Below are 132,959 nucleotides of genomic sequence, written 5' to 3'. Positions count from 1 at the left end.
GTAAAAGAACCATTGTACCACTTTTCGTTATAATGATTGTCACTAGCCCTTTCGTTATAAGGTTTATATAAGCATTATAGCATTACATTGTTTTAAACGAGAGCTTTCCGCTTAAAATATATTTTACGAAAGCCTTAAAATATATTTGTAATTAAATAATATATACGGGAAGGAATTAATTTAAAGAAATGTCTCTGTGCAATGTTACTCTCTGAAAATAACTTAAAACAGCATCGTATTTTAATAGAATGACGTTATCCGGGAGTATTGTGAATGGTCTTGAAATGTATGCACCACATATACATACACATGCCACGGTCGAAGGACGTAACATTCTCATTCCATTCATGCTCCAGAAAGGAACGTTGCCAACATTCCGGATGATCTCATCATTCAGACAGGCAGTGAAGTCCTCACAGCGAGAAAAGCAAACCTAAAGCCCCATTTATCTTCCTGTTGTAGTTTAATCCAGTAACGATTTGGCGTGAGCTTTGCTTTTGACGCAGCCGATACGTGAATGAAATGTAATAAGGTCGGAAGCAATAAATGCTAGCGCTGATTGTTCACGATGGAAGCAAGCGCTTTAATACGATTAGTGTCTTTTTTATTAGCACAAGAACGGCGTTACCATCCATCGTTTAATATCTCTAACTGAACTCTGATATTTGGTCCGGTTCGTTATACTTGCCATACAGCGTGTATATCCATTGTCTATTAATCAGGTCACAAATTAATGCACAGGAAATAAAGGTTACATGCAGCTTGTTCCAATATACAACGCTTTTATGGCGACTAGTAATTAGCCGCCCTGTACATTAATCATCGCACCACCAATCACACATAAACACTCGATCCGTTCCGATGGGCCGGTGCTTGATTGAAAGGGTAAGCACTGTTAGCAAACAGCTCGAGAGCCCATCACCATCAACTTCCAAGACACTGCTCGAGGTACCAAACTAAACACCAACTTAAAACAACAGACCGTAGCACCGTCTTTGCAGCCCGAAGCACCGACTTGCCCGACGGCCGAAAGGATACTGGATGCTGGATGCTAATATCTAAATCGTAAAAGTTGCTTTCTTTCCTCATTGCTCGTTATTGGATGATTGGGCGGGCACAGGGGAAGCGGGTAGCCTCCGGGCCCTCGGTAAGCCGTGTGGCGACGGGATTTGCCAGAAAGGCAGCAGCTACAGCAACGGTCCGTGGTTGAAAGGATGTCGGCCACAGCACGGCACGACAGCGTAAAGTAACGTCCAGCCGCTGGTCCTGCTGCGAACGAACCGGCGGAGTGAACCGAGGTAGATGGTAGATCCTTATGGCTTGGAAGATTATGTTCATCGAAGATACGCTCACCGTTAGATGGTGACTTTCGCATGGCATCTTAATGTTTTGCAAACCGTCCCCGGCGTTGTCGGTTACAGTGCAAAGGGAACGAGTGCGAGAGTGAAGCACTATTGATCAACGATTCGAACGAACGGCCAATGGTGGGGGATAAAAAAACGTTCGACAACGTTGCACATCGCATCACCGCAAAGCGCTCTCGGGTTTAGTGGTAAGGCGGAAGTATAAAAGCTGTAATATTAATCTTCCGCTTGAAATATATTCTTAACGATCGTGCTGCGATAGGTGCTGCAGTGTGATGCTAATGAGCATGAAAGATTTTATCGATGGTTGATTAAAGCGAGCGTACTCGTATCGTAAATCACTGTGATATGTAGTGGTTGATCTCGGGCAGGGCTTCTGGAAGCGTAGAGCAGCATGTTTTGTTCAGCAAGAATCATAATGTGTATATGAATATTTTAAAATATTTTTATATAGATATATGAAATTACGACAAAAACCGTCATGTTGGAATTATTATATTATATTTTTGGTACTGAATTAAATAAACCGAAAGAAGTCTACCTTTTAAAATAAAACTGTTTCAGTCTGTTGACTTCGTACTGTCAAAGTGACATATTCTACTATGTTTGGAATGTTTAGCCTCCTTATTGCTGAAGAAACATTGAATGAACAATACTTATTCAAGCTGTGCAACCGAAAGCGATGAGTGTTTTCCAACACTCCTGAGCACTCCTCCTGAGTCATGCACACGGACCGTGCCAAACGTTATGGTACATTTAGCTTCTAAATCAAGCGGCCACTCAGCAGAATGTTAAGCAAATAGTCTGATCGCTGATGGTTCCGGACAGTATGTTTCGGTCGGTACGGTTCCAAACCAAAAATCGCCCTGATTAATGATTCATCAATCTTCTGTCAATTCGTCAATCTGCTTTTCCCTCGAATCAGTGCGCCTCGTGCATTGCCGTTGTCGTGAAGCAGCGAACAGGAGCGAAAGATGAATAATGATGGCTGCAAGCGGCTCGCAAGGACAACGCGTTGTGTCGGTGGACGGTGGGTGAGGGGGTCTGTGTATGTGTGTGGTGGTGGTGGTGGTGATGGTAAACATTGAACAAAACCAGTGGCACCATCCATCGACGACCGGAATGGGTATTTTACTGAATGGCCTCAACTGGAACCCGGCAGCAGTTGGCTTGTCACTGGTATGCTACTTCAACTTTCCTCCCCGATGCCGGCAGTGTCTGATGTCTTGATGTTGTGTTTCTCCACTTGTTATTTCTGCAGGCGACACAACAGACAAGTGTGTGTGTGTGTGTGCTTGGGGACAAAAATTTAGGGGATGGTTGCCAGCGAGGCGAATGATCGATAATGAAATGGGAGAAGGTCGCCCGTTGTTGGCACGATGTGTAAACATTTGAAGTTTTGTTCCGAGGCGACGGATTGTTTAGTTAGGAATTCAATTATCGAGCTGTTTCATTCATAGGATATGGGTTTGAATTTTTATTTTCAAAATAAAAGAATAGAATGTGAGGACACTACTGAAACCGAATTATAAAACAATGTTTTCAACTACGAATGGTTTTATGAACAGAAACTGAGTTTGATTTCTCAAAATGCACCGCCTAGAAGTATGCAAATAGGTTGTGTAGGATCATTTTTAAAAAAATCTTCCTTGAAACTAAATTCCTTTAATACTTTAAGTGTTTTAAAAGATCGCGATGACTAAGAATACAAATCTTTCACATCGGGAAGCAGAATATTTTGATAGTTTACTATATTTTTTGAAACACATATCAATATGGAACCAAACACTCTCTGTCAGTGGTCGGCAAAATACGACAAGCGAGCTGTATGCGGATGATTCGCACTTTCATTGTAACTCTGTGTCGAAAATGATACATTTCGTGCCAAACTTGCTATAATTATTGCACAAAGTGTATCTGTACTTAAACCTTGTCGCTGAAATGATCGTATAAATTCAAGATATCGGTTCGGTTCCCACAGCTGATTAGGGATTGTGTCATACTACGCTTTGTAATAACTTCTAATTCTTATTCTAATAATAAGTAATTAACCTTCTTCTTCTTTATAGGCAAAACAATCTCAAGAGGTTTAGATCTGCCATTTCTGGCTTCATTTACCCGTAGCTGGATAATCAGTTCTGCATACGAGGGATTGGTCCGGATGGGATGTTGGACCGGTCCTGTTGCGTTAAAACCTATTTTGTGTGGCTATTTTAATAAGATTAGGCTCTTTGCTCGAAGAAGTTTCTCGATCCGTGCTCTTGGTTATCAGTAGTTGTAGTTGTAGCGACCGACAAACAAAATTAAAAATGTCTCAACTAAAAATATATCACAATTTAGCATGCTCAGAACTCTGAATCGAAAATCGCCTATTCATATTAATTAATATTTCTCCGAGTAACCTTCACTCCACGAAGCCAAAACATGACTACCGTGTGCTGTAAACATGCACAGGCAACTTCTTTTGAAAGGTCATCCATGATCTGGAAAAGCCACCACAGCCATAGTGATTGTCCGAAAAATTTGGATCAGCGGTCCCAAAGGTGACCCAGTTCACATGAGCGCTATTCATCGTTCGTGTATCAAAAATTCATTTTACATTGCATCATTTCAATCGCATGATGAAGAGCACCAGGACACCACGGGGGACCAGTTACAGAACGCTTTGGCTGCAAAACGATGCACTCTACCAAACGGGCGGGAAGAACCGGACGGGTGTATGTGTGCGATTGTGGTAAAGGCACTCATGAAAGGACTCTCTTTCAGCCGTTTCAAGGACATGATGCTCTAGGGCGGGCGAGCGTTCCTAGCGTCGTGGCTGTATCGGGTTTTTTATTCTTCCCTTTAACCAAACGTATACAGCAACCTATCGCGCCAAGCCGTGACGTCAGTGATGACGACAGGGGACAAAACGGCATCGTGTTGCTTGTTGACGCCCCATGCTGGTAAGGAGTTCTACAGATGAAAAGAATAAAACCCCCTGCTAGGGAGAGTAAAAGCGGGAGAGCCAAAAACATAACATATAATCGAACAACAACTAAAGACCAGCCACCCAGCTACAACCAGCGCACTCACGCGAGCCATGGTCGAACCGTTGCGGTTGGGCCAGAGATGTCGTGGTTTTTGGTGGCACGCAGCACAACACCGCGTTTTTGGTCGAGTATAAAATGGCTCCCCCTAGCGGTGAACTAACATTGGCCGGACGGTGACTGGGGTTTGGGAGGACGGACGGAAGGTCGGAGACATCAAGACGCCAAACCCGAACGGACAGACGCTCCATTCTGCTGCTACACACACCCACACCCGCGACAGCATCCTCGCTGTGCGGGATCGCGAACCACGAAGATGAAACCGACCCACCGATGGCAAAGTTCGTCCCGAGGTAAGCGCCGTTTGATAGGAACTGGTGGCTGCTGGTGGTACGCTTTTCAAATTATAAACCACACATCGGCACGTTTGTGCCTTCGGGAGGAAGGCATCATCTCATCCGTCGCTTCAGTGGCCTTTTCAGGCCGTCGGCGGTGGTTCAGAATCGACAGCGGGAGCAATTTCACGCATCGTGCAAGCAGCATAACAAACCGTGCTATTAACACATACACCAAATCACACCACTCACTCGCGAACGGTTTGGACGGTGGCTTGCCGCTCACCGTTTTACTGCGAATATTTGTTTATCGATCGCAGTGAAACGGGTATCTGGGGCCGATTTTTTTTGTTTGTTTGTACGTGAGGTGGTTTGACTTTTGGTCCACAACATTCCAGCGAGAAGAGTGTGAGTCGGAATGGGGCCGAAAACAAATAGGTGAGTATAAATAAAATTAGTACCAAAAGTCCATAGACCTGTCCCGACCGAAGCACGGATACGCAACCAAGGCATTCGGAAGCCTCACACACTCACACAGTTATGCGCGGAAGTTTAGTAAACGAGAAACGCTGCTACTTATAATGACCACGAGCAAGAGCCCCTCAGGGACCAAACTTGACCCCTGGAGTCAAAGTAACGTGAGACTATGTAACCCCCTGGAGATGGAGGGTTCATTTTTTTAACGAACCGCTCGTACGAGCTTCAGTAAAAAGTGAGCTTATAACAAGTGAATCATCATCTTTTTTCTCCGGGTGGAGTTGATTTCTCCGTGCGATGGAGGCGCCTGGTGACGCATGGATTTTTTTACTGCCGACGGGGAATGATGATGCCCGGATAAGCTTCGGTCGATGACAGTCACATTTTCGGTATGCTGGGCATATCAGCTGCCACACAAAAAGTAAACCCCAAACGGTGATGCGACCCTTTCGCTAAACGCTCAATACTCACGCACTGTACATTTGGAGGCAGTTCGATCGGAGAACAGTGTCTCCGCACGTTTCACACGGTTAGTTTGAATGCGAAATAAAACATTAGGCGAAACAACGAAAACGAAAGGGAAAATATCACAACAGAACGGCCACTTTTCCACCAGCCTGCTAAGCCACAGCCGTTTCGAAACGCTTGGGAATATACAAAGCACGCACCACGAACGCGACCGTCGCTCCGTACGACTGATACGAGTGGCTTTGGTCGAGGCTTGCGGGCAGTCATTCGGTGTAAGTTTTCGGGCACTCAGCACGTCCGTTCCGCATGCACCCCTCACGACGGTCCCCGTTTTAAAGACGGGAGCTCACGATGAACGTGGAGTACCAGGCGCCTCCATTTGAAAACAACATTGCCTGCTGGCAAGAATGGTTCTACTTAGAAACACGGTGTGCTCTATATCCATGACTGTAAAACTTGGTGCGTGTGTGTTTGTTAAGTGAAGAGAAAATACCTATTACCGTTTCTCCCTTCTTCACCGTTCGAAACAGGAAGACGGTGGTAGATGTAAATGATGACGTGTATTTACAACACGCTCTCTGAGTGCCGGTGAGTTACGCAAAGATTCGGGCACTCATCGACGTCAGTAGCAGAGCCTGGATGAAAGGCATGTGGCGCACATCGCCACCCTCTCCTCTCGATGTGTACGATAAATAAAAAGTAAGCGAAACCGTTTTGCAGAAACTTACTCGGCACGTTCGGTGCGGTACGATAAAACGGGCTCATTTCGTCATCAACGCATGGGTGGCAGAGCGGTACACTCGAGCGGATCGACAGCGGTACGACAGCCGTACCGACAGGTTCTAGAGGCGCAAAAGGTGACCGATTACAGCAAGCACTTTTCAAGGCTCTCGAGCTGTACGCGGCGGTTAAGGGTGGCAGGAATACATTAACATTCATTATGCTCGGCTCGGGTGTAGAGCAGGAGCAGCACAGAAGTTAAAGGTGTTTGTAGCTATCCTGGCAACGATATGGCGAACGCTGCCATCTCATCTGGGATTCTGTTAGTAATTTGCAATTGGAAAATCCATCATTTGCAAAATTTTGATTGATAAAATTTCTGAGAATGATTTTATATTCTCATTTTATTTTCGTTGATTAAAATACGGTAGAGTGAAGTAAACAAAAAATATAATACTGACCTCAAGTATAAGGTTGCAAATTTTTCTTAGAAATGATTGCGTGCAAACGATTCAAAGTGCCATTGCGTTACCGAAGCGTTCCGAGAAATTTGTTTACATATACAACTGACCACCGTCAAACGGTGCCGTGTGAACGCACTGGAAAAGCACAGCACGTGTTACCGTTGCGCATACAAATAAGAATGCAAATTAATTCGAAGTAAAAGGCTGGAATATTTTAACAGCTGCAATACATGCATTTCCTACAAAGTGCTTTTAGTTAGTGCGACGGGTAGAAACGGGGAATTATTGTATGTTGAAAATAGGAAATATAACTAATGATTTAAAAAATAACACGATTTATACATACAATGTAATGTTTTAAACAACGTTTTGCGTATCGTTATCATTTAAATTAAGAATAAAAATATCTCTTTTTGTTATTGTCAGCATAGTCAGTAACGATAGAAAACACGCAATAATAAATAGAAAGCGTAATTTATATAAACAAACGAAACGCCAAAACGGATAACAAAATAAATTATACTAAACATTATTTACTTCAGATTCGATTTTTCAATCATCAGACTGGAAAAAGCATATATTATTTAAGGTTACATAGGTATTCTATTTTATAGCGCCCAGCAAAAACAAACCCTGCAAAATGTCCATTGGAGGAATGAACATACCCGCCAGCCAAGCTATTTGCCGTTGCGAAAATGAAAGAAAAACAACAACCATTTATTGTGCAGTGTACGGCACGGGTCCGAGTCGAAACCAATTTGCATTCCAATTCACCAAACGTAAACATAAACCACCACTTACTGACCCAGTAACACCAATCCGGCAAACAAAATGGTTCAGGACTCATGCGCTAATAAGTGGAACAATGCCAAACCATACGCTCATCACACTCTGCTGCACTGAATTAAACTGAGCTGAGGTTACAACGGTACGGGGTAAATCTTGAACACCACTATCCTTTTTATTCTAACCAATGCTCAGTTTACTTTTTGAACGATTTGTAAACAAATCCGGATCCCTTGTCAACACGACGCTGGCGCAGCAAAACTCTCCGCAAAAAAAAAAAAACAACAGAACCTTCATCCCCGTGTGTTCCCTTTTCCAGCTGAAACTCTCACACACTCAACAACAGGCAACGATTGCGTATGTGTGCGTGATGGAGGAATGTTTGGAAATGTTTCGCTCTTTTTGGTTCCTCATAAAACACTTGTGCACGGGCAGGGGTCGAGACCGTTTGAGATGGTCGCTGTGACACGCATACAAGTGCAAAACCGAGGGAAGGAATGTAGGAAAGGAGGCGGTTGTATTTATCTGCAACATGATGGTAACGTAATGGATTGAAACTTTTCCAAAGTGTCACTAATACATTGCAAAGGTCATGCCCTGGGTCAGCTCAATGCTGACGGTTTGTGTGTTTGTAAGGAAGCTAATACGGGTTAGATCCTTGTTCAAACTCGTTCTGGATGAGAGCATGAAAGATAAAAGTTCCGCTGGTTTTTTTTTTTTTGTATGTCCAATCGGATAAAAAGATAAGGTTGGGAAACAGTTTTCCTTCACAGTGGAAAAAAAACCCCTAACTGAAGCATCCTGCCGAATACAAAACGCGGGTGACGAATGTATCGATCAAACGCGGGTGTGTCATAATGTATCACCGGCACCGTGAAAGGGGAAAGCTCGTACGGTTTAGTTAGCGCAAAATGTGTTTCGCAAATCGCAAGGACAACAGATTGAGCACCATCGAGAAAACCGAAGCTCACGTGTAAAGGCTTGAAAGCAGACTGACCTGAAGGCTGCAACCGTTTTCCCGCATTCCCTTGTCAGCTTCCTGCTTCCGTTCGCGCTCACTTCCTATGGTTTGAGAAATGCGTACCGTAACGAGCCTTTTCGGAGCCCTGATGGATATAGACGAACGGTTCTAAAAATACACACCACAACGCGCTGACGGCTTTTGCTGTTGGTAGAAAAGATTACAATCGGGTTCTGTTTTTTTTGTTCACCAACCCACCCACCCAGCCCGGGCGCAGTGTAAGGAAAAGCGTGCCCCGTACAAGGAGAAACTTTCACTCTCTGCTTTTCTCGGCGCCCGCTGCCGCATACGTCCGTACTTATGCGCACTGCATGGCATCACCAACACCATCAGCACACACACACACACACACGCTGTGCATCGCACCTCTTGCATCGGGGAGCGCTGCGCTGCTTGCCACAGTTGTCACACTCTACTTGCCCACTACCACAGGTACAATGTGACGCGACTGCACCGCAGCTGCAACTGCCAAGCAACCGATTCTTGGAATGCGTCCAACGGGAACGGTGTCAGTCTGGTGCGTTGACCAGCAATTCAGTTTAATGTATCGACCAACCCGCGGGATGGGACTACGGCAATACGAAGTGTTTTACTGTGCCTTGCTGTGGTTTTTTTTTTGCGTTGGGGGTAAATGTCAACTTTCGGGAAAAAAGGGAACTGACAGTCGCTTTTCGTCTAACAATGGGGATGTTTTCGCGTCATTTCAGCGCTCCGTTGGTAAGGTTAGTGCCGGAATGAGGCAAACCGGGCTGGGTACTGGGGAGGACCCTTTTCTTCGTTAGCGTAAACTTCAGCGGCTCAACTAAATCCGAGAGTGCAAACGTAGCAGCGTCGGTTGTAGGGGAATTCCGTGCACAAGGAGCACACGGAGGCCCAGCTCCGAATTTACGAGTGCCAGATGTGTCCCTATAAGTCAAGCGTGACAGTGTTTGTCCTGCTCGTACCAAGTAGCAGCACTTGTTTGCTTTGTCCTAAAAAATATTCCGTGGACCCCCTTACCCGCTGGTGGTTCACGTTTGCTCATGGATGTTCCATTTTTGCTTGACACATAGAAACGCTTGCGGAGTTAAACAAAAAACCAAAGGAAAAAAAAGATATATGTCCGAAAACGCTACTCACCTTAAAAGTTATATACATCCACGCTGCAAATCCGGCGCATTATCCACTTCGTGCGGCACACACACCCGACAGTGGGACCTTTGGGACCATCGCACTATTTACTATTCCTATTCATAAGGCAACGAGCACCACTGCCCGTATCACTGTGCCCCAACCTTTTGCCAACCGTTGCCCGCGATCGGGTACCCTTTTTTCCCTTCCCAAAGGGGCAGTTGGGCAGCTTCCCTTCGCTTCCTCAAACAAACACACACACACAGCCGCAGCACTCTGGTGCTGTTTTGCCGTATTGATTTTTTTCTTTTCGTTAGGTTGCTTAAAAACGCACACTTACTTGGCCTATTTTATTAGAAAACACTGCACTCACAACACAACAGCACAACCGTATGATCATCACTTGTTACGCGTGTACAGGGGCGCGTGTATGTGTGTGCCCTTTCACTAGCGATCGTTGTGATCACGTGGATAGAGGAAAGAAGAGCAAATGACCCGGGGGCCGGGGGTTTTTGTTGGAGTTTTTTTTTTGCGGAATCCAAAATTGGACAGAAGCAATTTATCAAACACGTTTGCCGATGATTGAATCAATGCTTCTTATGCGTAATTAAATCCAATCGTTCAGCTTGCTTTTTTTGGTAATCCTTTATACATTATGTGAGAACGAGAGGGTTAAAAAGAGAGAGAGAGAGAGATGGAGATAGAGAAGGATGTACAAAAGACCCACCCCAATACAAATCGCTTCGCTGCACTGGCATCGTTCCAACGGAAATTAATTTTTAATCCATCGCTATCCTCTGCTTCGGGGCCTGCCCCAGGACAGGATGGGCATGGGATCAGGAGCAGAACGAACAGTGGATGCAAGTGACACTTCTACAACCCGGTTGTCCTCCTTTCGAACACACGGAACCGAACAAGGATTGCCGTCGAAATTTTGGAATCGAGCGTCGTGAGCTCACGTGCCCAATTCCTTCCCTACTCCGGGAATGCGGGAAAGGGAAAAGCTAGGGAGTGACAGAGGGAATGGTACACATTTCGCTGTGACCCAAAACCGGGATTCTATTAGCTTCTTCTTGTGTGTATGTGTGTGTATGTAAGAAGAGCATGAGCACCTCCACAGCACATCCTGGCACGCTCGGGCGAGTTGACAGAAACGATAAACATTATCCTTTTTTCATCGCTCCGTAGATCAACACCCCGTTTCGGGGTGGGAAAGTGGTGGTGGGACATCGTGTGGGGTTGGCGGGTTCGATTGGTTCTATTTTTATCCTTATCTTCATCCCGAAGCTTCCTTTCCTTTTCCGCGTTCGGCTGTGTGGTCATCCGTTGTGGTGTGCGCATTCCCACGGAGCGCGTTCACCATCACGCCGCAGTCTCGTCGTTCACATCGGGCCACAGAACCCAACATAGCATGCTTTTGTTCTGCTTCTGGCATGTCCTGCCAGTGCACCGTTAAGCAAAGGCAAACCTTTTCACCCACCGCCACCCATCCACCTTTTTTCCATTGCTTTCTCTGTCTGTTTCTATCTATTTCCCTCCCTTTTCATTATTCGCTATATCTCTCTATCTTTCACCCACACACGCACACATGTTCTTTTTCTTGGGGCTTATATTTTCTTGCCCCTGATCGGCATCCGTGATCGGCAAAATGGGGTGGAAAAATCCGGCCAAACGAGGGAAAAGGGTGGTGCTGGATTGCAGTTGCTTTCGAACGTTGGTATTCTCTTCCCCTTGCTCTCTCGCACTCTCTCTCTCTCTTCCTCTCTCACTCTCACTCTCTCTTTTGCATATATTTTTCTCTTTCTCTTCTACCAAAGAAAAGCAGCACTTTCTTCATCGATGTTCAAAGGATACAGGCACACATACACACACGGCTATAATCAGGTTTGTCATGATGGGAAGATATTTTCGTCCGATGAAATGATAATTATATTTTTCCTCGTACTTCTCTTCGCATTTTCCACTTGTTCTACTCTCTTTCTACTTTCTCTCTCACACACATGCTCTGGAACGGTACAAGAAAAACGAGAAGCGTGTCCTGATCCAGGCTGGAACACTTCTCGGCTTCTTCTAGCTTGAGAATTCTGATTTCTTTTCCACCACTAACGCACACCATTTTCAACACACACACACACTCACAAATGCACACGCATACATTCGTGCGTCACCGTGTAACCATTGGCTCGGAACGACCCCAGAGCGGCAGGATATAAGGCTAAGGCAAAAAAAACAGATTCTCTTGCGTTGCGTTGCTGCTTCTCAACCTTTGGCGAACCCACCGAGGACAATTGCACAACGGGCCTGGGTGGTTGAATTTTCACTACGGATTTTTCACCTCCACCTGGTGCCCCCGGGAAATTTTCCGACCGTGCGAGGTACGTCCTTCTTGTCTCACTTCCTGCCCCTGACGAAGGATTCGGTTCGGTGGGAGCACATTTTTACCAATCAGCTTATCAACCATGAAGCATACAGCACGCACACACACAAAAAAACCCTTCTAAAAACCCCGACCTATCAATGGCCGCGCGTACACTTTGTTCACACTGCACACGTACATGCGGCACACGTACGCACGCACTCCCACACACGCACACACATACACAAAGACCGCGTTTGGGGGAGGCTCACCAGCAGCAGCAGAAGATTGGTTGCCTCTCGCGTTTCGCACGTTGCGCTGCTTTGCTTTGCCTCACACCCGACACCTGACACCCGACAAAAGCAAGCAAAAACCGGGCGGGACACACCGTTTGGACGAGGTCTCGGCTCGATGCCTGCCTGCACTGTTCTGCGTTCGGTTGCGAGCGGACGGTTTACCTTAACCTGCAGCAAAAGGTGACCGAGAGCACGGTGCGTTCGCGTTCGGTCGGTTCACATTCTCCTGGCGCGGGTCTCGTGATGGTCCTGGCAAGGGTTCTGTTGTTTCCCGCCCGCCCTGTGAGAGCGAGAGCGGCCGTCGCGTGAGCAAATGCCGGTTAGCAGCAGCATGTTGCTAGTGTGCGAGGGAGCCCGACGAGCCGCGGTGCGTAGGATGGGTGAGCGGGATGTAACGTTGCCACCCGCTACTGCTGGGGGTGGGCTATGCTCGGTATGCTAAATTCACCTGCTCATTGTTACGGGTCGCTCCGGAAAAAGTTACACTACTGCGGGGTGCCCAAGCATTGGATGTTAACGACGAAAAGCTTTTCACGCTGGAGAAGACTTCAGCTATCACGGTTTTTTTTTCGTTTAAAAATAATGGTGTGCTGTGGAAATTTTAGTACAACAAAATCATCATTTTGATCCATTTGATGATGTTTTATAACCAAAAAGATCGTTTTTATATTTTTGATTTATAATTTTAATACTTTTCAATTATAAAACAGTTTTATTCATGTGCTCCAATCGTTTTTCCCTTTTAAGTTCCTCGGTTCCTTACATTATCTTAAATTTCGTAAACGCTCGTGAAACTAGGACATCTACCAGGACTCGAAACGAAAGCTCGCTAAAGCTCATACAGTTCGTCACGAATAAACGGGTTTGTGAGAAGCAGGCCAACTGGAGTGAAATATTTCATTCCGTGTGAAATATTTCAAATCAGTCATAGATAACCCCCTTAACAGGGGTTTCTTTAAGGATATGCTATTCGCACAACAAAATGACAGTTTTAAACCAATCATACCGTTGTCACACTGGGAATGTGATATACATTTGAGAGAAATCAAAATTAAAAAAAAAAACACTCAGCTGATTCGTTTTGATTCACTGTTATTTGTTAAATTTTATGCTATCGGTTTTTGTTGCTGTTGTTGATTTATTTCTTTTTGGTTTGTTTTAATGGCGTTCGTAGCTGTCACAAAAACCAGTTCATATACAACCAAAAACCCCGCGATAGATTAAGATGTGTTTTCGCCAAACATAGTACTAACCGGATGTTATACATTGGTATTTCATAGGTTTTTTTTTGCTTTGCTTCCTTCTCTTCTGTCTGCTGCAGCAGCACTGCCGCGGGTAATAATAGCCATAGAGTAATGGATTTACGGTTACCGAAAACCGAAAACAGATCAAAGATTATGTTAGAAAACGCTACGCTTGTCTACTATGACGTGTTGCTGCGAATGCCTCTACCCGCTAAACCTTTCACTGCGTTCGATTGAATGCGTAATACGTTTTGTTTGGCGGACAAAGTTTGGACACATTACTGCGGATACAGTTAAAAGCAAATGCCTCCCCGCGGGGTTTGTCGGGCTCGTATGATAAGCCGCCGAACAAGCACATGGATCAGTAAGCGCTCACAAACACAAACTGCGTACCTTTGCGCACGACAAGCGTGAAGCCCGTCAGTATGTCATGTAACGTGGCACCGTATGCACTAGTGTGGTGTTTTAATGAATCTTTTGGAGAAGAAATATTCATATGAATCAACAATGAAGGGCCATCCAAATTATGAGTCGACTCTGAGTCGAGTGCTCATAGATTCATGAATCATCAAAGATTCATCAATGTTTATAAACTTTCATCAAAAAATCGTGAATCTTCCAATATTCATCTCGAATCTCTAGGAAATTATAAATGGTATTTTTTTTATTTTCTTCGTGTTAATAAACCGAAAAATCGCAGTTCTAAACTTGTTGAAGTTTTTGTGTCGGTAAAAAAGAATATAAGAATTGCTGTACTGCTAAAATAACTCACGAGCAGCTAATGTTCGATTGCGTAGATTAAATCAGCTGCGTAAAATCATTACTCTGTAAACGTTTATGAAACTTTGAAAGTTTTTGAGTATTTGAGGATTAATAAATCTTTGAAAGTTCATAAACCTATGTTAATTCATGAAGCTTCAAAATAGAGACATTCATACAGTTCAAAGATCCTTTCATATTAGATTCATCCAGCACTAGTGTATACAACGGAGCGTGCGTGACAAAGTGATATAGAGGGCGCTGCTCGGATACACGGGTAATCGTGGTTAGGACTCGGTTTTCCCTAATAGCTCTAGACACGCGCATACACACACCGCAACATAGTGATGGTTTGTGTATGGTTTTGTTTTAGCGGGGTTTATTATCGTATTCCTTCGTGAGGATTAGAGTATCCGATAGAATGAATATATGTATAAATTCTACATAAATGTGGGTTTTCTTTTGCACCGCAAAATCGCATTAGGTGCTATTGGGGCTTTACTGTAATACAACGACTCGACGATTAATGCAACAACGTAAGAAAGAGAGGTATGCAAAAACCATTTCGAGTCGAGATGTCCAATTTACGTCCTTTAGTGTGTTTACGTTTCGTTCATCGGTTGTTTAAGTGTAATTTTAACTCTTCTTTCGCCGCTAGACTTTTTTTTGGTTTCATTTCTATACGGTTTAAACGTTGATGTATCACAGAAAAAATGTATGTACAACATCGGATTCAAAGTTTGCTGTCTTCTTCACTTAATCGCTCGGTTTTATCTTGAACATTTATGGAATGGCTTCATTTTTCTACTTCCAACAGTAGGGAACGGGAAGGTTTTGCTTTCGTTTTTTTTTGTTGTAATCTTTCGTCTACTCTATGGGCTTGGAATTGTTGAAATATGCATTTTATCGGGCGTTATATCGGTAACGACAACTGTTGTAGGAGAGGCCTTAGCCAGGATGCCGTTACAGGAGAGGGACGTTGAAGAAACACAAGCTCGTGTTACTATTGTTAAGAGCCATTTTCCTTGTTCTTTGTTTGTTTGTTTGGTTTTTAAAGAAGTTCCTTGAACCGTATGGAGTCGAATGTGTACCTTACATATTGGCTACTGTTTTACACTATACGATGAGCTATGATGACGGGTTGATTCATGCAACAGATGAAGCGTATTTTTTTAAAGATGCTTGTACATGAAGTATACAACAGTTTACATACAACGATCAGAAACGTATCGCTCGATATGGTGCTACACCGTTTGCTGCTTATTTCACGTTTAGTAGTAATCACGATTTCTCACCTAGACCCACTCGTTCAAATCATCGATACCTCGCGCATATGATTTTGGCTGTCTTTCTGTACCTCGTGATATTTGGTTTGTTTGATAGACAGTGTTTGGTTTATGTCCGTTCGTTTTACAGCGTAGCGTACCAGGAAAAAGAACGATCGAAATGTACGCAAACATTGAACGGTGTTAGATTCAGCTTTATACGTGTCACTAATCTCAACATTTGTCGTTTAACGAAACACTACAACAACGCTACGGAGAAACGGAGAATAAAACTCTAGAAGAAAAAACGAACGAAGGTTGCATGCTTCGTGGTTACGGTCTTATGTTATTGGGTGAATATTCCCCACACAACAATCATTTCTCGATAGGCGAAATATAGGTGCAAAACTGGTAGTAACATCTTCGGTGTTGGGAACTGTTTCGCTCGCGCCTGCTCTAGATATTGGCAAAGGTTTGATCTCTTGTGTTGTTACGCTATAATCGTTTGTGTACATTTTTTGTTTTGGATTTTTCGCACAAAACGTTCAATCAGAAACAGTATAAGAAGAGAGGAAAAATGGCAGTTTAACGATGTATGAATGCCGTTACGCCGGTGAAGTTTGCTACACGTTGTGTTACAAAGACGAAGCTACCGAATCGTTCCTGTGTGCAACGTTCGCGTTCCCTAAAATACAGCACCGTGTTGCTAATATAATTGGGGCGTTTTCTTTTATCCAGCTTTAGCTTTCCGATCAAATTTTTGCATCTTATGGATTACTATATACAGCAAATGGATTGGGTGGAAAAAACGGATCAAATTTTTGGCAACGATTTGTTTTTGTTTTGTTTTGACGACTTATCCATCTGACGGTTTATCCAACCCACTGTCCCACTGTGTTGTTGCTTTTCAATCTGGGCCACTTACTCTATACATAGAGTACTGAACTTTTTGGAATTGTTTGTTAGTTTTAAAGCTAGTTCAATCAATGTTTGCTCAACATTTGTTTCTGGCCCTTCTAGACGCTTCAATTTCTTAGAAGCATTTCCATTCTTCTACTTTTGTGATAACCTTGTTAGTTGCCTGTTTGCTAAACCATCAGCGTACAGCTTGGACCGATTCTAAATGTATCTTTATAGCGTACAAAACGCTTTTTGGTTAAGGAGAATTATTCATTACGTCGAAATTTGGCATCGTGTACTTCTGCGCCCAACGGTATACCGCCGAAGTTATGTAATGTCTTTGGGATTCCGCGACTCCACAGGAAAGGTACATTATTGAACCACTCCTGTCTACATTTAGGCGCTTACGATTCCGAAGTAACGCATCTCGTTGGGCTGTATACGGTGGAGGAGAGTTGTACACTTACGCCGGTGGAATTTAAACGTTGAGAACTACCGGACACAAGGTGACACATTGTCGGGGCACGGTTTGGAAAAAAAAACAGAAAGAAGCAGAAATCTATATTGTGCAATCCCTGTATATCGCTAGATACAGTACAACTATGGCTAGTAATGACACGCGTAGAACACTGGTCCAAAATCCCTCATTCTCCGTGGAAAGCTACACGTTCCGGTATAAGACTATCTAAACCTTGCATAAAACCCGATGGCCCACGGCACACTTTCGATGATGGTTTGTTTGTTTGTTTTCTTTTTCAACTCTGTAGCTGATAAGTATGCGAAATGCTACGCGAAACTGTACTACTGCGTTCGAAAATAGTTCATCAACACTACATGCTACACGTTTGTCCTCCTGCACACTGAGATGAGATGTGATCTTTCGCTTCTTCTCGCTTTCGCTGGTCAGTTAAACAAGTACCCGAAATGCTAGGATGGGGTTTTTAGTGCCTTTTTCTTTACTACATAATCCTTACGCTCTCTGTCGCGAGTCTGCTCTACTGCGGTTCGGTTTTTCGCTACGTAAAAATTCCCTGCATTGATGTGTATGTGTGTGTGTGTGTGTCGGTGTGTGCATGTGTGGGTGGCATTTTAGCCAAACCAAACGGGTAAAACACCCGGGCGAATGTGCTAATTTCATCCTAACTAGTGGTTTCTAGGCGCATACATACGCCACCGTATTACCGACCGAAATCTAAACCTGCAAGACGATTCGCGAGTTACTTGCAGTAAAAGTGTTACATTTATATGTTTTGTTTTCTCTGTTTTCACTGTTTCTTATTTCAGTCTTTTTTTTTTTTTTTGCTCGGTACTTATTAGTGATCCTAAGTCCACCAGCAGCAGTCTCGAGTGTTGGGATCGTTCTTCGATATTGTGTATGGTGTGCGACTGAAACTAGGCTGACTGTCTTTTACGGGAGATTGCATGAACGTTTCTCGCTTCTTGGTGCATGAATTTTCACCTCGATAGTGTTGCACTGGTCATATGAAAAGCCCACCGATAGGACGGTCACCTTGTGCCGGCGTGGTTTGAAAGTTCCTCAAATAAGTCGATGTGTGTTCAAGGGGAAATGCAATTTTGGGTCAAGCCAAAACTTGTTACTGGTCATGTATTTTTTTTTCTGTATGTTTACGAATCGCACGTAAGAGTATTATCTATTTGCTTTGCTAAACGTCTTATAGTTGTTTCTGCTTCAACTGCTAGTATAGTGATATCGTAGATCATGCTATCGATCAGCCAAAGCCTCGAAATATCGACGTCTGGGCATTTCTAAGGACTGCACTCCATTCAATGGCAGGGTTGGTTTTGTCTTACACCCAAATCTGTTCGCGACGCTTGCGTTCGCCCTGCCGCCTTCGCACCCTATGCTAGCACCAGTCCTCGTCATCCGAATCGGAATGTCTCGAATGGAGTGCTCCCTTTGGTTTGTAGCCGTTCAAAATGGGCGACGGCAGTACCCGGCCACCGGTGCGACCCATGGCTAGGGCCTGCTCGTACGACAAGGGTACCGAGTGTTCCATTCTGCCGCAAGAAACGAAATGGTTAGACGAATGGCATGAACAACACGTTCGACAAACAAACTCCTACCTCTCGTACTCGCGCTCAAACTCGCGCTCGATCTCTCGTTCGCGCTCGTACAGTTCGCGCTCGCGATCACGAAACTCGTACCGAACGCTGTAATCCTCGTGACTTCGTTCGCGACTGTTGCGGAACCGTTCGCGATCCCGTTCCCGGTCCCGTTCCCGATAGTACAGATCCCGATCCCGGTCGCGGTCCCGCTCCCTGGGCTCCCGGAGGAACTCACGCGACTGCGGCAGAGAGTGGACGCTGTGCGGCGTGTTGTGAGACGAATGGCCAGTCTGGAAGACAACATTTGCGTACAGGAAGTTTGTTGCAGTTTCGGAACAATTGTACGTTCTGGTAGGGGCTTACGTGTGTAGGGCTAGCATTCAGCTTGGGGAAGTTAATGTTCGTTTGCTTCAGCTGTAGTGTCGAAGGTTTGCAAGGTGTGGGCGGTAGCCGGCGTCCATGACCCTGGCGACGTGTCACAAGCACAGGATAACTGTGCTGCACATGAGACCCAGAAGAACCTGTACGGGGTTATGGTTAGTGAGCATCGTACCGGTGCGCACAGCGTAAGCAGTTGGGGAGAAAAAAAGCGAATGGGTTGAAGAATGACTTTTCGCGATACAGAGTGGTCGGTATGGAGTAAGCAATAGACACCAACATGGTGATATCTCAACAAAAACACAGTTAAGGATACAGTGTGAATGATTGCGATGAAAAATAAGCACATACGTATACGGGAAACCATACCGGAAAACCATTTTTCCCCCAACCTGTGTCTTCTAACTCCCACACCGTACGAATGACAACAATGGAGAATGGAGAAAGGATGGGACAAAAACATAACCTCATGCTCTGGGTGGGTAACGAAACAGATGGAGACCGCTTGGTGCATTAGGTAGATGGGTGCAAGGGTTTCCTACTGAACAGGGCACAGTTTGACAGCTGACATATAACAACGGAAAGACGATACAGTGTTCACGGATGAAGTTCTTCGTCCTGGTTGGACATTTTGTTTGAGGGTTAAGGTTTATCAAGAAAATTAAGAAGAGCTACATAGGGTTGAAAGGGCTAGAAAGAAACGAAACGAAGGATGTACAGCTGGATAACCAAAGTCCACAACAACAGCCAGTATGAAGGTGAATGCGTGTGAGACAGAAGAGGGGTTACACAGAGAGCAGAATGAAGGAAGGTGTAGGTGTGTGTATGCGTGTATGTATGCATTTTTTTTTGTTGGTTTTCATATGAGCATTCGCTCTTTGCTGTACCCATTCCGTTGCGGTACTTCCGCCGGGCCTGGTCCCGGTCACGCAGCTCTTGCAGTAGCTGGGCCGGGCTGGGCGAACGCGATCGTTCGCAGAGGATCGTCGTATCGTACGGTTGATGGACAAGGTGGTTTTTGGAACGGTCTTTACTACTGCGATGCTGGGCACTACTATGTACACCGAAACGACTGGGCGATGGCGAACGGGCGGGGCTGGTTGAGGCCGACCAGGAACCTAGAAACGAACGGAGTAGAAACAACAACCAAAAAGGGAACAACATTGGAGCAAACCATTCAAAGAGGATCGTTTGTAGGTGTGGTGGTATCGGAACACCCCTAGCACCATTGTCCCGAACGTTCAACCGGAACGCGATCGGTGCGATGGCATGCGTCGGTTATTAATGTGGCTAACACTTCTAGTAGCACAAGACGAAAACACACACGGCACGTGAACACGTACGTACGACAGACGTACGCTAGTACTTTAGCTAGAGATCAATTCTAGGCGCTAGGGGAGGTAAACATATAGACCACCAAGCTAGGTAGGTGTGTGTAGAACAGGATGGCAGAATGTAGTTGGACAGACTTAAATGATCCGGTATCACTAGAGCAGAAATGTTTAGGTTTGTTTTTACAGCAGCGTGCCACTGTACAATTCTAACAGCAGACTTCTAATATACAGATATGTATAACTATGCTAAACTAACTGTACAGGTGGTGAGAAATAAGGTACATTACAGAATTACGGGATAGAAAGCGGAAAATAAATTTGCTATTATGATTATAACAACTATGAACCGTATTCATTAAATTAAGTGTGTCTATTCCGACAGAAAACTCTAAAAAGCACGACAGATTGCATACTGCCAGGCGTGTTTTGTTTTACAAATTATTGAATGTAAATAAAAGTATGCTATTAAACTCTCTCTTGTATGCCGTTAGCGTAGCAAAATAAAAAATTGCAACATTGTCTTACTATGTTTGCTGTTAGTAACAAAAATGTTTGAAGCTTACTATATCCTTCAAACTTGTGCAAAATATTTGAAAGCTTTCTATCGCTAAGCTTCAATCAGCATTCAAGGATTCAGTGTTATGTTGGCGAAAAACTTCTTTCTTGAATCAATTTTTTTGTATTTAACCTTCAATACTCACTGTGTGGTTGTTGATGTAATACATCTACAATTTTATTCGATCTACGGGATAATTTTTGGAAATTATTAAGCATCGGATTAAATCGACAAGAACAATTTAGTCTAAAAATAAAATTTCGTATGCTTAGGTCAGGAAGCTTTGTGCATAAAAAACAACCAGTGAGCTTTCAAGGTAAAAGGTACGCTAAATGTGTCTATTGAGAACAGAAGCAAGACAGCTTGCGTACAGCTTGCGATAATGCACTATGTGTGGTTCAAGCATATTCTATGTCTATAGTTTTAAAACAGATGATACACATGACCGATGTTACGTTACCGGAAATGTCATGGAAATGTTGTGAAAGTTTGCTCATAAAAATTCATAATCAGCTCTCCTTCCTCACGGTCGAGGAGTTCGTTTGATGTTGAGTTTGTGTGTGTCAGTCCATTGATAAAAAAGGAAATTTTGATTGAGTAAAATTTTGCTTGAACAAATCAAACGCTATCACTTTACACAGTAAGAAGCTTTCGTAGAAGTGCACTTTTAGTAATGAAACAATCGTCTACGGTTTACGAATAATAACCAAATTACAATTAAGTGATAAAAAGCAACGGAAATGTTGAATTCGGTTTGCACGCTTATCGTTTGCGCTGGTTCGCGTTCGAATTTTGTTCAGTACGAATTTTACTTGAGGTAGAATGGAAAGCAAAAGAACCAAATCCACGAGTTTGAGATTGTAGAGGAGACGAAAACAGAGCTGTACGACACTCAACATCAATAGTGAAGTGTTATGAGTTTTTATGTTACCTCGGTTGTGCCTGTGCGCATAGCCGAAATGATGCCTACCACGTCTGTGTTCCTCCTTTTGTATCTCCACCACATTCGACACGGTGTCGGAAAATCCGATCTCGTGCTGATGATGCCGCTTCCGCGGGCTCGGTGTGCGCACCAGCGGAGACTCTCGTCTGTGGGTGAAAGGGGAGATAGAACAGAGTGGCAATGGGTGGGGTTAGTGTTAAGAGGTTAGCGTGCGCAACATTTCTCAGTCATACCTCAAACTCGGAGACCTACGATGTCCGTTATGGTAAGCGTGCCCCGGATGCAGATGGCCATCCGCAGGTGCCAGCGATTCAAGGGACGGTTGCCTCGATACGTCCTGCAGCTCCTGCGCTCGATGATAGGTGTTGTTGCACAGTGGGATGAGCAAGCAATAAAAATAAGAGATACAATTAACGCTCCGCACCGGACGATTGCTTTTGCACGCAGTTTTGTGGGCGATAACGTTCACTCAATCTGTTGAGACACCTTTCCCCCCCATAGAGGTTAGTTGGTAACCTCCCCGTAGGGCAATGTCTCGGATGGGTAGCAAAGTTGGTTCGTACAAATATCGTTACTTTCGTGTTGGGTTCTGTTCAAACGCTAGTTTCACTACAGATAAACGCATCGCTAGTTAAGAAATCGGCTAAGAGCTTCACGAGTCCGCTCTGCAAACGGGGGACACAAAGATATATAAGTAACACCACTAGGCACACCACTAGGTGCTTTTTTAATGTTTGGTTGGTAGTTTTGATAATGCGGGCAGGGGAAAAAGGGTGGGAACTCGATTCTGAAGCTTGGTTAAGTTAACGCTAAAATCCATCGTTCAACACTACTCGATTAGTAACGTACAACAATCTTAGACAACTATTGCCACACTGGACAGTGGCAGAGTGGGTAATGGTGGCGTTGCTGTGTGGTAACAGTACGCGCCTGGACTAATCGAATCACATACCCCCAGACACGTACACACAACACAAACACAAAAACACACACACACACACAAAGGAAGTAGAAACTTCACTATCGAAAGGAACAGGTGTGAGTAACAGCTAGGTAGTATCATAGTTAATTTCCCCTTCTGTTCGCTACTGTTGATACTATTTTGTGAGGTTAACTGGGTGTAGAATGGCAACAGAAGCACCTGAAAATGATCTAACATAGGTGTACAAAGTCGTGGCACAGTAAATTGAAAGCAAAAGAAAACAAGAAAAAAAAACAATAGGTTTGGATGTACACGGTGGCTGTGTTGCTTTTGAATTTTGTGATAGTGTGATGTGATAGTAAGTGTGATATTGTGTATGCGTTCGACTAGATGTCTACTTAAGCTACGTGCTGTCAGGATGAACTGCTACTATTAGTTAAAATAAAGGAAGTCATGCATGTAGTAGCACTCTACGAGTATGGCACATCGATTTGGGCTGACCGAAGCAGACATTGAGAAAGAGCTCTAAATTGACATAGCAATAACCGAACTACTATTCTAGCCAGTATAGCAACCTACGCTTATGGAAGGAACAGGGCAATACAGGCTTACTTACCTCTACCCGTAATTACACAACACCAAAACTAATGGAACCACTCATTAGGAACGCATAATAACGCGTCCCGGTACATTTATCACGCTCTACAGTCTATGGAGCACAACCAGATGAACAAGGGCAATCGTGTATTCTCACAGCCTTTATGGGCTTAGCTAATGAATAAATAGTAGACAGCTTCTAAATGGAACGAAATGGTATTGGAAAAGTGTAAGGTGTTAAGACACGTTTCCTAAGAAACGGGGAAGACTAACGTCGACAAGGAGTAAAGATTTAAAGGAAAATTCTAATATTGAATCTTATGTGATCTCTCCTTGAACATAATAGATCTGAGAGCGTATCTATTCCATTAGGCAAAAGTCTAAAATCAACTCTAATTCACACATTGCGATGGATTTCTAAAAGATATATTGTTTGGAACATTATCGGCACCAGCAGAAAAAAACCAGCAACGATTACACATGGATGTTAGATAGAAATCAATTGGAACACCTACATACACACAGATACGCACATACATACAAAAATAGTTACTTCAAAAACGAAACCACACATCGAGAATATAGTTAACGAATAATAGATCAAAATAATAGACGAGAGAAACTAATTCAAGAGATATAGATAGAAGAAGGTGCGTAGGAGATGAAAAGATCGACAGAAATAGGTAGAATGAGGAGAAGGAAAGAGACTATGAAAAGGAAAACTAACATTAAAATGTACGAAACTCTAGAAAGAGTAACTCTGTAATGGAAATTGCATACTGTTAGGCGCTTCTTTCGATGCAATGATCAATTCGGTGGTTACATTTAAGCAAACGCCTTACAGTATGCAATCTGCATGTGAATGCATTTTTATTGGGAAGTTGTGTGACAGTTACTGAAAATTTGAAACCCAGACTGGGCCATTTATGTAGGACGGGAATAAACAGTGCAGTAGTAATAATAGAGATAGACGAGAAGGTATAGAAGATATAAACATATAAACGTAAGAACTTGCTTGTGAAATGTTACCATCGCTAGGGGGCATTGAGTTGAGGGTTTTTGTTTTTATTTTTGTAAGACAGAGCGAAACAAGACATCACCTTTCTGTTCCTAGAAATGGAGAACGGAAACAGACGTCAGTCATCATTGCGTTCGGCAGTGTGCATACTGTTGGTTGTCATGGAGATCGTAATGGGTTCGGAACGGGGATGTCGCCGGGATGATAATGGTTGGATGAGTGGGAAAAGGCGTGACGGAGCATGACAATTTCAAAGCCATTTGGTGGAAAAAAGAAATCTCGAACCTACCTGAAGGACCGCTTGCGCATTGTGGTGCGACGCGCCAGACTGGCCAAACTACTGCCATGCAGGTCCAGTGTGCTGTCGTGACCGCCTCCTAGGCCGGCACCAAGACCACCGCCACCACCACCACCACCAGCAACACCACCACCGACACCGCCACCACCGCCGTCGCCGGTCGCACCGTTACCGTTGGCACCGTGACCATAGAGCAGGTGGGTCTGCGAGCTGACTCCTTCGCCATTCTCTAGGCTCAGCGACCCGGTACGCGAACCACCCGACTTCTCCATCACGGCCATATCCAGTATCGTACTGAACAGGGACGGTTTCTGTGTACAGGAGGTCACGGCCGTCACGATCGTGAATACCGTGCACGCACGGTGGGTTTGAGGATTGTTGGGAGAGGTAGATGGTGTCGTGGGTCGAAGTTAACAGTGGTGGTAATCGATGCAGTGGTGATAATTGCAGTCGCAGTTGTTGCAGCAGTAGTTTAGGTAGTAGTAGTAGCAGTAGTAGTAGTAGTAGTAGTAGTAGTAGTAGTGGTAGAAGTAGTAGCAGAGGTAGCGCAGGTAGTAGTAGAAGATGTGATTCGAAGGAAGATGTGGTTGCACAGAGTGATGGTTTTTTGTTTACGGTTTTGTTTTGGACGACATGATGAATGGTAGAATGCAAGTGATGCACACGTGCAAGTGCGAATTTAAAATTCAACCGTTACAATGGAATTCAAAACAGTAGTTGTAAAATATGCCATAAAAATGCAATCGTATAAAGTCCATTTGAACATTGGGTATTAAATCGTTAGCAAAGCAAAAGAATTTGTATTACATATTGTTTATGTCGTCATTTATGCAGTATTTTAAATATTTACACATCCATCCACGACCATGTCACATGGCAGTGAAAGTTATAGTAAAATGGGATTAAATTAATTTTCAAATTTTATAACGGCAAATGTTAATTCGTAATTTAATTTGGAGTGATTTAGTGTGTTTTTATATATGTTACATTAGATTACGTTCATTCCGTGGAGTTTAGCGGAAGCGATTGGTAGAGAAAAATGTTTGAAGCGAAAAAAAAAACAAACAAACAAACAAAATTTATTTAATACAACTGCAAACATTTCAATTTTTAAAGATTATTTGGATACACGTTAAAAATTTTTAACGTATATGGTTGGAAGGTTTAAAAGTAAATAAACGCATATGTGATATCGTCAATCGCGATAGATAGAGTGTTGTTTAGTCTATGAATCAAACCAGAGCGTAACAAAACCAAACCAGCACCAATTTGACAAACGAACGATTTCTGTTTAAACACCAAACAAACTGTTCGGTGCATAAACAGAACCCGTTTCGTTTATATTAACTGAACCTCTTGTTGTCCAGTGCCGGTGAAACATATCACATATTTACATAAGGTTTAATAGAAGTTAAAATAAACAAAGAACAACAAAGAAAAACAAAGAAGGTGCTAGTATTTTTTACAAAACTCATGAAAAAAGTGTTATAAAATCATAATTATTCCACAAAATTGTGTATGTTGTCTTCAAACAAAGCACGCTCTCGTGTTTAAAACCAAACACAATAGTCAAAACCAAAGGCAAACAACTGTTAGAAAATCGAATGTTACACACAACCAGATCGTTCTCATGCAATTGAAAGGTAAAGAGAAAAAATGTTGCTTCTAGTTCTAGTACAGTAGAGGCATCTAGTGTAAGCTACGTCACAATCGAGACAAAAAATAAACAGTTTCAAACCAAAAACGAGTTGAGCATCAAACGAATGAAATAAACGAAGGGTAAATCTTACGCGTCATTCAAACAGGAGTAATCAAAAGACATGCTACAAAAGCAATAGTATAGTGTATAAAACCTGCACAAGAGAGGAAAATGTGTTTCAATATGCACAGCGTAGTGTTAGTGGTTTAGTAACGGTGGGCAGAACCGTGTATGTTTATGCATGTGATAAAATTTACATTCTGATGAGCTTTGAGCGTGGATCAGGGTTGAGATTCCGAAGCGAATGTGTATGTAGTGTAGACGCCACAGCATAAAATGAGTAATGTGTAATTGTACATGAGTTTAACAAGCTATGACGTCAGCCGATACGTGTTCGTGTGTTTTTCGAATGATTTAGAAAACAATGGAACTAAACATAAGGAGGCTATGTGCTACTCTAGTCGATAGGGAGAAAACAAGGGACCGGAAACATACCGACACTGAAACTGACCGGCGAATTCAGTGGCCGGTGTAAAGCTAGGCCGTTCTTCCGTTACACCCACACCTCTTGAGAATTGTCCGCGAATAGGCTTATCTATAGTGAATTTGTATCCTTGTAACAAGACCAACCACAGCTAACCCAACGAACAGAATCACGCAACGTTACGCACCGTTACGGAGTGAGCAAAGGAGAGAAACGGATGAAGATAACGTGTGTGCGGGTGGAACTGTGCACAAAAAAATTACGCACAACAAAAATACCAACGAACGTGGAAAAGAGAGACAGAGAGACAGAGAGAGAGAGATAGAGTCAACATCACACACACACAGTTTGTACAGTTTGACAAAGGAGTTGCTTTAGTACAAAACAATTGTTTTAGTACAAGAACTGCAGCTGTGCCGCTCTCCTCTGCATGTAGGCCACGGCCTTGCACGCCTGTAACAATACTGGCCCAAGTCCTACACTACGGAAAGCCAATGTACAGGCTATTTGCGTTGCGTTACGTGACGATTTGGTACAGAGTTTTTTACGTTTATGCTGTTGCTGTACAGGTTCTGGTTAGTACAACCCTCTCAGAACTATAACGTGTGTATGAGTGTGTTGTGAGCAGATGTGAGTTCGAAGTAAACACCTAAACGCATCGTCGTGTGTGACTGTCGATACGGATAAGGTCGTGACAGGAAGGTGCACTAGATAAATGTTTTGCTGGATATCAACACTCTACTCAGCCAACGTTAGTATTTGTAAGTAAACGGGAAGGTGATCATCAAAGACTTATGTTCAGGTGACACCGACTCTACTGTTCTCAACGTATTGCACGGATACAGATGAATTGCTAGTTTTGCGCTTCAAAATACGATACGTACGGGTAGGTAATTTCAAAGTATAACTGTGTAATGAGTTAGTTTAAGGTACTGTTTTGCAAGGCAAACAGTTCCGCTTGGTAGCTGGTTCTGTTTGGTATTCGATTACATTATTGATGGGTTGATTGGGAGCAAACTAAAACTTGCAAGTACAAGTACAAGAATGAAAAGAGTACAGTAAAAATAAAACAAATTTGTATAATACGACTGGAACGCGTGTGCGAACCTGTTCGAGGTACTTATCTTGCATTTACCTAGAACATCCTATGCCAACCCGGGGGCTCTTTCGCGCTACTGCAGAGCCTTTGAGCGAGTCCGAGCGAAGGCGTACCGGACGTACGCAGTGATCCTGTGTGCCAGTGGGTTGTACGCCACCACAACACCCCGAGGGTTTTTGGTTGTGATAAAAATCGTTCAAATGCCATTTCGTCGCGTCGACGCCACTGGCCAAACAGGTCGACTGAACGTACTTTCTGTCCCTTACAGTTATGTTTCGTTTTCTGTCGTTTGCGCAACAATATAACTCCGCTCCGCTCCGGGTACTTCATATCATTTCGTGTGTGTCAGGATAATCGGCTATTTATTTCCTTTGCTACCCTTCCATTCTGTTTGCTTCTGTTTTTGCTCTCTCACTCTATCTCCCTCAGTACGCTTAGGATCGGATGGAATTTTGGCTACCGCATATGTCCCGAAACAAGGGACAGTTAAGTTGCTCAGTACTTTTCATCGGGACAACAGGGTTTAACATTCACGAAACGTATCGAAAGTGTTTTCTGTAAAATAATTGTTGAAAGGCCATTAGGAAGTTTCTAGGATTTTTGGCGATGTTGGTTAAGCGTTTAGCATGGAAAGAAAAGGATAAGGGATAGTGGGATCTCATTCGTAAGAGCATTTTCTGTTGCACTCGAGTTAGGGTTTTGACAAATGACTAAAGAATGGCACAACAAATCTGTTTGTCCAAGTGTGGTTGCTTGGCTGTAGACGGAATTGTTTCTACTAATTGCATACTTTGTTTGTTTCTGCCTAAAAGTATGCAATTTCAGGTGAAAATATGCCCTGCAACTCAGGTTGTAATGGCCACGTTTGGTTTAATGACGAAAGGTTCTACTTTCGAATCAAGCAATGATGTTGGATCGATTATAGGCTACAGGAAATTCTAATACTTTTGGGTACAATTACATACTACTGTCTGATACTTCAGTCGTTCTTCGGCGAACATTTGGCAGTCGGTGAAAGTTTCCAACATGATCGCAAATTAGATATCGCTAGAAAGATATGCTACATATGGTTCTTGTGAAGATATCACTACTTTGCAGAATGGTCAATGGTAATCGTACCGCAAAAAAGGGAATGAGCTAACTAGTTTAATAATATACCAATCTACCTCCGTACCGTCGGAACGTTATTATGATCTTAGGATGACGCCTGTAGTGAGCGTTTAGTGTGTTGTGTGCTGTTTCCAAGTGGAATGTATCAGAGTGCTGTTTCCGAGAAACTTGAGCTGATCTGCTGAAAATACTGCGACCAGCAAATGTTTCCTCTCAAATCAATTATCGAATGCATTTGTGCAGATCAAGTTATCTAATCTATTCTCTTCTAGACTGTTTCGATTCATACATACTTAACTCGAGAAATAATGCTAAACTGGTACAGAAAGGAACAATTCTTCAAACAAAGGTAAAACCAAACCCAATCAGCCAAACAAACGCAATAAATAAACGACCCGAAGGCCAGCAACTTTGAAGAAGAGCTAGATATTGGCAAATAATTCGGAAGCGGTTGCATTTGAGCAATTTTGGTTGTTTTTTTTTAAATATATTTACAAAACCCAAAACAGGCAAGAGCTGTTACGGTGCTACAATTGAAGTAATCAACACGTTCAGTCTCTGCTAGTGGATCGCATCAAACAGGTAGTAAAAACTGGAAAGGCTAGTAAAAACAAAACAGGAGCGCAAAAATAAAACCAACTCGTCCCTAGCTAAGAAAAAAGAGCAGAAAAAAATGAACACGAGATTGTAGAAGAAAAGTGTTTGAATAATACCGGCTGTCTGGCCGTTGGGCTATTAATGCTTGCTTCATTTCCCTGAAAAATAACAGCCAGGATAATAGGTTTCATTTTTTAATCATCATGGCGCATCGTTTGAATGAAAGAGAAGAAGTGCAATGTTTTGATATTGTTTTGGTTTCTGACTAAATCTACTGCTCACGGTGCACTACTGCCGTACTACATATCCACTATGGACGGGTGCGTAAGGGCAGTAGTTTGAAGGGTAATCAACATTGGTATTTAGTACTAAAACAAAAGCTGATTTCGTTTGAACATCTTCTGGTTGAAAAGGCTGAAGATTGGTTCATGTTGTACAGAAAACCGTTGCTAGAGATATGACAGGTGTGAAACATTAAAAAACTTTTCTAATATGTAGAGAAAAACTAAACAGAAAACAAATCATTCATTTCCATAGTATAGGTTACTACATTGAACGGTTTCGGGTTAAAAGAGTTATAAACCAAGATGATACAAATGACACAACAGAAGAAACAAAAGACATGTTCAAACGCAAGTGACCTACAGCCTTCACACAAATGATTTCCAAAAAACAAACGAAAACAAAGAAAGTAACTAAAACCGTTACTCCACATTAAACATGGCTACAATTCAGGACACACAGTGTAAATGCGGTGACAGTTGCATGGTACGTTATTCACTGACGACACGGAACAAATGTGTGACAAACAGCGACAAAAAATTAGAACGGAAAAGGTACAATAACATGATCAAACAAATCAACGAACCAAATGTGATAACACATTAAAACACGAAACAGAAAAGTGAATCAAAATAAACAAAACATTAGTTCGACTGCACTAATTGAAGCCGGTACAGTTAACGACAATCACGATACAGAACGGGAATAAAAGTACTCTCCGGTTAAAGTAAGTATTGCTAACCGTATGGACCGGAGAGATGGAACGATCGAGAGACAGAGAGTATTATACGAGAACTATAATACCTTCCTATGCCGTACGTTAAAAAACATGTGAACAAAATTAACAACAAAAAGCACATAAAACACTAACAAAACACAGAAAATAAAAATGTTACACATTGCAGAACTTGTTAATAACACAACAAAATGAAACTATACAAAAATTGAAAATGTCAACACAAAGTGAGTTAAATAAAATCTCTTATTTGTTGATAAAAATGGAGAAAACCACGAAAGAATAATGTTCATGATGATTTGAAATAAAAAAACGGAAACTATTCTAGAATATTTTGTTGTTTCCAATAGCGTTTTGGGGTGTGTTCCGTTCGAAACGATCCCATTTTAGTTTGAGAAAAGGAAAAGCCAATTTATCTTTACTAAACATTTCAATTCACTTATTGAAATTAATAACGGAATTGAGCGTTGAAAACAAGGTTTGGAGCAAGTTAATAACTCTGTGTCAGAGTTTCGTCACGTTGCTTCACGTAAAGTTTGAGAGCGTTTTGTGCTCGATCAGAGGGGAAAAAAACACAAACAAAACGAAAGAGGAAAGGACACAATGTGTGTGTATATTAATATCCGCTAATCAAACGTGATTGGAGATTGCTTCACTTTCACTCGAACCATCGAACACTTACCGGCAGATCCGATTCGACCTGGCCAAACTTGGTGTTGCGCCAGGATTCCAGAATCAGCAAACCGGCGTAAATCTTCCCCACGGTAAGCTTGCCCGCGTTCAGCTCCTCGTTGAGCGGGACGAGCAGATCGAGCATTTTTTTCGCCTGCAGTGGCCAAATGTGGCTGATTGTGTGCCGCAGTTCCATGTCTGCTTGATCCATCTCTTCGGCTGCAGGAAGAAACCGATAGTAGAAGAAGGGGGCACTGTGTACGGCACATCCGTAGGCAATTCGCTTACCAGTTCTCATTTTGATGTTGAGGTTCTCCCGTATCAATGCAAACAACGTCGTGGTGAATGCAACCTTTCCCTCTGCATCGAGCGGCATGTTCATGCGTATGAGCTTTTTATAGGCGAGTCGGTTGGGACATTTGTTACCAAATCCCAAGGGAGGATCCATGTTTTTTAGCATATCATACATTTCAGTGTAGTGAATTTTACCCCTGCAATGGAATGGAAAACAATTTTTAACACATTGTTATGTTTAGGGAAAATTTTTCAATAAAACCGTGTATGAGACCGAGGGGAAAAGCATTATTATTGACAGTGCTTGCTTCTTATGATTGTTTAAAAAATGAGCTGTATAGTGCATACTTTTAGGCGTTACATAACCTCTAGAAAGATCGTTAACTAAATAGCGACGAATAGAACACTAAAAAGGTGTAAAATTAAATGCATTCTCCATATGTGTATTACTTACGTAGCATTAGGATCATATTCTGCCCATATCCGAACGAACTCGTCCAGATGATGTGCGCCAAGAATACTGGAATCACGCGTTAGATAGTCAAAGTTGTCCATAATAACGGCCACGAAAAGATTCAACATCTGCGCAGAGAAGAGAAGAAGAATTTAAGAAGTGAACATGGGAAAAACCGATCATTAATTTACAGCACAGCACGAAAATACTTACAAGAAACGAACAGAAGAAGATAAACGACACGAAGTATGCGTAGGCCAATGTTGAACCGCACGTTTCGTTCGGTTTGTTAGCTCTCGGGTCACACGGTCTCCCTTTGAGACATGCCAGCATAATGTTCGGCCACGACTCGCCCGTAGCACACCTGAGCATGCGTATGCAAGAGGATAAAACGGCGTGAACGGTGTCCAGATCAACACAAGCAAAATACAGACAGAACGGGTGAAACACCATTAGTCACGAACGCATATGGCACGCGATGGGGAATAGGAAAAGGCTAGCGAATTAAATACAGCCTAAAGACTAGAAGAAATGGTAAGGGCATCTAGCGGACGTAAAAGTATTAGCTTGAACAAGAAAAAATATGGCAATTTGTGGGGGTACAATCTGTTCATGAGGACGTATGTTGTTCTTAAATTGTTTCATGTGTATTGTAGGTGTATGGTGTGGAAAGATTCCAAGAGATGGCATGAAAGGGGGCTTAGAACAGTTAACCAGGCATTAAGGAAAATAGAGCGGGAATGTATACAGCAAAATGTACAATATAATATTTTATACAACTTTTTAAGTAGGTAATTTAGAAGCTTTTTAGCGATATAAGTCTTCCAAAGCATAGGTTATACTTCAGCTTATAGCCCTGCAGCATAACATATTCTTCGAAATTCGTTAACGATTAAGTCAATGGGACGATTGTTTATGTATCAAGATGTAATATTATTAAACTTGCTTATGAACGAAATACGAAAACATGGATGCAATCTAACAAAACCACCCGGTTATCGGTGTTGCATTCTCCTATGGGAAATGAACCAACTCGTTACGTATTTCTATGGCACTATGAAAGCATTCCGGAACTAATCAATTACTCTATCCTATGTGGAATGTAACGAGACAAAAGGTCTAAAATGTAATTGATAAATTTGAAATAACAAAGCAATCAGCTATTTCTGCAACAAGTGTGCTCTAGCGCAAAGAACCGTAGCAAACGTTACCAGAAGTGAAAGAATAAGCTTAATAGTTAACAAAAAGTGAAAAGAAGGCGAAACGAAAACAAAACAAAGACAAAACAAATGGAACTAGTGAACGAAACTAACGTTATAACTTTGCTATCACACTGTACATTGAGCTTAGACTCGAATCCTTCGTTGGTAGTATTCTAGTGTACAATTCCTACAAACTCATGTTCATGTTTTGATGACACTTCTTGCGTACTAGAGCGCCTATCACTAGAAACAAATAAATGCAATTAATATACGTAAAGAAATGTATGTGTTTTTTAATGTAAACTCTACGAGTTTTGAGTGTGAAGGAATGAGTAGCTAGACTTCTATTACAAAATCTATGTATTACTATTTTTAAATTTTTTTCGCAAACTAAAATGATGAGTCTCAACTGTGCGTTTACGTAATACGCGAGACTAGAAAGATTTTAAAATTATTGAGCGTCAATCCTTGAAGGTACACTGACAGTTTTTGGCCTTGGATGTGCAACGCCTGAAGGTATGCTATTAATTATTTAACATATTAGATGTCGCCATGAAGGTGTAAATCCAAAAAACAATCGGGCTTATTGCCGTCATAAAAAAATCACTTATATGGTGATGTTGCATTATTTCAGTATACAAAATGAGAAGATCAGTAATAAAGTTTCTAGCTAAGCCAGTATTAATGGTTTATGTTTGCTTTAACTATCAAACTTGTGTAATCTGTTCTAATTAGATACACTACATTACCAACATTGATCACTCAATGAACGTATTCCGATGCGTTATGATGCGAGTCTACAAGTGCTCGTTCTACATTGCATTATTTCATATATATGTTCAATGCGCTTCCTATTGTTTTCCTTTACTAAAAAGTGAACAAGAAATCTTTTGTTGTCAAAACGTACAGCATGAACGGGTTTTGTAAACTATTCTCATAAGATTGCTAGGTCCAATGGTTGTAGATCTTGATAAATAACAAAAGTTTCAGTACTATGAAGATTCAGCAGCGATTGCTGTGACATATGTTGATAGTAGTAGAAAAATACAAATATTACAAATACAAGGTGACGTTTTGTAATACGGTTAAGTAAGTTCGCAGTAAGGTGAGAGGTATAAGTAGTAGTAGTAGTAGTAGTAATAGTAGTAGTAGTAGTAGTAATAGTAGTAGTAGTAGTGGAATACATAGTTGCAGTATAAGTCTTGTTGTATACATTGTGGTAGATGTTGTCTTATGCTATTGATCGCGTTTGACAGCAGTGTTATTGGACACCTACCTGAACAGTAGCATCAGCCCTTGGACAAATGAGCGGAAGTTGTTGTGTCTAGTAATAGATGATTCTGGATCTAGCTCAATATTCCCAAATACCTAAGTTCAGGCGGAAATGGTTGGTATAGTTTTCTCGCACGCGCATTTACAGGGACGACCACAAGGTGAGCGTTTAAATTGCGCCGTTCGACTCTCCCGCGCTCGTAAGCCACGAACCCCGCAATTTAAACACCGGCTCGAGTTGGTAATACAAAGTATATTTACAATAATAAATAAAACATAAACGAACGGAACATAATAAATCGCTTCCAAATGAAACAGTGTTTGTAAACTAGAAAAAGAATACCGATATGGAGAGCATGTGGTTCAAACGGGGGTCAGTCTAGTTTTAAACTCGTTTTACTATTTAAAACTGACCTACGGTAAACGATGTATGGTAGCATAAACTTTAACACTATAAACTACGTAACTAAACACACTATTGCAGTTGAACTTGTCTAACTCGTTCGCAATGACAACATATGTACAACATGCCAAACTTGGGTAGTAAAATCGCAAAAGTATTGAAATTTATAATTTGCATTTGAGCTCCAGGCATGTTGGTGTATAATTTCATACGAAAACTTCAATACTTTTTCGTCTAAGTTTTTTTTTGTTTAATTTCAAGTAGCATTACTTAAGACGACTTGGGATAGGGTTCACTTACTGCAACTTTTGCTGTGGTGGCAATTACGCAAATACTGAACCACTGTGACATGATGCGCTCACAAACTGTACACAACGGGAGTTTTATATACGAGCTATATGGTTTTGCAGTCGCCATAATCTAAACGACTACCAGAACTCACACATATACACACACAGATACACACACACACACACTCGCAATGTACGCCATAATATATAAAAAAACATTTACATACAAGAGGGTAGATGTACAACCAAAGTCATAATGAGTGTGGCAGTCATCTTGCCTTTGGTTGGTAAACGTTGCAACTATAAGGGATTAACGGGGGACCAGTGTGTGTAGTATTGATTGTTTGAACTTTTTTCGTATAGTTGTGGGTGTATTAGTTTGCTTTGTAACATTGTGCAATACGTATGCGCAGTTAGCTCAACTATTGGTTTAATTTTTGGGCATATCAAAGTGTATCTTTCTAGTGGGGTTCGGTATCGGTGGAGTGGTAAGTTTTTGGGGACCAGGTTGGCAAGGATTATTACCGAAAAAGCAGCAGCAAGGCGCCGAAAAACGTTTGAAAATTATTGTGACGGTTCAGAGCGGTGTCGGGATCGAACTTCATATTGCCAAAAACCTGCAGCCGGTATGGCAGATGTGTGACGCAGGCGCGTAAGCAATGAACATATGCGATGGCGCAGGTTATCGTTTGGTTCGTTTGGTTCCGATTCCACGATACACGATGGCGGTCAATCGGTGTCGGCGTTGCAATTGGGATTGTAGTAGGCACACATTGTGTTGGTAAATAGTGTAAATGTTGATAGCACGAGACGCATAAACACAAAATCGAATGGGCAACAGCTTGGTAAAACAAACTCCTATCACTATGCCATCTGGTAGTCTACGTTTGTATGAAACAAAATCCCACCGAATGACGTTAACGTTAACTAAACAAATTTCAACCTTTTTTCCGATGGTATGACTCTCATAACGCGACCATGAATGCACGAAGACGAATATCTTGTTAATGATAACTGTTCTACTTTTAAAAAAAATGGCCAACAAAGTTGTGACACTGTCAGAGGCCTTGTGTCTCTGCTTAAATGTGTGAAGAAACGAAAAAAAACATTCGGTAATTCGTGAAAGCACTAAGTGCCCTTACTGTTCTATTTGAACGAAGTGAGTAAAACGAAACTAAAATGTTAAGTAATTTGATTGCTTTGAGCTATTCTAAGTAGAACCGGAAAGAAGAACATCCGAAAACGAACAAACATTCTAACACTAACGGACCCATCCTGTTTGCTCCTGCTGATAAAAGTACAAACGCTGTTGCCGTTTGATCACGTTTGTTGGCAAGAGAAACTTATAAAACAGATTCTTAACATTAAGAGAACAAACAAAAAAGTATTTAAAATCACACATCTCTTGCAGACGGCCTGATTGTGGCAGGAAAACATAAAACAAATAATGTGACTTAAAATTTTGTTTGCAATAGTAACAAAAATTAAAAAAAAAAACAAATCAACTTTTAAACAAAACATAAAACTCTTTAAAATAAAAACAAAGTAAAATATTGTTATTGAGCGAAGTTTAAAGAGGAAAAATACCTGCATGCCAATAATTGCGTAGATAAAAAATAGCATGGCAATCAGCAAACAGACATATGGCAGTGCTTTGAATGATTGAACAAATGTCCAAAGTAATATACGTATTGTATAACCTTGTCGCAGTAGTTTGATTAATCGTGCAGCACGAAACAGTCTTAGGAATCCAACGTTGAAGGAGTTTTCCTGTTATTATTGTTGTTGTTTACAAGGGAAGAAAAGAGAAGAAAAGCAAGATAAATGGAAGAAAAGAAGAAAGAAGGTTAAGTTTTTCAGTCATGATACAATTTTACGACCACCACCAACAGCAGAACTGCTCTACGTGTGTACAGATAAAAAACATGTAGAAAAAAAAATGTTAAACTACTTCCGTAGACTTACTTACCCCTAATTCTAGAACTAAAGCGTCGATAATACTTCCGATAACTGTTATAAAATCGAATATATTCCAAGGGTCCTTGAAAAAATTCTGCTCGATAGGGAATAGAACCGGCGTTTTATGCACGCATATGATTAGTGGTGGATTTTTAAAGTTTTTTTAATATTAAGAAAGAAAATGAGAAAAAAAGAATGATAACAGAATTAGTACATGAGGTGAAGTGGAACGAAAAAGAAAGTGCGTTCATGAGCATGAAGAATATTTGAAAAGATGACTTGAGTAAATGATTTGTTTTATGTAAATACCAATCGTTAATGATGAAACGAAAACAGATAACGAAATGAACAAACGAAACAATCATTAACCGTCTAGTGGTAGCTTCCACGATGACTACATCATCTACTAAAAACGCAAAAGTGATACACTGTTCGACAAAGTAGTTTGTAGAATGTGAAAATAGATCAAGCAAAGTATGCAAAAAAAAAAACAAGAAAATCAAAATCCGATTCGTAGGCATCAAACAGAGGTGATATAAACGAGGAATTAATGTAAGGGAAACAAACTTTGTATACAGTACGAAGAAATCAAAATCGAACAAGGCTTCGTTGAATGAGCTTTGTTTTCTAAAACTAAAACCTAATCGACTGTCCGGCCGGATGTAGTCAACGGATCTAGCCAACATACTAACATATTAGAAACGGTAGAAAAATGTACAAAAATATCGAACAACCCAAAAGAAAACGTTAGCTGTAAAGGTTAAAGATGGAAACGATTCAAGAGTAGATTATCTATGAACATTGATGTTTAAATTTGCTTGCTGGTTTGTTTGATCTGTACTACCATTAAAACTAACGTACATGAGCGTGAGGGCAAGAATAGCGAAAACAAATAATGAAACTAATCCAACTATGACAAATGGCATGAAGTACTAATAATGAGGAAATGGGTTGACTACGAGCAGCGTTACGAGAGAGAGAGAGATATACAGAGATTAGGGTGAGTAAATTTGTAAAGGGAACAGAAAATGCTTTTTAAATGATTTCTTTTTTGTTTTCCTCTGACACACACCGCAACATGATGGTTTAAAACGTAAAAAAGAGAGTTCATGATCGTTCATATTGATAATACCCTTCGTCTGTTAGTAAGGTAACAGCAAATATGTCGTTAAGTTTATGGTTGTTATCGACGAAACGAAAACAAAAACAGTAAGACACCGTGAAAGAAAGAAATTAATATTACATATTAAGCAACAACATAAGATGATGCAAGTATCGATTTGCCCTTGTTTGGGAAGTTTTGGTATTCTTTGAGGGTTAAAGGCTTTTGGTTTGTTTTCGTTTGATGATTCATCGGACGGCTGATGGTGACGCTGGTACCAACCTTACATCCATAAGCGATAAGTTTCATAATAGTTTCCAGTAAAAAGAAGAACGTGAATACCAAATTCATGAAGCTCAGAATATCAATCAGTGTCGTTGGCGCATCGTGAAACTGCAGGAAGGAACAGGGGTGGCAAATCAGCAAATCTGGTAGTAATGTTTCAGTTAATAAAACGGAAGCAGGGATGGTACAACAATTTAACTGGGGTATGCATTTTGCACTAAATTTTTATCACTGCGGGCCTTGATTTACGTTTTCCAATAATCATTAAACGATCTTGTCACTTTGCAAAACTTCCAGCGAAAATCATCCGTTGAGTACCCAATTGCAGAGAAATGGAAAAAACAACAACAGAAAATAACAATAATTAAAGATAAAAAAAACGATACAATCACTTATAACATGCACTTTGTTATCCTTTCCACAATAAACCAAAATGAAAATAGGAAACCAATTTCAGAGCAGCAGAAAATAAAACAAAAAACCATAAACATTGATAAGGTGACACAGAAAAAGTAGCTGTTTTCGTTCAAGCTGATTAAAACAGTGGTGCGTTTGAGTCGGGCATATTTTTCGGACAGTGAGGTTAGATTTTGATATAACACAAGATTCGAATGATGCAACATGCAATTATGCATGCCAAGATGCCTATTCCTCTACATTGCATAGTTTACGTGAAGCATGCACATGCAAACGGGCAAATAAACACACAAATGATAAACTTGAAGATGGAGAAAGGAAAGGTGTGTTGAATATTTAAGCTTTTTAAATATATGGCTACCACAATACCACTTAATTGTTCTTTCCGTTCCTTTCTCCACCTTGGTGAAACATGCTGCATAAAGAGCGCCACAATGAATCATGCGACGGGTACAGTGACTTCAATGTCACGAAGCGACGAACGCAATACTCAAATAATACGTTGGCTTGCTGTATTTCATGCTATCTGATGCGTTTTTTTTATTGCTGTTTGACTGTCTAACATGCGATGAAATTATGACGATGTTATTTAAAATAAAATGAAACTACTTCAAAATGTAATTTTAGGTACGAAAAATAAACATATCGGAAAGTAAGGAAATTATCACAGTAGCACAAAACAAAAATTTTATCATTTATCCGAAATCATTTTCAACAGACCTTTTAGAAGAGTCTAGCACAAAAGGTGTGTTTACAATTTAAAAAAAGTAGTAATATATGCTTAGAATGTCATTAGAAAATATAATAACGTTAATCGCCTTTTGGCTATCTAGCAGCTATATAAAATATAAATAAGCTAAATAAATAATAAATAAAATAAATCCATCATAAAAATGAACAAATGTGAGCAAAGGTTTGATATCCTTCATTATCGTCTGAAAAGATTCTTTAACGTGAAGTTTGGGTAACTAACAGCAATCAAAATGTAGTGAAGCAAGCACTTACCTGGAGCAGCAAAGAAACTTCGTTGACAATGATTGCAATTATTGTTAACAAACAAAACTAAGGTAAGTTCACTTACCAAGGCCAAGATTAATGGGATGTTCACCGCAATATGTTGCACCGCAGCTGTCAAAAGTTAAAAAAACAAGTCATGCAACACTTACCTTGCTTATGAGACTTTTCAAACACGACGAAGCTTATCAAACCTTTGCTGTGATTGGTGAATAATTGTATAATAATGATTGTAATGAAAAGAAATGTGATGAACGTTCATAAAACCAAACAAATGCGCTGTGAGATGTGGCAAAGAAACAGAAGGAATGGATTATAGCGAAATGCAGATTAATATAAGCTCATTGAGAATAGAAACCAAACCAAGTTGCATTGTGCGCCCCAATGAGCCGTCCGCCGTTTACCAGTATACCCACCTTTACGCCAAATCCTATTATTTTCAGTATCGTTTCAACACTAAACATCCCGGTAAATCCCATGTTGAGATATTTTAACGATTTCTCAAACTCTTTTCCTTGATTGTGATACTGCGCATAGGGTAAGTCGTATAATGGTTGTGTTAATTTGAGCATTAAAAGAAAACATTCACAGTAGACACGGAAAAGAAAACAAACCAAACAATTTGACATTATTGAAAAGAGCAGTCCGAAGGTATGGTCAAAGGGGGAAACGGGGCAGAGGGGAAGATTCGAGCGCTAGAAAAGGGAGGCTGGCGAAAAAACAAAACAAAAAATAGCATGGCGCTTAACAAGAACACACAGGACGTATATGGGAAAGTAACTTTGTTTTGCTGTTGAGACAATCGAAATAAAAACGTCCTGCAATAATCGCTAAGAAAATCTCTTGCTGTCAGCACGGTTTTTTTTTCAGCTCTTGCTTCAATTAAACATTCTGGAATGTGAATGGAATCTTCGGTGGCGAATCATAAAATTAGGTTAAGATTTAGTCTAGTAAAACTGGGTTTTGGCAATACGCCTGTTCAGACATCATAACATTCAGACCCCGGGTGAATATTGCAACACGATGCAGTCGAAAATTCGTAGAATGTTGTGTATGACTTTTGTGATGGAGTAAAATTGAATGGCGTATGAATGGATGACTGTGTAAAATTATGTCACATGTCGAAAAACGAACCCTAAGATGCACGCTTACAACACACGCACGCGACACAGCGGCAACATTCACACGAAACGTACAGTACAATGATGGTGGTGGCGGACCACGAGGTACAGTAGTCGGTAGAACTCGTGTTCCAACGCGTGCTAGGAAGATGCAGATGCAGTGGCAGTGCCTGTGTATGTGTGTTTGTGGAAACATGCTTGCACGAAGGATGCTATGATGAATGGCGCCGAATTGCGGACGCATCGCAATGCATTCGTACAAACAGGATGGTACATCGGTGCGGACAAAGTTTGATAGGGTGACGGGGAAGTGCAGCTTACAGTTATCATGCCAATAAGGAAAGACAGTTTGTGAAATCACAAGGAAACAACAACCGATTCGAAATCGGTACGTTTGCACGTCTTGTGCATTTCGAACCGAAACGGGCACACGCACACACATCGAATGGAAGTAAACAAAAGAAAACAAACACAGGTGCAAAATGCATTCCAAAACACAAAACAGTGAGGCACATTTGCGTTAGCAAACTTGCATGCAAACGGTAACAACGGACGTAATACTTTACTATTAAATGCATTACAGCTACATAATACATACAAACACACAGGCCATGTTTTGCATGTTGTGCAAAATAATATATGGTAAATGAAGATCAACTATCATGCTGCTATATGAATTAGGTTAAAAATCATATCGAATTGCTTTTTAGAACAAATATAACACAAGCAATAAATTCGTTGTACAATGCAACGCATGCGATTATTTCTTTTTCTGATAGATTACGTCATCGCGTAAATTTGCGACAAGTTTCACACAAACAAAAGCCAAATCTTTTGTTGTTTTTTTTTTTCATAAGTATTGCTCGAGTTTTTAGATTTCTTTTAGTTGCAATTAATAACAACAAGTTTATATTGTTTACATGCAAATTATGTTTCGTCATGCGGCAAAAGTAAAACAAACAATAGAACGTATGTACACAATAGTGAAAACAAATTCTTGCAAAATCGTGCATTAAACACCGTATAATATAGATATACAACAAATAAAGGTAAACGAAAACGAAACACATGCGCATACAAAAACGGTGCACAGTAACACCACAAACCATCACAACAAATCATGCTATACAAGACGTGCGACTTACGAAGTAAAAAAGGTTCAACATTAAATTAGAAACCACAAACAGGAAACTAAATCAATAGTTAAAACGGAAACGAAAAACCATAGCTACACTTCAACGGAGATATCAAACTGTGAACTGTTATCCCTATCATCACAATACAGGCTGAGCTAGTATACTCAGAGCGGGGAAGGAAATGTTTGACAGTTCCTAGTATATACATTTCATCATGTGTATGTGGTTGCATTGAGCGTGTTTTTCTTTGACGAGTGGAACATTTTCTTCTTTTTATGATTTCGACCAAAAGCCAGAAAGAAGTCCTGCGAAAGCGTATGGAGTTGGAAACGTCCAACGGGAAACGGTAGATGGGAAGGTGTTTGGCAATTGCCTCCCTCACTTCAACTGCAACTCATTTTTGGTAAAGGCAATAAGATTTATGATGTTCCTGCTATAATCACTAGAGCTTGAGTTAGTTTGCACATCGTATCAAAGATGGGGCCGGGACAGGGACGTTCTCCCACCAGAGGGGGACATTGAAGGTAGAACATAAAAGCGGAAATTAACTACAGAACCACATACGCACCTTCATCATCAGCAGTAGCGTATTGAACACGATCAGCATCATTATAAAGTACTCGAATGGCGTCGAGACGACGATGCGCCACACCTTGTATTTAAAACTATTCCGCTTGTTTGGCATGTAACGCTCCAGAGGCCTAGCACCTATCGTAAAGTCTATGCACGATTTCTGGAAGTGTATAAGACGGTTTGTTTCGAGAGAGAGAGTAATTGTTTAATAAGAGATGTTCGCATTCTAACCTTCCGGTCGATTATTTACAACACGCAAAGCATGTGTTAACGGGTTGTTTTACCTGATTTTTATCTATCTCACCGTCCTGTAGTTCCGCTTCACCTTGCTCTTGGAATGTAATGATAATCAAGGCCACGAATATGTTAACAAAGAAGAATGGAAACACTATGAAGTACACTATGTAGAATATGGACATTTCTATTCGAAAGTTTTGGATTGGACCCTTGTCTTCGTAGGTAGCGGCCATCGAGTTTTGGAGCACTCTGGAAGAGAAAGGCAGTGAGAGAGCAAAGATCAGCAAGCAGCAAGCAAGGAATAGCAAAACATTAAGTGCATACTGAGGCCAGCCTTCGCCCGTTTGTACGGCGAACAATGTTAACATGGCGGTTGCCACATTGTCGTAGTGGAAGCTTTGTGTCTTCCACTCCCTTGGTTCCCTTCGTGGCAGTTGATCAGCACCATCATACACGAAAAAGTGGCCCCTGGAAGGAATAAGGAGCAAAACACGAACACTGTGAAACACTGCATCCAGCCACTGACTCATCCTCGTACGTACTTGCACTCTTCGCTCGTATGCTTGCTGTCGTCGGTGCAGTAGAAAAACTTCCCATTGAACAGCTGTACCGCGATGACGGCAAAGATGAACTGGAACAGTATGTAAACGATCAGGATGTTGATGACGTTCTTGAGCGAGTTGACCACGCAATCAAACACTGCCTTCAGCTTTGGCACACGTTTGATTGTTTTCAGCGGACGCAGCACGCGCAACACCCGTAACGATTTGATTGTGGAAAGGTTCTGACCGGCACTGCTGCCGGTCATGTCAAAGCCGAAGCTGACGGCAGCACAGATAACGACCACGGCGTCCATAATGTTCCAGAACTCGCGCAGATAGCTGCCCGGGTGCAGTATAACGCCGAGATCGACGATCTTGAGCAACATCTCGATCGTAAACACGCCGGTAAAGGCGTAATCGAAGAAGTTGAGTATTTTGTTGCGGGGCGAGTCTTCCTCGACGGGATCCTCGGCGGCTAGTGCGATCGATGACAGTGAGATAACGACCATGATGAAGAAGTCAAAGTATCGTAGATTTACTACCCAATGGGCCGCACAACGTATACTGGAAAGAAGAACGTACGTTTAAGGTCAACAGAATCCTTGTCGGACAATCCTGAAAGACTCTACGGTTAAAGGCCGAATTGCATATACTTACGGGTTAGTTGGAGACAGCACAAACATGGATGAGTATGGCAGCATCGGTTTTGGCCCATCCGGTATCTCATCGTCGTCCTCCTCCTTGTCTTCCTCCTTTTTCTTTCCTTTTGTGCTACCACCGCTACCGTTGCCTCTAGTGGGCGATGGAGACGACACTTCCACACGTGGCGGCGACCCGTCCGTTTGCATCTGCAGCGCTTCCATTTCCTTGTCCAGCTCCATCTGCTGTTTTTCCTTGTTCTCCTCCAGTTGCTCCTCCTCGGCGGCGGTTAACTCCTGTGCGTTGGCCAAATTGTCGACAGCGATAGCCAAGAATACGTTCAGCAGTGTGTAGTTACCGAACAGCACCAGAATGATGAAGTAGAGCGAGTAGATCATGCCCTTCTTGTGGCCGCCCTGCGACTCGATGCCCTGGTACATGACTTCATTCCAATCTTCGCCGGTGAGAATTTGGAACACGGTCAGCAGCGCGATTGGAAACGTGTTGAAGTTCGTTGGCGGTGTACCGTCGGGCAGGTTGAACTGACCACCAAACAGCTGCATGCCGAGCAGCGCGAAGATCAGTATGAACAGGAACAACAAGAACAGCAACGAAATGATGGATCTCATTGAATTGAGCAGCGAGATGACAAGATTACGAAGCGAGGACCAGTACTTGGTGACCTGAAACAGAGACCATACCACCATTTTGTTGACCAACTCCGTCTCTTGGCAGATGTGCACATCCCAAACAATGTTACCTTAAATATTCGCAGCAAGCGTAATGCTCTCAGCACAGACAAACCGAACGATCCTCCCTTCACCTCTGACCACACCACCTCGAATATCGACCCACTGATGACGACACAATCGAACCGGTTGAAGGATGACTCGAAGTATATTCTTGGCCCCAGTGCATACATCTTGATCCACATCTCCATCATGAACAGTCCGAGGAACACATACTCCGCGTAATCTAAAATCAGGAAGACATTCATTAATAACGCAACACACCAATACAGCAAGCTGTTTGCAAAGGCTTACACAAAAACTGTGTCAACCAGTTCGGCTGTCCATAGTGTTCGACCGCCACGCAGACGGTGTTGAAAAAGACCAGCACTATGACGAACCAGTAGAACCACTGCGTTTTCACCGTGTGCCTAATCCAGAATCGGAATCGCTTCTCCGCCCTCCAGAACCCTTTACATTTCCCTTGTGTTTTCACTTTGGCTTTAAGGTATCCTGGAAGAATAAAGCAGAAACAGTGCATTAGTACTGGGCGCAGAAAGAAAGGACCGTCCTACTGGCTACCAAGGCGGTGTTTAAATCTACTTCATTACTGTTGGCAAATTGTTAGAGAATGATTGCAAATGAAAAATGCGTATGTTACAATCCGAAATGAATTAAGTGCAAAAGTATTTAGTTGCAACTCTAAGTAAATTTGTACAAAGCAGAGTAAAATCCCATAAGTGAGTTACGAAACATCTGATTTGATTGGATGATGAGTGAAACATCACTAAGGTGAGCTATTAGAATGTGCACCTGAATGTATGCAAAAATATAGCATATGACGACCTGCATAGACTGATATTGCTATGAAAACTGTTTTGCATACATTCAGGCGTTAAACATCCTCGACTCAAACCAGTGGTCTGCCGATGAGAGGAAACATATTTTTGATTCGTTTACTGCTACAGAATGCTTAAATTTATATAGCTCTTTCGATAATACCTAACTACTCTTTTTTGCGATTACAAGCTAATAGTGTAACAGTGTAATCTCTACAAATTATATGCTAAATGTACGCAATGCTTTGACGATCACACTCCCATGAGTTGGAATCCTGAGAATGATTTCTGCTACAAGCGCTTCTGAACAACCGCAAACCTTTACCTAATACGTCAGCATTTCCCAAAACATTGGCACTGGTATTTACATTAGCTTTTTTTACAGAAAGGAAACAGTTTGCATATCATATGCGCTAGCACCTACGAAGAAGCGTAGTAATTGATTGTGAAATAAATGACACATCCGTACCTTTACCTTTCTTGCGCTTTGGAACAAACACTGCGCGCGGAAGTCATGGAGAGTTTTTGGTATTGTTTTTATTTTTTTGCATTTGTTTCGTAACATTATTTAAGATTTGTTTATGGTTTTTTTGTTTTGGTTTTCAGCGAGCATTTAATGCACAGCGTTGTGAGACAGATCGCGTGACGATGGGGATACAGTGCATGCAACATGAAATAGAAAAGACAGATGAAGATAACCCAACAAACAAACGGGACACAAGAAGAAAAACAAACAAACGGACAGATAGAAACAGAGTAGTAGAGTAGTAGTAACACCCAAAACAGAAAACCAATCGAAACGGAACACGATCACGGACATGGATAGAACACGTTTGCAGCTGTCACAGAGTGTTGTGGTGTGTGGTGTTGTTCGGTGTGTTTGTTATGTTGGTTAGGTTGTAACGTATGTTGGGATATGTGTGTTACGTGTCCTTTCAGGACGATAGCCTTGTTAAACCCGATCCATGAAACTATCCACAGAGCTACGGTAAGGAACATTTGTAATGCATGTTGATTGCATACTTTCAGGCGACAACATTAAGGCCGCTGAAACAAAGCCATCCTTTTTTGTGTGTGTGTGCGTGTGCAGTGTTTTTGTTGTGTAAGTGTGCTGTTGTAATGACGGGGGAACAGATATAACCCTTGTGAAAAATTGATCAAGTTACCGTCATCACCACAATCATCATCCGGATCATCCTCCTCGGTGTCGGTAGATTTGGATTTGCCGAGATTTTTCAGCTTTTTCCGCTTGGCAGCAGCACGCCTCCGGGCTGTGTATGATCGGTAGCAGGCAGACCGGCACAGTGTTGCGCATAGAAAGCAAAGAAAATTGTATTAATCAAGTGAGCTGTTAGCAGCAGGAAAGAAAGGAAGCAAAGAATGAACAAAACCAGATGTTATGGAGTGGCAAAAACGGTAAAACGCTTTTTTTTACTTTTGTTTTGTTTTCCATCTGACAACAAACGCCAAGCGCCGTAAAAATTCTCTCACTCTCACATTCGCTCACTCTCATGGTTGATAAGCTCTCCCAAAGGGTGCGTTTTTCGCGCGCGCAAAATAACAACACGCACACACGTACGCCCGGAACGGTTCGCACGAGCACAGGCTCACGTGATAAGCGTGAACACCCGTGGAAAACCGTTCATCAGGCGGTGCAGTTCATCCGCGGTTGTTGTTCATCTCGGTGATGGTTGATGGTGTAGGTGTAAGTAAACTACCGCTCCGTTCCAAACCCCGATCGCAAGCGGCTGTAACGGGTCGCTCGGCATCGGTTTGGAGCACTGCCGGCGGCGCATGCGAAGTATGCCGGGGGTTTTTGGTATTTGTTTGTGCAATACCAGGCGCATACGGCACACGTGTCGTCCCGGTGGCAGGTGTCCAATTTCACGGAATGGATGAAGTGGAGTTTTCCCCGCGCACGAACGCAGGGTGCTACGCGGTACTGGGACGGTGCGTGAGCATGCGGTGGATTTGTTCTAGTTTCCCTGAATTGTTTCATGTGCTGCGGTGAACCGAACCGGTATAAATCCGATGCCATAATTCGTACCGATTCGTGTCTACCCCCCTCTCCCACCAGCTAATCGCGAATTGCGGATGCAGCTTAATTGTATTCGTGTGCTTCGATAGCGGTGCGGAAGGATCGATGTACGGTAATATAGGATGAGCGATAGGGCAAACAGAACTACAAAAGGATCACATACAATGGGCTACGAACCTTCCATGATGTGCAACCGTTCCTCCTCGGTGGTGCGCTCCTCGGCCAGGATTACTTCCTCTGTGTTTGATTATGGTGGTGTGTGTGTTTGTGTTCGAGCATTAGGGAGGTGCAAGATGACGGATTGTTCCATTTTCCAGATGGAGGTCATGATACGGTGGTCCAAGATGGGGGCGCACATTCGCACGAACAGACGAAATACGTATGCGTGTGTTGGTTAGTGTGTGTGTATGTGTGTTCGTATGTATCGAGAGTTGCAATGGGTGTCGTTGAAATGGGAGAATAAAATGACGAGAGTAATTAGTAAGCCAATTAGTAGGCGCTCCGCAGTCGCTCAGCGTACGGGGAAACCGATGGTACGGGGTGCGAGCCGAACTGGGATAGGAATTCGTGCAAGATTCCCGAGGGTGGATGACGTGCAAAGGGGAGGGCAGGGGGTCGGTGAGGTGAGAGTCACTTCGGTGGGACATAGGATACTGGGCGCCTCCATCAGGGCGTGTGTTTTGGGCCCTTCGTATGTCCCACTTGTGGGGTAGGTGGATGAGGGGGGAGATAAGGAAGGAGATGCTGCGGATGAGCGGGATGTTCGTTCGAACAGGATGTTGCATGCACAAGCCGAAACAATAGCAATACTCTACCCGCTTTACAAATCCACTCGACGTAGCCGTTTAGTTCTTTTTCTAGCTGCTGTTGCCTACGTAGCTTCAGAAACTCTTGGCGGTTTTCTACTTTTTCCCTCTCCTTTGCAAACTCTCTACGGGAGGAAAATCGGGAGATAAATGGTTGTAATAGTAGGAAGAGTAACAAACAAACAAAACAAGAACAAACCGAAACAAACACAACAACAGACAGGCGAAATAAAGATTTCCGACCGTGGTTACGTTGGCGTTTCGATATTGTTTTTCTGTTTGATTTTGGTTGCATTCGAAGCTCGCCACATAAAAGCACGGTAGTAGTTTTAGAACAAACAAACGTATTTGATTCTGTCGCAAAACGCATACTGCTGTAAGAGCAGGCAAGGGCCATTTACAGGGCAGATAAAAGAAACTAAAGACAGGAATCAACTGAAAAGGGGGCTTTTTGGGGATGGTATCAAAACATACGGGGGTGGTGGGTGGGAAAAAAGGGTGAGAGTGGTCCTGCAGGGGGAGGTTATTTTTGGGGGGTTTGGAGGGTAGGCAGGCAGATCGTTCGAGCGTGCTACGCGAAGCCGACGGATCTGGTTCGGGAAATCGAGAAAAATCAATTTTAAAACCTGCTTGAGTAATCCAGTCGAGATAGGATGTCATTGCTTCGACAAACATTTGCCTGGAGCGACACTTGTGAAATTGAGCCTGTCGCTCAACGCGTCCTCTTTCGTTGGAAAACTCTCTGCCGTGGTGCCGCGCAGAACCAGGTGGGACGTAAACCAGGTGAAATGGGAAGAGGCAACACAATTTGGCACATTACATCAAATAAAGAGGTACGTAAATGTTGTGAGTTGTAGATGTTTGAAAAAAAAAAGATAGATAGAACACAACAAGATCGAATCGCATAGTAAGATGCGGAATAAAATCAGTAACACATCCACGCAATGCCGGTCGGTTGAAGATTGCCGTTTGGTCCGATGGCGCGCCTGGTAAGCGCGTCTTCCGCACATTGGCGAGACATTGTACCTACCCGCTGAGCACACCGAGAACTAGATTAAGCATGAAAAAGGACCCCAGCACGATGAGCGGCACGAAGTAGATCCAATTAAACGTCGAACCGAGCGCATCGTTCGTCTGGATGGGGAGAAGAAACGGTTAGGCCACTGGGGTTGCGTGAGACCGCAGCAATGTGTTCGAGCAAAAGATCACCTACCCAGTACAGTATCGCCGTCCAGCCCTCCATGGTGATGCATTGGAATACGGTTAACATGGCGAAACCGATATTATCGAAGCTAGTGATGCCAAAGTTGGGCCCTTCCCACTGCTCAATGCAGGTGCTGTCGCTGCTGTTGCAGACGTACGCACCGGTCGGTGCTATCGTATCGTTATCTGCATTGCAAGGCGTAGGAAATTCGCCCTCTTTCACAATTTGCGCTGGAAAGGGTGGAACGCGGTACAGCATGTAAATGGAATTGGGTCATACGGTGCATACGCGTGTAAATACTTACAGATATCCTCTAAGCTATAACAACTCCTGTGCAGCGCACCGGAGTAAAATTCTAAGCCTATGATTGCAAAGATAACAATTGCAAACAAGACCAACAAGCCTATCTGCAGCAATGGTGCCATGGCTTTGATGATTGATTTTAAGACTACCTGTAAACCTGGGTGAGCGCATTGTCGATTAACAGAAAGGAGAGAAAGAGAACAGCATGTTAGTATTTTTGATTGAGTTTACCATTCTGCTTTCTACACTGCACAAATATCCTTGTTAAAAATAACAAAACAAATGTCACATATGCAATTTTGTTGTACGATTTGCATACATCCAGGCAAATATGCAAACGAAGCTAATAGACGTTTGCAAACGAAAAATTGAATCGTTTGGCTGTGACATTTTTTTGTTTGTTATTTTTAACAAGCTTTTACAAGTGATTTACCATTCTACATAACTTATGCTTAAAAAAAAAAACTGCTAAAAATCAACTATGCTTCAACCTTTTTTGAACACATACTGGTAAGTAAAGTTTACTGGATATTACACAAATGTCAAAGCTTTTTTATAGTTTCAGTAACCATAATCAACTCTACGGGTGTGGTAATAAAACGGCTACCACCAAGGACTCATTGCCTTAGATGCTTAACGCCTGAAGGTTTGCAATATATTTTGTTCGATGATGAATGTGTATACCATAGTTGGGTGACTGCTGATGACGCATTTTATATATTGCATATCTTCGGGCTATGAGCTAAAAATAAAATCAATGCTCAAGGATAAAACTACCACACTTATTCAAAAAAATGTTGATTGTTAATTGATGATTATGTACGTTCTAATACTAAAAAAAGAAACAAATCATATTTCTAATCACACAATTAATGTTAAATTATGCAATAAACTACAAATCAAACAAAGAATGGTTTAACACATTGTGTACTATTTCTAAGTTGGCCAACGATGTCGGCAGCTAGTTGACTACTCACTAGGAATTCCAGAAACTAATTTTAAGGGCCTTAACACACGGATCGCCCTTAGTGTTCTCAGATCTACTTCCGGTCCCTTTTGGGGGAACAATGTGATGAATCTAGCAAAACAAGAGCAATCCCAAATGAGATAAGGATCAGTTAGGACATTAAGTAAGAGAATGAGTTACAGCTAGCAAGGCGTGAAAGCAAGCGAAGAAATTGAGCTGTACTAAGATTTATGTAACACGCTTCGTTACAGAATTGTTTGCCTAATGTTAGTTCTATATACCGCAGCCTTCAACAGAAACCCGCTCCATTGTTAATCAAGTGTTTCAGCTGACGGAAATAACGACATTATGGAAATTTTTACGACCGCCGAAAAACGAATCCGAACACAATCAAGCATTTCATTTTGATTCGCTTCGCACTTGACCTCCTCCGGCGGGTCCCGATCCTATTAAGGTCAATCTCACCAACCAGTTACACCTCTTCCCATTAGTCTGCAACCTTGTCGATGCTTTCGGTTTACGATGGATTTTGCATATCAGCAGGTCTTGACATACTTAGGTCATGGATTCGAGCACAATGACGGTCGGTAGCGTTGCGCTGGGCTGCTTAACTAAAACCACTACATCCTAGGTACTATTCCTAGCGTATAATAAAAGGACAAACCGCTGTACAGTAAGAGCAACACAACTAGTAGCAAATAAATGCGGCACTCATCAACCAACTCGGTCGACGAAGAGCCAACAATACACGCGCGACTGGCAAAAAAGATTTGTGAGAAACACCGTACTTGTCTAGCACTATAACTGGCCACTAGAAGAACTATTGTTTTATTTTTTTGCTAGAATTAATTGACAGTGACGAAAACGCAAACTCCCGGCATCTTCGCTTACTTGGAATCCTTGAAACAAGCTTTAGTGGCCGCAAAACACGAAATGATCGAAGCATTCGCAAATCAACATCAACGTTGGCCTCAGCAAAAATAGTCATTGAACTGTGGCGAATGAACAAAATCGGCATTTTAATAGAGCATTATTTACATTTTATGCAGCGACAGATACAGGGAGAAATCTTATAGTGGAGATTTAGGGCGAATTACGGGAGCTCACCGCTTCTTCGGCGAAGCTCAAGTGCTTTCCTGCAAATGTAGAAGAATTTCCTTTTCCCCGATGAAAACACGGTTCCATCCGACCCGCCAGACTACTTACCCCGTAACTACGACGAAAAAATCCATTATGTTCCATATGTTCCTGAGGTAGGAGTGTTTGTGCATAACAAACCCTAAGGCGAGGATCTTCAGTGATGCTTCGACGCAAAAGATGCCCAAAAAATATGCTTCCGTTTTTTCCAGCTTCTGAGCAAGTATCGTCTTGTCCCCATGAGGTAAGTGCTCCTCCAGAGCCAATACCACGCAATTGGCAATGATTGTCAGCAGCACAGCGTACTCGAACGGAGGCCATTCAATTATGAATCGTGTGTATCTGGTGGATTTGGGGCGTTTCGGGAAAATTGGATGCGCGAATTTTAGCAAAACAGCAGCACCACGATTTTGGATTTGAAATGCGGCCCATTACGACCGTGTACTTACTTTCTAATGATGTTGTCCTCTGATAAAATAAATAACGAGGTGGGTCCGCCTCCAGCCAGAGGCTGACCCCCTTGACTGCTGGGGCCACCCATTCTATCAGCTAAATAGTGGCCTCCTTTGCGTCCAAACTGTGTCCCGTTCGAGGTCTGACCTGCGAGCGCCGCTTCTTGAGCCGCAGCTAACCTGTAAGATACATTTGAACGATGAATTAGTGGAGGATAAGTATTAGCGCTAAAGGGGATACAAAAAGGGCTCTGTGTTTCAAATACGCCTAATGGTATGCAATTTGCAAACATTACGATGATTCTCTGCGCGCAGTCCAGCGTGAAGAATTTGTTATCGTATCAATTGGGACTGTTGTAGTTCTGCATATGTAATGTGCATATGTATGCAGGACGATCGAAGTTTGAACCTAAATCTTAATATCTAAATAATGTTTATGTTCATTTTCATAAATGTTATTGTTCATAAATACGATGAAGTCACCGTAAGCTTTTATTGCAAAAAGTTTTTCTTTTGCCAAGGTGACCGACTCTTCAGTTTGCAGTTTAGAGAGACTTAAGTTCGGTAAATAATAAATATCCAGCACACAATCGTTGCTGCAAAGTCATCAGTTATTTGCCTTAATGGCAACATCTTTTAACACCTCCAATTTTGTCAAAGTTATGCTATTACTTCTTCACATTTAAACTATTAATTGTTTAATAAAAATATGCAGAAATAGAATTTTAAGCTGGAGTTCTATTAAATTCTCATAACTTAAAGGGGCTTGGAGTCTGGTTCGAATAGTTAAAGTCTAAAACGCTTTGCTTTTATTAGTTTCTGTTAGTTGAAGTTCGCGCTTCATAATCTAAATTCTAAATTCAGAAAACTTTCAGCATTCAGTGAATAACTGTATGAAGTCAAAGGCTAAAAAGAGTTAAACTTTATTATACATATATTTATGAACATTTGTTTACCAATTGTCATGCCCCGATTTAGTTGTCCTTAATCAATGCAACATTAGAATACACACTTGTAGACAAATAAAAGTAGCTAATAGACAAAATATGCTCAGTCAAAAATAGCGTGACTTTGAATCAAAATTTAGTGGTAACGACTGTAAACGTTACGACCACTAAACACACCCACATGACGATAAACCACAAGTACTAGTACGCACCCAGCATACAGATAGTGATTTTGAATGAAAAAATCAAATGTGCATCGAAGCTTAATTCTATCTGCCTTTGTTGCAGCACATCATCTACTTATGCAGAGGGTGACCGATCCGGTCTAGATTATCCTACCCACTTTTGCACAAACCCGTAAAGAGAAATTGCTACTTCCTTTCCTCCTTTTTGCTCCCCGAACCCGGGCGGTTCGTACAATCCAATAGTTTAGCTAGCATTAAATCAGGTCGAATGCTTGAAGCACTGGCCAGGTACGCAAACGCCCACATTGATGATGATGATGATGTGCAGCAGCAATCAGCTTTTCCTGATGAAAGGGAAGAACGGCTCATCAGCATTCGGGGAACAGCTAAAAGCACCATAATCAGACGGCTGCTGTGGCTGAGGCTGCCGTACTTCGTTAGTCGACGCTATTGCAGTGCCCGAGCTGCATCGATCTGGGCAGGATAAATTTAGACTGGCAGTGCAGCACGGTGAACAATGGCTGCATGCATGTATGCAAACTCACTGCGCCTTACACGGGATGCGCTCGGCGAACGGAAAGAATGATGCTTTATGCTTTCCAGTCGGAGCTCAACAGTCCGCAATAGAGTTCATCAACCGCGCAGGCAGGCGGAAACGGAACTGGGTCACAAATGGCCGCTGGGATTTCGTTCAATCTACTATTGCATACTACTGCAACATTACTGCTCGCCTTCTTACGTATTCTCGAGATGAACGGTTTTACTTTACGGTGCGAAACTATCGTTTAGTGTCACCATTAAACGACTCACCAGCAATACGCGAATGGTCCACCTTTGTTTGCTCAGAACACGCAAGTTTCACGCCCGAGGCCATAAAGCCGTAGTCATTTGTTTCGATTCAAACAAGTTGCAAATTGCGAACCTTAGCCTACAAACGAGCGCACTATTGCCAAGTACCTGTTATTTTGAATGTTTTTGCACGAACGCGAAGCAAAACTTACAGGCTGATGGTGGGACAGGCGGGTGTTTTGTCCCCCTGATACAAATCACAACAACCATTACGCGAAACCACGTACTCGAGGAAGCAAAGCGACACCGGTACACCGACAGCGTACGAGATTTACAAACGAACCGCACGGATATGGGCTTCAGTCACGAGACAGCACAAACCATCCACAAGCAAACGATTTGCTGTTCAGTGGATTCCCAGTCGGGTGGAGCGACAGTTGCGTCCTCTTGTCAGATATCTCACTTGAAGCTATGCAATGATTTATGATTAATTTTTATTGATTTTTATGGGTTGCATTGAAGCCAACCGTTGCGCACAGCAGAACTGCATTAGGCTGTACAATATATTCGTCGAAAGGATGGGATAGTATCATAAATATGTAAATGTCATTTTCATAAAAACAACGCCTCTGTGTATGCAATGTGTAATCAAGTATTAACGATTTTATACGAACAACAAAGCACAGAAACATGAATCATACAGCAACCTTCATAAGTTATAAGTATTTGGATGAAACGTGTCATAGAAAATAATTCCAACACTGTCAAAATGGTACACAATGGTGACACATCTACAACAGTGATTTTGCTTTTCGCTTGAGGTAAAAATAATACGCCTGGAGGTAAGCAACTCTTGTATCGTACAGCCTTTGATCATCAAATGGCAAAGATAAACGTACATTGCATACATTTAGGCGTAGAATATACTACGTATGAGTACAATATGTTTTTTCTCATTAAAACATGTAGAATTATGCAATCCACGTGTATAATCAGGAAAAAAGCAGCCCGGAAATGTAGAAACTATAACATAAGGCCACGGACCAATTAAATTGACCGTATCGATTCCTTTCAAAAGAACTATTTTGCCTTTTGTTTTGACTTACAGCAGTAGTCTCCTTCCCCACGCAATTGTACTACTCCTTCCGGACCCGGGGGTTGCTTACTAATCGCACCATTTACGCTGCGTGACAGAGACCTCGCCCTCGAATCGATGATTGATGTCGGTGAATTAATCCCCACCGTACGCGTATCAACTGTTGCGCGTGAAACGATCCAACCGTGTGACCACGTAAAGAAAAGGAAACTAAACGGGACCAAGGCACATTGCGTGACAGTGCAGCGAAGTTGACTGTCGCTAAAAATTACGATTAGCAACGAAAGTGAGTAAATTATACACTGGATGATGCCACCATCACGCGGCAAACGATAGCGCCTCCATTCATCGCAGGGCAGCGCTTGTTTGTCATTTCCGGCACTGTTTAGTGCCACACGGGCGTAACGATCGCGTATCATGAAATCACCATAAATTCAGGTGAATACACAATTCGGCTGCCTGCACCAGAAGCAATCCGGGACGGCCATAAATTGTGATGTCCTTCGTATTACTGCGTTCGTTCTGCGGGCTCCAGCAACCGGACGATTTTGTCGAAATGCTTAACCTTACAAGCACTTCATTCACCGGAAGATTTGGAACGCTAAATCCGTTGGTGAATTTGCTATCGTTTTCCGAGCAACACACGTCACCCAGCGTCACTCTATCGGATCGTATAAAACATTCAAACGGATAATGTACTCCTTAACCACCACTGCGGACATGCTACATGCCCAGCACCAACAAGTCAGCCGTATCAGGCCGTGAAGGTTGTGGGTACGAAATCATACGAAATGACATAAAATCGTCAAAATTGACATAAACTTCGAACCGCAGGACACCGTCACACGTCATACTACACCGGCAGTAAAACAATCAACTCTGAACGACGACGAATGCTTGCTCCGGTCGGGACGAACGGGGTTAGACAAAACTGTCTCTCTAAATTATGTATGCACACGATTACGTCACACGGTCCTCACACGTTCGCGACGCCCGGCCAACGGGACAACAACACGTACAAAGGGGAAAGCCTTGTCACAAACACTTGTCCCGCATGGAAAATGGTACGATAAAAAAGGAAGCAAAGCGATCCAACCGGTGTTGGTGGAATAGGTTCGAATAGGAAATATTAATGTGCGACCTATGGAAACACAAGGCACTGTAAATAGAATGCACGGTGATGATAATGGTATCCACCTATTGCCGTCCTCGTGCGCCGTATGCAATAATCGATAAGTCAACACATAAACAACTCTGACGCTGTACCGCTCGCGGCTCAAGTGCCAGACCGTATTAAGTTCGAACGATGGCGGCTAAACAAGACATACAAACTTGCCGTAGCGTTGGTTGGCCAAACCTCGAAGCAACATGCTAGCCCGCATCGAATCATCCACCATTCAACAGCGACCAGCGGTGTTGGAGGTGGTGCTTTGGAAAATTATTTTCCTCACACACATTAAATCCAACCCGTCCACCCCCGGGAAGGATCGCCCCGCAAGCATTCGTCTGCGTCACCGTCAAGCGTTCGTATGGTGGGAGCGAAATGCACAACACCGAAACCTTAGCGATCTATTAATAGCGCACCCGTTCCGTCCGAAATGGACGTATGATGCAAGCTCCACGCAGGACCCACGCATATGATCCGTCTGGGAAGTGGGAATGCTAAGATGGTATAGATATTCCGTCCCCGGTTCCCGATCATCATTAGGGCACGATTGATAGCCCTCCGGTTCGTTATTATTTGCTGCCACGCGTAATGATTACGTCCCCACGGCGGGTTTTATGTTGTGGCTCGCATAGCACGGTTTCTATCGGCGGCCTCTGCCAACCTTGCGCGGATATTAAAAAGCCGGTGGAATAAAATTATCCAAAATTACATAAGACGTGTGAAGGGTAGGAATGCTTCAATACGGCGAAAGCTTGAAAGGATACGCTCCTTCATTCACGTTTGATTGAAAGATACCGGTTACGCTGTTCATTAGCGTTCACCTAGTACACTCTACGCGGCCACCACTAGACTACGTGGGACATCAGGAAAATGCGACCAAGATCAATAGAGCGCGTCCTTGAACGTGCTCTAACAATGTTACCCATAACGGCCACACCGGAAGGCTTGCCACTCTCGTTGAGTAAAGGCTATTGATTCGGCACTGGAAGCTGGATGAGTTATTGTGTGTATCGGAGTATGTATAGATGTGTGTGTGTGTTTCACCGTTTTTACATCACTTCCTCCGTCCATTATTGTGAAGTAGTTTAGTACGAAACAGCAAACAAAAAAAAATAAAACACTCCACCCCTTGAAGGTCATTCGTAAGCGAAAGCTGTCCGGTGAGATGTTAAGCAGAAGGATCCTTGCTGTTCTGTTTCCTTCTGTTTTTTTGCTAAACGAATCATGTGTAGAACACCGTCATGAGGGGCAAGACGAGCAAGTAAAAAAAAATAAAACAGCTAACCGGGCAAAACGACTTTGATTCGTATGGCCACAATCCTAAACGGCTTTGGACGGAGCTCTTCACTAACCCTCATGATGCATGATTGACTGTTTTCTGACAATGACAGTGAATTGGAAAGCTGCTTTGAAATGGGTTTTTTTTTTCAAACCTCCACCTACATAGTGGGGGGAACCGTATAGCAAAATTTGCAACTCGTAAGGGTCGATTTCCACTCGATTGCCAGAGATGATGGCAATTGCGGTAAACGGACTGCTAAGTCGATGGCGAATGTTTTTTTTTGTTTGCACCGGTAAAACGAAGCGAAAACGTTTGACCTTTTCGTGCGCCAACTGCTGTGAAAACGATCAAGTAACTGTATGGCAGCATAATGACAATTTTACTCTGGATGCTCCATTCATTTGGTTATGTATGCAGATCGTGAAAGTGTTGGAGATACAACTCACTCAGATACTCAGTTTTAACCCATTTTGAAAGTAGGTCACTCAAACTTTTGGCATACATTATGGTTATGTTTATTATTATTGCTTTTGTGATGAGATCCCTAGAATCAACTAACATTGGGAACTGAATGTCAATTAGACAGTTAAGGATGTTATTTACATAGCCGACATATTTCTCGCGAGCTTTATTTGCTCCGAACACATACAATACACATAGTTGCTATGTTTGAAAAAAAAATCACTGTACAACAGATTGCATATTTCTAGGCGTTTTGTGATTGTCGGAGTAACATGTTGAGCTCAATGCGCATCAGACTTTCATGGTTGTAATTTAGATGGACATATTTTGCGCGAGATTTATTTTCCTGAATCAGAGACAAATGCATAGTTACGGTGTTTTATAAAGCGTGACCTGTACAGAGGATTGCATACTTGCAGGCGTTTCGAAATTTTTGATTCAGTATCAAGCAGAAATAAAAATCGAGATTAATTAACAATCTGTACAATAAGACAATTATTTTTCCGCAAGCTTTTTTAAACTATAGCAAAATACATTTTTTACACACCTTTCGGCACAAAACAGTTTCCTACGTTCAAAGCTCATGTCTAATACTCGCTAGCCTCTCCAATAGACCAGCAAAACAGCATGAACACGTTGCCGAAAATTGTGCTCGGGAGTACAACCAGCATACGTGTAAGGCTTTTCGCGCTTTTATCTCACTCCCGTCCGTTCATTAGAGTGTGGTAGTCGTTAAATAACAAAGGAAAACGTAGCTGGCGCTAGCTTGGTGGAACGTTTGCTGCCATGGAAAAGTTGCCAAATTCGTAACACATGCTCCAATGAACCAGATCAAAGTGGACTCAACCACAAGCCCAGTGGTGGTTAATTATAGACGGTTACGAAAAGTTAAATTGAACGTGTTTTCAATCGATCGGAAATGGGTCTTTGGAGCTAGCAGGTTGCTAGAGTTTGAGCCTGGGGTAAAAAAATGATTTCTGTGAAAACGAGTGCTCTGTGAACTTTTTACGCACATAAATGTACAATTAAGCATAATACTCTGTGTGTGCTTGTGTACTGCAGAATTACATTCCATACGCTCTTTCTCGGTGATGAAGGATTCATCTAAATCGCACAGCCTTATGGTTGCTATTGCCTTAAACTATGCCCATCCATGTTGAATGGAGCAACCAACTCTTGACGCCCCCATCCGAAACCATTGACATTGTTGACGTGGAGGCCGAAGGTGGGAGCACCGAAACCTCCACGACAAGGTGACAAACAGCTTTCGATAAATAGAACGAATGCATTGATTTTCTTGCCTATTCTCGTCCCCGCCCCAACCCCCCACAGGAATCCGTTCCCCTCTCCCACCGTCGGCCGGTGCAATAAGGGAGCTTCATTTGCATAGCGACGTACAAGAAAAGCGTGGACCGTGCTTCGCCGAAGGACAACGGTTTGGAACAGGCTGTGGGTGGTATTAAACTTGGGGGTGCTTTCTTTTGAAATATGCTTGATCAACGATTGCTGTTTTCCCACGAGGGGATCGACATTGCAGTCCGTGGTGCAACACCCACCGTCAGTAGTTCCCAATGTGCAGTACCAGCGTTGGACGACCGCAGGGCCATATTGGGTTACACCGAGCCACCGACGTGATACATTTGTGCAGCTCCGGGTGTAGCTAGCGTATATCTCACAACCAGACCACTATGCACCGCCGCTGGCGCGCTGGCAGGAACGACCGAAAGCAACACTAGCTTGGGAAGGATGGTCGGGTTAGCCCCCAAAACCGGGAGGTACTATTTCTTTGTTTCCGCTGCAGCAGCTGTATTGTCGCACTACCACGCCGTTTTTGCTGGGATGGGGAAACTTCACTTCGCACGCACACTGCTACAACACCTCACTACTTCCTGCGGGATCTTGTGCACACACGCACACACACACCCACACACAAACACACACTTTCTTCTGCCGTTGTGAAATGATTTTTAAAGCCTTTTCCTGGATGTACCGAAAAGAAAGAAAGAACAACACAAATGGCTTCGATTTAGTGCTCCAGAATACTTGACAAAACTGCGAGCGAGAGCTTGGCGCAAACGACACCAGATGGCGCTCGGAAAGGGGAAACACTCTTTTCACACTACTGCTGCTCGCTTTCTCTCTGCCCTAGCTCACGTGCTGCGTTGTCCTACACCAGATACCATACGCTGCTACTCTCCACGCACACATACACACATACATCTACTCACACACACACACACACGTATAGCCGCGGTATTCGTATCACTTTCGCTCCCTTCCGAGCTGTTTCTCTGTCGCGTTATCAGGCTCGTACGTCAAACGTGAACTAGACTGTGCCTTGTGCTTGGCCCGACGAAGACGGCGACCAAGCATCAAAACCTCACCAGCGCACACACAAAAACACACCCACGCACCCACACAAGCATGGGAGCGCACCGAGACACAACAGGGAACAGGGACTGACTGTGCCTGCCTTGTTTTTCACCCTTCGATGCGGGGAGCGACTTTTCTTTGACGAGGCGGCTCGTGTTTTTTTTCTTATGCTGCCCACACATACACACACGCGCGCGCCTGTTCACATTTTCGCTTCTTCTCACAAAAACCGAGCACACTCTTCGCTCCCGCTCTGGCCGCCACAGGGACAGTTACGCGAGCTCAGGGCCCATCAGGGTGGTTGCTCCATTTCCGCTGATAAAGGGATACAACGAATACATTTAAAAAAAAACAGGGGAGCTTACGAGGGAGTAGGCCTTGCCCGCTTACTCAATGCCATCCGATTTTTCGTTTTTGTTCAACCACCGTGGCACTATTACATGGGGAGAAAAAAAACACGAGTATCACTTGGAGGAGAATGATGAGGTGGAGGAGGAGGAGAGAGAGAGAGAAAGACAGAGAGAGAACAAAAAAATGGGACATTGTGGGTTGTTTTTTTTCTTTTATTTGAGGAAAAAGTTGAAAATGGGCGATCTGTACTGGTGGTTTAATATTAATTAGAAAATGAACACGGAATACCACCGCAGAGCTGTTGAACTACATTAACGATAAGTCTTTTCCATTGTTAGCGTACTGTGCGTTACTTTGCCCTACACTTTCATCATTACAGCAGCAAATAATCGGCAACATAGCAGAAGCTTTCACACTGAAATTGAGTTATCCATATAAATTGCAAACTGCACCGATTCCATTAACCGATGGCACGGAAAACTTCAATCACTCAAATCAAATTAAGGTAATTAAATTTTACAAACTACTCGCACAACAGCCTTCTGATGTGGCGTTGGTTTTCGCTTTTCGCTACGAATGGGAGGCACCATGGCTTATGGTGACGGATGCAAATGGCGATAATGAAAATCATGGTGGTGGGTGGGGCGCTCTATGGTTCGAACATCTTTCACTTTTCCTGCTGACGATGCATCCAGCCATTAGGTTACACGTTGTTACACTAGCGGAACATTTCATAAACCAACGCTCTCTTCCACATGATTTCCACCCGTTGGGTAAGCTTTTCCACTTGCAGCGCAACTCAGTGTGTAAAATTTTCCGTGCCCATCTTTCTCTTTGATGTTTCAATCATTTATTCACTTCACTGCACCGCTGCAAGAAACAATTGCCACGATTCACATTCCGCAGTATTCCGACCTTTTTCAACTCTGTCACCTCCTTTTTCTTCGCTTGGAGGGTGGATATTCTTTGCTTCTTTTTCACTTTTTTTTCAATGGCACACGCGAGCTCAAACACGTTCGAACGGCTTGGCTTCTGGAAATCGAATGAACGGACTGGCCCGTTGCTGGTTGGAATGATTTTCCGAACTTATGATTTTCCACCTATTCCGCACCACACAACCACACTTAGCGACGGTTCATTTCATTTCCTTGCGAAGAAAACACACCAAAACACACAACATTTAAATGTTCATCACTTGCACACGCACACACACACCACTGTAGCGATACCACGTGCAGCACTGATTATGAGCCGACGGGTTTTTGTTTGGGTCATGACGATGGCATGGCGGGCGTAGCGGGAAAATTCAACCGGCTGTTGTAAACGCTAGCTGTCAAAACTGGAACCATACACACAAACGAAGCGCCGCCGGTGGGGACGGGGTGAGCTACTTTCGATTTGTAAACAGTGGAAACTCACCCGAAAAATGAGTGACTTGCTGTTGGTGAGTACTTTGGAAGCTTTGAAACATTAGGCGTCTCCATGAAGCGGTTGAAAGCTTTGAGACACCAGGCGCCTCCATTGAAATATTTCACATGGATATTTTTCTTGTGAACGGGTATAAGCAAATAAATGTAAATGAATCCTATAAAATTTTGTGGGAAATTTTGCGTCGATACCAGTTTAAATTGACGCTGGTAAGATAGTTTATATCTATATGCGTCTATATCATTTGCTGTTAAGAAACCATTGTAAAATGGTCAAGCTGGGTTAAATAATTCACTCAGAGCTTGCAGAACCTTTCACACCATTTGAAACATTTTGAAACATTTTCACTAATTATGGCACGGTTCAATTTCATCTTGCCATAATACTTACATGATGTCTCCTAGTTTCAGTCTTGTTTGAATTAATGCACAGCTTTTATGGTCACTGGTGGTCACCGCTCGCCTCCGTCTCGGTGACACTCGCGGTGTATTGAGCCCATCGGGTGGTTCCAGCTGCAGGTTAAGATTGTTCCCTAGGCGCACCATAGGGGACGAGCCCCGTCGCCGTGTCGACATATGTCGACCTCCTACGCTTCCAATCATCTGGGGAATAGATAAAACAATTGCTGTACGGTTAGTAACGAAACGATTGAGTAATAATAATATAAAATAAAATGAGTCCAATACAATGTTTTCAATATTCTCAGAAAACTCCCATCACTTATTACAAAACCAAACTACAATAACCAATCATTACACAAAACATCAAACCTGAACCCTTTTTTAGAAGTTCGAAAAAAACACCTTCAACCAGTGTCGTTATAATTAATTGAGTTTGCAATGGCGACATACAATACATGGCTGATGCATTTAAGTTTGAGGAGCGCTTCGTCGTTTTAATGAGGTTGCAGAAATTGCAACGATCGCTCGCACTGTTGCCTCTGGTGGTGGTTCTCGCTCAGTTGATACCACTGCACACACTCTTCAGTAGTTGGCAGCATAAAGGGGCAATGCAAAACTTTCTGCCCATTCGAAGGACGCGTTGATGGCCGTATCGTTCCCAAAGAAAATGGTGCAAGAATGGTGCAATGAACTTGCAATAAGAACAAGACGCGGCCAAAGCAAAATATTGAGCGATGGTAGGGAACGATGCACAGCCTGGTACCTGCGCTCAGAAGTGTAACATCTTGCCAGGCCGTACCTAGCCATACCGCCAGCATGGGAGATGTGCAACTAAAAGCCGGTTGATCCCTTGCAGCATTTTTCATCAACGACGCAGACCGTGAGCAACGTGCAAAAGAAAGCGAAACATCTACCTTTAGATATTTCCGCCGGGTCTGATGGAAAGAAAAGGTATAAGCATTCTTTCACACTGAGTACGTCCGTAAGTACAGTGCAAAATAAAACTACCTGTCGGCGATCGTCAGTACCAGCAAGGTGCTTCTTTTAAAAAGTAGAAGCTCTGAAGAGAGAATTTTCTTACGGCGTGAAAAATAGTTCATTCTACCTTCCACCTACCTTCTACCTTTCCACGGCACCGTTCTGTGTTTCCGGTTGGGACTGTGTGTTAAGCCATTCTCTTCTATCAGTCACCGGCAGCGATACGTTTTTTTTTTTAATATTTCCTCATCGTTTCCACTTCCTTAGAGCCATCGGAACACAAACACATTATGCGGCTCGGAAGTGGAAAAACATACCATGGAAACGCAACGAATCGAGCGCCCTAAAAAAAAAGCAGCGCCCTGAAAAAAAATGATCCAATAAGCTCGGGAAACCTGTTGGATAGCTGCTGATACCACGGTGTGTACGTCAGCATCGCTTCATAAATCTATCAACGGGTGCATTTCCTTGGATTTTATGTACTTTTTCGTGAGGTACACTACCACCACGACCCCTGCCAACGTAAACCATTTTGTGCACCATGGTTTGGAAAGATTTCCACCCGCTACTACCCTGTCCGCTCTACAAAAAGCAGCCGGATGTAACACTAATTGTCGGTAATGGGAAAGTTTTACGACGCCACCGCAAATCGTTCCGAAACTGTTTGGTGCCCCCGTTTGCTAATGCACCCGGACGGACGGACGGAAGCAAAATGTGGCACAGGCACCGTAACGTCTCGTACAGTCGTAAAAATGGTAATCGATGATCGTCGCCAAACGTTGGCTGCATCACGAGCGAGCAATCCAATTGCTATTGCTTCCAATGCAGTTTGATGCTATTTTTGCCACCTCGCTTTGTTTGAGCGCCTCGCGTGTTCGTTTGAGGGGTCGGTGTGAATAAAGATATCGCTTTTGGAAACGAGGATTACGTGAGAAGCACGCTTGCGGAATGTCGAATGAAGGTAAGCATCATTGGAAATCAATTGAATGGAATTCGGTATGGAATGCAGCGCAGATGTTTTAGTTTGGTAATGTTTCGATGCTCGATATCAGAACGCTGCAGCGAACGGGGAATTTCCGTACTATTTTCCTTTTAAGCTACAATATTCAAGCAATACTTTTGTTACGCGTTTTATAGTGTTTAGAATTGAAGTTTATGAATTGCATTTTATATATTGAGGAACAATTTACTTCAGTGACTTAACTACTTTTGCTCAAATCTCTACTAGATTCTATTTTTCTAAAAAAACACTACAATGAATCAGGAACTGCTGCGTCATTTAATTATCAAATCTAATATTTCGTTTCCATCGTCAAGGTAGTGAATGTTTGAGTAATTCCCCATGTTAATTGTTGGAAGATGGTTAAGTTTCTGTAAGCTATATCGTTAGCACTGTAGAAGATCTCTTTAGAGTCGTATATATGACAATCTACCGAGGCAGTCAATTATTTGATAACAATAAAAAACGGTTGCATTCCTCTCAAACATTGCCATTTTCCATCGATTGATTCTAATAGACGAGCTACAAGGTGGAACCTTCTTGAGGAAGTTTATAACAGAAAATTTTGTTATACTGGAATGATACTGTCTGGCTTGTCGTTCAATATGCAAGATCCATGCAGTATCTGGCATTGCTGATTGACATCGATTTGGTGTCTAATCTTCGCACTCGCATTTTAACACGCGCTGCGAGTTCGCCAGATGAGAGCCATCATCATCTAGACAGATCCATTCCATCCACCTTCTGTAACTGCCGAAACGATTCTAACTTTTATGATTATAAAACAGCACATCTACTTCAATGATGGAATATAGATGACTGAAAGTCAGACACCAGACACCAGACACCAAGCGTCAGAAAAAGTAGACCATGCCAAAAAGCGATCGTCAATAAAATAGACACTTTTGAAGCCTTACGAAGGGCTCCAAACTCTATCAAAGATTTCACGGTGAAAGGCATACCCAAGCTAGCTGTCTCGTTTGAAACTTCCTCAGTTCCTTAGACAAATTGTCCGAGGACGATCGATATTCATATTTTATATAAAATATTCATAACTGTAGTATTTAACCGCTGCGATCTGTCTCCATCTATCCTTCTGTATGAATGTGTCCAAAGGCATAATGTTAGAGAATGTATTGAATAGGTAGTATATAGAAGGGGCTAATTACTTTACTTTGCACCCGTCTGGTCTGCATTAAGTAAGGCTTTGATGAACAAATAAAAGATTCTCGTCGATTAATTTCAACACGTCGCGTACTTTGAACCAGTATGTTGTCACACACTTATTAATAGAGAGTTTGCAGGACTACACTAACTATTGCATGGTCACGTGGAAGCTTTAAAAAGTTAGTAAACATTATTCATTTCTTCTGCCAAACGTCATCCAAGCGAGTATTCTTAGCATACAAAGGACAATAGGAAACAGTCTCACTTTTCGCTACTAAATTTGCAAATTTTCACCGTTTGGCAAGCACAGGAAAACAGTGGATGAGCTTCAAAGAAACGCTTTTTATTACAGAACAAGATTGAAATTTACACACATACACTCATGCACTCTTCAAATGGGAAACTGCTTCGTACGCTACGAATGGCATACGTTATGAATGGTGCTCGCAAGAGTAGTTACGATTTTTTTCTTTATCCACTCCAACGCTGAAAACAGTTTCAATACGCTCCAATCTTCCCTAACTAATATTCATCCGGTTTCGCATGGATGCCCGCGAGACGTTTTCCCGTCTGGACGACGGTGAATGACAGGTGTTTACGGTTAGCAGTATGGTGGGTTTTTTTTTCGCGTTTTTCTTCGAATAATACCACGACGAAATGCATTTTTCTCGTGCGAGAATCCCGATGGGAAATGCGGAATGGGGCAACACTTGCAAAACGATGGAAATGCTGTGTACGCCGAGAAAGTTCTCGAACTTACAACTGCACTACCGACCGACAGTGCACGAGGCATGTGTTCTTGGTATGCAGTTGCACTCAAAAAACTTTCCCATCACCATCATCATCGTTACGTTGCTCGTAATAAGCACTAGACACCAGTAACTGCAATGATATTAAATATTCAGAAATCAGCTATCAGAACGGTGTGACATATAGCGACAATAGTGTGCACTAAAAAAAAGAGCATCTGCAGCGGCTCAAATGTCAATTAAAAGCGCACGAAAGTTTTTGCTCCATTTCTTTGCAACTCGCTTGGCAAAGATGGTTGTTGCCACTTCGCACAACACTCATCCCACTGTTTTGAGGCTGTCACGTTGCATTGCGTATCACCCTTGTCAGCTCGGACGCGCTTCTGTGCTGATGTATGTTGGATTTTGCTTTTATTGCTTTGTAAGGAGTTTTGTTTTCGCATTTGCCACACTTTCCCATAAGTGTCATTCCTTCTTTAATCTACTCCATGTATAATTTAGCAAGCATCACGGACAGCATACCAAAAAAGGCAGCACCGGGGGGGGGTGTTCTACACCCCAGCAGCACCTTCGCTTTGCTGCACCCGGCTGTAGGAATTCAATTGTCTACGGTCTGGGGAGTTAAAATAAACGAGCTCTGGGAGACATGCCGGCAAACCGCTGACAGGACGATATAGTATGGGCACACTTTTAGGACACTCAGAACCGGGTAAAAGGCTCGGCTGCCGTCCAGCCGGGGGTTGAGCGGCGTGGATAATGGTGGTGAAGAAGGTGAAACGAAAAAAAAAACGAACATGGCTAGGCTTACGGTACTCACCTTTAGCTAGTGCCGTGCGTGCTTCGTAAGTTGCTCAAACAGTGTCAACTGATCCCTTGGTAGTCGAACATCATTTCAGTCTGAAAAGGAAAACGTCACGTAACAAGGATTAATGTACGGTTTGTATAGAAACGCTAGCAACGATCTGCGTACACGGGATGATGATAATATGGTTGTGGAACAATTATTCTAGCATTTTTCTTTTACTCTTACACGCTAGCTGAATGTTTTACAAACTGAATAGTCAGCGGCGGATCAAACGGTAGGTGGAGTAGGCGGTCGCCTAGGGCCTCGCCGTGTTGAGGGCCCCAAAAAATTTGTGCCGATTGTGCGATTTTTGAAAATTTTCCAACAAAAGTGAATTTATAGCAAAAAAAATTAATTTACAAGGTAGAATATTGATCAAAAATATCTTCCTTGGTTATATAAAACATTTGTTTCTATGTGAGAAATTAAATTCAGAGAAGAATATCGACTTTGTGACTTTAAAATATAAACGAAATTGCACCAGGACCAGGACACTAATTTTCCCGTTGGTCGAGAAAAATTTCTTCGAAAACTACCTGTTTCCGAATGTATAATACCAGGAAAGCATCCACGGAAGAGGTAGCACCTAGTACAGTAATTTTGGTCGAAAACCGCCGAAAGGTATGCAATGTTTAAACACTAACTTTCCCGTTGGTCGTGAAAAATTTCTTCGAAAACTACCAGTTTCCGAATTTAAAGTACCAGGAGAGCATGCACGGAAGAGGTAGCTCCTGGTACTGCGCCGTAAGGTATGCAATGTTTATACACTAACTTTGCAACCAACTTGCAATGCAAGTTTGGTGCATGCAAGAAACTTGCAGCAAGATGGCGTGCAAGATGGCGCCCAACTTCGTACTTGCATGCAACAAACTTGCATGCAAGCTTGCATGCAAACTTGCATGCAAGTTCTTGCAAGCAAATTCTTGTATGCAAACTTGCATGCAAGTTTGCATGCAAGGTTGCATGCAAGTTGTTGTATGCAAGTTCTTGCATGCAAGTTTGCATGCAAGCTTGCATGCAAGTTTGTTGCATGCAAGTACGAAGTTGGGCGCCATCTTGCACGCCATCTTGCTGCAAGTTTTTTGCATGCACCAAACTTGCATTGCAAGCTGGTTGCAAGCTTAGTATATAAACATTGCATACCTTACGGCGCATTGCGTTGCAAGTTGGTGCAAAGTTAGTGTTTAAACATTGCATACCTTACGGCGCAGTACCAGGAGCTACCTCTTCCGTGCATGCTCTCCTGGTACTTTAAATTCGGAAACTGGTAGTTTTCGAAGAAATTTTTCACGACCAACGGGAAAGTTAGTGTTTAAACATTGCATACCTTTCGGCGGTTTTCGACCAAAATTGCTGTACTAGGTGCTACCTCTTCCGTGGATGCTCTCCTGGTATCGGCAATCTGAAAACAGCTGGTTTTGTATGGAATTTCGTACCAGCTAATGGCGATCCAAGTAGTGGCGTTATGGTTCTCCTTAGCGCATACAAACGTTTATATATAGAGACTAGCTTACTAGCCCCGTTTACAGGGCTACGCAACAGAATTCGGAGATGTACGCAAGGGAGCTTTCTTTCCGAGACTTTGCTGGTGTTGTTACATCATGTTTGAAGTACATCTCCCTAACACCGATAATGCCGTAGCAAAATTAAGGGCCCCCCTTGGAAAATTCCGCCTTGGGCCTCCAAGGGGATTGATTCTCCACTGTGAATAGTAGTAGAAACTACGTTGTTGATGTTGAAGAATTATAATTTTAATGTACAGATTTTAAAACTCAGCATAAAAGAAGTATATTCTGCTTCTTTAAGCAGCATGACTTTTTGTGTTAATTGCTATGGAAAAACGATTTTTCTTTACAATTTGATTTGTAAGCGTCTGGAGCCCCAGACAAGAAGAATTCATTTCCAAAACTGTATCAAGCATAATAGCGAATACAACCAGACGACTATGCCAGAGAATTCTGTACTGCAGCCATGATTGAAGCATTATTTCTTTTAAATTGTCAGGCAAGTATCTTGCTAGCCAGTTGAAAAAACAGTAATTTTACTATAAATTTATAACCTGTTCAGTATTAGCTTAATATATGGGAATATTTAAAATATCTGCAATGTTATCCAAAACTAGGCGACCAAACATTACTAACAATGGATTACATAAAACTTTCCACTAGTTTTTGAATATGCATTTTGACGTTTAGAGGCTTATACTTAATTGATGCGTTTTAAAGGTATTGGCGTCCATCTTTAAAAAAAAGCCTTCAAATTTCTTCTTATTTTCTTTTACGTTGAACCCATACTTTGATTCTGCATTCTTTTGTTTATACAAGAAGAAAGCAATATCAACAAGCTTTGGTTATTTGTTTTGTCAATTCTTTGAGCACTGCGTGCTTATGATGCATTCTAAAACAACATGCTAATACTATTTAGATGGTTTTATGTACAAAGTTATAATTTAAGATCATTTTAACAATCGTATTTACGCATTATTTTAAATAAAGCGGGTTTAAAGTTTAGTTTTCAAAATTTAATTTTCCTCAAATTGTTGTTCCATGATGTTACATTTTATTATTCTTTATGTCAAAATGCTATGTCCTTTTCGAATCTCATAGGAATGATACAACTTGGTAGCTGTATAATTTGTGCAGATGTCGTGTTAAACTTTAAGCTTTCTTACATAAATTATGATCTGTCCCTATACTAGATCTTATTTTCTGATGCGCTGTGCTGTAGAAAGCACCCCAAAAAAAAGGTTTAAGAAATACTCATGAGTGTTATCCCATACTACAAGTCTTAAATGGTACAGCTGAAGCGAACAACTATTACAACTGATTCCACCCGATTCGCTTCCGCTCAAAATCCTGGAACTGCGTAGGTGAGTGCATGTTCCCTCCATGAACATGTCAGTTACGGACTCTAAACAGAGCTCGGTTAAAACGATAGCAGAAAACACAAAGTAACCAAACACGTCGGTGTCATATATCGACCGGTGTGCAGTAGCGGTGCAGTGGAAATGGCAGCGTCTGCCCCAAGCGTATTGTAGCGCACCCGTTACCGGTTGCTATGCGATACCCGCTTCGGCTACGTGTTGCAACTGCAATTATTGCTCCCGGATGCACACGTACGGAGCTGAGAGGTTTCTCCGTATCCGGATTGGTTGAACTTTTGTGCCACCCCGGGCTCCCGGGAGAGAAATTAAGGTGAAACGACGTACGCGCTACTTTATTACGGTGTAATTGAAATGTTATAGACGAAACACCAACCCGGGCAGCAAATTACAACGAACGCACCGTAGTGGACGCATCACCTGCAACAGGCAAGCGAGGCTGTTGCCTGGACACTGTTGGTAGGATGTTTAAAAGCTCACTGAAGTGTACCGTGTGGTGGTTAGTGGTTTAAGGGTTTTTGTTACAGGTGAAGCAACAGTGTCGTTGCACATTGATGGAGGGAGCTATATTGTTTGTATTCTAAGCGCAGGTTAAATATGCAAGCTACCGCAACGAGAATCCGGCCAATTTGTCGATAACGAATGTGTTGCCATAAGCGATCTGGCAGTGGTTTTGTGTTGAACCACAACAAATCTAACTAGGTGTGAATGGTAATCGAAACCAACCATGTGAATTGGGAAGTTTGTCGAAATGGCATGCCTAATTTTACCATTCATTTGTTTTCTTATTTTTCATTATCGGCACAACAACCTTTAAGAGGTTTAGGCCTGCTATTTCTGGCATGCTTTGATTATCCGAAGCCGAATAGACCTGCGTCCTGATCGACCCTGTGTACGGAGGATTGGTGCAGATGGAATTTTGGACCGATACCGTCGTGTGAAGAGTGGCGCCGTTATCAAAACATCAGCTCCTGCCGCTAAAACAACTGAACGAATAAGGGAAAAACAATATTCGCTTACACCATCTAAAGCGTCTCTGCGCTCATGGTGTATTTCAGTACTTTAAATAGAGAAATAATACAATAAATCCCAACCCAAATTTGCGTTGCAAAATGCCACCGTTTGAAAATTCAATTAGCGAGGAATTAAAAGCACAAGCGGCAGCACATTTTATTTTGCCAAACACGACTTCGGTTGTTCACTTCCTTTTACAAACACAGCATTTCGTGCGTCTGCAACAGAATCAAAATAAAAAGGGTTCGAACTCGTCCTTTTTTTTTTTGCTTTGGCAACCCAAAAGCTCAGCAAGGGCACAAAGTTGATGCACAATCGGCGAAGACAGAATACCGATCAACAACGGCGCAAACCATGCGAACGGGACCACAGAATTTGCTGTCTTACCATAAAGGATGCTCCGCTATGGATGTGTCTTTCCGAAGATTATACAAAGTTCGTCATCCGTTCTATCGCGGCAAGGCGAAGCTGGTGCTGGAATCGTTGTGCCTTCCGGGCACGTTTGCCCATCAGATGGTTTCGTGCTGGGTTTCTAAGCTTGGCGATTAATTTCCGTCCAATGTAGTACATAAATTGTGACATAAGACACACATTCGGTTCGGACTAGACCATAATCTTTAAGTAGTGAATGGATCTTCATTGAGATGTTTAATATCTCTATCATTTATATCATAAGAACCTCCATTTTATAAGTATGTAGATGATAAAAATTGTTTAAATAAAAGTAAAAAGTAAATTCAGTACATAAAGAAAAACCACTTTCCTCTTGTTTTCAGACGAATTTTTCCAATTTTATTTAAATGCATACACCTATCCATCAGCGCAACTATTAATCGATTTTATCATTTTATTACGTTAGGTAATAAAATTATAATAATTATTTAGTAAATTACGTAAAAATCGAGACAATTTAGTTGGCTATTCCTACTTTTTACCAGCTAATTATGTAATGGATTATTCATAAAATATTATGTGTATTAAGCAAAACACGTAAACAGTTGTTAAGTCCTCCAGAAGAAGAGTCAGCTTTTCATCTATTTATTTATTTATAATTCCATTATTACCGCTTTCGCCGTATTCATATTGCAATTTTTCATATTGCAACAAAATTTCTCAAATGGAAATATCTCGTAATATACCGAAATATAATACATATTTCAACCACCACCAAACCAAACCACCAAATGTTTGGTGGAAGTTTGGATTTACATCCAAATCCACCAGCTCCTATACGTGTAGCTTTGCTAGAACCGAATGAAATCCAAACCTACCAATTTAATTGAAAAACCCCCCCTCTCTGCCCAATGTGTTTAAGTAATTCGACAACTGCTAACTGGCATCGGTACGCAACCGTGTACACATGTGGTCTAGAATCGTTATCAAACAGCCCGAAGACGGCTCGCACCCGTAATGGTGAGTAATGATATAAATTACTGTTTACCGCATGCAAACAACATTATTATTATTTTCCTCTCGGATTGATTTAAACATGTCATCAAGAGCGATTGATGACGTTTCGGTGCTACAGCCGCTCGGTGCGGGTGAAATGGGTCGCCCGGAGACCCGTGCCGACGGTACATCCGCCCTACGCTATGCTTTTCCCGTTCCGAATGAGGAATAAAGTCTGTCGGAAGACGTCATTGGATTGGGCGGTGTAATGTATTCAACCCATTGACGGTCGGAGGCATCGATCGCCGATGTTCGTTAGTGAGGTTTCTAAGCGAAATGACAGAATGGAGTCACTTTGCACCATTTGTTATCGTTATGTGTTGGTTGGCAACAAGAATCGTTCAATTGTACTCATTAAAAATGCTTTGAACACCAGCAGAAAGAAAAGAAAGGCAAACTATCAATACACGAACCAGGCACTAGACAGCCAACACACATTTCATTAGGGCTTATTTAAAAGATTCTTTCTCAGGCCAACGTGAAGTTCTATCGCATTCTAAGGTATCAGGCTCCACTAAAGCTAGAAATGGACACCTGAAGGAACATAAATTATGCCAATCTGAGCTTCGGTCGTCTCATTTCCAACGAAGATTCAGAGAATTCCCTCAAACGAACACACTTCAGCATCCACTAGGCTGTACGAGGTGGAGAAATAGTTTTCCACTGCACTACCACCTTCTATCCCAGCAGCGAACTGGCGACAAGCGACACACAGCTGTCCGGGATCCGGAGACAAACCATGCCGGTGGCGTGATGAATTTTAATTAGTGTGCGTGTAGTGTACAATACGGTGAGCATCTTAAGACGGTTAACATTTGTTCCTGCACTCAATTAGGATCCGTTCCGTCTCGGTGGGAACGATCCCCTCAGCATCATTCTTTTTCATCGCTCGGAGGATACGAAAAGGATACGCTAAGGAAGTGATAAGTCATTTAAGTTGAGCGCAGTGGAGGATCTATCCCCTTCGGAGGCCCAGGGTGGAATTATAATTGGGGCCTCTAATTTTAAAAACGATAACAGGAGGATTGATGATTTTATATCAATGCATACTTGATTTCTTCATGTATCGTTTTTCATGTTTTTGTTTTAGTTAGATCAACGAATTCGCGGTGATGATCTCCAACAGTATGGATTATAGAACAATTTCAGTCTAACAACGATGCAAATGTTACCGAGATTACAACAATTTTGTTTCAACAATATTCTACACGGGGATTTCATAAAGTATTTGAACAGTTTCTCATGGATTTGAGTGTATTCCGCTCCAGTTTTCCGAAGATATTAGGTCCGCAAACTGACAAAAATTGTGACAATCGAAATACTAAACACAATACTCCACCACAATACTGTTCCGAAACTCGCAGGCAGGACATTTTCACGGTTCAATCGGTGAGAGAAAACAATACCACACCAGGAGTATTTAACGAGTAGTAATATACCCCCAACACGGTGAGACCCTAGGCCACCGCCTACTCCGCCTACCGTTTGATACGCCGCTGGTTCATGTTCGCATCATGTTTGGTGGTTGAATGCAAACCGCTCGTACAGTCGACACTAGTCAGTAAGGGGCTATATATGCTTGAAGCTGGAATCAAGTGTTAATAGCATTTACCAAAAGTTTCAACCTGATGTCATCCTCGTTACCCTCCGATGGGTCCCGGGTCTCTCGGCAAGCGTATCAAGAATCGGAACTAATTACGGACCTGACAGATCTAATGAAACTGTGGAACTGAACCGAACCGAAGTTTGGTCAGTAAAGCATGCCCGTAGAAGGCATAATGGCCATGCGGGCATTAGTAGTGGCATTTAGTGGGCACTGCTTACTACGATTCAAAAATGGAACTTCCATGCACTGTAAGGCGCGCTCTAATGGATCGTCTACTGTTAAGTTCGTGGTAATTATGTTAACTTCAACCTTCATACCCACCGTGCCCAGAAACTGCTGGAAACTGGCCAACGGCAAGGAAATCCTTTTCAAGCAGTCTGAAAAAACGCCAACTGAATAGGTAAATGCATTCATATTACCATAATCCGATGATCTGTTCACTGGGCGAACGTTTCCAATGCCTTCTGTCGGTTCGCTTTTGAAAGAAATAATCAAAAACTCCAACCTCGTACTCGGTGCTTGCTCGTTACGTTCGCCGTTCAAAGCGCCACTCACACACTAGCGAAACAGTATTGTGACCGTTCTGACAGCAGATAAAATGGATGGCTTGGTGAGTGACGCTTGCCAATTCCAGGTGTCCAACATGGGACGTAAAATTGAAATGCAGTCACGTCACGTCCGGTACCGAGTTGATACAAAAACAGGCCGGCCAGAAGGAGGCATCGGTATTGGGAGGAAGGTACAGATGGATGTACATTAAATTTATCATGCGTGTACACACCTCCAGTAGTAACTGCTTGTGTTTCGGTTCGTTTTTTTAGGCACTAACTTTCATCTCCCGTGACTGCCTTTTATTGAATGACGCTGAAAGCTTTTACGATTTGCTTCGATATTTCACTGTTTCGTTCATGCCCCGTACCGAAGAACTTCAAATCACCATTCCTGACCAGTGAATGCAGGTGTGAAACACTGACAGTATAAGCTCCCAATGCAAAAGGATTAAACGTTTGATTCGAAACTCCAATCGAAAGGGGAACTTCTGTTGCCCGGCTGTTTTTTCCCCATTTCTTCTGCGTGCATCCCTTAGCGAACGGAGCCGATAAAGTTCTAAATCCTTTACACAAACCGTACTGGCATCGTACGAACGATGAATCGCCGAACACTGGGGCCCATTCAGCTGATCTCGCACGAAGAGATAGGATTGTTTACTTGGCTGCATCGAAATGGGTTTAATTAGTGTAACTTTTGCATTAGCATGCCAAAGCTCTAAATGCAGGATACAGCCACCAGTATCAGAAGCAGAAAGTGAACAAAAAATCGACTCTAGATCATGCCAATTGCATTCCAAGTTTTCAATTAGCTTTGCCCAACCGCTGCTGAATGCCCACTGTAACGCTATACTTTCATGGATGAGGTTGTATTCCGGTCGGTTGAGCACATCGAGTTGCTGTTAAACGTACGGAAGCAACCAACAGCATTTTATTTTTCATTCCCTTTACAGTATGTTTACGACACATCTTCAATTCGGATAATATCTAAACTTCCTGCTAACGAACAAACAAACCACCTTAATCTAGCTGCTGCAATTTCTCTGCCCATCGTACTTGAAGTACACGTTACTACGTTCTAAAATTGAGCAGCAAGAGACAAGCAGGATGGTTTAAGGTTTGAACGAGCAGGTGGAAACTTTTCATATTAAACTTATTCAATTTCGGCTATCAAAATCTGGCACAACCGATCTGTGATTGGCAAATCGCAACCCCCAAAGGTTAGACAAATCCTGCAAGCACTGAGCACTTGAGGTTGAAATGGGGTTTAAAATTGCGGTTCGAGTCACAGGTAAGGAAAGACTCGCAGAAGAACCGGGATCAATGTATTGGAATACTTTGAAGTTGTATTTGTATTGTTTGTTGGTTTGTGGGAATGTTTGGCAACGTAAGGGTTTGAAAGAATCGATAAGTATAACGCATTACTGACGTTGAACAGCGTAGAGCTGGGATCGATCATCTCATGGAACGTTTCATGTGCTGTAAAAACAGCAGCATTTTCCGGTGAAGATTTATCAAAAGTTAGCTGTATTTTAAAGCCATAAATTCGTGAAAGTGTGTTCATACGCTACTGCTTCTAAGCAGTGGAGGATCAATCCCCTTGGAGGCCCAGGGCGGAATTATAGTTGGGGCCTCTAATTTCAAAAACGATGCAGGAGGGAAGGGGAACATTGAGGGGACTTGAAATGAGACAAGGCGAAAAGCGCAGTGAGAAGGGGCCTACTCCGCCTACCGTTTGATCCGCCGCTGGGCCGCCCCTAATCATCTTCTTCAAATGGTCCGCCAGGGCCATCACCATCTTCGAATTTAATATCGGAACCGGCTATATCACCACCAACTCCAGTTACCACTATATCTGAACTCTTCAAAATGGAGCTACAATCATACGTGCGCCAGCTTAGAGAAGCTGCACGTGCTGGATTTTACAACTAAAGCTTCTAAGGAACACTTTGCCATCGCATTGGTTCGCTCGCTGTGCTTCCGGGATATTTGTCATGCAACACTCAGTTATACTTCTTCGATCTTAACTTAACTTAACAAAACACTCAAGCACCAGCATTTGGTGGTGAACTTAATCGCTATTGTTTATCCTGCAGCGGGTATTTATCACACACAATCTCCTAACACGGATGTTCAGTCATACGTATGAACGCATGTCTGTTCGCGATGAGCTGCGCCTTTGCCTCCTTTCACGTAAACCAGGTATTGACCAGTGCCGGAACAACACACCGACTGCAGGTGAGATGGGTCATGTGTGTTTGGGATGATATCATCGGTAGCACGGAATATACACGGGAGATTGTGCTACAACATCGTGCTACAGCATCCTTAAGGCCAGTGTATGAAACCAACCAGATGATGCGTCCACTACAGTACCCGATCCTGTTTCCACGGGGTGAAGCCGGTTGGACTCATGGTATGTTTAAGATACGTCGCCGAGGAAGACAGCCGAGACCATCGAGCACGGGGACAGACACAAATAGTGGTGCCGTCATCAATGAGGATGATGCCCAGATGGAGCCGAATGCAGAGGAAAATTCATCCAATCAAATTACTCCACGTAAGTATGCCGCGTATATATTGCATATCCTGGCGGGAGATCGCTCATTCTCTGATGCATTGTGAAGGGTAGTCACCCGTCATACGTTTTGCAATACAGAATGAGCGAGTTACTAAGTTGTGAATTTCGATTTTTTTTGTTTATTTATTATTTAGTGGATTGTTTAACATTGTGTATCCCTTTAAACAAACAACGCAAATTTTATATAACAATAATAATTTGTGTTATGCTAAATTTGAAAACTAAAATGCTAGGTCAAGTTTTAGTGTTGAAAGACTACCTCCATGATCATTCGCTAACGTCGATGTTTTAGGCAATGAACAAAAATTTACGGTTGATTTCTGCGGTGAGCTTCTACTTACTAAACTTTTTCAACAATTGATCATGTTTTATAGCATTCTTTAATCCATTAGGTGCAGAGCCACGAGAGTTGACAAAATGCTGACAAATTTGTCCATTGGCCAAATCAGCTGGTCAACTGTGAAAAATACTATAGCGTAGCCGCGCACACAATTGTTTTCAGATTTCCGACACCAGGAAAGCATGTTTTTCACGAGGTGGAATAAATTTGCGCTGCAGGTGAAATAACCTGCAGCGTGGAATAAATTTGCCCATCAATATTGCATTGCATACTATCAAACCCGTGAGAGCGTTCACTAGTTTAAGGAAGATGGATGAAACCGAGAGCATCCTTCATTTCGCTCAAACTTTCCATGGGCTGGTACGAAATTCCATACAAAACCCGCTGTTTTCAGATTCCCGATACCAGGAAAGCTTAAACGGAAGAGGTAGCACCTTGTACAGTAATTTTGCTCGAAAACCGCCTAAAGGTATGCAATGTTTAAACAATAACTTTCCCGTTGGTCGTGAAAAATTTCTTCGAAAACCACCAGTTTTCGAATGTATAGTACCAGGAGAGCATGCACGGAAGAGGTAGCTCCTGGTAATTTTGCCCGCCTAAAGGTATGCAATCAACTTGCAATGCAATGCGCCGTAAGGTATGCAATGTTTATACACTAACTTTCCATACAAACCAGCTGTTTTCAGATTTCCGATACCAGGAGAGCATGTTTTTCAAGAGGTAACACCTGGTACCAGCAGAGCAAGATGGCGCCCAACAATTCATGAAAAGTTTCATGAAATTATTTCATGAAATATTTCATGAAATATTTCATGAAAATTTCATGAAAATTTCATGAAATATTTCATGAAATATTTCATGAAACATTTCATGAAATATTTCATGAATGAAATTTTCATGAATGAAATTTTCAGGAGTGAAAATTTTATGAATGAAATTTTCATGAATGAAATTTTCATGAATGAAATTTTTATGAATGAAACTTTCATGAATGAAATTTTCATGAATGAAATTTTCATGAATGAAAATTTTATGAATGAAATTTTCATAAATGAAATTTTCATGAATGAAATTTTTATGAATGAAATTTTTATGAATGAAATTTTTATGAATGAAATTTTAATGAATGAAATTTTTATGAATGAAATTTTCATGAATGAAAATTTTATGAATGAAATTTTTATGAATGAAAATTTTATGAATGAAATTTTTATGAATGAAAATTTTATGAATGAAATTTTTATGAATGAAATTTTCATGAATGAAATTTTCATGAATGAAATTTTTATGAATGAAATTTGTATGAATGAAATTTTTATGAATGAAATTTTTATGAATGAAATTTTTATGAATGAAATTTTTATGAATGAAATTTTCATGAATGAAATTTTTATGAATGAAATTTTTATGAATGAAATTTTCATGAATTAAATTTTTATGAATGAAATTTTTATGAATGAAATTTTCATGAATGAAATTTTTATGAATGAAATTTTCATGAATGAAATTTTTATGAATGAAATTTTTATGAATGAAATTTTTATGAATGAAATTTTCATGAATGAAATTTTTGTGAATGAAATTTTTATGAATGAAATTTTCATGAATGAAATTTTTATGAATGAAATTTTCATGAATAACATTTTTATGAATGAAATTTTCATGAATCAAAATTTTATGAATGAAATTTTCACGAATGAAATTTTCATGAATGAAAATTTTATGAATGAAAATTATATGAATGAAATTTTTATGAATGAAATTTTTATGAATGAAATTTTTATGAATAAAATTTTTAAGAATGAAATTTTCATTCATAAAAATATCATTCATGAAAATTTCATTCATGAAATATTTCATGAAATGTTTCATGAAATATTTCATGAAATATTTCATGAAATTTTCATGAAATTTTCATGAAATGTTTCATGAAATATTTCATGAAATATTTCATGAAATAATTTCATGAAACTTTTCATGAATTGTTGGGCGCCATCTTGCTCTGCTGGTACCAGGTGTTACCTCTTGAAAAACATGCTCTCCTGGTATCGGAAATCTGAAAACAGCTGGTTTGTATGAAGAGTTATTGTATAAACATTGCATACCTTACGGCGGAAATTTGGTTGCAAAGTTAGTGTATAAACATTGCATACCTTACGGCGGAAAATTGGTTGCAAAGTTCGTGTATAAACATTGCATACTTTACGGCGCAGTACCAGGAGCTACCTCTTCCGTGCATGCTCTCCTGGTACTATACATTCGAAAACTGGTAGTTTTTGAAGAAATTTTTCACGATCAACGGGAAAGTTAGTGTTTAAATATTGCATACCTTTGGCGGTTTTCGAGCAAAATTGCTGTACAAGGTTCTACCTCTTTAGTGGATGCTTCCCTGGTATCGGAAAACAGCTGGTTTTGTATAGAATTTCGTACCAGCCGACGGAAAGTTTGAGCGAGATGAAGGATCCTTTCCGTTTTATTGATATTACTTATTAGCGATCGTTCTCACGTGTTTGATAGTATGCAATAGCAATTGTGATGGGCAAATTTGTCCCAAGCTGCAGATGTCACCTCTGGAAAAACATGCTCTCCTAGTATCGGAAATCTGAAAACAGCTGCGTGCGCGGCAACGGTATAGTGGTTTTCACAGTTGACCAGCTGATTTGGACATTGGACAAATTTGTCAGCATTTTATCAACTCTCGTGGCCCTGCACATATTAATGTGAATTTCGATCGTTCGATTGATTTTCGCGTATTAAGTTTGATGCTCCAAGTTTAGGTCAGTTGTCCGTGCGTCAAGAAATCCTAGAATTATTGGGCCGATCTCTTCGGTCATTGTGAAGATACTTGCGATCATTTCGTTACATTTACACTTGCACATTTACATCAGTATGAAACACACTATGTGTTCTTCAGGCACAATTTGATAGTCAGTAGCAAATTATAGGTTTACAACACCACAAAGCTCTCACAAATTTTTCTCAAACAAACTGAGTTTTCAATGCAAAAAACGAGACCGCTTTCAGCACGCACGATATCGCCAACCATGTTTTAGCCAAATGTTACCGAGATTACAACAATGTAGTTTGAACAGTATTCTACACGGGGATATGATGAAGTATTTGGACAGTTTGGGATGGGTGGACATAAGCTGGACCTACAATCCAGCTTCGATTAAGTAATAATCAAGAAAAACAGAAATGGTATTCCAAGAACCATGAGGTACCAAATATCAAACGGAAAAGAGAGTTCTAATGATTGCAATTTGATTTTATTCATATTCTATGACAATGCATATGTCGTAGTACACTGACACATTGTGTCGGTTATAACATCATTACCGGCTTGCAAACTTGCACAAATTGTGACGATCGAAATACTAAACACAATACTTCACCACAATACTGTTCCGAAACACGTAGGCTGGACATTTTCACGGTTCAATCGGGGAGAGAAAACAATACCACACCACGAGTATCGCAATGGCAATAGCTTGCGAATATTGCGGAAGTGAAAATAAGCATGGTTTCTATTCTAGCATCTAACGGTAGGATCATTTACGAACAGATGAAAAAATCCCGTTCAAGAAATAGAATACATGAATAGGTTGAAGTAAAAGGGCATATAAGGGTTCACGGGGCTGCCAGAAGGTGTATTGGTAGCGCACCCGGTCTGCACAAGACAGAACTACGGAAAAATTTCATCAGGACCACCAAACCTCCGTACGCAGCACTGACTATCCTACGGGTAAATAAAGTCAAAAAAATAGAAATGGCAGGCTTAAACATCCTGAAGATGTCGTGCCGATAAAGAAGAACGAGTTTGAGTACACTGCATACTTCTCTTGCGTAGCCGTGTAACCGGGCCGATGTAGCTAATCAAATAGAAACAAATGTTTTATATAACCAAGGATATTTTCGATCAATTGTTTACCTTTTTAATTAGATTTTGTGCTATAAATTAACTCTGCTGCTAAATTTCGAAAAATCGCACAATCGGCACAAGTTGTTTGGGGCCCCCAACACGGCGAGGCCCTAGGCGACCGCCTACTCCGCCTACCGTTTAATCCGCCGCTGCTTCTAAGCAGTACATGGATCTCTAAGTATGATCATGCATTTGTGAGCTAAAAATAAAAAAAAAAACGGCCAACTGGTTTACGGGCTGTGTCTGTCACCGTAAAAACAAATTTCAGTGAATGATAAAACAGCAAACACAAACCAAAAAAGCAATGATTAAATGGTTTCCTGCCAGCAATCTGACCATGGAAGGATGAGACCGTACTTTCCCCGCTCTCGGCGGACGTGCACTTGTGCCCTGCACGATACTAAAGCGATTAGATTTTCGCACCTCCTCGTTCCACGACGAACGACAAATTTGCCTGCACGAATCAATTCCTAAAACGGTCTGCCTGCCATTGGGTCCACTCTGTTCCATATGACGACAAATAACATGCCTGATGTCTATGAAAGCAACCATGGTGTGTGTATGTGTGCAATTTGTTTCACAAAATAGACGCCCGCTGAGTGATAGCATGATGAACACAGCATGTTCCTTCCTGGTGTGTGCAGCTATCAGAGGAGGAGCGTTTGCTTCCAAAAGACTAAACAACATACACCCACCACGAAAAATACACCCACACCGTTTGCTTGCTGCCAGGCAGCCGTTAACAGCTTTAACATGTCGAACATGTCACTCTACACATCTTGAATTGAGGAAAACATTTAATACCAAGAATGTTTTGTAGTAATTTCAAACTGCATACGAAGAATTGAAAGCGCAAAGCGAAGGTACAAAGTCGAAAACATTACTCTTGTCATTTTCTGACACATGTCGCTAGGAAGTAGGAATTTCTTAGTATTAAGCTGGCAATGTTTTTATTTTTGAAATATGCCATTTTTTGGGACTTTATTTTTGTTTCCAAATCCATTTAGTTCTTCAAACATCGATTGCTTCGTAGAGCAAGATGCTGAAGAAAATTTTCTTTATGATTTCTGGTTAGCTTTTGAGATGGATTTCTAAATTACTGAAAACTGAGAACTGTCGTACGTGAAATCTTTATTCGAAGATGCTATCGAGTTCGAGATCGAGTTAATAATACATTTAATCATTTTTTATATTGCTTTTTTGGAAAGAAGGCTCTAATAACTTTTCGACAGGTAGAAAACTTTTCATAGGAACCCTTTTTCGTCGCTTTATTGACGCTAGAACTGTATCACAAACATAAATCGATTAAATCAACTGACCAACAAAGGTAATCATAATTTTATTAATTTTTTTGTTAATAAATGCAATTTTGCATTTTCTTGCATTCTTGCTATATTGGTATTACAAAACCGTTTAACATAATACAGTCTGGTTAATCATCGTTCGATATTTGCTCGGATTGCGGGATGACGGATGTCATCTTAAAGCTTTTCATAGACCCCAATCGTAGCTTATCATAAATTTTCATTGGAGCCCAAATTACTGGATTTAGCAATGGATAATCGGTACCATTTAATGGGGTGGCAAATACTTATCTTAGTCAGTTATTTATTTGTTAGAATGACGACATTAGGGCTGTTGTGAGTACAATCTTCACAAAGCCATTTTTGCTCTTTTCGTTTTTAACTTATTTCTGGCCGGCTAAGTTGCAGACCAATTTACTTACGAAAATAAATTATATCCGGTGTTTTATTTTGCGAATTATATCTCAGTTTGATGATAAAATAATCCATTCATAAATTCTAATCGATTAATTTACACCCCTGCTATAGACTGGAATATGCTTTCATCGTTTCAAAAGTTTGTCAAAGCTTCATTTAAATAATAGCTCATTGCTTCATAACCGCCTGCACCTGTGCAACGAATACCATGGTAAAAAAGCAACACACACACACAACACCCAATACACAGCGCCATTCCACGTGGATGCCCATTTCTCGGTGAATTGTTATCTATCATTTATCAAAAAACTGTCCTAGGCTACGACGCAACGGTAGCCGGAGACGGTAGTGGCAGAAATCGTGCAGCACATAAGTGAACGAATAAATCAAAGCTTCTTAATTTTCAGCACCAAGCTGCCAACGATGCCGACCACCACCACGGTGTTTCGCTTCGAGGGCTTCTTTATGTACAATTTTTCGGGCACCAGGTCGACGATCGAACAATGCCGGAGCAAGCGAGACAAATTTGGAGCACCATTTTGTCGTCCACATTAAGCGGGAGCGACAGAGAAAGCGAAAAAAGGTTGCCATACCTTGGCCTACAAACCGGGCGAAGGTACCACCGCTCAGGAACGCGAACAGGTGGTTCATTTGCCACCCACTGAGCTGGAAAAGTGCTGCGGATTATGATGACAAATAAATATTATATGGAAGCTCGGGAGCTCCGACGACGCAACGAGTGCCGAGCGTTGGCGGCCGGGAGTTTCATCGGGTATCAGCATTTTGTCGCCATTAGCCTTCGTTATCGCTTTCAAAACCGTGCCTCCCTTGCGTATCGCCGATACCCCGTCCACTGGTTCCGCATCCCTGAGCACCGCATACCATATACCCCTTTGGCGATACTGAAGGGTTGGGATAGCAGTGGGACAGTAAGGGGAGGGAAAAAAATAAATTGTCCCATCATAAAGCCATCCGCCCTTGTCATATTGACGGGCTAAATGTGATTTTCGTGTTTCGTCACCTTCGTCGTAAGTTGCTCTCCGGTTCGAAGCCGGAGCCTTATCGTCAAACCTCAAATCAATTCCTGTCCCGGGGATCATGCGGGGTGGATTTGTTGAAGACACCACATCTCACTCCGAAGCGAGCTCGGCGATTATCCTTTGATAAATTAACCTCACCGGCACAGAAGGGATGACAGTTTACTTTTTTCATTGACAAATCATTCAACCAGTCTGGTGGCGCGAACCATCCGCACAGGTATGGTTGCAAAAGCAGAGAAACTTTTTAATGGCAATCTCGTTCGAAAGTTTTCGTAATTTGTTGCCTCCGTTCGCAGTCAGTTAGTTCGCAGCGGTTGTTTATCTGCAAGGGTTTTGTGGCCCGCTCTCACACCGCGGCTTATATTTTCTGGAAGCATCAATGCTTTCTCCTCTACTGCTTTCACCAGTCGGAAAGGTTTATTAAAATTATTGATTTTCCATTTGCCCTCTCGCGCAATCTAATGCATTTCGTGCGCTGGATGACGGGATTGGTAAGTGGCTAATCGTACCCAGCGCCTTGCAACCGCGTTGTGACTCTGGACTCTGTGTGCTTTATGCTCGTTTGTTCCCCTAGTCGCGGGGAAGGCTTGACAGATGGAACACCTTGCGGATGATGATGATGATAACGATAACGATAGTTTAATTACGTGGCCACCAATGAGGGTGAGTGGTTTCATTGTTCGCCCCTCTTTCCATTTATGTTTTTGTATTTCATTCTGTTACACTTTGTCTGTTGAATTTTCTCTGACATATGCTCGAGGTCACAGAATGGCAGCTAAGTTAATTCATTCTTTTAACCTCACAAATCACCGCCTCAATGGTGATTGCATTCTGGTTTCACGACCACGTGTAAACCAGTGGGTTGCCATTTTAATTACTCTTTCTTTTCAGTTAAAAACCAGACACCGCCATATACGCCATGTTAACTGAACTGAGCAGCGTCACTACGCCACTACTCCAGCGCAACGCATCCGGACCGATCGATTGCGGCGTGCAAAATGGCAACAAATTATTTAAGCACGATGCCACATGCAATCACTTAACCATCGCTTATCGCTGCGCCGGTTCCCTATCGGCGAACCTGGATGACAGAAGGTGAAATGTTAATCGAGATTGCTCGTGACAGTTGCACATATTTCATTTGGCCCACGTCGTGCAACATGCAACGCTGAGCATGCTGCTGATCATAACCGACGTAGTGCGATAAAATCACTGTAGTGGTTGTCGTTTGTTGACAAGAAGTTTGCGATAATGCGCAGCAACGCAGTTCGGTGGATGATTAAGCGCTGGTCCCGATGGTGAGTGAGTTTGATATTTCTGAGCAAGTTGAACTACATGCACGGAGTTGATCAAGTGCGTGGAGGACATTATTTCTAACCAATTCGTGAAATTTTGGGTTTGATAAAAAAAACACATTACTAATAATAAATGTCTCAATCCAAATAACAATTTATCCTAGATGTTTGTTCGTACGATGTCAACCTTAACATAATCATACTTAAAATATAATTAGGAAACTTAATCCACTGTTTACAATTTCCTAAATCTCTTGAAAACTGTTCTGACGGACTGCACCGCGTTATCTAACGAGCGAAACGTGTAATTTCAACTTTAATCCTGCAATCCTATTCTTGCAACTATTGAAATTTTGTATAAAATATTTCAAACTCAAATCACCATCTCAGAAACGCTATGGTGAGCGTAAACAACGCAAACAAATATATTAAATCGTGATGGTTTTTAATATTCGAAAAGATAAGCCACGTTTACGCTTAACAGCTTAAGAAACGTTTTTTGATTATTTACACCTATCGTTGTGAAGTGATGTAATGGAACCATTATTATGTGAAGAAACGCTAATTGCGGATCATATTTTGCGCCTAAAGTTATGCAATGTGTGTACATTTTGGTTACCAGCAACTGCTCGTACGACTCACCAGCACATCCAAGCCTTCAGAGGTCGATAGCTTGAGTTATTGAACCTTAGTAATACTTAATAACTTAATAGTAACTTCATAGTACAATTTACAGCTCTAATATTTATGATAAATTTTTTTTTGAACATCTACTTATTAGTTTTAATTAAAAAAAAAACACTCACACAATTGAATGATTATTCTACACAACATGAGTATTAAAACATTTTTGACTGATGATTGTATTTATTTGCTTGTCTCGTTCTAACGGTAACATAAAATTGATGCACCATAATCAACCTGAAAAGCATCAGGACTAAACTCATCACTCATCATCAACTCACTCACAAACGCACCACAAGGATCATGCAAATTGCAAATGTGTATGCATCAATCTAAGCACAGCCAGTCCGCAATTTGGATCGAAAACATAAAGCAAAACATATGGAAATCACAGATCCAGACCTATTCAATCGTTATTCTAGTGCAAGCAAACCCACTCAATGAGCGTGAAAGTGCACAGAAGAGCTCGTTGAAAGAATGGTTCAAGAATGAAATTCCTGACTCATGTTTACCATATTGCAAAGAAAGGATATCAATTGGGTTGTTTTGCTGATTTCACGCGTGTGGAATATAACTTTCAACATGTCTCACACCATCCTCGTCCATTCCCCATTCCATTCACCATCAGCATACACACCACAGACAGGATGGCGTGTTAATAAGTTGAATTGAACAAAAATGTCGATTTTATCGCAATACACCTGTTGAAGGTGCACCAAGCACCAGGATGACGGACACACTTTTTGCCCGGAGAAAATGAAATGGCGAAGCGTAACACGAAACCGCAGCGAAGCAACGTGGAAATCAAAATAATAGAAAAGTAATGCAATTATCGATGGCGTTAGTGTTGCTTTGTGCCGCGAGCGCACGTATCGGAGCATCAAAAACAAATCGCTGGTCACGGTCGTTTTGAGCGGTGCATCCCTGCCGGATACGTTCGCGATCGAGCGATGCAAAAGGTTGACGGTGGGAAAATTAAACTTTTCCACCCGTACGACACGAGCTGCTGACAGGCGTACCTGTTCTTTGCCTTTGGCGCTCAAGGCATGTAGTGACCGTAGTGCAGTTCTTCACGAAACGCAACCCAGGAAGAGACAACATTAAATTGAATTTCCAACTTATTTAATAACATTACACTGGATAGATGGCGTGTGGCCACAATGGTGATTTTTTTAGTTTTCTTTTGTTTTCGAAAGCTAACCTCGAACCACCAAACCCATCAAACGTGGCTATCGTGCGCAATGGTAGTTGGTGCTGAGTGCCCCCGTCATCGGTGCAGATGTGGTGTGCAGGCTCGTAACTCGTTCGCGGTTGTGGCTTCAAATGCTATTTTCATGCCCAATTTCCTTCCATCCTGTCCTGGCAAAACGGGTTTTGTGCGTGGAACGGCCTTTTACGAAGCCTGTTGGGGTTTGAAAAGCCAACAAAATTATGATGCTTCTATCGGGCTAACCACACAAGGCTGGGACGCAAAGTGCCTGGTGAGTGTCATCAATTATACGCGAGTAATTATTAGCTTTACAATGCGTTGTCCATTTTACATGCAACTGGTATGTTTTACATCTTGAAGCAAGATGTTAAACAGACATGAAGCCTAAATTAAAGCAACCAGCCTAATCCTATGTCCAATTTGAATTGCCGTCGCCAGGAATTAACAACTCCCATTGCTGGGCGCTTGTTACGCTTGCACCGCTCGGTGTTCATCGCATGCAAGGGAAACACGGGTTGCGAAACACCATTACATCCGGCTCAAAACACACTGTTATCCTTAAATTGGGTTCACTTCATCATTATCACAGCCGGCCCTAAACTCCTCCCTACCCGCTGGGCCAATGCAGGCCGTGGAGGGAGATTAAAAAGCGGATAAACTTTTCTCATTTCATAAACACGACGACACCGGTGGCCGGTATCCGTACCGACCATACCACACTCCGCAATGTGTACTCCACGGACATCCGTACGGAGCAACCTCGTGCGGATGAAACGATGATGCCTGCCCTGGGATTTGCTTAATTACTATTTTATTACATTTTCCGTTTCCATTTATTGCGTCTCAGGAACTCGCAGCCAGTCCTCGGCAGTAAGGATCACAACGGGGCGGCTACTGATTGCAACCAGTCGCATACAGTGCGCAATGCAATCAGAATGGCAAACGAACCTCATTGGGTCAACTGTTGCATCCGCTTTGCTCACTGGCTGCATGCTGCTGCTGTTTTAAAATGGCCGCTTCTTCACACTGACTTAATAGATTGTAGCTCATTATGGGAGTGTTTTATTTTTGCATTTCCCAACTCACGCCAACCGTCTGTCGTTGTCAAAATTACATTCAAGTACGTCTTTTACATACGTGTCTTACATGTTTCGTGGCAAAGTGTGCTTTCGTCACATCAAAACCGTAAACTTAGAATGTTGTTTTCCTTCACCAGCAACTTCAACCCTCGTACCCCTCTGTCTGCTTCCCATACGTACCGCATAACCGCGAGCGATTAGCGACAAGCGTCACTCCTGTCACTTGTGACGTGAAAAGCCACTTGCGTCAAAGAGAACGCACCACCGCTTGCTATGGTTACAACTGGAAAACCCTCGATCTAGGCAACGCTACTGTCACCTAATCCCTTCGTCATCGTAGGAGCGCGCGCGCGCGCTCGTCATGTTCACACCACCACCGGGGAAATAAACAGCGTAATCCTTTTGTGGAAGGAAAACAATCCAACGCCTGCATCACTGCTACGAGCCATCCGTTTCGGACGTGCTTGGTTCGGAGCGTTTGAACTTGAACCCAGCTAATGGTGGTGGGATTTTCCGATCGCAAGCTTCGTAAAGACGTTGTTCGATTCAACATAAAGGGACTTACTCTTTTAATCTCCAAAACAAATTGCTAAGATGATCGTTGCTAACCACAGTTAAGGTGTCAGTTATCATATTCTTTCAGTGATGTACCACTACCAAAGAAATTAATCTCCAATTGATAACTTCTGCCATCTAGCGCCTTCCCGTTTAATTGCTAATAAGCTACCAAATGGTGCTTATTATCTTCATTGCTGCCGTCAATAATCCTCCAGGGTACGATGGAATTGTAATTTCCCCATAGTCAGCTGAAGTGAAATCAACAGTATAACCTACACGAATCAAGGCCCGCAACCAAATGAAAATTAGACCAACGGACTCTGGGTACGGAGAAAAGACATTCGCATTCGCCCTCTCTTCCTTCCCGTGAGTGCTAATTAATAATCTCGAAAAGTTATGAACCTTAACCGTATTCTGCAAAGTTTGCACACTATACCACCGTCAGCATCATTCGCGTGCCATTATCCTCAAACAAGTTCATCGGTCTGATTTTTTTTGTTGCGTTTTACAAACACTTTTCCCTTGATTTTATGATGTGCGGGGTGATTCTATTGCTTAAAGTAAAGATGGTGTTTACGCCGAGAAAATGCCGGGATGAAAGATGACGATGTGCAGTACGCCCCGAAAGACAAACACGAACATTTTCTTCTGGAATTTCCAAGCAAAATGGCATGAATGACTAAGAAAATGCGTACTATGCAGATTTGCTACTGCTTTCGAGCGGGTTTAAAGTACCTGGGATCTTCAATTCTCAATTTTTATGTGTTTAACACAAAACTTAAAATCCCTTTCAAAGTGAACATAAACCCCGTTCATGGTTCGTGGTCAATTAAAATTTGTAAAATGTAAAAACTTTGTACATAATTTATTTTTTTTACTTGAAGTGAATCGCCACCAAATCGAAATGTTGATTTGCACACCAGCAATGTTTTGATTAGATTGTCATTCCAGCGCCAAGCACCGTGAGAGAGATGTCTACTTAGAGCGCCAGAAAGTATGCAATGTTATATGCATTTGGCCATTATTTAAAGACGAAGTTAATGAAAAAAGATAAATGAAAGTTTAGTTTAAGTAATTTAAGTAAAGGACAAATCAATAAATTAAAAAAAAATGGAAAGATCATTATTTTATGCCTCATCATTTGCATACCTTTAGGCGTAAATGAATTACTTCCTAAAAAACCCCATTTTCGTCACAACTTAAAATTTTCACATTTGGTTTAAAAGCATGTTATTCAACTACTAAACTGCTCCTAGAAATTCTATTAAAACCAAACCAACACTTAAAAGTACATCTACTAGCATGCTGTTATTACAGTGTCCCTACGAGAACCCAACAATACTGCACTTCAATGCAACATTATAATGCATCAATCATTGCCCAAAAATCCGCCTGATTAGTACGTATGTTTCACATCAATAATTCACGGTACTCTACGTCAACCAGCATGAAACATTCATTTACCAAATACGACTATATCATCCATCAGCTCTCGGTGTTCGAGAGTGCTTTAACACTCCCGATGCAGACGGGTGTTCCGTCCGAACACCAATCGATGCAAACCTTCCCGCGGCCAGCACATCGGCACGAGTCAGCAGAACAGCATATTTCGTGTCAGCATACTAACTAGACACGATGGAAAACATGACACTAGCAATAGCCAACGGCATCAGCAACAATAGCATCCGCATCATCATCATCATCATCATCATCATCATCATCAGCAGCATCATCATCAACACCATCACCATCATATACTCAAACGCTCAGTCGCTTGTCGCATGTCAACAAATGTTGGTTGGCACCTCCTTCTAACACCCAAAATGGAAACACCCCCAGCGCTGAGCGCGTTCGTCATCCACGCGGGAACTAGTGTCCAACCTCCGAACCGGTCGTTCCCGTCGTACTGGTTCCGGTCGACAAAGTACACGTTTCGACTTTATGCTCGTCTAAGTACCCGTGGCTCGAAAACCACCGAGAACGGGTGTCGGAGTTTTTGTTTTCCCCACCGCAGTTCGGCGCACAACCATGGACGCACTGGGTGAAAGCTGACGAATGACGCCAAATGGGACACCCAAGCAATGTGCCCAACACCGAACAAAAACCCGGTACACGGTACGCTGCGTCCGTACGGTGACAGGGATTTCGTGTGTCAGCTTGTCAGATGGTGCCAGGCATTCTGACCAAAAACAACCTGCCCACAAACGGTTTCCAGTCGAATGGGTTTTGCTACTTCGAGGTACGCGTTCGCTAAAGGTGTGTGACCTACCAAAATCCCTTCACCCTGTCCGCCTCTCTGGCCAGCCTGCCCGGTATACACGGTAAATGCAAATTTCCTTCCATTCGCTTTTCGGCAGACCGTAGTCACCGTTCACGGCAGGAGGGCAAGACTTGCCTACCAAAACATCATCCTTCGGGACAGTTTTTCACACTTTTTTCTTCTTCTCCGCACTTAGCGCGTGTGTGTATGTGTGTGTGTGTGTGCACTTGCTTATGTTCATCCCGAAATGCTTGCTAAAGACCCGATTTACGCATCCATCCCATCCATCGTCATTCGGGGCGGATTACGCTTGCTGTCGGATTTTCGGCCACCGTACGAAATGGCGCCATAAAGAGATTATTTTTATCATCGCAACGTACTGCTCCGGCTGCTGCCAATGTGTGTTTGTGTGTCGGGCCGAGCGTTGGTGGTAAGTCGCATTTCCGAAACGGACCGTTGAATTAATTTTTCAACCATCCATCGGACTGGTGTCGGCCAGATGGTACCACCGTGACAGCGGGCTGACTTTCGCGGCAGATGACTTGTTAAGCTGTGCGATTGAAACTCATTGATGATCGTTCGGCGGGAAAATATCCTACCGGTGGATGGCGCGCTTCATATTGCTGACAGGCGGCCAAACGCAATATGCAAAGCATGCCGGAATAAATTAAATCTCATTACAAACACACCCATAAAGCTCGCCTCCCCCACACCCCCATGCGGTTTGCGATTGGTCAAATGTATGGAAATGTTGCTGCGTGTTGCCGGTGAAAGTTTCCACAATCGATTACAGTGCGAAACCATCAAATAAAATACCGTGAAGCTTTGGTTCGAATGAATTTAGATGCAGGCTCAACTTCATCGACACCATAACGAACCCGCTCGGTTGAAGAGTGATTATAATTTTTAAATCTCATTATGCATTCACCCGTGGAAAAACTTTCAATCGGAAAATAATGCTGTGGACCCGCTGTTATGGAAATGGTGGCAACATTACCCACAGCGTTACATACTTTATTTTCCTTCCTTTGTCAATTGACAGTTGCAAAGTTGGACCGCAGTAGGCGGTCTCTGTGGTAAGGTGTGATCACCATTTTTTTAAAAGTTGTTTCAAAGGAATAATGTTATTTTGACGAATTCTTCACAGTTTCGGTAGCATAAGCCAACACAATCGAACGTAACAATGCGTGCCACTGCCGTGACTGTGTGTTGTAATTGTTGCTACTTGTTGTGGCCTTCCACAATTCTTGAAGCACTTCAACCACTCACATCAACTTCGATGGCCACTTTCAGTCACTTTTCCGTGGTAAAAAAACACACATATACAAGCAGCACCACTAGCAACCGTACTCCGATAAAAGGAAGGATAAATTGATTCTAATTCCGCACCATCCGTTCCACGAACGACAGGATGGAGAGCTGCGTAGAGTCCCCCTGGGTAGCACGGAAAATTTACGACGGTAATTTATGTTCTGTCTGCTCCCATTCCTACCCGCACGGATGGACAGTCTGGCCACACACGGAAGCTGCCGTGGTACACCTTTTACGCTGCTGCGCGAGCACAACTAATTGCGGCCACTTCGGGATTGCCTAATGTAACGCATCTTGTTTCGTGTGCCCTTTCCGATGGGTAACGACATGCTCGTGTTAGGTTGGATGCCAACGTGCGGTGAGGGTTTAAGAAAATTGTTGGTTAGGTATTATTAGCAACACTTATTGCTTAGAATTCCATACGCCGCGCCACGAATCGATGATCAGCTGTCGAACGGGGATCAGCTAATGAAAAATGCTGTCAATTAATGAACCATTATAGTGTGCTCTTTAGTATGGACATAGAATTTTATGGTATTTATTTTAAAGAGATACTTGAATTGCATTAAGCTGAAAAATTAATACATGAAAAGCTTCTCTGAACGGCAGAAACGTTTTTTTTCCGAATGCAATGCATCAGTCTGTAGAGTTAATACGCCTGAAGGTATGCAATTGATTCTTTTTTACTTTCCTGAAGAGCGGGTTAGCAGAATTTAACAGTAGCAAAGGCAAATTAGCATACGTCGCGGAGAGCAGTGCGATCAATGAAATTACAAACAGTTCTGATGTTCAATGTTGATTTCATGGTTGAAAGAAGTACGCAACACCAAAATTCAAATATATATTCGCAGTTGTCGCAAGTTATTATACTTCTGCCATTAAAGCTTATTTTTGGTTAGTTATATTTTTCAAAGTCGAACTTAAAATTGTTAGAAATTTTTTTAAACTTTATAAAACTTATTCACATTAAAGACTTCACGTTGAGACGTAACTTGAATAGGTTAGAATGATGAAAAAACTTTTCAACCATTTTTTTCCATTTCTTGAGTTGATTCCACATATCCCCTAAACGTATTCATCGGAGCGCGCAGATTATTTCACCGCTGGGAGTAACGTTGATTACCGGTCGTTTCTATCCATCTGATTGTTGATAGCAGTGGGATTCGAATCGACCGAAAACGCTCACAACTCACTGATTTGGAGCATCCCCGAACCCGAAATCTCGGCACAGCACGTCCAGAACGAAACGAACTAAATCGGAAACGGAAGAGCCCCATCGATACCTCATTGCTCACATTTCTCGTGTTTGCTTTGTGCAGGAATCCGAATTTTCTCCATCATTTCCACATTCAAACCACATTCCATGCGCACGTGGAGTACACAGAGCCCCGTGACGTGCCGATACCGGGCTGTGTGACGGTACGATTCGGAGAAGGCTGAAACATACAATTTGACGATCGAGTGAGCTGCAATCTGGCCGTTTGCTTTTTATCCCCCTACGTCAAGCTGGTATGTGCGTGAGCTTTAATAAGTTTGCATTTTCACTCGTTTAACCTACGGCAGCACTATGGCGTTCTAACAACGGAAACATGCCTCCCGAAATGTAAACTACTTATCGGAACCTTCTCGGAAAATTTGCCCAATTTTCATTCCATCTCGTTATGTATTTTTTTTTTTTATCGCAGCGAGTACAGTACTTCAACAAACGCACACGAAGATACCCTCGGCAAGCGGAATTTCGCTGCCCGCAGTTAGGGGATGGCATTGCAAAGGAAAAAATCAAACAAACCGATCCCGTCCGCTGCTCTGGACGCAATCATCCTGCCAACAGATTCTGCCAGCGGACCGCACCACGGCGACAAGCTGCAGAAATGGAACGGAATGAAAAACCTAATCCTCCCATTGAATCTTTGTTGGACTTTGATGGTGGAATCGATGCATCGAGAGGTTTTATAGAGCACATATTTTGATTAAATGAAACAGGACGGGACGTTGGCTGCTGTTTTTGTCAACGTTTTAACGTGATCGAATTTGCCGTAGGAGAGAGAGACGCAACACAAAAAACAACAAATGAAAATTAAGTAATTAAATACAGAAGCGAGATGTACATGGAGGGCTACGGTGTGCTGTCCTGTCCCGGTCCTTCTTCCTTCTGCTTGTACGTGTTAAAAAGCAGGACTGCATGAGCAGAACGATCATGTCTTTTTTTGCTTTTCTTTCGCTCTGCACCAAGTTTGTTGTTCTCGGTGAAGGTTTTGCAATTAATTTGTTGAACTTGCTCATGTCTTGGCTGGGTTAGAGCAGAGCTCGTTTTGGTCGTTTGCTACACCTTTTTACACAAGAGTAGTTTCTAGTTCTAGTACCATTGTTTCCTACGTCAAGCTGTCATACGCCCTCTATGCATATTTGCATTGAACATTGCCAGTGCAACGTTATAGGAAAAGATCAAAAAGTTTATTACAAGGTTGCAGCAATAGCTATTGATTTTCAGTTTGCATTAGTGTATGCACGCTAGTATACGCCTGAATCTATGCAACTATTATTACTCTGACTCTTACAACAGCCTTAATAATACTTTTAATAATTTTTCTATGTAATTGCACATTTTTAAAAACGAGATTATAGTAAATTCGTTGCACATCAAGTTAAGAATTTTCATGCAGCGCTTCCATGCTCCATTGGACTTCTTGCACTCACCTCTGGTTGCTTGGGTGCGAAAGTTTTCCATCTTGATCATGTCAATTTTTAGTTGACACTCTTTGCCAACAGTTTATAATATCGACAGAAACGAAAAACTCCTCCGAGAATGCTCCTTTCTGTCATGGGGACCTCCCACTCCATCACCGAACGCTGCTGCGGTACAGAATCCCTACCAGGACGCGTTTGATTGTTGATACAGGAACGATTGCTAATGCTTCATCGGACAGGATTATGGTTTCAAAAATTTCGTCCCAATCCCAAGGGAAACAAAGGGAACGAAAAGCAATCAATATTTCTATTTCCCTGTAACGCATACGCGCGAAAAACAGTGATTCCAAATAAAAGTAAAGTAAGACAATTTGAGTTGTCAAATAGCAATTCACTACAATTTATGTGTATGAATAATAAACAAATAGAACAAAATGAATTGTCAAAAGCATTCTAACTGCGCATAATCTGAACGGAACTTGCCTTAACGATACCAATTATCTACATTTTTGGAAACAATTTTCCTTTTCATAGGATCTGCAATGCAATGAATTCATTCACGGTCGGGACGATGCAGCTCATTTCCAGGAATTTCACTCGAATCAATGGATTAATTGAATCCTGCTGGAAAAGCCACTCCAAACAACCACTGCTGCTCGTTACAAATTGAAATCAAAAGTTCAAAGGTATTGTTTTTTGCATCGAGTTTCGCTGGTGATTCCTACTTTTACGTGTACGCAGATCATCCGTTGTCCGTGTCGTTATATACGGACCAGTTATATTGTCCATGAACTGGAATGGGATGGATTCGATCCGCGTCCATGTAAATGAGGTTCTAGCAATATTGTAACGGACACTAGTAGCTCATCATCATCATCAGCAGCATTGCCATCATTTGATATTGCGACAATCGGGTTTTCAATCCGATGGAAAGCCACCCATCCGAACGGTTTTACCGCAGAAGCTCGTTACGGTACGATTCGGAAACCTACAGTTAATGTAATTGTTAACCCCCATGTACAGAACGCTAGATGAACGTTTTTAATGAATCAGTTCGAATCGGTGGCTGATGTGTCGGGGTTGCATCAACACCGTTACCGGTTACAACTCGTTATCGACCATCGATCGATTTTTCACGCGCGCGATAATGAAATATTACTTCGCCGCTGGATACGTGCCATGTACGCAATGGTTAAGTGACCACCACGAGTATGGTAATGATAATTTTATCGCAGAGAGTACGGTACCTCCAATAGCTATCAATGTATGGTCTGCAACTCTTATAATATTCTAAAACTTTCCAATCTGATTCCTAGGAATTGTTGATATTGCGGAACACACAGATAGGTTTTGAAACTACAATTGCATGCACTTAGGGGCAATGAGGCCACAATAGCCAATCGTCGTTCAATTCGTAGCACAAGTGATGTACAAAGCTCAAAAAAATTGCTCAATCGAATATAGTAAATGCAGTTGCGAGTTTATGTGTCTATTCAATTTGGAATACTTCTCATGTGAATGTACGCCAAGTCACGATATTTAGTTAGTACATTTGAATAATTGAACTGATACATTGAAAATCAAATACCCCCTCGAAGTATGCAATTGGTATGACGTACATGCGTTAGTAAAATACCCATGCTTTTATCTCCGGTATGCAATAAACGACAGTATATTCCTATACAAATTCCAATTCCAGCATGTTCCATCGGAAAAAAACTAAATTCAATTCAATTTCCATAACAAAATTCAATAAAAGCCAAAAGCTGGTCATAACAAATGCAGCTTGGATCGACAGTACCACAAAAGTTGCTCTGAATGATAAAAGTTTTAAAACACACCAAATTGTTCCAATCCCAACACAAACAGTGTGTTTTGTTTTACTTTCTATCTCTAGCAAGCAAAATAGTTTTCATATCAAAACAAAATGAACCATTTGTTGTGTTATGTAATCCGCAAAATAAAAAACATACACCGTAAGCGGATGATTGTGAGGCATGTGCCTCACAGGCAACCATCACGACCATCAACCATCATGGATTTGGAAGTGAACGACCCGACCATCTATTAAAATGCATGTGCAACTTTTCATTCACCATCACAATGTTTACCACTGAAACTATCCCAAAAACAAATTGACCGACAGAAAAAAAAAAAACATACACATCCTGTTGGCCAGCGGATGTCGCTACCAATTCTCGCTTTTTGGTGGCCCCGTGCTTTCTGTGAACACATCGACATGTGAGAAGCAGCGGAATTGAACAAAAACGCATCATCTCTAAAGCTGGTCGCTCGCAATAGCTACACGGATAAGCTAAATGATCACGAATCTGAAGCAATTTTTGTTCGCTTTTATTTGTCGAAGTTCCGTTTTGTTAAATTTTGTTTTTTTTTCCACTGTTTTATGAGCGCAACCGGGCCAGCAGTTTTGATCAAATTGCATATCGAATGGTAAAAAGTGCACCGGACGCCATCCAATCAGAAACCTGTTATTTACTGTGCGAAGCTTCCCTGTTTGCTTTACACTTTTCATCAAAGAAATGCTACGCCAATGAAAGCTTGCTAACGGTGGAGAAATATGGACACCTTGTATTTTTTTTGTCTTTCGTTCGTTGGGAACTTATTTTACAGAATATTGTAAAACAACAAAAAATACATTTGCTTCTGAGCATCCGAGCAAAGCGTGAGATGCATTGTTTGGCTTATGCTGCTGAACTGAAAGTACCGTTTGATTTAACAATGTAATGACCTTCGTTCTCAACTGTGATCGATGCTAGTACTGTACATCTATTATCCTTCATAACTATGCCCAATACTGAAACATGCATCTGATACAAAAGACACGTTACGGGATAAAACAGAATCCTAAAAAAAAAAACGATAATCAACCGTCAGACGCACTGGTTGCAGCATTCGTGCCAGTGTAACGGGCTGGATTCTTTTCCGTTTCCGGTGCTTGAGGCAATTGCTGGCACTGACTCTACGCTTCCCCCAGCAAACCGCTTCCTGCACGAAGCCAATTCACGCTGAATGCATCCGATGAATACTTTAGAAAGGGCCAAAACAAAGCAGAAGATATGTGTGTAAACACTTGTGCAGAGGGCTGTAGAGAATATTCTGTGGCCATTAGATTCTGTTTGCACTGTCGGCTTCGTTGGCCCACTTACGGGTGCTTACTGCAAACCCACCACCGATTGGTTCCGGCCCACTGCAATGAAAAGTGCCATGCCCTGCCACGCCACGGATGTGTCAAGTCGCCAGAGAAGAAAACTTTTCAATGAATTTTAATAATCACTGCGTGCAAAACCCTTTTTCGACGACCAGCACCACACAGTGGCTGATCGCGTCCACCGGAGGCCGTCCTGGTTGGCAACTTCTTCAAGCTTCTTAGCACTCGAAAAGTGTGTTAAATAATAAAGCGACTTTACAATCAATAATAGCATTGTGACTGAACCCTTCTACCACCGAACCGCCATATGTCACAGCGTCAACGCTTCCATCCGTGCTGCGCCGGATGAATTGAGATGAATAGATGTAGTGGAAGCGAGGGTTGGAAAGAAGTAAAAACCGGGGGGCAAGGTAATGGCGGGAGCAAAAAAGCTGCTCAGGGCTTTATGATCCACAGCGAAACTTGCGCCAGCCATCGTTTGATATTTCTTCAACGGTGAAGAGGTCAACAATATGGCTTTGAAAATTGTGGACCGTGCGTTCCTACCCGCGTTTCGGGGCCAGACCCGGGTGTGGCAGGGCTCTAGGAATCCTTCTAACGCAGTCATACCCGACTAGTTTCCGGTTCAGTGAAAATTTAATATCCTTTCCTCATGCCTTGCGAATGTGAGTGCGTCGAATGTTGGATGGGAGATGACTTTTTTTATTTCTACTTTCTGGTTCCATTTCGTCGCGTTACTATCGTACTATGAAAAGCGATTAAAGGTATAAATCTATAGCGAAAGCGAGTCTAGAGGCGAAGCACGGAACTGGAGAACTGCAATAGAAGAATTACGTTTACGCTAGTAGTATCTAGCATAATAAACTTCTCCAAGAAGATTACAAATATTAAACCGTTAAGCCGTGCATTCGTCCCAATGCTCGTCAATTCAGCCTAACAGTATGCAATCGTTTAAGCAAAACATGCTTCACTATTGATTTTGTGATTTCTTCTTTCGTGAGGTAAGCGATTGAAGAGAGTTAATTTATGAGTTTAATTTAATTCTAATTTTAGTATTTATAAGATATTATCAATTATTGACCTTACCCATTATTTACTTTTACCCTAGAAACACCAGAAAGTATGCAACATTTCTCTAATTTTAAGAACATTTGGAATGGTTTCAGTTTACTGTCGATAGTACGCAATTATAAAAAAAAACCCTCCTACATGCAAGAACTGCTATTCCTGTACTATGTGAAAAATTCATTAAAATAAATATTAGTATCGTTCATTCATAAATCATTAAAAAAATATAAAAATCTCTTTCCAACACTCAACAACCAGCTTAATGAAAATGTTATTTACGAATAGTGTAAAGAAAAGCTCTTCAATTAAAATCATTCCAGCTTTAGCACATGTAACATCCCAATTACGGACAGTTCTCTTTGATGCTGTTCTTACCGCCTTCCAGTGACTGTCAACCGGAACGCAATTGCGCACCCCCAAAACGGTTCATTCTATTCTCAATTTCCCGCGGATCGTGAATTGTAATTTTATTAGCAAGACCATTTCCCCGTGCCAGAAATGTAAGGCAAAACAACATTCCCGCTAATCACAGTTTATTTTATCTCGCCTTTTCACTTGCTTGTTTTTCCTTTTTTCCCGCGTACAAAAGTCACCCCGACCCTGCGAGGCGCGAACCCTTTTGAGATGGCTTCTTGAGTTGAGTACCCGCGTACCGGTTACACCAAAGTAAAGACATTTGCCTATGCTTTATCATCGCACCGGCAGACAGCAGAAAGCTATTTCCATTTCCGAAATCCAGCAAAGGTTTCCGTAACGACGGTTTCCATTCTTGGCAACCAACAACAAAAAAATGGGATCCGATAGCGAGATCGGTGTGGCCGGGTGTACCCTTGTTTTGTTCATTGTTGCATTTTACATTGTCCCTGATTTTTATCGCGTACTGAAGCGGTTTTGTTTCTCAAGAAAGTCTACCCCCACAGTCCTATTTACAGCGATGGTTAGATGGATCATATTTCCGCGCGTATACATATAACGGAGAATTGAAACATAAAAGTTCGTAAAGAGCAAAAATGCAGGCGATAAGCCAGATCAGACTGCCTCATGTTTGAGCAGTAAAACAAACGAAACGAAAGAGACAGAGAGAGAGAGAGGAGCAACAATTCATTAGTTTGAAAGCTAATTTTAAACCTCCGGAAAAAAAGAGGAAAATATTTGCGCAGTGCTTATCGAAGCAGCATGCTGCAGCATGGCCATATTTCTCCGAACCGATGACTGATTGCCATCAATCAAATAGATTCAACGCAATCGTTTCCGCCATATTTTACCTGCGAATCTGCTAATGCGTACAAACCTCCGGAGGCTTCGGACAGATGGAAATAAATAATTCCCCAAATCTCCAGGGATGGGAAGTACCTACCCGCTAACAACCCATTCCGGTGGGCCGGTACGGCCATCTCGGTAATCCATCTGCGAACGGGGCCGAAGTTCTCGGTGAGCACGCGGGATGTGTAACGCACGTAAGCAGCGGTGTTTGCCTACGTGTTGTGCTAAAAGTGGACGTGGCTGTGGGATAAGGTTAAATTTGCGAATCCTTTCACCCGGGAAAGTTGCTTCTTTCACACCTTCTTACACGGATTGTTAGACAATAATGTTCGCGGTGGAGCTGGGACGACTCGTCCTTTTTACGTTCGCGAATGCTCCTTTGCTTCTGGTTTTTTTTTTTTTGAGTGTTTGTTACATTTTCTTCGCTTTTCTTTCCTATTTCTGCTGCGTTCACTGTCGCTGACCCTTTTCTATCCACTTTCCACTTCTACTATCGATCACTCCATAATTCACATTCACTTCAAATCTTTTCGCTCTGTAGCACGCTGGAGAGCCCGGAAGGGAGAATGACATTCCCTGCGTGCCAGCAGGATCACGACCGGGATAAATCACGGCACCGATAATATTTAGGCAGCCCGGTTCGCATCCGTAATGTCCGAAATCCGGTCGCGTACACCCCCGCCAACAGTGGCACCGGTGGTGGGAGCATAAAAAAGAAGCACCAGCACAGTTGGTGGAATAGAATTGCCCGAAATTCTTGCAGCCGAAAAATGCAAATTACCAAACGCTCACGATCCCTCGAACCTCAGCGTGCTCGATTCCAATTTGTCAATCTACGGGATCCCTTTTTTCTGTTGCTTCAGTGTCCTTTTTTGTTGTTTGCTTTATCACGGTGTGTGCGTGTATTATTTTATTTTTTTTTGGTTTGGTTCAGCACACCAGATTCAATTTCTTTGCGCGTGGACGAAAAACTTCCAAAGGAAAAAAAGCGCTCCTGATTGCGTTACAAGCATTCGGACACACTTTATTTATAGTTCCTGTCACGTACCCGCTAAATTATAGGGCCTAAGAAAGCGGATGTACCTTCGGTCGCTTACTCGCACCACTCGATGGCTCGGGTCCCCGCTGTGGCCAACATTCAACAGGAGAAATCCATCCACGATCGAAACTCCATCACACCACCGTTGGCAGAATGTTTGGTCTCTGCCCACCACCTCCAAAAGAAAAACACCTTACCAGGTTGTATATTTGTTCCAAGATACAAAGAAGGACGCTCTCTTTACACTAATTTGCAAGCTTTCTTAAATGCGACTGTAAGAAAGAATTTTCGCACGAGTTCTATTTATGCACGCACAAGCACTACAAGCAAGATATCACAGACATTGAGTTCCACCGAATGCAGAACGAATGCAGACAGATGAAGTATTAGCATGCAAGTGACAGGAAGCATTCCATCCATCCATTTTGATTTGATTCTTCCCTCTCGTGGCTTTTTTGTTATCACATACGAAACGGCTTAAAACATAACACGCACACACACACATACATATACACTTCCATACACAAAACACGATATGCTTTTCTACTATTTCTAAAACAGGGACACACTCTCTACCGACTCGTGGCCCAATATGATGAAGGACACCATTAGCTAAGCTTTTGCACTGACATGCACACACACACATACACAGATCACTATGCACCGCACACACACACATTAGCACACATACACACGGGAGTTTATTCTGACTGACAGCGTTATCATTTCAATCTGTGGCAGCGTATGAATGCACCTGCACTACATCCGGGATTTGCACCTGAGTGCATTTGCGGAAACCGGACGTACCGGAATTACACGTTAAGCTCGAGCAAAAGCGATCTCCTCGGCAACGACGTGCCGGACACTTACACTACCGCGTGTTTGCGAGATGATTAAGTTTCCCGATTGAGCACTGCACTCCACACTGCGGTCCACAATTGAGCGTTAAATTGCGTGTGCTGCTTGATTTTTTTTGCCCCAACGGGCACGCGGGTTTCCCGTTTCTGCAAACAGCGCCCACCGACCTTCGAACAAATAAACCCACCGTCGCCGAGGAAACGGGCACGCGCTCGCTCACTCGCTTCTGTTTCGCTGCGCTGCAAACTATTTTTGGACCCCGATGCAATGTGGTGACCCTGTAGTGTAGTGCTGCCCGCAGGACCACCGTGCAGCCGTACCGTGGTCGATGGTTTCGCGCGCGCATCTACCCATCAACTGTGCTGCTGCAGCTCGGTGTGTGCAGCGGCGTATCGGCAACCGTACATCGCGACCACCGGTTGCACCAGCGAATTGTAACCCGGGCCTGTGCCGAACTAGCGCACACACACGCACACACACGCACACGGGGAACCGAACGTCCCGTCAGCCGGTCGGGATTCTATGCAGCGTGCGCGCCTGCGAAGCTTGATGAGTGACGGTATTGGGCCACCGTTTTTTTTCCCGTTGTTGCCGGAACGAAGAACACGGACACACGATACCGGCCCGACGGTAACTGCACGACTGAAACGGACGGCGAACGCGCTCGGTACACTAACCGCGTCGGAAAACTTGGCTGATAAGACACGTCGGAGCTTTTCACGCAACAACAACAACCATGCCATGCAACAGATGGCGGCAAAAGCTTCGGGCTAGAGGGAAAAGCTTTGCACCATGGAAACGCTACTACAAAATGGATCACGGTTGGAATGAGAAGGAGTGCTTTCTGTGCGAAAGAGAAGGCAGCAGCAGTATAGCGGTTCGTCGATTAACGAGAGTCGATGAAACTTTTCGCTGCTGGGGAAATCGGGTTCGTTAAAGGGAAATTCGTGCGACGGAAAGAGATGGTCCCGGTTAGCTTACATTTCTTTCCCTCCAACAGTACGTTTGGAACGAAATTTTGCGTAAGGATTTAATATTGCAACGAGGTTCCCCCTTCGCACAACGCTCGACGAAAGGAGAACGAACCGGACCTGGGGACGAACCGGCAGCAGATGTATTAGATTCGTTTGCTGAATCAAGCAACACAGACAGGCGGGCATGGCTGCTGCGCGTAGGCATCGTAGCCAGAAGATACCATCTAAAAATAGTGACACATTTCACGTACGATGGCGACCCTGCAGGCAGAGGGAAATTGGAATGGGAAGGTGCATGTTGGGAGGAATTAAATTGACTGATTTTGCCAAGATTTACCACCGTTAATAGAGCTGGGTTGTGTTAAAGCTTGGTGCAAACAATCGATCGACAGGTACGTGTGTGAGTGGTGAACATCTCACCACATCTTCACGTGCCGGGAGTTCTAAGTTTATGCATCGCTTTATGTTCGTTTAATATCGATAGGCAGCTCCAGAATTGGAACGTTCGTCCCAGTGAGACACGCCACCAGTTTTAACTTCCAATGTCAGAAATATTCTGCTTAACTGTCATTGCGTCTCGAAATCACATACCGGGCTATCAATTATGACAGCACATTTAGGATTCGTTATTCATCTTCTCTCGCTTTTTCAACACTCCGTTCGCACTGGGATGATGCTATCGTTTGACACACCTGTTTCCCAAACTCCCACAGTTTTCCGTGGCGTGCTCCGCACGTTCACCGCGTGCTGGGTCGAGCAATTTGTCATCCGTTTTGCTACGTTTAACTCGCTTTCCTGGCGTATCAGACGTGCGCCAGATGCGGGATCTGTATGCCATGGCCCCATGCGACGGGATTGCGAACAACAGGGCAACTTCGCGTCAAACTCATCTCCGTTGCTCCCTGGAGACAATGCCGGGTACGTTTGTTTTTCCCAAGCTAAGCAGGCTCAACAGGTTGCTGCGATACAATCGCTTTGTGTATCGTGTCTTTTTCTTCCCTCAACTCAGTAAGCTTTCCACAGTGAGGAGTAGCAAGAGCGGGCAGAAAAAAAGTTAAGCGAAAGAGACGATCCGATTTGCTGGAAAATACGTAGCACAACATTCCACCATCTGTTACCGCCGCGAGTTGGAAGATTACTTTTTCGTACGTAGTATACGCCGACCGTCTAGTAAACGCATATCCTCGTATCGTACTTGCCCGGAAGCAGCTTGTCGGTTCTTTGCCTTCTTTTCGGTGAAGAGTAAATACTCTTAACAGCTGTACCGTTTACCCGTGCCCTGCGGTGATGAGCTGCTGCTTTTCTTAATCGGGCCAGTACATTACGCTTCTCTTCCCAAAATAACAATCTAATGCCTAGTTGCAGATAGGCTACCTTCAACATGCTTTTTCCGGTCCATTTCATGAACGTGTGCTGCTGTGTCTTCGTTCGATATTTTTAAGGCACTGCCCGAAGTAAATCATCGCCACCTACGAGTTTTCACACCACCACCACCACCACCACCACCACCACCACCACCAAAGGTGCATCGGGAGAAGTCGAAATGCCTTGTAAGCTTTTGCCCTTTCCAACCTGTCCATCATGTCTATATGCCGGAGCAGATTGTAGCAAAATGGTGCGCCGTATTGCGTACTGTGCCGGAAAATTCGTGGTAAAAATACTTTACGGCGAGACCATCGCCGGAAATCTGACAGGTGAATTTGGAACATAAATTGTAACAAGTCGTGTAACGCCGTGCAAATGTCGGTATAGAACAGCGGCCAGTAGCCAATGCGTTTAAACGTAATATGGTTTAACCATTTAGGAGTTGTGTTTTCCTAGGTGTGTACGTTCTAATGAGATGCATTTTAACAGGACCAATTTGAACGTTAGTGGAAAACAGAATTCCAATTAACCGTTACTTCAAGTAACTACAGGTGCAACAGGCTCAGGACGTCGTTCATTTGATATTGCATACATTTAGGGGACATGGTGAGAGTATTATGTGGCATCGCCTCAAGGTATGCAATTTTTACCCATTAAATCCCAGCGTATGAAGTTTCTTTGCAAAATACTCCTTTTTATCAAACTAAGGCGTGCAGCTTGTATTAAATAACAATAGTTTATAATTTAAGGGTGTCATTAGTGCTCGAAATGTTACGTAGATTAAATTTTAGATGATTATGTAGTGTTTCGTAGTATCCAAAGTTAGGGTAAAATCGAGTCTCAAAATGAGCATAATAAATATCAAAAAGGAATAGTTTCATGTTTTCAATATTGTCCAAATTGGAGTGAAATGTTAATAAAATACGTTACAGTACGGGTTTTGCACTAAATTTCGAAACAGGCAATATAAAACTAAAAAATTGTACGGAAAAAGATTGTACGGATTTCTCGACATCTGACGATGGCTTAATGAAAACAGTATCCCAGTCCAGAAACTGTTATGAGATACATCTAGATAAACTATAAAATATCGTGCCATTTGGATTTAAAAGCTCTGCATTGTAATGGGTAAAATCATTATAAAATTGCAGTGCAGTTTTGCTAATGTGTAAGTAGTATTGTAAGCGTAATTACTAGAAATATTGCATCGTTAGGTAGAGACAGGGAGCCGAGTTAGCTGCATAATCAAAGCAACATCTAATTTACCTCATTTTATTCAGCTCAGCTCAGCAGCTAAAAACTAATCCGCCTATCATCCAACCACATGAGAACGCCTAAATGTATGCTATCATCGCTTCAAAATCGTAAGAAATCAGCTTATCCTACCGATGAAAATCGAGCTTGGAAAATCTGTCACAGTAGTATACTCCCATGTGAAGGCACACATTTCATGATACCTGTTGGAATTTTATGCAAAAAACCAACCACCGTCAATCAGATGTTCAATTATCCGCCATCCCAAATCTGACGGGCCACCATCGAATGGACTGTTTCGAATTTGTCATCCTTGTCGCATCTTTTTTGTACCTTTTCTCCAACACACATGCGGTGATATTGCTATCCGGTGACAATTCTCGTGTGTAACGATTCTTACGGTTTACGAGTTGTAATCCAATCTGCTTTCCAGCTTCAGGGTAACACCAAACACGTCCATGGCGGAAAACACGTTGTCCCATATTTTGCTTCTATCTTCAAGATGAACCTCACTTATGGTGAGGTTATGTTTGCTTTCCCCGGGCAAGGTGCACGACGGAAAGACGGTTTTATTGCAAAAGTTTCCGTGTGTCCAAAGGTCAGCCACGGGATGTGAAACGTTACGTGGTTGCACTTTCCCTTCAAGTGGGTACACATTCCGTCCCGTTTGCCATTTGTGCGAACGACAGGCTAACTTTAACAACTTCGTGTCGCTCGAGGGTCGGCTGTGTCAATAACGATCACGACGGTTGCCCTAGGAGTGAGGCGTGGGTCGACATTTGACTCTTCTCCGAACGCCATTTAGACGATTGAATTGTATGCTTACAGAGTACCGGAAACGATTTTTAAACCCTTTTCTATGTTCGATTTTACATTGTGGTGTGGAGCTGTGGACGTATTAATTTACACCCCAAAATAAGTAGAACCATTCAAAGTGTTCTAGCTGATAGAAAATATTTCTTGAATATTTTCACTCGAATAACCGAGTATGCCCGGGATAAGGCAAACTGCAAGGAGGAAATGCCTTGTAAAATTGTATACCGCTCGACACTACGGTGTCGATAATACGGCGAGAGCCGTCTTCATCGAATAAATAAAATAATAAATAAAAACAATTTTCACTCGAATGTAATGCCAACTCAATATACCTCCCGCTATCACTAGAGGAATTCTAGCTACACTCACCAGCAGTACAGCTGAGCGTCAAATGTTTATTAAGGACATTCCACAGCGAGATACTGGGAATGTTTCTGATTCCTGCTATGCAACCCCAAACCATGGATGTCATTACTGAGCTACGTATGCGGTAAATCTCCAGCACACTTTACAACAACTGTGTCTCCATCAGCGGCGAATCAAACGGTAGGCGGAGTAGGCGGCCGCCTAGGGCCTCGCCGTGTTGGGGGCCCCAAACAACTTGTGCCGATTGTGCGATTTTTGGAAATTTAGCAGCAGAGTTAATTTATAGCACAAAATCTAATTAAAAAGGTAGCAAATTGATCGAAAATATCCTTAGATTTTATATATCCTTGGTTAGATAATTTGTTTTTATTTGATTAGCTATATAGGATTAGCTACCCGTAGGATAGTTAGTGCTGCGTACGGAGGTTTGGTGGTCCAAATGAAATTTTTCCGTGGTCCTGTCTTGTGCAGACCGTCTGCGCTACCAATACACCATCTGGCCGCCCCGTGAACCCTTATATGCCCTTTAACTTCAACCTATTCATGTATTCCATTTCATGAACGGGATGTTTTCATCTGTTCGTAAATGATCCTACCGTTAGATGCTAGTATAGAAACCATGCTTATTTTCACTTCCGCAATATTCGCCAGCTATTGCCATTGCGATTCTCGTGGTGTGGTATTGTTTTCTCTCCCCGATTGAACCGTGAAAATGTCCAGCCTACGTGTTTCGAAACAGTACTGTGGTGGAGTATTGTGTTTAGTATTTGTTGGATGAAACGGAAAGCATCCTTCATCTCGCTCAAACTTTCCGTCGGCTGGTACGAAATTCCATACAAAACCAGCTGTTTTCTGATTTCGGATACCAGGAAAGCATCCACGTAAGAGGTAGCACCTAGTACAGCAATTTTGGTCGAAAACCGCCGTAAGGTATGCAATGTTTCAACATTAACTTTCCCGTTGGTCACACACAAAAATTTCTTCGAAAACTACCAGTTTTTGAATATATAATACCAAGAGAGCATCCACGGAAGAGGTAGCTCCTGGTACTGCGCCGGAAGGTATGCAATCAACTTGCAATGCAATGCGCCGTAAGGTATGCAATGTTTATACACTACCTTTTCATACCAACCAGCTGTTTTCAAATTTCCGATACCAGGAGAGCATGTTTTCCAAAAGGTGACAACTTCCTTCCCCCTCCCCCTCCCCCTGGCGAACAAAATGGCGGCCAAGACGGCGGTCAAGATGGCGTCCAAGATGGCGGCCAATATGGCGGCCAAGATGGCGGACAAGATGGCGGACAAGATGGCGGCCAAGATGGCGGCCAAGATGGTGGACAAGATGGGGGACAAGATGGCGGCCAAGATGGCAGCCAAGATGGCGGCCAAGATGGCGGACACAATATGGCGGACAAGATGGCGGACAAGATGGCGCACAAGATAGCGGACAAGATGGCGGACAAGATGGCGGACAAGATGGCGAACAAGATGGCGGACAAGATGGCGAACAAGATGGCGGCCAAGATGGCAGACTAGATGGCGGACAAGATGGCGAACAAGATGGCGGCCAAGATGGCTGACGTTTGAGGGGTGGTGGCTCGTGGGAGGTGAGTGGTGATCCGTGGAAGGTGGTTGGTGACCTGTGGGAGGTGGGTGGTGTCCCGTGGGAGGTAAGTAGTGACACGAGGGTGGTGGGTGGTGACACGTGGGGGGTGGTGTCACGAGGGGGTGGTGACACGAGGGGGGGAGATGACGGCTAATCGACGGCTAATAGACGGCTAATCGACGGGTAATCGACGGCTAAAAGGCATGGAATTGGCATGGAATTGCATAAGAATTTGCGCGCCATCTTCCGCCATCTTGCTCGGCTGGTACCAGGTGTCACCTCTTGAAAAACATGCTCTCCTGGTATCGGAAATCTGAAAACAGCTGATTTTGTATGGAATTTCGTATGGAATTGCATACAAAGTTGCTCGCCATCTACCGTCATCTTGCCGCCATCTTGCTCGGCTGGTATCAGGTGTCACCTCTTGAAAAACATACTCTCCTGGTATGGGAAATCTGAAAACCGCTGGTTTTGTATGGAATTTCGTACCAGTCGATGGAAAGTTTGAGCGAGAGAGATAAGGGATACTTCCCATTTCGTCCATCTCACTTGCACTTGGGATTTGCAACTATCATCGGGAAGCGCCGAGAAGTGAGCGATGAAGGGAGAAGGGAGAAGAGGGGGAAAGAAGATGTCACCACTTGAAAAACATGCTCTCCTGGTATCGGAAATCTAAAAACAATTTTTTGCGTGGCTATGGTATAGTGGTTTTCACAGTTGACCAGTTGATTTGGTCATTGGAAAAATTTGTCAGTATTTTGTCAACTCTCGTGGCTCTGCACCTAATGGATAAAAGAATGCTTAAACCAAAATCAATTGTTGAAATAGTTCAGTAAGTAGAAGCTCACCACAGAAATCAACCGTTATTTTTTGTTCATCGCCTAAAACATCGACGTGAGCGAATGATCATGGAGGTAGTCTTTTAACACAAAAACTTGACCTAGCATTTTAGTTTTCAAATGCTAAAAGCTATGCAAATCTAACCGACTGTGCATAACACAAATTATTATTATTATATAAAATTTGCGTAGTTGGTTTAATGGGATACACAATGTTAAACAATCCACTAAATAATAAATAAACAAAAAAAATCGAGATTCACAATTTAGTAACTCGCTCATTCTGTATTGCAAAATGTATGACAGGTGATTACCCCTTACAATGCATCAGAGAATAAGCGATCTCCCACCAGGATATGCAATTTATACGCGGCATATTTACGTGGAATAATTTGATTGGATGAATTTTCCTCTGCATTCGGCTCCATCTGGGGATCATTCTCATTGATGACGCACCACTATCTGTGTTTGTCCCCGTGCTCGATGGTCTCGGCTGTCTTCCTCGGCGACGTATCTTAAACATACCATGAGTCCAACCGGCTTCACCCCGTGGAAACAGGAACGGGTACTGTAGAGGACACATCATCTGGTTGGTCTCATACACTGGCCTTAAGGATCCTGTAGCACGATGTTGCAGCACAATCTCCCGTGTATATTCCGTGCTACCGGTGATATCGTCACAAACACACATAACCCATCTCACCTGCAGTCGGTGTGTTGTTCCGGAACTGGTCAATACCTGGTTTACGTGAAAGGAGGCAAAGGCGCAGCTCATCGCGAACAGACATGCGTTCATACGTATGACTGAACATCCGTGTTAGGAGATTGTGTGTGATAAATACCCGCTGCAGGATAAACAATAGCGATTAACTTCACCACCAAATGCTGGTGCTTGAGTGTTTTGTTAAGTTAAGTTAAGATCGAAGAAGTATAACTGAGTGTTGCATGACAAATATCCCGGAAGCACAGCGAGCGAACCAATGCGATGGCAAAGTGTTCCTTAGAAGCTTTAGTTGTAAAATCCACCACGTGCAGCTTCTCTAAGCTGGCGCACGTATGATTGTAGCTCCATTTAGAAGAGTACAGGTGCAGTGGTAACTGGTGTTGGTGGTGATTTAGCCGGTTCCGATATTGTATTCGAAGATGGTGATGGCCCTGGCGGTCCATTTGAAGAAGATGATTAGGAACGGTCCAGCGGCGGATCAAACGGTAGGCGGAGTAGGCCCCTTCTCACTGCGCTTTTCGCCTTGTCTCATTTCAAGTCCCCTCAATGTTCCCCTTCCCTCCTGCATCGTTTTTGAAATTAGAGGCCCCAACTATAATTCCGCCCTGGGCCTCCAAGGGGATTGATCCTCCACTGGTCTCCATGGAAACCGTACCAATATTGCTAGGTTCGCTCTGCTGCAGGAAATAAGTTGGAAATGCATTCAAACCGTAAGCCTTTCGTTATGGTTCAGATTCGAGCATAATGCCTGCCGAGACAAAGAAAGAAATGCTTTGTTCGATAATGTTTCAGCGCGACAAGTGGGCGTTTGCGTTCGGTTTGGTTTTGCATTTACAACCGCCGAGGACATACACTGTCATCCGCATCGACAGTGCAGCAGATTCGCTGCACATGTAATGCAACAATAAAAATGGAGAACAAAGCAAGTGAGTTGTGTGGGGTTGAAGGCACTTCGCTCTGTAGAGCGTCGATGAAAGGGAATACAAACATGTCATCATACATAAAGAACACAATAAATTCATAATGATTATGCGCCATCCTCAATTGCAAGTGCAATTACTGCGTTTAAAAGTTTACATTGGCATAGAAAAGAGGTGAAAAAGTAAGGTTTGCAAACTCTCACTTCGCTTCGATGAAATGTTCGAGAGCATTCGAATTATATTTTATTTCATAGACCTTAGTTAGTTGGCATTTTTTGCGCATCAATGTGCATACACAATTCGATTGAATTTTGCAACAATTATAAACGTACGCTTCTCGATGTATAGCTCCCAATTCCCAGAAGTAAGCACGTTTAACCTCTGGTTATAAGTACATCGTAATTTAAGCGAAAGCTGTTTCAGTTTCAGCGTGAATAATGAATGGCTGCATTAAATGTAATGCCAGTTCATTAGCAAAATGAAGCCCTATTCTCTAAGTAGACCATATTGCAACCAAAATTGAATTACATGGGAGGGTAAATGCGCATGAAATTTCATACGAAATCAAATACGCCGTGCATTATTCAGTTCGCAATGTCTCTCACGAGTATTGCACAATTACGGAGCTTATCATTATAAACCATAATTGTATTTGCTTTCGTTTTGGTTGATATACCCCCTAAAGTTAGGCAATTTTGTAATAAAATAACATTTTGTCATGCGAAAAACTATTTGCATACATTTAGGCGTAACAAATTCAAGACTCAACTCGTACTTAACTAATTCGATCTGTTTCATTTATATTTGCGCTAGTTTCATTCTGTCTTCAACATCACTAATTCGCAGCGTCATTTGCTGTCAATCTCGCATGTGCCCTCTCCTCACGCTCGGGTTGGTGCGAACAAAAGGGTTATTATGTTACACTTATTAGCCGACTAATAACGGTTCAACACGTCAATGTTACTCCTTCACGATGCCCACCGGGACATTCCAGCAGGCAGCGGAGCGTATTGTTTGAGATAAACCAACACACCTCCACACTATCAGCCCCTGAACACTATCATGTACTGAAACATGGACGATATATGTTGCTGGCAAATAAGGATACTCAGCAGCACCGTGAAGCAGGACTACTAGCGTCGTATCGGTACATTCTTACGTACCCTGTCTCTTTAATATGGGCTGACCGTTCCAATGTTGCTGTAACTTAAGCCTCCCCCAACTGGTACGAAAACGTTCCACCAGGAATCTGTTGCTCCCGGTGACGACTAGCAGAAAAGCAAAATGCAATTTATTAATTCTTAAGTGGTTTCTCTTTCCGTTTCGTAGGCGTACGGTAGCGTCTTGCTAACCAACAGACAAAGGCACACGTTCCAGTTCTTGTGTAGCAGATTTTTTTTTCATACTTCCTTGTTTACTTCGCAACACTTACCCACCGTGCACCAAAAGACATTAAAGGTGGTACATGTGCGGTCTAGCAGGCTGACGCCCACCCTTAATGTTAGCCCAGCCCAGTCCTCCGACCGCAGGCATGGAGAGAAATATAGTTCTCAAACTTTGAACTAAACACTGCACAATGCACCAGCCACTGATCCCGATCCCGTAAAGGAAAGGGAAAAACTTTAGCCAAAGTGTAAACGCTACCCAACCAACTCGACATGTTGTCGGCCGTCGGTTAAAGGTGTACCTGTGCAATATACATGCACACACAGCAACCTAGCCGTCACGAACCAGCATACTGGCGAACATTATAAACCGCTACTCAACTTCCCAGCGCGGAGGAAGTTAATTTGTTGCGGAAAAGCTCGTGAAAGTTACCTGGCGGCAACAAATTACCCACAAGTTGCACAATAACTTACGATGCTGTTTGAACCGGTGAAAAAATAACAAACACATTAGCGCTTTTTCATGATGCAAAGGTAATCATTTTAAAGGTAAGCTGTAGGGACGTGTTTACATGCTTCACATTATGTTCACGTACTACGTAATGTAGGTTGTTCATAATGTTTCCATACCCTGCTTAAATTTGGGCTTAAAATGATCTTCTTAACAATGATGAAATTAAATCACTACCTTATTTGGTGAACTTTAATACTGGTTATTATATCAATCAGCAAATAGAACCACTCTGCCTTAAAACAGTGATAGTTCAGTTCTAAAGCAATACAACAATACGTACGAAAATTGAACAATGAACAACGATTAAAAGTCCAGTAAGTTAATGTGCCAAGAAAAGATGACGAGTTAAATTTTTCTCTTTCTCTTTTCCTTGCTTGATATAACGACCTTCTCAAGCTACATCGCGCCTGCCAAGTCTGGTTTACTAGACTTTATTTTACCACATAGCCGGATAGTCAGTCCTTGCTACGAGGAATTGGTCCACATGGGATTTTGGACCGATCCTGTTGTGTGAATACCGGCCCGGCTATCAATACACCACCGGGTCACCCCTTGATGAGTTAAATAAAACTTTCGTTTAGCACTACGTTTCACATTAAGATCAGGGTTTGGACTGCAAAAGCAATTTACTTGAATACTTAAATGGTTACTTGAATAATAATTATGATTTTAAGGATTTTGCAACTCAAATTTTAGGTTGCACATTGCAGCTAAACCCAAACACTTCCCTTATCGAGCTGCCCAATAGCATCCCTTATCGAGCTACCCAACAACATCCCTTATTGGATTGCCCGATAGGATCCAGATTACATCTCGATGACATTGATGTTATCTGGCTCTTATCATTTTGCCTAAAAAGGGATGTTATCGGGCTCTTATCAATTAGCTAAAACAGGGATGTTATCAGACTTTTATCGGTCTTCTTTGCCATGGAGAATGAGAGTTAAGGCCCCCTGAGGTTGAAAATACAAAGCTGGGGTCAGCGTGGTGCTCACGAGAAAATTTCAGATAATGCTGACCCGTAGGGGGGAGAAATTTTAGATTTTAAAATTAAATGAAATGCTATTTTCTTTTTTTTCTAATCTTTCTTTATGGTTCTTTCGAGTTTTCCATCCTCTCGAAAAAAGTTTGTGCTCTTGAACTATATATATATATCTGACGATGTATTTATTTGTTGCATTCCTTTATGCACACACTGTAGCAAGCAGATAATCTTTTCAAAAATAACTTTTGCTTTTTCAAAATTAATCACAATAAATATAAACGAAAAATTATCAAAACACAAAAAATGTTCTCTCTTTCTCACACACTGTTGCACAAGGGAAAAGCTTTTTACAAACAATAGCTCCATCTTTGAAGCGATACGGCAACTACGCTGAGAAAGCTTTTTTATGCTTTGCCATGCCAGGCGCAGCATACATTCCGATGGTTCAACAGGTCCCATGCTGGATTGCAAAACATAACTTTTAGCTGTCTCTATTTCTCTTTCTCGTTCCCTCTCCCTCGAATCATGTTTACCCCTCTATTGTTTTCCTGTTGCTTCTAGCGTTTCCATCCCTTCAAATCTCTCACTCTGCGCATTAGCTCACGGCGGGAAAGCTTCCTTTCTCACTCGCGCTACATCGATGGAATTAAAACCGGTTCCGGCACGAGCCGTACCATCGTCGCAGGCACCGCCACACTTGACGCAACAGTGAGTCTACCACCTCCCTCACACGCACAGCGCGATCCGCTGGAGGTGAAACGTACGAACCGAAGGAGAATAAACCCCCAACAGATGAGATTTGATCGTTGTACGCGTCGGATGTGTGACGGTCGGGTTCCCTACGCAGCTCGTAACATAGCCACCCTTAAGCCGTGTGCGTTTTGCGGCCCTTCTAGGATTGTGTCGGATTGATCGGCGATTCACGTGCCCGTGTGCCTGTGTGTTAGTGGCGAAGAAAGAGGGTGCGCGCGCGCGTGTGTGTGTGTGGGGTGGGGAGAGGTTTTTGTGTGGTGTTTGAAAAGTCCTTAACTGCAAAAGGATTACAGCGAAAAAGTGCAACTTTCTGCCCGGCTGCACCACGTGCATCCGCTGGATTTCCATCCGCAGTGTACCGTACGTTTATCCTCTCTCACCAGCCGCCATACTTCGAAAGAAAGAGAAAACGAAAGAAAGCGTTAGAACGGAGCGAAAGCGGACACACGACCACAGCGAACCCGCACGATCAGTTCGTTGCGTGCGGCATCATCGGATCTTCGGGACCCGCAGTTGCACGAAACAATCCACCCCTAAAACGGAAGGTAAGCACAGATTGTTTCACCATCGGAAGCCCCTTACCCCTTTGGGGGAGTGAAAAGCATCAACAAAACGGGGCGCGAGCTGGGTTTGGGGTGGTTCCGAGGGCAGCATGGCGGACGGGGTTGGCAAACGTCCCGGCAGAGATTAACTCAAGAAGCTTAGCGTTGCGAACGAACCCAACTTTTCGTCTAGTGGTTGTAACCTTTCGTGCGGTAAACGGTAAAACGATAAAATGGCGCCGGGTGAAAATAGCAAAACAGCCATAAAAGAGCGGTTTTCCGTGGCAGCTTTCGCGTAGCTTCTGATTGACTTCATCTCAGTTGTTTTTTGACCAGGGACAAGACACTTGCTGAAGTTGAGCAAATGGACAATAAATCACACGTGTTCCTTGTATAAAATGGTCACCTTTAAGGTTGACATTTCTCAGAAGGCATTTGTCATTTTACTCCGCGAAAATGAAGTCCCACATCTCAATACTGCATTGGAAAAAGACGTGCACTGACTTGATGGACGTGTTTGGCGAGTGTAGGTGTGTGTGTGTGTGTGTGTGTGTGTGTGTGTGTGTGTGTGTGTGCGTACACATATTCACTTTCCACCGGGCATCTCAATTTCACTGCACCGACAGCGACAAGCCATTTTGAACCATTTTCCCCCTTTTAAACACCGTCTTCTTTAAGTCGTGTTTTCCCCATCGAAGTTGCGTTTCACTTACTGACCATTAGATGATCGTTTTCTCATCTTCCGTTTTCTCTTATCACGACGATCACGAACCAGTTTTGCATCTTTTTTTTCTCCTTCTTCGTCTTCTTCGTCTTCTTCGTCTTCTTCTTCTTTTTCTTTACCCACACCCCACACTAGGGGTGGGTGAAAAACGAAAGATAAGCTGATATACCTGATCCTATAACAACAACAAAAAAGCATTTTCCCTCGCCACGCTCTCGCCCCAAGGCAAGGTGATCGTCATTTGATCGGTGAAGTCACCCTTTTCACCGCCATAAACAGGCACACGATTGCTCATTCAAGCATGCTGACAGTTTTTGTTGGTGGACGTTACCGAGAGGAAGGAAAGACACCCTAAGAGACACTTTCCGGTGTTTCCACTATCTGTAACACGTGATCCATCAACACAAGGGATCTTATCTAATATAAATTAAATTAAAAATTCCTCCCTCGCTTCAAAACGCTAATTAGGTACACTTTACCCGTGCAAAACTGGATCCATACTCAAAGCTGCAAATTAATATGAAATAACGACGGGAAGGGCAATTTTGCCGGCTAACGAACATGAAGGTGCTCATGTAATCTGTCGGCCTGTTGTCGTGTTAAGCACTGTAGTTACGCACCTTTTTTTCCTAACTAGCTTTATGCATGTTGGAGCTATGGTGTTTTGCCTTATTGATTTCATGATTGATTAGCAGTTTAAGGCTCCTAACCCCCCTTTTAAGGGCACAGACGGTCATGCATGTGAAAAACAGACCGCTTGGTGGAGTTGAACAACATTGTTAAGCGGCCGTACCGATGCTTACGCTCCGTCCAAATAAATGCGCACAAACTGCAATCGCGATAAAACGTACTCCAGCAAATGCGATACGCTTCCCAATCCCAGCTCGCTGAGACACTTGCTGTGTTAAGATGTGACCGGATGTGAGTCAGACCCTGGATTTTGCCCGTAGCCCGAGCCCGGCCGGTCCGGATAGTAATCAAAAACAAAGCGACAAATCAACGCCGGAAACAGTCAATAGGGTATTTGTTGCGGCAGTTGCCAACTGTTGCCGGCCGCGTACCAAAAACCTCATCACCAGCGCATCTAAAAACCCACCGGCCATAAACCGCACCGGGTCGAAATTGAATAAAATTATTCAAGACACTGCGTCACAACAATGCGCGATGCGTGTGTAACATTTCTTGCTGCTTCTTTTCCTTCATTCGTTTTTATTTCTCCTCACAAACACACACACACATACGCACTCGCGCTTGCGGTTCTAAATCAAATCGTACCGTTTGTGTTGATTTTTTAAATTCTTCCCCCATGCTGGTTTGGACGCTGGCGATACGTGGCAATTTCGGTGTGCGGTTGCTGATGAGACGATGACCGATAAACAATTGCCTAAATTAATTAATTGATGCGCTTTTCGCGTGCGTTGCCACTGCGCCACTGCTGACTGACCGGAAGTGGTGGAAAATGGCGGTTCCGCTGAGTGGCTCTGTCATGTCGCGCTGACGCCGCTTCCGCATTTCGGGGGTTCGTGACGGAGTTCGTTTGTCGTTGGTCGTACCACTGCCGGCTTTTGCGGCGGGGACAGTGTTCGGGAATGTTTGGTAACAAGGAACTAAACGCACACTTTACTGCACGGTGGTGGTGAATTGTTGCTACGTATTATGTGAACGTGAAATAAGCCACACAAATTGGTACAATATTTTGGATTTGATCAAAACCACCAGCACGTTGTTGAAGTCGTTTAATTTTCGTTTCATTTTCTTTTTCGTTTATAACTGAAGTCGTTTAAAATATTCTAGTTTTATTAGAATTCTTCAAAAATATACATTGTACTTAATAAAAAACACGTAAAATACTGCAATATTTTACATAACGATCTTCATGATCATACCCTGCTCTTTAGGTGCAAGAGTTCATAATTTTATAATAGCAAAATGCTACGAGAACCCCCGTCCCAGTTGGGATTTGATCCATAACTTTCGAACACTGAACTGACCACAGCATCACATGATCGACCTGGGTGATATCCAATTTTTCCGATTGTTTTTGGACATATAAATGCTGAAGGTACATCTGACTCTTGGCGATGTTATTGCCTTGTGAGTTAAGGTATAATTTCAAGATGTTGATAGCAACATGTTTAAGCTTTCCAAAATTAATTGGTCCGTGTTCCTTACTCATTCTTGTTTCACTCATGTGAGTGTAGACCAGTTGATGATGTTTTGTCGTGTCATGCCTGTTTATGGATTGATCTGGTCACCGGCAAGATCAGGATACCCTTCCGCATTGGTTCGTTCTTGTTTCGTTGATATACACCCCGTACAGTTCTTGTTTCGTTGATATAATAAAGCCAAATGAATAGTTCTCAGCGTAGTTTTTCAATCTTTATCACTCTAACACTAAAAAAAAAACAGTTGGCCATTTTGATGCGAGTAGGATACCTTCAATAGCTTCATTTTGTGTAACTTTGTTGTAATATTGTTTTTTAATATGACAAATGATGTTTGAAGCAGCTCTTAACTGCTTTGCTGTTTTAAAACATAAATCTCTATTTTCATGAGGCAAAACCTCAATAGAAACATGAGAAAATTTGTTAAAAATCCACGGTGATTTGTAAACATTGGCTCTCACCAAAAGTGCTCCACAGCGAGATGATCTTATGGTTGATACATCTCAAAACAACATAGATGACTAGGATATGATTCAGCGCTGTTTTTCGGAACTCCGTATCCCCATCATACACGCGCTAACACGCGAGGAGAAAACAAATACACTCACATACACACCAGCATCTCGCACACCCGAACGAAAGGCCGATGAAAACCTGTAGCTAAGCTGGCCAAAACCCCCAGGGAAACACCGACGTGTTGTTGGTGCACCGGACCCGCCGCTGTCCACCGCGCACAGAACGAATGTTGACCGATTTCCCTGTGTCCAAAAAGTATTGGCCTCACCGCCAGTAACACAGCATCACCAAACCGGCAAGCAGCATCGCCTGTGGACTCGGACGCGGTCATAAAATGTGTTTGCCGAGGCAGATGCCTTTCGGGAACCGGTTCTCGGGCTTGCGTGCCCCGTTCCCTGAGGATCCAACCGGTGGTGGATCGCGCGGTATTTCGCTTTAATTTCCACCGTTTGTGTTTTTGTTTGTCAGGAAAGAAGGTTATGCTTGTGATCTTTCTTTCTTTTCCTCCATTTTTTGTTGTTGCTGGTGTTCGCCCTATTGCTGCGAAGCTTCTGCCTGCGTTCGTTCGTGTTTGACCCTCGTCTCGTGCTCGGTTGCGGCTTCCAGCTTCAGCGCGTTCTTGTGCCTGATTCTTTCCAATTCTTACGCCCTTTGCACACGCGCTTACCTTTCGGGCCGGACAGGTTAGCCGGACAGGGTGAGATTTTTCACTCACCCTCTGTCGCGCTGTTTCGCTTTTTCGGCCGGAATTTGAACCTCGGCCAGGGCAAGGGCCTTTAAGCGCGTGTGGTGAAACGCGCACAGCTCACGGCACGCTGGACACGATAGTGCGAACGTTAAATTTTCGAACCTCAACGGAACGGAACGGATGGAATGCGGTGACCCCACACGGCCGGCTTTGAGGGGTTCGCTGCTGGCCGGCCCATTTGTCATACCGCTCGAAACGGGATGAAGCCACTTGCTGTGCGATCGTGTTGCATTATGCATCATCCCATCGATTTTGGAATGCCGCACGTCAAATGCTGCCCGTGTCGGACGAGAACTGATGTCACCTTCCTAGCGGGAAGCACACAGCACAATCTTGTAAGAACGGTGTATTTGTTTTAATGCCGAGTCTCGCATCAACGGAATGTGTAGGAATTTTAATGAAATTTGCACCTCACAATGACCGCACGGCTGTGTGCGAATGCATCAATCAAAAGGTCCACCGCATCTGGCCCCGGGAAGAAAAACAAAAGCAACCGTCAGCAGCACCTCACTCTCGGAACCGGCTTGCGGGCCGACGATCGACGATAATGTCATGCGTTTGCTCACCGGACCGGAACCGGACACCGGGCGGGTTGAAGCCGTGTTTGCCGCGAAAGTACACACCCCGGGGGAGAAATTTTTAAAACCCCCGAGAAGGTGAACGCCTCGCGAACCATGGGATGAGACGGGCCCACTTTCTCTTTCCACAATTGCAGGCCACGTCATAAAATATATTTGACCAACTGTCACAGACCTTGGCGCGCGTAGAGTGGATCACGCACGCCTGTTCAAGTGTGAAGTAATGTTTGGGGCTAAGCTGTGTACGATGCTAATTTGCATACCCGGCTGCCCAAGGCAGGCCTTACATTTACAGTTTTGTTGACGTATTTGCGACGTGATTTTGCCGTTGCCGAAAGCTTACGGCCAGAAGCGGTCCCTTACCAAAACGGATGCTGAAGTCATCGGAAAAGCAAATGACCCTCGGGCTGGGTGGCCGGATTTGGATTGCCGACCAAATATAGCAATCACATTGATGATTCATTTCAGGAATGGCCCGAAGGTTGCTTTGGTAGAGGGTTCATATGCATCAGCATGTGGCACTGGGCGACTGCGGTGGGCAGCCTCTATAAGGCGCATAAATCAATTAGGTCCCGCGTCCCGTGATTGATGCGGTTAGGTGGGTTATTATAGTAACAGGCTTTAAAGCGATCTAGGAAAGAGTTCATTAATTAATCTTATTGTTGAGCCGTGTTGCTTTCAGTTATGCACGCACTCCGATACAGCACATTACCTTGCGTCATTATTCGGAAAAAACTGAGCAAGAGCATTTTTGTTCCTGTATAATATTCATTTCCTTTTCCATATTTTACTTTTACTTTGAAAAACATTTGCTATGCAGAGATCATCCTAATTAAAAAAAAACTGTTTAATATTTAAGGCGTTAGAAGTTTAAATTTTAAAGCAAACAGTTTGGTTTTACAAAACGGAAGATAGTCATCCATGGTTTAAAGATGTTTTTGGTGCTAGCTTAGCAATAATTAAGGAAAGTATCTCACGGATTGGCTTATCGATTCCTATTTCCAACCAAGCAATATTGGTTCACCTTCCTAATAAGCAGTTAAATACAATTTGAAATATAAGCCTATATGGGCAGCATGATCTAGTAGATCGTTTGAGCCAAATAAGAAGATCTACGGCGGGGTTATGTTCACATCTTTCCAAAACTAATTCATTTTCCCTGGAAAAACATATTTTTCATCTTCACCTTTTCCTTCGCAATTACCACACTTTGCGCAATGACCAGCAAAACGTTCTTCTATTACCACACAAACACACGCCCACTAATCGTTCACACCATCAAAAGGTGGCATTCAATCTTCCGTCCACCGACCGAAGAAAAAGCTTACACCTTCCCATAGCGACCAGCACACGCTTTACATTCAAACTTACATGAACCTTAGCCGGTCGGAAAATGGGACCACCGACGGGTTGCAAACAAACTGCACTGTTAGATAATGCGGCGTGTATTGGCCACATACAGACACTCCACACCAGATGATTCCGGGTAGTTGTCGGGCCGGCTGGAAAACCCATTCCCCGGTTCGAACGGCAGCAACCGTGCTGGACGTGTTTTCAGAAGACGGAAAAGCCCGAAAGCATTGGTAACATTTGCAAACGAACCACTCGAAACCACACGCAAGTGCTATCGGCGGTACATGTTTCGGACCGTTTCACTTTTTTTTCACCTCTCCCACGTGGCTTTATGTGGTGCGGTTCGCCATTTCGAGAGTCCGATTCCGGGCAGCTTTCGTAACGTAACTCGTTTGGTTGATTTGGTTACATTTCCCCGGGTACCAGTTGTTAATCCATTTTATTGAAGTGTGATAATTTTTCACCTTTCTTTTTGTGAAGCCCAGTCCTGTTTTTTTTCCTCTAGCTGGAACTAACTCCCAGACACTATTTTCCTATCTTTCAATTTCTGACCAATATTTTATTATTATTACATTCGATTTCTTACACGGAGAACGGAGATGAAATTTGATACTAATTTTTGATTTTTGATTTCTTTTCATACAAAACTTTACCACGCTGTCGGGCATTTCTCATCGATCTGAACGAAGCCCTTCACACTGATATTGTTTCGAACGTTATTCCCCCGAATTGGGTGGAAATCTTGTAATTATTGCGGAAATGCTTTTCAAGCTAAGTTTCCCCAATTTTATCTCCAAAAACAGGAAAACAATAACGCTGCCCGAAACATCACACGATCACAACGGTTGTAAGCTTTAACGTCGCTTGGGAAATGCTGACGATCGAATCGAATCGTGAGTTTTCCCATCAACCGATGGTTTTCCCCGTTCCTTCCCAATTCCGTTCCCAGCTGGCTAGAGACAGCCTTTGTCTAGGCGCACCTACCAACCACTACCGCAAGGAATGGTGGTGGAGGGGCTGGTAATTTATGATTCTGTCGAAGGGGACCTTCAGCCGCTGATCGGCGTTTGAATCCGAGGAAGGAATAAAGACCCCGTTCGGTCTCCACTAATGGTCGGTTGTTGCTAATTTCCCTGTCCGGTTTGCTCATCCCAAACCAAACGATCGACCGATCATCTACAGCAAGCGACGAACACGTTCTTCTCCCGTCGAAGCATCGGGCGATGACGAGCGGCAGAACTGACTGTCGACATTTTCCAGCTCAAGCTAAATGTCAAACGAAGCGATTGTCTAACACACCGCCACGGCGATGCACTTTGCTGTGGTATGTGCAATTATGCCACAAATAGACATACTTTCGAGACGAACCGAACGTTCATTCTTAGCCGTTTACTGCAGATCCTTCTAGGCCCGCTCTGCTAATGTTTGCTATCGTTATTGGGTCATTGTCAACACACGACAATTACCGTCTCGTTAAATAGATATCTCGTAAATAGATAGCTCTCCATTTCGAAACCCAGTTTTCCTCACAAGAGCTTTTAAAAATTTCGGTCAAAAGTTTTAAAACTCTCTAGTAAATGCTTTACGAGCTTTAAAAAACCGAAGCAAAACATACCAAACAAACTACGCGTTACGCGCGGCCTTGAAGCAAAACAAAAGACATCAATGCGCAAGAACGAAACGAACCTCACTGACAGCTGGCGTCATGCAGTAGGCATCCGAATGCGATTCGAACGATCGTTTCTTCACCACTTACCATCTTCATGCTTTGCTATGCAACAAACTTCCACTGGACCGATCTCTTCTTTCTTCACTCCCACATTGCTAGGTAGTTTGGTATTATGTGCAAATGAGTGATAAATCAATGACGCTCAATCAGAGACAAAAACCCCGGGCTGAGTTGGAGTTGGGTTTTCTTTTGTTTCCTTTTTTTTTGTTCCTTGCTTACGCTGCCACTGAGTGTTCATCTCGGCGCCTGACCTGAATACATTGTTTACCGTGTTGCGTGGGTGTCCAAATCTGAACCTCCGACGGAGGAAACGCCACCAGCCTGCCAGTGCTGGCAACCAGCGGTGCGCAAATGGAATGCAAATAATTGCAATCGATGCGATTACGCAATCACCGATCGGAGCTAGCGCCGTCCCAGTACCACACCGTAACACCGGTAGGGAAAAGATGATCGTGCGATCGACTGCTTTGACTCACACCCGTGTACCGCCCATCAATCGGAACGGTTCGTCTGCGAGTTGCAATATTCGCGTTGCCTCATCAGCTTATTTCGGGCGCTATTTCTGCGACTCTTTGCGGGGTTTCCCAGACCTTCGGTTGACCCTTCTGACGGCGCTCGGAATGACGCATCGTCGTTTCCATTCCGTTGTATCGCTTTTTTTTTACGAGCGAGCTTTAACAAGTTGTGTCAGTCATGGTTTATCGGCGAGACGGTTCACAACTAAGCGAAAGCCAATCAAGGGTAACGTTGAAGGTGGGTGCAAAAAGTTGGTGCAAACTAAACCGGAACACCGGTTGGTGAGTGGTATTGTACACGTGGCTGGGACGTATTTTTTATTACCTTTGCATCGTGCTAAATCATCCATTGCCTCGAGCGCGAAAGTGAAACTTACGCCGAATTTTGTGATCGCGAGTGTAAGCGGGATGCTGTTGCTGATTGAAATTGGAAGGTGTTTGTCAAGCGCAAAATATAACACACACATCCGCTTGCTGTCTTTTTCCATTGCAACGAGCCTCGTTTGCTAATGAGTTAAGATCGTATATTTCGAAACGGGGCAAAGGAAAGGATATTTTTTTATGATAGATCAGATTAACGTTGAAACTGGCATCCAAAACGACCAAACTGAAGAAAACAATAAACAACGAATGGTGGGGCCCATGTGATGGGAGATCTGTTTTGTGGAAAACTATCCAGAAGAAGAATGCTAATAGCCATTCACAGCGGTCAGCTTTCATTTTCGTTTCTGTCCATTCAACGATCGCGCTTGTTTTTGCTTATTCCATTAAATTCAATTCCTTCGAAATGACAATCTTCCTAATATATCTGCTTTTTGTTTTGTTTTATTTGTCTCATACACAGGAAAGCCTGAAAAAAATACTTTCATCCCAGCCGAAACCTAGTGGTGTGATTTTACATTGAAAGCGAACTCGAAAGCGACTCATCGACCGGGACCGGCCACAATGGAAGAAATGACAATCGTGTTCCGCGGTAGCCTGTGAAAACTACGTGCCCCAACAAGCGGGTGTGCTCGGGAGAGCTTTGGGGGGTGTGAGAAAATAAATACCCTACCCGAGTGCGTGAGAAAGGGAAATTTGTCGATGTGTAAGCCAAACAACAAAAAATACCAACAAAGTGGAAGGAAAATTTGTGTCGTTGTGTTTTCCCCCCTCATTGGTTTTATATTTCCGAGTTCCCCCGGTCAGTGAATGGTGATGATTGAATTAATTCGATGTAGTGGATCGTAATCCTGTTGCACAGTGCAGTGACAAGAAAGGAAAAATTTAAATGCAATAGAGGCGAAATCAATTACAGTTGTTATACGAATCGTGCCAATTTAAACGTGACAAGTGATCAGTTGTGCGTTGTGCGTTAATTTGAAGCTTACGGGAAGCTTCGATGGTAAAGTGTCATCGGCGGTTCCACGATACCAAAATGGGTCGAAAGAAGATCGCTAAAATGGATACGTTCAAAGGCAGTCTGGTGCTCCTAATAGGGATATGCTTAATGAGCTGTACAACCCTGGCACAGGATGCAGAAGGTATGTATCAAGATTAGAATAAATTAACCAGCTTTTATAGCACACGGTAAACGGAAGCTCCAAAATATCGGTTAACATCATAGCGTTATGACCTCCTATGTTACATCTACCATTACTGACTTGCTAGACTTTTTTTTACTTCGTAACTGATAACTAAGGATGAACGTTTCGAAATAGAGACAGTATTGATTCTGTTAGGCAAAATTATCCTCTCTACTAACGCATTATTATTAAAAAAGGTGTATTTATTAAATTAAATGAACCAGCCTATCCGATGTTAATTTAAGAGTGCCTTTAATGTCAGGAATACTTCGTGAGTTAATTTGGACTTTTATGTAGTGTTTCTAGCGTCCAAAGTTCGGGAAAAATTTAGATGGAAAACTGAAATTTTAGTCGCATTTCTGAATTTACAAAAAAAGGCAATTTAACTTATTCTATATTGATTTACTTTGTGATGTAACTATGAAAGACATGCTTTGCAATATATTTTTGAACAAAATTCGAAGCAAAACAAGTTCGTGTAATTTTGTACGTGGAACTGTAATTTTTATTAATAAAATTTCAAATTTTTCCAAAAATACGTTACATTTTAATTTTATTAATTTTAATTCATAAAATGATACAAACGTACTCTAATTGATGTAATAATATCAATTATTAATGTGCTTTTTATCGCAGAAAGAAGACATCATTCCCTGAATACTAATTACAAACGATATTACAAAGGGAATTCGCGTTACGCGAACTTCTCTGGCACGCATTATTCTCGTAACTCGGGAAAAGACTGTAATGATTCCTAGCAGGATTTAATCAGTGCATGATCATGAATCTTAAAAGATCAATGAACATTCAACAATCTACAAGAGCTCACGAATCATTGAGAAGTCACGAATCGTCGTGGATACATAATTCCACAAAAAATATCCCTCTAAGGATTAATTAAGATTTTATAAATCAAGGAGAATTCATAGATTTTCAAGAATCAGAGTTTCGTAATGATTAGTGCAAATATTTATTCAATTTCACGAATCTAAGATAATATAACGCATCGTAGCACTAATGACAACTAACTAAAACTAACGCCCAATGAAACGAAAAAGGCGAAACATTCATCTACAACAACAGGAAATTGAACAAAACCAACCACAAACAGAAACAAACAACAGGCACGAAACGTAAAACAACCCCCATTTTCTCTTAGCCACCGTTTTGGTCGGTGCTAAGCCGAATCTGAGCGACTCAATCTAATGATCAATCAAATCGAATTACAACTCTCATCAATTCATGTGAGTGAGTGTGTGTGTGTGTGTGTATTTTTGTCTTTTTTTTTCCTCAAAAAACATCCTCCCCAACCTTCCCCGTTCTGGCCATCTTTCGGAGCATGTTGAACAATAATCAAAACCAAAACATCATTACCTTTGCCACAGTTGTCTCAAGATCCAATTCAAGCCGTTGGCCGATGGTTGGGTCGTAACGGGTTCGGGGTGCACGACACGCGCAATAGTAACCCTGGGAAACCGTTTTCTTGCCAACACGGCGATGTCTGCGCGGTTTGGGAGGACGGTTGTTCAAAACGAAGAAGAAGCTAATTACAATTCCAGTTCGTGATGAGTAGGAAAATTCCTATTGAACGTTTCGTTTCGAACCGATCCAAGAAGTTACCATTGCACGTTGGGGTTTTGATTCTGTAAACTGGCCCTTCCAATATGTCATACTGCTGTAGGGAGGGCAGCATGAGTAGTATGAGTTTGCCACACAACGCAGTACGCAACCTTCATCTTTACGGTTGGTAAACAAGCGTTAAAGCTCAAGGATTACATTCAAACCGGCAAACAAACATACATGTCTGGTGAACACGGTGAATCATCGGAAGACCTTGCCCAATGCAGCAAACAAACTGTTGTTGTTCGATAAACTGCACCCAGGCTTAGCATGAGGTTTCACGTTAATGAAACGATCATGTGCCAATGGGGCAGACACTTTAGCAGCAGTAGAAAGCTGCACCACATCGACCGGGTGTGGAATCGAAGGGAAAGTCCACTATCAAATATGGTCCGTGGTGGTGGCGTACCGCCATGAGCATTCTTCCCACACGCACGGGCAATTTAGTCCGGGTGATGGTGGTAGTACAGCCCGGTAAGTAGGTAAAAAGCACAAAACACAACGAAGACACTTTCCCATCAAGTGCTTGGAGCATCGTTGGCCGGAGCGTGGCGTCCCGGGTCCGGGACAAGTTAATTTACACCGGACCAAGAAGAATGACAGATTAGGCAAAATTGGTATCGAAACCTGCTTCAGCGCGGAGGGCCGACAATGGTTCAGCATTGCCACATCCTTCGCGTGGGTACGAGCGCACACATGGGGCTGACGGTGCGAATGTAGGACACACCATCATCTCCTCTGATGCTTACGTCTAATGGCGTTCATTCGTTCCCCCTTTTTTCGCAGCTTCGGCACCAACAACGACCACAGCGAACGGTGATCTCACGACGGATGCTACCAGCACAACTGCAAACTCGATAGAGCCCTCGGAACCAACAACGAACGGGTCTCCACTGGAGGTACTGCCATTAGCGACAAAGTCCGCTGATAGCAGCGAATCCATCGCTGGAACTGATCCGCCCAAGGTGCCGGAAGATGCCACAACCACGCAACAAGCTGCCGACTCATTGCCGGCTAGCCCGGTGACCACGAGCACACCCAAGCTGCTGGAAACCAGCACATCATCCGAGGTCAAGAGTACCGAGGAGAGTCTCGCCATGATGCCCGACACAACTACCGTCCAGCCAACGCAGGCACCCTCCACGGTGGAAGCCATCGTCACAACGTTCGCCGCAAACAAGTCAGATGTTTTGCCGACCGCCAAACCGGTTCTTCTGCACGTCAAATCGCCCGAAGAGGAGGCGAACGATCGTACCGCGGAGAATCCACCCTCGATACTGAACCACTTCCTGCCGAGCGGCGAAAGTTCTTCGGAGGAGCTGCTCAAGATGAGCGATGTGCGCGCGTCGGCGGAGGTGCGCGGCCGCGCGATCAGCTTCGGACCGAGCGAACCGATCAATTTCGTTACCGCACCGAACCTTGTCACCACCGTACCGCCACCGGTCACCGGTGAGGGTGCGCTGCTGAAGACTACGAAACCGCCGCCACCGTACGATGATCTCAGCGACATCAGCATGGAGTCGACGGATGCTACCGAGCCGAGGGGAGAGATGGGAGCGGCAGAACCGGAAGGGAAATCCATGGAAATGTTAACACCGGGTGAATGTATTTTCAACGGCATGGAGTACAAGGTAAGCGGGTGACCAAAATTTCCCTCCCCAAGCGCCACTGGAGGTGATTGCGCGATGACAGGTTTGTGAGTTGCTAACAGTCGTTGGTAAATGGTTTGTTTTGCGGGCCTAAAGCTCGCGGGGTGGCGATGCTTAACCGTGCGTTGAAAGTGGTGCACCAGTTTGATAGAACAAACTGTACCGGTGACGGTGATGACGGACGGATGTTATGAAAGTTCTTCCATCCACACAAAACGAGTTAACGAGTTCCGTTGCCGGTGCGTGACGTTAGTTGACATTACGTTAGTAGAATATGTTACAATTTGATTGCCTCACACTGATTTGAATAAACTGCTGGTTCGTATGAATTGCGGCAGCTATCTCAAGCTACCTGAGCACTGTACAGTGGTAAATTTGATTCAGATTCATGGAGCTTAATGAATCTATCTGAATCTCTAAACATTCGTGAATCGTCATATATTTATGAATCTCTCCGAAAGCTTGATTTTAAGATCGTTTCTATTCGCGTTGCTACTGAAATCTGAATTTGTATACAGTTTGAATAACTATAAGTAATGCTAGCAATCGATTGCGTACATCGATTGAGCAGACTGTTGATAACTGATAACTGATTTGATAACTGTGATTACTGTTTCAGTTTATAATGCGTACATGCCACTTTGCGTTCGTTACCAATAGCAAAAATGAAAAATATAATTAGGTATTGTATAATTCACATATTTTAAACTCAACTTCCCAGAATTCATATCAATAAAACATATACGAAAGTATTTTTCTTAATGTTTAGTATAATGAAAGTGTTACAACATACTTCATCTGTAGCAAGCAATTTAGCAAAGCAATCCAAAGCAATGAATCTTGTGAGATTATACAGCCTGATTTGAATCACTTCTCACAAAAGATTCATATCAATGACTCCTGAATAAAGATTAATATGAATGACTCCTAAAAGATGTATTAAGCACAACTACTAGTGTACAGTGGAGTGTCTTAGTTCACCTTTTCAACCTTCAAGTACTGTCTACTGCTCAAGTACCTGCTTGCAGTTGGCATACAGTAACCGAAGAGTACAGAATCTGTGCCAAATGGTAGCACCTTGAATTAGCGATTGGTGAGTGCAGCAAAACCTTCACCATTCTCCACTGCAGTGACACATATTGCAGGTATGCACGCAATCGTGTCAGTTATCTACCGAGCGCATAGCATAACTCACCAGAGTTCCAGTGGTGTTACTAGTGCGTGCTTTAGTTTTATGCTTGCTGCATTCCATCAGCCTTACCAAGCAGCAATCAATGACGCTGTTTCGTCTCTGCTCGCTTCAAACCCTAGCGAACCGATCGCGGTTAGCCCTTACCCCTTACGCAACACGGCTCTAGGGCGCGCGAGCGTGTGCACGAGCGCACATCCGCAACCATCTTGCGAATAAATGGAACGCAAACCACCCAACGCGGGGAAGGAAGGGCTTAAAGTGGGTCACATTCGGGGGCTGGGCAAATCGGTGGCCTACTGCGTATCACCTTCAGTAAATTCGCACGCACCGCACAATCAGAGCGGCAGCGCAGGTGGCAACGTTTTCCCTTGCGATGAGCCCGCGCGATACCGCATCGCGTAATGCCGGTGCAGATTGTCCTTGAACTCTGCTGCCAAGTGTTTCGTTCTGTAGCGTCTTGAGAACTTACAGCAGTATTTTGAACGTGCTAGCGGTAACCGGATGCGGTAGACATTGAGCCCGCCTTAAGCCGATCGTGGACGTTTTGGCCTGGAAAACCTGGGCACAAGGAAGTCACAGTATAGCATACTGGGAAGGAGAGCGTACCTAGCGAAACAGATTAAGCAATGCGCGTTAGACGCCAGCATTTGGTCATGGGACAGTGCCTCAGAACAATCAGTCCCCAAAATTCTATTCTCAACAAGCTGATTAACAGCCGGGTGTGCTGTGAGTGGGGCGCAAGTTCTAGCCTCGCGCAAGTAATAGTATTCATTTTCTGTTGTTTTACTTTAAATGTGTCAGCTTTGATAGTCTGGAAACATGGCAAAGATACAGTGGGTGAAGTGGTTCTTCCAATCACCAGCATTAAATGGGCACGGAGCTAGGAACGGACCACAAAATCAGGCTTGTTACCGTGCGCATAAAACACTGACAAATGATTTATAGCTGACAGTAAGGGTTTTGGTACGTAAACATGCTACCTTGCCTCTTAACATTTCGGTTCCCAAGACATCTTTCGAATGTAAATTCTTCTCGCATTTCGCTCGACACTGTCACGCTGACCGGTGCTCCAATGGAGCTTTAAACCGAGACTAACCGAGACTTTTTATCTTCCATGTAATGATGCACAGCATCAAACTTAAGCAAACTTTGTCTGCGTATTGTACCTGCATAGTAGCTTCAATTTTCGTATTTCACCATGTAAAGGTTCAATGCTTCACTTTGTTTGCCCTTAAACCTTACGTGACTCTGTCCAGCGAGCCGTGAGAATTGTGTGTGTTTTTTTTTTTCTTATGCAAAAGATCGATTTTTCATCATTACCTTCTAAGGGATTTCATTAGGTTAGTATTTTACCGTGTTCCCATGTCGAGAGCTGCCTCCTAAAGTAGGATAGCATCAGTTCGAGGTGGTACCCCAGCACGAGACGTTCTACACACTTCGGTACAATAAATGATGGGAACATAAACGACGAACGAATATTCAAATGCAATGCCTCAGGCCTCAGTAGACATCCACTATTGAACAGAGAGAAAAAAAAAACCTAAAAGGTTCAAGCGTCTCTTAAACCAGCGTGACGTTCTACGTGCAAGATCATTCACCATGGCGCGTGTATAGCGCAACATGGCCGCCAAATCTAGTGCTCACCTGTGCCGGGTGCACGACAGGCATGAAGAAGCACTTAACCTACATTCGATCATTTTCTCTGCGATTTCGTGGTGATCGCTGTGGTGATCGCTTTTTTGTCAACAATCGACCAACACCATCAGTCGAACCGGTTGATCGCGTGGGACTATGCGCACTGTGCGCTCGTAACGTTCTCCTCCTTCCGCCGTCAATGCGGTTTTGTTTTTTCGGTAAAAAAAAAACCGATACGTACCACCACCGCACTGAAGAGTGTCACGGTGCGTCGTCATCACCGCCGGGAGTTTCGAGAACCCCCGCAAAACAACAATCACTTTC

General features: G+C 42.7%; 3 protein-coding genes across 3 annotated transcripts in view; 1 reads left to right on the top strand and 2 right to left on the bottom strand.

Annotated features, from left to right (window-relative positions):
- The window catches only part of LOC128298132 (voltage-dependent calcium channel type A subunit alpha-1-like), a 23,369-nt gene extending 17,682 nt beyond the window's left edge, over positions 1 to 5,687 (bottom strand). Inside the window, exon 1 of the mRNA XM_053033872.1 lies at positions 5,677 to 5,687. Within this exon, the coding sequence (XP_052889832.1) occupies positions 5,677 to 5,687 (11 nt within the window). The remainder of the gene's footprint in view (positions 1 to 5,676) is intronic.
- Positions 5,688 to 16,591: 10,904 nt separating this feature from the next.
- On the bottom strand, positions 16,592 to 102,912 carry LOC128298218 (voltage-dependent calcium channel type A subunit alpha-1). Its single transcript, XM_053033963.1, has 34 exons — positions 101,802 to 102,912; positions 67,994 to 68,073; positions 63,272 to 63,483; positions 52,798 to 52,980; positions 52,418 to 52,690; positions 51,222 to 51,322; positions 50,246 to 50,401; positions 49,951 to 50,171; positions 49,768 to 49,871; positions 48,747 to 48,862; positions 48,109 to 48,168; positions 47,060 to 47,164; positions 45,370 to 45,567; positions 45,087 to 45,301; positions 44,511 to 45,009; positions 44,345 to 44,477; positions 43,688 to 44,251; positions 43,470 to 43,613; positions 43,193 to 43,394; positions 42,904 to 43,068; positions 40,495 to 40,605; positions 37,271 to 37,354; positions 36,889 to 37,071; positions 34,613 to 34,704; positions 32,348 to 32,498; positions 32,135 to 32,262; positions 31,675 to 31,877; positions 31,391 to 31,605; positions 22,106 to 22,218; positions 21,861 to 22,018; positions 19,927 to 20,157; positions 19,025 to 19,182; positions 18,680 to 18,951; positions 16,592 to 18,613 (listed from the first exon to the last, which is right to left on the bottom strand). The coding sequence occupies exons 3-34, from the start codon at positions 63,481 to 63,483 to the stop codon at positions 18,460 to 18,462; spliced, it is 5,904 nt and encodes a 1,967-aa protein (XP_052889923.1). The 5' UTR covers positions 67,994 to 68,073; positions 101,802 to 102,912; the 3' UTR covers positions 16,592 to 18,459.
- A 23,474-nt stretch (positions 102,913 to 126,386) lies between these two features.
- Positions 126,387 to 132,959, top strand: part of LOC128309580 (putative epidermal cell surface receptor) — an 11,429-nt gene continuing 4,856 nt past the window's right edge. Inside the window, exons 1-2 of the mRNA XM_053046007.1 lie at positions 126,387 to 126,497; positions 128,946 to 129,790. Coding sequence (XP_052901967.1) covers positions 126,392 to 126,497; positions 128,946 to 129,790 — 951 coding nt within the window. The 5' untranslated portion in view covers positions 126,387 to 126,391. The remainder of the gene's footprint in view (positions 126,498 to 128,945; positions 129,791 to 132,959) is intronic.

Source organism: Anopheles moucheti, chromosome 2 (assembly GCF_943734755.1).
Source record: "Anopheles moucheti chromosome 2, idAnoMoucSN_F20_07, whole genome shotgun sequence".
Lineage (NCBI taxonomy): Eukaryota > Metazoa > Arthropoda > Insecta > Diptera > Culicidae > Anopheles > Anopheles moucheti.
This window is presented reverse-complemented; position numbering and strand designations above follow the sequence as displayed.

Coding starts and splice junctions, on each gene's coding strand:
- LOC128298218 (XM_053033963.1), bottom strand. CDS start 63,483: ATGATTGGAAGCGTAGGAGGTCGACATATGTCGACACGGCGACGGGGC. Junction 52,981..63,271: donor CTGAAACTAGGAGACATCAT/GTAAGTATTATG, acceptor TGTATCTTACAG/GTTAGCTGCGGCTCAAGAAG. Junction 18,614..18,679: donor TTTGAGCGCGAGTACGAGAG/GTAGGAGTTTGT, acceptor TTCTTGCGGCAG/AATGGAACACTCGGTACCCT.